At 47.2% G+C, this 118,675-nt stretch overlaps 1 protein-coding gene and 1 pseudogene across 2 annotated transcripts; one reads left to right on the top strand and one right to left on the bottom strand.

Annotated features, from left to right (window-relative positions):
* Positions 1-21,931: 21,931 nt before the first annotated feature.
* GALNT16 (polypeptide N-acetylgalactosaminyltransferase 16) lies at positions 21,932-99,342 on the bottom strand. The gene is made up of 15 exons (XM_080924921.1): positions 99,058-99,342; positions 51,244-51,401; positions 48,238-48,336; positions 47,597-47,664; positions 46,698-46,763; positions 44,444-44,565; positions 41,997-42,084; positions 39,345-39,429; positions 38,948-39,051; positions 34,656-34,782; positions 32,801-32,893; positions 31,451-31,534; positions 26,708-26,849; positions 25,999-26,124; positions 21,932-22,522 (listed from the first exon to the last, which is right to left on the bottom strand). Exons 1-15 carry the CDS (start codon positions 99,232-99,234, stop codon positions 22,385-22,387), a joined length of 1,677 nt encoding a protein of 558 aa, XP_080781047.1. The 5' UTR covers positions 99,235-99,342; the 3' UTR covers positions 21,932-22,384.
* Positions 65,618-65,905, top strand: LOC308438713 (small ribosomal subunit protein eS28-like; annotated as a pseudogene). The gene has a single exon. The product of its transcript is annotated as a small ribosomal subunit protein eS28-like (transcript).
* Positions 99,343-118,675: the final 19,333 nt, after the last annotated feature.

The following is a 118,675-nucleotide window of genomic DNA, read 5'->3' as shown; positions in this document are numbered from 1 at the left end:
TGCTCCTATACAACCCAGGTCCACCTGCCTGGTATTGCACCACCCACATTAGGCTGGGCCCTCCTACTTTTTAAATTTTTGTTACTCAAGAGAATGTCCCAGAGACTTGCCTAGAGGACAATCTGATGGACACATTTTCCCAGTTGAGGTTCCCTCTTCCTAAAAGACTAGTTTGTATCATGTTGACAAACTGACCAGCACAGAGAGGGCACATCTCAGAATGTGGGGTGAGGAGACATACAAAGAGTGACCAGCCCAAAGAGAGTCCAGTATGATTACGTAGGGCATACAGTGAAGCCCCCAGTGTGTGACCTATTCATAACCAAGACTGAATTGTCCCTCAAACCAAACCTACTTTAGACTTCCTTACCAGAGCTTTAAAATGTCCCACAAAGGAATCAATTGATCTGCAAAGAATTTCTGTGCCAAAATAAAGACCAAATCTATTGAAGAAAGAGGAGTAGAGTAGCATACCTGTCCAACACTCAAAAACTACTAGCAAGAGAAAAACCCAGAAAACATTGCTCATAGCCAGAAAATCAGCCAGTGGAATCTAACTTTGAAACAACAGGGAAGAGGCCACCAGACAAGGACATTAAAGCGGCTATTATATCATTGTTTAGGGGGAAAATGGAAGATACTTCTAAATTTAATAATTTTTGTTTTGTTTCTGTTTTTCAAGACAGGGTTTCTCTGAGTAGCCTTAGCTATTCTGGAACTTATTTTGTAGACCAGGCTGGTCTCAAACTCAGAAATCCACCTGGCTCTGTCTTCCAAGTGCTGGGATCAAAGGTGTATGCCACCACCACCCTGCAATTTAATTATTTAAAAAAAATGAAAATTCTAAAAAAAAATGTATATTTGAGCAGGAGATATGGCTCAGCTCAATGGTAAATATATGTTTATATGTTTTTAATGAAAATTATACTAATAAGCTATAGTTTAAAACAATGTGTCAGATCCCTGAAATTGCTGAGAGTAGGTTTTAAGCTTACCCAAAATAAAATGTTAGGTAACTCATATGTTAATTGGTTTGATTTAGCGTTTCCACGATATATAAATTAAAACATGTTATACCTGATAATTGCATATAATGTCAGTTAAATACGTTTAAAAGTAAAATGTAATTTCAAAGCCATGTTCAGAGTGTACTAATTCATTTTTGTTGCCATGATTAAGCATTCTGACCAAAAGCAGCATAAGGAAGAGAAGGGCTTACTCGGTTACAATTCCAGGTCACTGTCCCTCACTGAGAAAAGTCAAGGCAGGAGCGTGAAGGCAGGCCTGCTTGTGATGCGACATAGTATTAACTAAGGATCTCAGTTCACAGCCAAGGAAGCTTGGCAAGAATATGGAGAGCTCTGCTGCTGGTTGGCAATCCGGCCATTTACCTAGAGAATGGTACCACCCACTGTGGGCGGATGTTAAGGTGATACATAATTGGACAGTGGAGAGGTAGGCAGAGGGAAAGGGCTAGGAAACCGGAAGAAGAGGAGAGAAAGGGAGTCCGGGAGGAATCAAGATGGAGCTGGAGAAGGAGCATCTAGATCTAAGTGATTGTAATTGGCGATAGGTAGATATGAATATTTTTAAGGGTTTCTATAGGTCTTTTTTATCTCATATAGAAAGGAAGTTTGTATCTTTGCCCATTGGATGTAAGCTTATTGTGTAGAGAGTTTGTGGATTGGGAATTTAATATATAAACCTGCTTGAAAAGCTACCGGGCTTTGGAGTCACATTTGTACTGGGCGGTGGAGTAAAGAAACACACCAGGGCAGTCATATCCACCTAGGACAGAAACAACAGGGGCGGTGGAGTGAATCGAGCCTGAGTTCTTAGAGGCAGCTTGGAGTGTCAAGTATAGGGGCCGCATGTGTATACTCGACTCCACACTAGAGCAGTGTCTGCAGAGTGAGACTGCAGGGGGAAGAAGAGAATGATAGAAGGTTAAGCCATCAATTTAATATTTGCCACAACAACCCACTGTGGTCTGGACCCTTGTGGTTTGGATAGGAATGACCCCAATATACTCATGTGTTTAAATGCTTGACCCATAGGGAGAGGCACTATTAGGAGGTATGGCCTTGTTGGAGTGAGTGTGGCCTTGTTGTAAGAAGTGTGTCACCCTGTAGGTAGGCTTTGAGGTCTTCTGTGCTTGAGCTCTGCCCAGTGTTGGTCACATTATTTTTCTGATGCCTGTGGATCAAGATGTAGAACCCTCTGGTTCTATCTCCAGCACCATGTCAGTCTGGATGCTGCCATTCTTCCTGCCATGATGATAATGGACTAAACCTCTGAACTTGTAAACCAGACCCAATCAAATGTTGTCCTTTATAAGAGTTGCTTTGGTCATAGTATCTGTTCACAGCAATAAAACCCTAACTAAGACAAGCCTCCTACTTCAATTTACCATCAGGACAATCCTCCACAGACATGGCCACAGGCCAACTTGATCTAAGTAATTCTTCAGTTGGGATTCTCTTTCCAGATAATTTTATATTAGGTCAAGTTGACAGTTATAGGACATAAATAATAAAGGGTATATACACGGAGACACTTATTGCATGTTTATAGTAGATCAGATACTGCAGGGGAAAAAAAGGTGGAAACAATAGAAAGTGAAAGACTGAAACAAGAAAATTGGGAAAAGGAGGAAGAAGAGGAGGAAGAGGAAAATGAGGAGGAAGGAGAGGAGGAGGACGGAAGTGCTAGGGGGATGGCTCAGTTGTTAAGAGTGCTTTCTGCCCTTCCAGAGGACCAGAGTTCAGTTTTCAGCACATACTCAGGGGCTCACACCTGTCTGTAATTCCATCTGTAGAAAATCTGATGCCCTCTTCTGGATTCTGCCAGCACCTGTGTATGCATACACACACACACACACACACACACACACACACACACACACACACGAAAATCTTAAAAAAATAAACTAAAGGTAAGACTTTCCAATGCTAACTTTGGTGGTACATGTACTAAATTTGGAACAGCACAGCAAAGATTTGTACGGCCTCTGTGCATGGATGATATGAAAGTGTATGAATCATCTATTTGTAAAGAAGAAATCAAGTCTTTAAAAAATAGCAGATTTTTTTCACAGGATAACCATGATTAACTTAGAAAAATGGACATCCAGGGCTGAAGAGATGGCTCAGCAGTTAAGATTGCTTCCTGCTCTTGCAAAACACCCATTGATGTTCAGTTGACAGCACCATACAGTGGCTTGCAACCACCTGTAACTCCAGTTCCAGGGTCAACACCCTCTTCTGTTTCCTTAGGCACTACACACTTGTGCTCATACATACAATGTATATATGGGCAAAACACTCACTGTGTATACATACATATCATCATGTATATTATACATATACAATATGTATGTTCATATAATATAATGTATATTATATAACATGCATGTTTATATAATGTATATAACATATAATGTGTGTTTGTATAATATATAATGTATATAATATTTGTGTGCTTATATAATATATAACATATTAGATAATATACGTGTATTTATATAATAAATACTGTTTATTATATATATGTAAATATGTATGCATACACACACACACACACATATATATATATATATATAAAATCTATAAAAAAATCTTCAAAGTATTTCTCTTTAACAAGAAGCTTGGCTCTATAGAATCTAAACATTAAAGTCTTTAAAACAATCTACTTCTTTGCCATTTTAAGACTAAGCAGAGCCCAGCATAAGTCAAGGCAATTTATTCACACTTCAGGCTTCTCTCCAGGAAGCACCTTGCTAAGTTATTCCCATTTGCAGAATCTGACCTAATACAGTAAAAGCCTGTGATATATTCCAGCATCATATTGACATAGTCATCAAGTCCTAGAGGTACACCAACAATCTCTTTATCATCTTCCCACAACGAGAATTCTCAGTCCTGCACTTCCTGCCCCTGCTCTCAGCAGAAGCTGCAAAGAGTGAGAGTGTCATTTCATTCAAAGCCATTTGTTATAAAAATAAAAATATGTAGCATTACATACTAATTACCTTGACTTAGCCATGTGAGCAGGCATATATATATACACACACACACTCTTTCTTTTTCTCTCTGTCTCTAGTTCTGGGGATCAAATGCTGAGCCTTATACATGAGAGAGCACAAGGTTGTACAACAGCATTTTGATTTTGAAGTTTTGAGACAGGGTGCCACATATTCCTGGCTAACCTCAAACTCACTGCGTAGCTATAGATGACCTGGAGCTTCTGATCCTCTGAGTACTGGGATTACAGGTGTGCCACCATACAGGATTTGATTGGAAACAGGATCTTGCTATGTTGACTAGACTCAGGCAGTCCTCCTTTGTCATCTTTACTCAGTGGCTGGGTGTACAGGTATATGCCGCTACCTACAGCTCTAATATATTCAACTCCTATTTCTCAATAAAAAAAAATTCTCAATTAGAAAATTGTAAAGATTCTTAGGCAAACTCAGAGATAACTGGCTGGCAGCTTGTACTAGAGATCAAAGGAACCTCCGCAGGTCAGGTCAACAAAACAAACGAACACTTAGCTGTACACAAGGCATGGCAGACGGGAAGCACGTGGACAAATAGGAGGCCCTCTCTTGTTTTGAATCTTATTTCCCATGTGTGTAGGTGCGTGTGCCTGTGCGTACACACGTAGAGGTCAGAGGTCAACACTGACTAACTTCCTTTCTCCCTCTCCATCTTACTGTTTGATACAGAGTCTCTCACTGGTTGGCTAAACTGGCTGGCCAGCAAGGGCTGGGATCCCCTTGTCTCTGCCTTCTAGCACTGGAATTAAGGTGAGCACTGCCATGCCTGGCTGCTTTCTTTCTTTTTTGTCCAACTTGATGCTGACAGTCCAAACTCAGATCTTCACGATTTTTCAGCGAGCATATTTTTTTTCCCCACTGAGCTATCTCCCTAGCGCTTATTTTAAAGTTATTTAATAAACCATTCACCTAGCCTGGCCAGATGGCAGTGCCTTTAATCCCAGCATTTGGGAGGCAGAGGCAGGTGGAACTCTGGGGGAGTTGGAGGCTAGCCTGGTCTACATGCTTCAAGACAGCTAGGATTATACAGAGAGACCTTGTTTTAAAAAGACACCGCTTAAAGTAAAAACATACTGTGTGGTTTATAACCAGCAAGTGGATGTGGCTGAAATTAAAAGAGGGCTGGCACAAGGCCTGTTAGTGGATGAGAAGGAAGGATGGGCAGAAACAAAGAAAGAGAGGGAGGAGCGAGAGCAAGGGGGAGCTGGGAGCAACATTGGAGGCAGATGTTAACATTCTTCTCTGCTCAGAGATACAGGTTGTTAGGAATATTTTAAAGTGTGTACAGGATTTTGTGCTGTCTTGATAGGGAAATTATATCTTATCAATTGGATCAGAGATAATATACATGTTCTTTCATATGGTGACTTAATTGAGTTCAAGAAACAGTGCAGTGTCGGGTTGCACCAAGTCTGCTGTGAACCTGGTGTGGTAACAACTTGCCAAGGAAACAGTGAGTGAAGGCGGCCACACTGGAGTAGCCAGAGGCCTGCCCAGGTCAGAGAGAGCCAAGAGGCAGAGGGGTACAGAGCGGTTTGGGCCCGGGTCAGAGAGAGCCGGAAAAGTCCGGATCGGTATGCGTGAGAAATGGTCGTGCCACTTTTTTAATATTTACAGCAGCAAGTAGGCCGTGTGACAGCACAGCTGTGGGCTCAGCCAGCTGCTGGAGCTCTTGCCCCTGAACATGAAGCCCTGAGTTCAGTCTCTGGTACTATATAAACTGTGTGTGATGACACACATTTGTAATCCTAGTGCTTGGGAAGTAGAGGGAAGAAGATCAGATGTTCGAGGTCAAAATGGGCTACATTAGACCCTGCCTCAAAAATCAAACAACAAAAATCTACATGTAATAAATTGCTCCTGTGGAGATTCGGTAGGTACTTAGTCTAAATGTTTAACTTCTGGGCCTGAGGTGAGGTCAAATGTTCTACATCTTGCAAAACTTCCAGGTGGCCATACTTTGAGTAACAAGGTACCCACATGATACAAGGTGCCGTAGCAGAAGAAAGTGCCTGGTACATTTAGATGTGCAGTGATTAGTGACAGGAGGGAGAGAAACGTTACTAGGCACAGGTTCAGCTACCAAAACAGAATGGTCTCCGGCCCTGCAGGGAAGAGCATTAACTTTAGTACCAGGGGCTACTTGTAGTTGGGGCAGGGGGAGAGGACAAGGAAACAGGTGACATGCACATTATAGAAGGGTCAGCCAAACATTAGTCTAGGCCCTCAAGTGAGTGACAGGTGATAGGGTGGAGGGGCTGAGTTTGAGGTCATCAAGACATTTGAGAGATAGCAAGGCTGGAAGAAGCTAGCTCATGGTCTGGTGGAAAGTGTGTGTGTGTGTGTGTGTGTGTGTGTGTGTGTGTGTGTGATTTGTTGGTGATGGAAACCTTTGGGGAGTCATTTCCTACTGATTTACTCTTCTGTCTACTCCAATTCGCAGCTTGAGTCATAAGCCATCTCTAAGAAAGATGTTTTGTCTTTGAAGGCAGCAGCAATCCCTTCTGCTACATCTGAGAGCCTGTGCCAGCTCAGCCTCCACACACCTTTTGTAATTATATACTTGCACTGGATGCCAGATTCCAGACATATTGTGGAAAGGTTGGTCTAAAAGCCTCTTCAGTGCCAAATGTAATTTGCTTTATGCTTCTTGAGAGAACAGGGAGACGCTAACAAGAACTGATTCCATCACTTTAGCTGAGACAGGCCCTGGGTCCTTGTCAAGAGATGTTTGAATTTAAGGCCTTTAAACTGTAATTTTGGAGAAATGGAATAGATCATGGTTTGGTTTCTTTCTTAGAAGCCCAGGGCTGGAGAGCTGCCATGGTTGTTTTAATTCCCACCTCTACCTACAGGCTTTGGTTGAAGAGTCCCTGCCCTGCCTCGGGGCTCCAGGCTTAGCCATCTCCATTGCTTCTGAGGTCTCAGAAAGAGAAAGCATAGATGAGCCTTTCAGCGTCTGCTCCAGGGTGAATAGGTAGAGGACGCCAGGCAGCACTGGGGCCTTCCCCTCAGTGACCTCAGAGACTGCTTTGCCTTTGACCCTTCATGAGGTCACAGTTGGAAGCCCGTGGAAACACAGCCACCATTTCCACCTTGATGTGGTTCCAGGAAGGTCTGGCACTCACCCGGTCATCACTCCAGCCCCAGTGGCGGGTCACAGATGACAGAGGAGTCTTAGCAGGGAATCCGAAAGCTAATCTGAGCTGGTACTGAAAGGCTACTGAGGACTAATGCTGCCAAGACTCAGGAACTGCTGTGGCTCTAAGACGTCCAACGAAAACCCCTTGATTTCTCAGGCCTTCTGAGCATGTGCAAGAGTTTGGGCCAGTGGTTCTCAACCTGTGGGTCATGACCCCCTTGAGGTTGTATAGTGCATCTTTACATTATGTTTATAACAGTAGCTAAATTGCAGTTATGAAGTAGCAACAAAATAATTTTATGGTTGGTTCCACAGCATGAGAAACTGTATTAAAGGGTTGCAATATTAGGTAGCTTAGGAACCTCTGATTTGGACTGAGAGATAGTCTCTTTCTTTTGTGTGAAAGGCTGTGCTTGCCCCTGACATAACTGTGCACACCAGACCTGTGTGGTCTGTGTGATGGTAGAGCATTTCTGTGGTCTCACCAGTTTTTCCTGTGCTGCCGACTGTAGACCCTGGGGTGGTGCAGTTGATATAAGAGTTTGGGTCATTCTTCTCAGGCCTCAACAGGGGGCAGTGTTGGTGGCCCCGATTGGAAGTCACTCAGACTTTCCCTCAGAGACCACCTTCTCTGGGCCAGTGAGTAGTTTTCTGAGCAGCTATCCTGAAGGTCTGCTAAGTGCCAAAAGGTTTAATAGAAACATGGAGTTTGGGGTTTTAGAGATGATTCAAGGGGTGAAAAGCACATTACCTAAGGTTAGATTCCCCCAAATCTACTGAGGGCCAGATACGGTGGTGTGTGTCTAGAATGCAAGCTCTTATGAAGAGAGATAGAGAAAGACTCCCTGGAAGCTCTCAGGCCTGCCCGCAAGCCTGATGCACACAAACGAGACTGCCTCAAACAAGGTAGAAGGTGAGGATCAACACCCAAAGTTGTCCTCTGACTTCCACACACATGACTTCCACACGCACACATATCATTATACCATACACACATACATACACACAAAGAGAAGGAGGGAGGAAGGAAGGGAGGCTTTGACCCTCCGTGAAGTCATCTCTCTGCTTGGGCGCTACCCTGCCGCCCCTCCCCCCATCTTGCTCAGGGTCACTCCTGCATGGTCATCCTGCTAACCCTACCCATTCACACAGGTGACTTCACAGTCCTGTGACAGCCATCAAATGGCAGCTAGGGTACTTCCTCTTCGCTTTCACCTCAATGGGTGTGAGCCATCTGGGCAATCTTCACCCATCTCCCAGGCTCCCTGGCTTTTGTGCATTATGCTGTAGTTAACTGTGCTCTTGATGAAACACTGCCAGGAAAAAAGCGTGAGAGGGTCCCTACCGCCATCATCTCACCGCTGCCTCTTAGACGCCTGGACCCGCCAGCATCCCAGCTTCAGAGACAAGGATTTGCTTTTCAGGTAGACATTTCGTGGTTCTCCCCGAAGCACCAAACGTGCCAGAAGGCTGGGGTAAGACCCTGAGGGCCGCTTTGGTTTTCTACTCTACTATGTCAAAAGGGCTTTACATTGACAATGTCATCAGTAAGATCTCACTGTGGCCGGCTGTCTCCATTGACTCTTGTGCCGTTTTGCATCTGGCGTAGCCTCCTGAGAGGCATTTGAGTCAAGGGAGAAGGCAGCCCCTTCGTCCGATTGCCTCGGGATGAAGGGTTTATGTCTTTTTCTTTTTTAAAGATTTAAGAACAGTAATATAGTTATTATCCTTTTGCTGTTTTTTATATTCATTTATTATGTGTGTGTATGTACGTGTTCATATTGCATGTGAGAGACCAGATCTTGGGCTCAGACTCCATCTTAGAGAACTCCATCTTAGGGTTCGTTCCTAAGGTTGAGCTCCCTAGCACCAGCTTCCAGGTTACTCCCCGACAATTCTGCACCTCCAAGTTTCAAGCCCACCTCTGACACTTCACTTCCTAACAACCACCAATCAGGAGAAAAGCAGAAGTAACTGCTTGGTTTGGTCCCAGCACCAGCCAATATGTTAAAGGGCAAATCAAATTCCATAATGGCCCCCCAATTAGATATATGCCAGGCTAAATACCCTCTTCTTGCCTCTATACATACCCGCTTAAAATTAGACTTGGGCTATAGCTTCCCATTCTGCTACATCAGAGATGGTGATGTGGCCCAAGCCAAGTCTTCCATTGGAATCATCTCCTCGGTGGTCTTTTGGGGTATGAGAACGCTGAACCGGCACAACACGTGTGCATGCATTTGTGCATGCCATACACAGCATGCCTGTTGAGGTTAGAGACCAATAGAACAGCTTACAGGGGTCGGTTCTCTCCTTCCATCATCTGGGTCCCTGCGGATCAAGCTCAGGCTGTCAATCTTGGTAGCAGGTGCCTTTGCCAGCTGAGCCACCTTGCTGGACCCTTATTGCCATTTTTATTATTCTCCGTGACATTGACAGTTAGACCCAGGGCAAGCACTGGGACACTGGGACATGCCCCTGGCCCACTATGATTATTGTTCATTTGTTAACTTTTAGAATACACACTGAAATATTTACAGATAAAATGGCATAGTGCCCGGGGTTCGCCCCAAACGATTCTATGGAAAGGTATAGCTGAAACAGGAGTAGTCATAAGCTGATAATTACTGACAGTAGGTGATAGGCATTAATCGACATTTTTTTCTATACTTGAGATTTTCAATCTTGACACCTGTAAGAAGGTAAAAAGGACTGTGAAGTTGTGTCTGCCTTGACTTCTGCAGACCTGAGTCTTTATATAGCTTCTCTCAGACTCCCCTCCCCTGTGTCCACTATACCGGAGAAAGGGAGCTTCTCTCTGGACTATTGAGCTGCTTGCAGGAGGAGATGACCCTGTTGTGTCAGCGAGCCATTGTATAAGTCTGGGAACCGGTGGGGGGGACCTTTGGAACCACTGAAGGAAGCTGCATTTCTGACACACTCAAATGCTTCGCCCTGGGCTATGAATCAAGACTGCACTTCAAGCTTCCTGGTGATATTTAAAAGTTCCTGTGTACTTCCCTCCTTAAGGTTGCTTCAATCCAGACACTGTGCCTGCTGAAAGAGACACTCCCCATTCTGATCTGATAGCTTACTCCATGGCTTTTATGATGCATATGATACCTAGTCTCAAGCCTCTCGAAGTACCTTTTTGATCTTCTGTGGCCTGGGTAGGACACAACCACACGGGACCCCAGAGAACTCCAGTTGAGGAGACAGAGGACTAATTGATATGATAGTTGATAGTGAAAATGTCATCCTAACTTTAGACCATTCCTAACAGAGACCTGCCAGTCTCTGGGGTGGCTGTGGTCACTTGTGATTTGCAAAAGTGGGTTTTTGTCTGAGACTAGCACTTGATTATACCATCCCATAGGTCCCAAGGACAGAGCATGGGAGGGGGAGGCCTGGGATGCTTCTCATGTAGATTAGCTGACAATTTTACTCCCTGATATCACCCCTCACCTTGAAAGCAGGCTGAGCCCATCACCCTCATCCCTGCTGACCTCACCCGAAGCCTCTCTCCCTGTTTCCTAGGGGTGGCAGTCAGAAGCTGTTCTCACCTAAGAGTAGGGTGGGAGGCTTCATTTCTTACTCTCTCCTTGTCCTAAGGACCAGCAAGTCATTCATCTTACACTGAGGCAGGCTTCAGGCTTCTGGGTGAGTAAGACAATCCCTTGGGTCCCCAGTGCCCACCCTTGGTTCTTACCTGGCTTCCTGGGTTCTGCTGCATTCTTTTTTGCACTCAGGAGATACCATTTTTTTCTAGCAACCCTCCCAAATTGCTGGGCCAGAGCCCTTTGTGACCTTGACACCTAAAACAAACCAATTATTTTAAAAACCAACTTCCCCATAGACCTCTTATCCAATTATGTAATGCCAAGGCTGAACAACTCCCCCTTGTGTTTGTGGGTTGTTTTTTTTTTTTTTTTCCTTTAAAAACTCCTTCCCCTAGACCTCAGGCTTTCCTATCCTGTTGCATCAGGAAGATTTGTGGCCCAAGCTCTCAAACTTGAATAAAGACTCTCATGTGCTTGCATCGGAGTTGGGGGTCTTGGTGGTCTCTTTGGGGTTTTGTAATCTGGACACAACAAATGAGGAGTTTGTTTGTTTTAAAGACTATTCAAGTAAAAATTTCTGAGGAAATATTCCGATTGGTTCACCTCAGGTCACATGGCCTTTGAAAAAGAGGCTTCATTTTGTCCCAGTTTTAGCTGTTTTGTGCCCTAACCCTACCCAGCCCCACAGAGCACATTCTACTGAGCGGAGCATCCTCATGCAGAAGCCTAAGACAACTTGTTTAATCAAATGAAAAACTTTGAGACTTCCGCCCCTTTGCCTGCACCTGATGTGATAGAGTTGTAGTTTGGGGCTTTATAAACTTTTCTCACTTTAAGGGCAGTGGAGAATCCTTTCTGGCGTGAGCCTGCTCTCGGACACTGAGAACTAAAGGACTTTTCACTGACTGGCATTCTCCTGTCGGCGTCATTCTCTAATACAACCTCCTTAAGGATCCTCATTAGATGGTGGCACAGGCTGTGTAAACCCTAATAAGGGTGGATTTGCTAATAAAGTTCTCCTAATAAGTGAAAGACATCACGAAGCCTCCTCCTAGTCCAGAGTATTAGGAAAACAATGGCTTCCACCCTAAGTGTTCTCTCTTTTAAAATAGTTTACTCAGGGGCACCAAGCTGCCATGTTACAAGAGGGCCCTTACACAGAGGGCCATGTGAGCAAGCATAGACCAGAGATAAACAGCTGGAACTTGAGCACTCAAAGGTTCCTCTAATCCTGGGGTCACATCAGGTCATCAAGACTTGAAAAATGAGAAAAGGCCAGCAGGTGGAGTGTGGATCTGCTGTGTGAGGGTCTTAACTGTGGTTAAGAGGGGTGCCTCCTGGAAAGATCAGCAGAGCAATGGAAGAGAAAGTAGCCCAGGATGGGGATGGGACAGGAAAAGCATGAACTGAGCACTGTAGAGGTCCAATAGGGAACCTTGTGGGGATAGGATTCCATGTGTTCTACTCTGGCACTTACCCTGCCAGGGCCTTAGCCAGGCTTTGCATGAATAATTCACCTGGAAGGAGGTGCCCTTGTGGCTTCCATACCTAGGAGTGGCATCAAAAACCAGCTCCTCTGGGCCCCACCCCTCCAGGCCACCTTCCTAGTTATGTAGCCCCTTCATTCTGCTTTATTTTTTTCATCCATATCTCGGAGCAACCCTGCTCATCTTCTAACATACTGGTTTTTCTGTCCCTCTAGGGCACATGTGTCTGGAAGCCAAGGGCCTTGCCTGTGTTATTTACTGCTGCCTTTGTGCCAGAATAGTGCCTGGTACGCATAGGTGGTAAGCATGTATTGTTTTATTACTTTGCCTACAGGCTTTGAACATCTCTCATATACCAGAGTCAGTACCATGTATCTGGACATAGCAGATGTGCATTCAGCCTGGGGCCTTGCCTCAGGGCTGGCTTGTGCAGCTTTGCAGGGCTGATGCTGAGTAAGAAGGCCCCACACTTGGCTCGATTCTCTATTATTACTTTGAAACTCTCGTTCTTGCACATACATGTGTGTAGCGTGCATGCTTATGTATGTGTGTTTGCATGTATGTGCACATGTGTGTGTGAGTACATATCTCCATGTATTTGCATGCAGATGGAGATAAGAAGTAGATATCCAGTGCCTCTCTTGATTAATCTTCACTTTATTTACTAAGCATGTTCTCACTGAATTCAGAGCTGGCCAGCTCCTTGTCTGGCTAGTCAGGCTGTCCTGAGATCCTCTTTCTCTGGCCCTGATGGCTGGGATTACAGGGCAGTAGCCATGCCTATCTAACTTTGTGTGGATGCTGAGCATCAAACTCAGTTCTTGTGCTGGCTGGGTCAACACTTTATCCACTGAATCATCTCCTAGGCTCTCTCTCTCTCTCTCTCTCCCTCTCTCTCTCTCTGTGTGTGTGTGTGTGTGTGTGTAGACCTGGATCACTTGGCCCTTTCTCTTCTCATCATCTCCCAGTTCAAAATACTTGCATCTCTTACCAGCCAGCGTTCCTTAGATCTGCAGTTGCACTCAGTATGATCTACTTTGTCGGTTTAACCTTTTCATGAAAAATAGACTTAGTCGGCCCACCACAGCCGCTGTTTCCCGTCCTAATGCTGTTTTTCCCGGGGAAGAAAGAGAACCCTTGCCCTTCTTGTACTGTGCCACCTTGTGGGGCTGGTGTTTGACACATTTCTTGCAGAGTGTCTAGCGGACCTCAGGAATGTTCGCTGTGTTCAAGGGAGCAATAGCAGCTCAGAAAGCCCACCTTGGATTACTAAAGACAGACTCTCCAGCCTCTCTCTGTTTTCATTCTCACTAAAGCTGCTGCTCACCCCACTCTGACTTTCATTCCCAGAGAGCTTGCCACATGGTCACATTGCAAAACAGTTGAGGCCTGTTAATAATCTTAACAGGATTGTCTTAATATTTAAGGAATTGTAAAGAATATTTGTTTTTCAGAGATGGTGTGGTTTAAGAATAAATTCTGGGAATCGGATATCTTTGGATTCCAGGAAATCTTTGGATTTCCTAGCTGCGTGACCTTGAGTGTTGCAAACACCATCTCTGAGTCTGGACTTCATCACAATGGAGGTGAGCACAGGGTTCAGTCCATTGAGTAGAATTAGATAAACTAACACCATAAGCAACCAGAGAGGGTCCTGGGCATCCAAAAGGCAGGTTCTCTCCACCATCCACACATCCCTCCTTTGCCCGTTTCCTCTCTCCTGTGCACTCCTGGGATGGAAAATCTGGGTCAATGTGAGTTGCTGCTTAAGTGAGAGGAATATTGACAAGAAAAACTTAGGAATTATAGCCTTTGGGAAAGCAATAAACACTTCACTTGAGCGAATTTGACTGTGGACATTTGCAATTTGTATGCAAATAAAGGAGACTCCTCTGTCCTGAGCTGAGACATAGCCCTGGGCTTGCAGAAGCTTGTAGAAGCTTGCAGAAGGCCCCTGCTTGGGCAGAAACCTCTGTGAGCTTCCCTCCGCTGCCTCTCAAAGGAAAGTCTTCCCCACAGCCGCGACTGCATTACCCCTTTATGGAGTTCATTAGTATGTCAGACAGCTAACTGGCGGGGCCATCCTCATGTGGGCTCTCCACATCTTCTCTGCCATGTGACCCACACATTCACACTCATTGTCTGTTTAATCAGGTACTGATTGAGCATTAACCTGCAAGTGCTGAGTCTCCTGCTCTTGATGAAAAAGAATTTGCACTGGGTCAAACCTCATCTGGTTTCATGAAAGGCCAAGTCAATAGACAAATTAGAGGAGGAAGGAGAGAACAAGCCGGCCTGCATCTCCAAATTCTGGCTCACAGATTCAGAGAAGGAATGAAGTTTTATTGTATGCATGCCCATTCATTCATTCATTCATTCATTCATTCATCCAGCAAGTATTTATTGAATATCTACTATGTACCTGGCACCATACTAGATGCTGTGGACATCTGTCTCCATGGAGTTTGTAATTGAATGGAAATAAAAAAGCAACAAAACACCTGCAGGCAGCTCTAATAAAACCTTGACTCAAGATGAAAGGGTAGAAAGCAAGGGAGCCACCCCCCCCCCCCGCCGGCCCCTCAACTACATGACAAGGACCTCATGAAGTACCTTCTACTTATTTTTGAGAAAAGGCCTCACTGTGTAGCCCTGGTTAGCCTGGGGACCAGGTTGGCTTCACACTTGTGGGCAGTCAGTCCATCCTGTCTCTGCCTCCCAAGTGCTAGAATTACAGAGGATTACAGACACGTTCCACCACACCCAACCAGTTCACATCTTCCTAGAAGGTTCTCTACCTGACACAGAACCCCATTCATTCATTCATTCATTCATTCACAAATATTTATTTTTGATGGTTTTCGTGTCACATTCTAGTGGTCTGGGTGTGAGTGAGACAAATACTTCCACTTCTCAGAACCGTGTTTATTTTTGGGTACTCAGTCCCTCTTTTCTGCATTTACTTCAATTCACTTTTAAATGTCACCTAATCTCATAACATCTCCAAGAATCTCTGGCAGAGGCTCTGGCTAAGATCACAGTCTCTCTTTGTCCCAGGTCACTGGGGACCCAAGCATGTGAGGCAGGGGATGTTAAGATAGCTCTGCTCTGAAGACCCCAAATGAAAGCACCCTCCCTGCCTTTTCTTCTTCCCCCTGGCCTCCATATTTTGAGGATATTCAAGATCTTGTTGCAAGAGAAGTCTAATGACCAACTTACTTCTCTTGCTTTCCACAGATAAAAGCAATAGTCTAAAAAAGCTTTGTCAGATGAGCAATGGCTAGCTCAGGACTAAAGTGGATGCCAGGGCTCCTACATCTTCTATTACTGGTGGACCTTCATCCCCTTGGGCTACTGTGTCTGGGCTTGAAGGCCTTACCCTAATGTCTGGGGAAGATCCTAGGCAGCTAGAAAGTCCACACTTTGTGGTTAAGCAGCTATGCCACACCCCGGGGACTGCTGCACAGCGTTTCTAGTGTAGCAGGCCTGCAGGACATCGCCCCACTTTATCCGCCCCATGCCATGCCCATTTTGGGGTTGTGAAATGTTGTGTGTGTGAAAATACCAAGGTTCAAATACCATCAAATGGCTAGGCCAGAGCTAGAGGGGTTGTTCACTTCTACTTGGCTGGACCTCCCCAAGATCCAGCTGGTGGTCTCACATTAAAGCAGCCAGGAAATACCTGGGTGGTCTTATCAAGTGTGAATAGTACAGTCGTGAGTAAGTACAGTTTCCTGGTGGGATTATAGAGCCCGGGTACGTGGTACACACTTTGGGTGACCCCACTATGTTCCATAAAGCTCCTCAGTCCCCACAAGTCCGAACACAAACTAGGGCTTGAAGATAGAAACTCTTAATTCCAGAAGCCCAGCTAGGGAAAGGCAATCTTGCTGAATGAAGCTGGCCAGTCAGTCAAGCAGTATGGGTCCTCAGGGATGAATCGCCCAGGGGTTCAGAAGGTCCTGATATCAATGACACTGCTAGCAGCTGCTTCTGTCCCATGGCAAGGGACCCCATGTCCTCAGGTCTGGCCTGTTTATTCTCTGTGTGTCTGGGTGTTTCAGCCTCTCCATATGCTTCTACCTAGAATACCATTCTCAGCATCAGCCAGGTCAGGGTCGGGATGAGGGACAGCAGGTGGGCTTTGGTGTGAGTGTATATACATTTTGTGTGGGTTTCAGTGTCTCCAACATCTGGGCAACAGTACAAAAGTCCCAGAGTTGATGTGAACTCAGAGCCAACACATGAAAGCAATCAGGGAGGTAAAAAGTGAGTACCCTGGGTCTGATTTTGTTTTAGGATAAGGTCTGTAGACCAGGCTGGCCTTGAACTTAAAAGACTCCTCCCACCTTAGCCTCCTATCATAGTTTTAAACATCTTAAAATTTTAATCCATCCTGCCATTCCAGATTTCATGATTTGAACACTGAATCTACCTTCTGTGAACTGGGTAACCATTAAAAAAATTAAAGATTTTATTTGCTTTTATTTTATGTGTACATTAGTGTTTTGCTTGCATGTATGACTGTTCGCTATGTATATGTAGTATCTGTGGAGGCCAGAAGAGGGCATCAGATCCTCTGGAACTGGAGTCACAGATGGCTATGAACCACCATGTGGGTACTGAGAACCAAACCCAGGTCCTCCGAAAGAGCAGCCAGTGCTTTTAATCACTGAGTCATGTCTCCAGCCCATACTGGGTAATCTTGAGCAAGTGTGTTAACATCTCTGGAAGTCCTTTCCTACTTTGTGAATGATGTGGAAAAGACTGAGAACGTTGAACTGTGTGTCTCAGTGTATGTCCAAAAAAAGAGCAGGACTGCTCTGATGGAAGTTGGGTGGGTGGAGGAGACATAGAAAGGACCCACCATGTAACTTACAAAAGCTGGGGCTATGGCACTGATTTCTTGATTAATGAATTTTGGGGGTGGAAGCTTTTCTAGAAGGAAGGCAGCCACATATGGCTGATGTAGGCTAAGAGATTCTTAAATCACAGAAAGAAATGCTGGCATGTGGTAGCCCTTAGCCTGGCCTCATACCTACCCCTGCTTCAGGGGGATTCATCACTACCTAAGCCCTATGGCAAGCACCCTGCTTAGCCTATGTAAGGCCATACCACAAGGCTCTGAGCCTTCTGCCGCAGGCTGTGGCCTATAACTTCTAGTCAGGATATCAGAACATATCTGGATCATCAAACCAGCTTACTCAAAAAGGAGCAGGCAAGCTGGGTACCATGGCTACAGCCTATAATGCCAGCACTTGGGATACCTAGTGTATATGAGTATGATTTGAACTGTGAAGAGCAGCTGAGGCTTGGCACTGTGAGAGGCCATTGAAGGCCAGTGATGAAGGTGCAGTGCATCCTCAGTGGCCCAGGACTGAAGGGGTCAGGCAAAGGATTTGAGTCTTGGCACCATGAAGAGAACCTTATGAGAGGCTATTTATGAAGCCTAGTTGCAGGGGAAGACTCCAGTGTATTGAAGATGCCAGAACCATGGGATGATCACCAAGAATAGCAGCAGCAGTAGAGTGAATCAACCTGGGCTTAGAGTGTGCTACAGAGGGTAGAGCTGGAGAAGTGAAGCCAGCCCTTTGGAGGAGCCCAGAAAATCATGTGTGGATCCCGGACATTGAAACAAAAAGCTGTAACATTGAAATTGCCTTGGAGATCCCAAGATTTTTGAGATGCCAGACCATAAGATATCTCCTGAGGAAAGCTGCTAACAGGGAGTGGAACCAGCCCAGGAAAAGAAGTTTGTTGCAGTCAACAAAGATGAAAAAGGAGTTGGAGATCTGAAAACTGCTTTGACATCAGACATGGAGGTGCAGAGTTTGGGGTTTGCCCAGCTGGTTTCCTATCTTGATTTGGGGATTACAGTTAAGTGTTTGGATGGATCTCAGAAGAGACTGATCTTTTGACATTGTTGATACTGCTATAGACTATGGGGACTTTGGAAGTTGGACTAAATGTGTCTTTTTAATTATGCTATGACTAGATATGGCTCCCATGGACTCATGTATTAGAACAAGCCTATAGGGCCAGGGAGTGGAATGTCATCGTTTGAATATGCTTGGCCCAGGCAGTGGCACTATTTGGAGGTATGGCCTAGTTGTAAAAGGTTTTTCACTTTGGGTGTAGACTTTAAGACCTTCATCTTAGCTGCCCAGAAGTCAGTATTCTGCTAGCAGCCTTCAGATGAATATACACAACTCTCAACTCTGCCTGCACCATGCCTACTTAGGACACTGCCATGCTCTTGCCTTGATAATGGACTGAACCTCTGAACTTGTAAGCCAGCCCCATTTAAATGCTGTCCTTTATAAGACTTGTATTAGTCATGGTGTCTGTTCACAGCAGTAAAACCCTAAGACAGTCTTTATTGAAAGACAACTGCCACCAAATGGGCTTGGTTTTAGAATGGCTTGGGGGAATAGAGAGATGCAGAGAGTAAGTAGAAAACAAGTGGTTCTTGGGTTTCTAGATGACTCAGTTCTATTCTCTCCACTCAGGGCCACAGAGTCTTCTAGGCATCCTTAAAGAAAAAGAGAATGCAAAACTAAAGCCTGGATTACTACGTCAGGTCTGACCTCTGTAGCTTTTTTCCAGATCCTTCTGTGGGAATGACTTGGTCTGAGTCACCACCATGCTGTGCACATAGCAGAAGATATCTAGGCCACCCACAAGGTAACCACTGACCCAGCCTGGCTTCCCCTAGACCTATCCAGCATAAGGTAGGCATCACCCAAGATGGTACCTGAACTTGACAGAAGCATCATCTTTCAGAAGGAATTGAGCATCTTATTGGCTCACACTACTCAACAAAAGGGTTTGTTATAGAGCCAGGGATGTGTGTGTATGAGTAGGTGTGCATTTTTTTACTGGCTACTTTATCAGTAGCCCCTGGCCAGGAGAACCCATCCGCTGCCGGATGACCAGGCCTTAACTGAGCTCTCGGCAGGGAAGTCCTCTTACCAGGAGAGAAGCTGCCTGGAGCCCCTCCTTCCCGGAAAAGTGGTGACTCAGACCAGCACTGGGGACAAGCAGCAGACAAGAGTTAGGTGTGGTCACAGGGACATTGTGAACTCAAGCCTTTCCAGGTTTCCTTTCCTGATCCCTGGAGGGAGAGGACCACACCCCAGCCAGAGCTGTGAATGAGTCCTGAGGCCTCCTGAAGGGCAGTGGAGCTGTCTGGATAATTTCTCACTAGTATAAGTGGGGAGCGGGGAGCAAAAGGAAGAGCCTTGGTGAAAATCACAGCCGAGTGGATGGGGGGTGTAGGTCTGTAGGAAGTGCTTGAGTTTTATGAACAAACCAGCCACTGAACAGCCAGACAGAATGAAGAAAACTGAAACACATTCCAGGACCCAGGAACTGCTTTCTGCTAGATAAGCAGGAGGCTGACCAGAGCAAACATTGCTCAGGTGTCCCCAGCCCTTGACTGTCCTGCAGGATTATGTGAGGTGCATGCATGCAATGCGGGAGTGTGTTGCTAGCAACACTCTAGCCTGCCCACTGCAGTTTATATGCATACCAAGTCAGGACTTATTTTTATCTGGATAGGTTCAACTTCTGATCAGAAAAGTGGTGGAGTTTCTATTGGTTTCCATGGAAACTGTTCAGTAGAGCATCTGCTGCCCAATCAAGCAAGCCTAGGCTGGTGGGACTCTTCTAGAATGATTTTGCTGTTTTTACCCAGGAAGACCATCATGCCTGAATGCTTTCCTGTGTACAGAACAAGGGGAAAGGTGGGTCTGAGGGACTAGAATGGCTCCCAGGAAAGAAAAAAGAATTGTTTAAAGGCAAGCGTGGTGGGATGGCCACATCTATTCTGAGAAGCCCTTGAATTTCTAAGCAACAACATGACCTATGTGATTAAACAAGGAACTTGGGTTCAGTCTGACACTTTGCTTCCTAAGGCCCAGCATGCCTAGTAGCAAGGCTGCCTGCTGGCTCCCTACAGAACAGCTGTCCCCCAAGATACAAGAGAGGATCCACCTTAGAGCATGCTCAGATTCATTCACTTGTACAGGATAGCAGAAGCTCGTCGAATGCTTGCAAAGTCTGAAATAAAGGCACCAGCATATGTGGACATGTAAGAAGTGGTTTTATTCCAGGTGTGTTTCATAAAGACAGTGTCCTCTAGGACAGCTTAGTGGCACATGCTTTGGTCAAGAAGAAAAGCAAAAACAGAGTTGAACTTCAAGTCCCCACACAGGACAGCTGCCAAGTGCTGAGCGGGCCTGACCACAGAAAATGGGGAGAGGCCTCCATCAAGGCTCTCTGAGTAGCTGTCCTTACATTCACAGAGAGAAGCCCAGGTTCCTAGCCCCAAAGTCCACATTGGAACAGGGCCCAAGCCTCCAGAAAAAAGCCTCCACCTTAGCCTCAATTCTGTCCTGGACTGTGGCAGGACTCTTCCCAGAGGGTCACAGGATCAGAGGCCAGGTCTGTAAATAGCAGTGTATATATAAGACATCGTAACAGGATGGGCGAAGCTTAGTCACTGCCGAGGTGAGGGGCCCCTGTGCTGAGTCCATGGGTGCAGGACATATTTGGCACGGAACAGCTGAGAAGATGCTGGTGAGAGCCAGAGGTGCAAGGAAACTGCTGGAGAGTCTTCTAGAGTGGCTACTACAAGCCAGGTACGTGGTTTCTAACACCTGGTGATGTACAGGCTGGGCCCAGCAGAGAGGGAGATGGGGGGGGGGGCAGAGACTCACACAGCTGGTAGTGCTAATCCGGAGCAAAGGATCAGATCCTTTGGAGACCAGGAAGCAGGGAAAATCCAGGCTCCACTCCTACCTACATAATTGCATATGTACATACATATGCAATATTCTGGAGATTTCTAGACCTTCTGGAGTGTGTAGATTCCCTATGAATAGCTGGGTGTCTGGTTTATGAAAGACTGGGCACTCCTGGGGTAAGACTGGCCTCCTTAGGCAGGTTTGCTTTGGGATAGAGACCCCAAGAATTCTGGGATATTTTACCCAAGATTATACTGTTGTAAGCCAATGGTGAGGAGGACAGGATTCCGGGTGATACCAACCTATAGTCTCTATGTTCTCAGTAGCAGGGGAGGAGGGAGCGGGTTATTCTGTACACAGACAGGAGCCACTAGCCAGCTTCGCAGCCCACTACAACCACTGTCCTTCGGAGAAGGCCCGTTGCATGATGTTTGACATCAGTGGCTTGGTCTTTACTGACTGGGAATGGCTACACTCTAGAAAGGGGGTCCAATTCTGACTAGCCACCCTGCCCCATGATGCTATATTTACAGAGGCAAAGACCTCTGAAAAAAGTAGGAGTTCAAAACAGTTAGTAAAGATGAGGGTCTTTCAAGGTGCATGACCAGGAGCCAGTCAGAGAGGCCAGGCCCAAGCGTGAGGTCCGACAAACAGCTAAGCAGAAGTGGAGCCTAATTAATAAATTATACCCCAGGTCCCTCTCCAGCTTCTTGCTAAGAATGTGGTCACCTAGAGACGCTGCAGGGCATATGCTGGGCTTGGGGACTGGAGCTGGCAAAGCCGGAACAGGATGATGTCCTGGAAAGAGACCTTGGTTTTCTGGCACTTCACAGTTGGCTGCTTCTATATCCACGTTCTTCTGTGAATCCCCATCCTCCGTTCCCAGGATGCGTCCCTCCCTCACCCACCCACTGCACTGAGCCTCTCAACCCTTTCTGTTCTCTAGCTGCCTTGCCTTCAGCCTCTTCACACAAGATGCCACCTGCCCTCCTGTGCTAACTTCAGGCTAGCCCCGTGACCCATCTTGGCCCTTCTGTAGGTTTCTGTCTTTGTCCCCCTTAGACAGCAAGGGCAAGGCCCACACACCACTGCCTGGAGCCCCTAGTGGGCCGAGGGAGAAGACAAAGGGCCAGGAGCAGCTGCCACATCTCTGCCCAGGACAGCTGCATACCAACCATCTCCTCTCCCAGGGCAAGACTGGGTGGCACAGAGGGCATATGCCCCTGCACCCTGCCTGAACTAGCTTTGGGGGAATGCGTGGTTGGGGTGTGCACTGATGATCCAGTAGAAATGTGAGGAGATGGGAAATAGCCCGCTTTGACACTCCCCCACCCTAACCCCTTCCAGTCCCCAAGTCTCATGCAGACGGTACAGGAGGCTGGGGGATACCATCATGTGTGTGGCAGCAGTTGCCATTGCTGGGCCTGGGCACCTGCCTGACATTTGCTTGTCACCAGCTGGGCAGGCTTTGTCTCCAGGCAGAGGCCGCTGACTGAATGCTGGATGAAAGATCCTTTCCTTCTCCATTTCTGGATGGAAGGGGGAGGGGAAAGAAAGAAGAAAATGATTAAAAAGAACAATGTATGAGCTGGGGTGAGCTCTGTGGTACAGTGCTTACCCAACATGCCCGAGGCCGCACTCTACCCAGCACAGGGCTGAAAAGTAGTTTGTACCTTCATTTCATGAGCGTGCACACAAAACTGTATACATCCACAACACACAGTGCTCATTTGTTTAGTGTGTGTGTGTGTGTGTGTGTGTGTGTGTGTGTGCATGTGCCTTCAGGTAGGCCAGAGGTTGATGGCAGTGTCTTCCTGTATCGCTCTATCTTATTTGTTGATACGGGGTCTCTCACTGAACACGGAGCTCATCAATTCAGAAAGACTGGCTGGCTAGCAAGCTGCAGGGATCCTGCTATGTCCTGCTCCCCAGTGCTGAGATCCCAGGCTGAGCCTGGTCTCTTATGTGGGTGCTGGGGAATCCAAACCGAGGTCCTTGTGATTATACAGCAAGCACTTTAACAGCAGTGAGGTCATCTCTCCAGCCCTTATCCTTCTTCATGGAAAACAGACCGAGTCCCTCTCTGGGTGATCAGTTCTGCAGTATAGGACAAAGTTACTGTATAGATCAAAGGGCGCAACATTCCCATGAGCTATGTCCAAACGGGAAGTGTGTTTTATTTGACCTGCACAGCACTACTTTAAAACCCATCTTGGCTGTCACATAAAACACCTACATCTCCAGCTTTTCTTTGGACATTAGGCTCAAACTCTATCAGATGGCTGGGCGGAGGCTCCCCCTGCTCTCTGCTTTAGGCAAGGCTCTCATCCTCCAGCTACTGGACTTGACTTTTCTCCCCTATCATCTTTTCTACCAATTCCCTGCAGGCACCACGTTAATGACCCATAGCTTAGGTGAATCTCTTCTTTATGGGAACAAGACTTTCTTCTTCCTGCACCCCTACATGCCTGTGCTGTCCTGTAATCATGGAACCTACAACCTCAAGTGGGAAGTGGCCACCACCTCTACAGTCATGCAGTGGGGTGGGAGTGGGAGACTGGAGTCCCCCTATGGCAGAGTCACAAAGGGGATCCTAGAATGTTCTTATCCCCAGCTTGACAGGCTAAGGGGGAAGAACTGTTTCTGTAGAACATTTCAGAAAGGCTCAGATGGAGGATGGTGTGATATATGGGATATGGAGAAGAGATGTAAGGCAGAGGCTGGGTCTGCAGAAGACTGACTAGCAGCAGATGTCAACGCTCTGTTTCTTGCCTACTTTCCTTCCCTGTATCCATATCCCTTTTCTTATCTTCCTAAGAGGCACAACCATGAGACTGGAGCCTGAAGGTGCTCTGGGGGAGATTATGTTCTTACTGTGCAGCCAAGGGACAGAGATGAGCTGCACTCAACTGTGGAGACGGTATTATTTGAAATTTGACTTCGTATCCACAGGCACACCTGCATCTCCAGTTTCTATCTGGATACCGGACTGCTCTTACAGGCTCTCACATTTGACTCCAAAAACCTCCAACAACGTCAAGCTGGAAATACTATAGCTTCCTCTCTCGCAGGAGAAGGAGAGGGGCTTCCCCTGGCCCGTGTGACTCAGGCTTAGCACTGCCTTGGCATATGCAGTCCTCACTAATGCACTAACTGCCCCTTTTACTTCCCTCATCAGGTTGCTTGAGAGCCAAACCAGGCTCTCCCTTCCCTTCTAATACACAATCTGTGTGTTCCTTGGCACAGAGAGGCAATGAGCAAATGAAGAACCCACCAGTGGAATCCTTACTTCTACCAGAGCTTCTAGGCTGTCTTTCTCAGCAGCTCTCCCAGCCACTCAGCTCTGAGGTTGTGCAGACATCACACATGCTCTGGGACTCTCCTACTCCCAGCCTCAGCATCTGTATCGTCTGGCAGTGCAGCATCCATTATTGTGTGAATGAGACACCTGAGGAATGGCTGGACTAGGACCTGCTGGCTCCACTGTACCCTGTCTACCTCTCAGGAACCTCATAGACACATGAAGCCCAACTGGCCTGGGTTGGCATCAAGGCCAATTAGAGACCAGGAAGGAAAGCCCAGAATCCAGAATGGACTGATAGCTGTGGGTGGGGCTGCTCTTCTGTCCTCCATGGTGGTGAGAGGCCTAGAGCGCTCAGGGATTGACGGATGACTAGCCGGGCTTGTAGAGACATAATGCATGTAGCCTGTGAACACATGGACCCTGGGGAATCAGGTTGGCATGGTTGGCAGCAAGGGTCTCTATGGTTCACGGGGTGCTTTGATAAAGAAGTATTTGAACGGGGCTGCCTGGGAAGATGCCAGGAAGCCCTGACTTCAACATAGAGGTGTTCGTGGGTTCAAATTTTTCTCTCAGGAAGGGGTTGAGTCTCCAGATAAAGGGCAGACTGCACCAGCCCCACTTCAAGCTACATCTCCTAGGCTGAAAGCTAGCAGAAGTAACCAGTATGCCCAGCAAGCAGGCTATATACTGTGCGCTTCCCTGCCACCTGCCCCTCCCCCACTCATACACAAAGGCTGGAAGGAGAGAACCTGGCTGTTTTTCCAGAACAGAATAACAAACTGCCACTCATCCCTAAAGAAAAAAATTGACCCAGGCAAACAGCAGAGGCGTGGGTGGAAGCCCTGCAGGCCCAGGCGGAGAGCCAGGTCCCCTTTGCAGGCCTGTAAGCAGGCTGTGTTACCAGCAGGGTGGAGAAGGGCTGCAGCAGCCTGGGCCTTGAATCCCATGCTCTGGGGAACAAAGAACCCCTTTAACCAGGAAGAATGCAGCAGCAAAGAGAGGGGCTGTCTCCAGCAATCTAGTATATAGTGCTCTGTCACAGGCTGCTGCGTGCCATGGGCAAGTGACATTTCTTGGAGCATTCGTTTTTCCTTCCACAAGTGACCCTGAACTGTTTCCTAGGACATATATCTGAGGCTAGTCATGTGAGCTTGCAAATCATTGTCTCTGGACCCTAGATTGCTAGTGAGCCAGCAGCCAAGAAATCCTTCCTAAGTCTGGCTTAAGTCTGTGGGCTCAGGAGTCACACTGAGCTACTGCTACTCTTCCTGGCTGTGGGAGCTGGTAGCCTGCGCCATGGGGGCCTTGGTTCACTCACGGCACAAGAGGGCTAGTTGAGAACCATTTTACTAGGTGGCTGGAGGAGCTGGCTAAACAATGATTGTGGATGTGAACCGTCCTGCACAGTCTGGGCATCAGAGCTTAGCTTCTATTTGAGCTTTATAGTTGTCATCAAAGGCCTGACAAGCAGCATTAGCAAGACAAATTGTTCCTGCCCCCAGACTGGCAGGACTAATGTTAAACAAACACTTAGCTGTAGTGTCTGCTCATGAACGAAATGATATGCTGGGCCTAGATGATACCAGAGGCTCCTTAGATTCTCATTCCGGAGGCTTATCTGTGAGCACTTGCCCCAAGCTGGGACCCCTCTGTCAGTGCGTAACTGCTTAGTGTCCCTTGGGGCTGTTGGTGGAGGCTTACCTGCTTGCCTTCTTTAGGGTTACATGCTTGCAGTATTACTGGGGATCCAGGGGAAGACATTAAGGTAGAAGTGGCAGCCAGACATTTCCCCTGCTGCTGGATAAGGTGATCACTAAATAACCATGCCTGCAAGACAGAGAGAGGACAGCTCTGGGTGGACAGATATAGGCAGACGGGCGATTAGGCAAAGAGACCTAGGACTGTTTTCAAACATCTTACAAATTCATTGTATGGTTTCCATCTTGCTTTGTGTTAGAAAATGTTCAAAGTCAAATATTAAGATGAGGAAACTCAGCTGGAACTGACTAGAGGGGAGTTAAGGAGGCCCCAAGGGATGCTGGAGAGAGGGAAGAAGGAAGCAATACAGGACCTGACTGGGGCCATGATGGGGTCTCCAGAACCTGCTCTAGAGCTGATGCGGGTGTGGCACTCATACATCAGCTTTGTACGCAGATCCTGGGGACCCGCAGACCATCACATCCAAACAATCTTTCAGCAAAGACTGAGGGCAGCATTTCTCCCCTCAGAAGAAGTGAGGGGCCCAGAGCTGGAAAGGAACAGGCATGTGGCAGGAGCAGAACGTGGGGAACCCTGGGGAGGAGATGTATGGACAGTGTAAAGAGGACAAAAATGAGCAGAGAGAAGCCCTAGCCCTACTCCTGGTGAATGGTCTCAAATTTCACCCTGTCCTTAGCCCTAAGCAGCTTACCTGGGCTGGTGGCGGGCTCTTAGCAGACCCTCTGCATATCCCCATTCCAAGCAGGAGGTCACCATCTGTGTTCTGGCCTTGGGATTCTAGGCAGTTGATTCCTTGCTTAATGAAACCAGGGAGCACTTCCTTCACCGGGACACTGAGGAGAAAGGTGGTGGGGGTCAGGCTAAAGGTGGTGTCAGGCTGCTTCTCTCTCCTCTTATGTGCCCACCTCTTCCTTCAGAGGGTAGCCACAGCCACTGAGGTGAGGTCTCTGAGACTGGCAGTCTGGGGAGGTGGTGGGGGTGGGGTGGGGAAAGCAGGGTTGTAAGAGGCAGGAACAGCCTCAGTCCCAGTAGGTTCTTATGGGAGACCTGAGACACAGGGGACCCTGAAGAGACACTCAGGCCTAACCCATGGACTCCTCAGCCTAGAAGTGGACACCTGGGAGTTTAACGGTGGCTTCAAGACCTGATCTCAAAATGAGAGCGAAGGGATGATTTTGGAGCGGCTAACTGAAAATGTACAACCATGCAGAGGGGTTCAGTCTCACTGTGATTAAAGAAGGCATGTTAGAGAGCAATCATTATGTTTCCCATATGTGTGTATGTGTGTGTGACACAGAGAGAGAGTTTTAAACAATGCCCAATGTTGGCAATACCTGTGAGACTTAAGACTTAATCCAGCAGTGAGATCATGAACTAGCTCTACTTTGGGAAAGAGCAGTGCAGAATTAAGTACCAGAGCCCTTAAAGTTTGCATGGCTTTGACCAAAGAATGCTAGTTTAAGGAATTTAATTAAAGTACACTGGCTGTGTTAAAAGATATTCATATCAGAATGACTGAGATTGAAAGCATTGGAAATTTCTGCTTACCCAGCAGCTAGCACGGGCTAGACTAGCAGCTTGCATGGGCTAGATACATGATCAGGATAGAAATTCTGCACCCATCACAAATGATTTGTGACGGAAAACTGGCAAACAGCCTGCTGCTGAGGGAGGCTTCAAGCTATCATGTTATTAAAACATCTCATGTGCCTGGAGAATGCTTAAACACATGCACACACACAGTGATAACCTCAGGGTAGCAAACCTAGGGAGGCTACCACCTCCAGCTGACACAGGCTTGTATGCCTGGTTTTGGGAGGCCTGTGAATTAGTCATCCATCACAAACTATCAGGGAGCCGGGGTGCTAAACACCTAACCCTGGGCCTGGTGCTCTCTGCCTCCTCCGTTTAATGAGAGCCTGGACCCTGGGAGGAGACATGTTCGCCATTCTCCTTGTGGACAGCCTTGCAGGATCTCGGCCAAAGCAGGTCTTTCCCAGGCTGCTCAAGAGACCATGAGACACCAGTACTGATTTGCTCTCAGGGACCCTCAGACACCCAGGTGGTAGCACTCCCCTCACAACAAGACTTATTATAGAAGTCCAGAGCAGAGGTGGCAACTGTAGGTCCTGGGTGAATGTGGCCATTAGTCACATTCCAGCCGATCCACACAGAGGCGTTACTGCTGCTTTTAGTTAGTTGGCAATTTAAAAATAAGGGGGCTGGCAAGATGGTTCAGTAGGTTTACTTCCTGCTAAGCCTGACAACTTGAGTTCCATCCCGGGGACCCATGTGGTAGAAGGAAAACTGACTTCTATGACTTGTCCACACGAGCATCCAAGTCCCGCCAACATTAAATAAATACATTAATTAAAACCCTTTAAAAAGGTCTAAGGTAGCTCCATTGATAAAGTGTCTGCCACACAAGCAACAAAGGCCTGAGTTCAGATCCCAGCACCCATGTAGAACCAAGTATGGTCACTTGTATGTGTAATCCTAGTGCAAAAAGTGGGCAGAGACAGGTAGCTTCTCACAGTGCTAGCTAGCCAGTCTAATGAATTAGTGAACTCCAAGTTCAGTGAAAGACCCTGTCTCAGGAGCTATAACAATGGAAAATATCCAGCTCTTCTTCTATCCATATGAGCATCCACTTCTGAATGTGCACACACACACACACACACACACACACACACACACACACACACACTTAAAACCTTTAAGGTCATAGGGTAAAACATGAGTCCAGCATCTCTTGGAAAAAATGGGGAGATTAGGCCCTCTGAGCCAGGGATCCAGGAACACGCACCCTCACCCTCTGTCCTGAGGGGCAGCTGCATTCCCCACCAGTCAGCCCATTGCTTGACTTGCTTGCTTTGCCTTTCTCACTACTAGGAAAAGCTTCACAGTCCCGCTCTGCATGAACACAAGCTGCCTCCTGGGACCTTTGAGAATTGTGGTCGGGGGATGCTTCAAACGGGGTTATTTTGACTTGTCCCTCGATTCTTCTTGCCAGCTTATCAGCTGCCAGAGGTGAGGGAACACTGGCCCTGAGGGGCTCTGCCCAGGGATGCTTTTGGAAGGAACTCATGTTGGGAAGCAATGTCAAGAGCAGAGGCAGCTCTGATGTGTCCCTGTGACAGCAGTTCTAGATGGCCCAGATGGCAATCCCCATCATGATCCTGAGTTGCCTGGCAGAGCAAACCAAGCTGTTCTGTTTATGAGGGTCCTGTGTCTGCCCCAGCTTCCCCCTAGTGACTCTCCTCTAAGCAGGGCTACCATTAGACCTCACAGTGCCTTCACAGAAATAGAGATGTCCATTCCTCAAGTTGCCTTACTCCACCAACTAGAAGGTTGTTATAGCATGCTATTTTGGTTAGAATGTTTCCTGCCATCTGCTTGAAGTTATTGTAAATGAGTCTACAACAGCCACTATGTGACTAGCACCCTATAATGCAGTCTGCATTGCTGTTTGGGACAGTCCTAATAAAAGTGATGAATTAGCAGGCCAGATGAAGCTAGGCCTGGACTCAGAGCAGTGCTGTGGCAGGATTGCAGGCCAGCCTACTGAAATGGAAGCTCTCCTCAGACTTTGTGGTGACCACCTGAGTCATGTGGGCAATCTACGGATCCTCCATGTAGAGGGACACTGACATGAATCTGACCTACCCCTGGTCCTTCCCCCTTTGACCTGGAGCTGAGCCAGCTAGATAGAAAGAAGCCACAGAACCAACATCAGGAGCCGCATTCTCCTGATTTATGAGGCACTTAATACGATGCCCAATCTTGGGATAAATTCAGGTTTGGGTTAGAGCACTTCTTGTCCGGAGTGGAGGTCTGGGGTGTGGAGAGGAAGGACCTAGTTCCATCTCCCCAGAATCCCTCACCACAAGGCTCCTCAGCTCTTCTAACTGGCCCAGTGTCCAAAATGCCATCCAAATATAGGAACCGTGACAGTGGGTAAGACACTGCTACTCTCAATTCCTTGGTGCTCAGATGTGCCACATGCACAAGTATGGGTTCCTCGACCTTCAGGAAGAGGCACACTTACTGCATTCTCATGAATCAATGTTCTGCATTTCTCAATTAGGGGCCAGAGGGACTGAAGCTACTTGGCTGCTAACTTGCTACCAAGGAGGCTGGTGTAGCTTGGATTGTTGCTCAGGAATTTCTTAGAAATTCCCAGCAGTCAGGTTGGGCTTTTCAGGCAGGCTGTATTTGGAACTTTGAGTTATATTATCTGGGTTCAGCATCTAGCTCTTTTCCAGGACTTGGCTGCAACCTAACAGTGGGAACTTTCCAGGCACTGGATATGTCCTCAGAGAACAGAGATTCCCCCTCCTTGCAGAACTTGTAGGCAGTGAGGGTGGAGTATCCCAGAAAGCCAGGACAGCATCCTTGAGAAAGAAACAACAGGGGAAGAAGTGGCTCCCTGGCTGTCTGTTGTACAGGAAGGTGGCTAACTCCACACACTCCCAAGTTTTACTAGAGTTTATTCACTCAAAAATGTTCATTTTAAAAGGTGTTTACTCAGTGTCTATTTTTTCTATAGGCACTATTATAGGGACCAGAGGAGAGTCATGGACAAAAGGGGTAATGGCTTCTTGACTTCTGTCTCAGGGAGCTTCTAGGCAGGTATAGGAGGTGACATCAAATTAGCCAGTGTGTGTGTGTGTGTGTGTGTGTGTGTGTGTGTGTGTGTGTGTGTGATGCTGATGTGGGCTTCAGAGGAATGCCAGGGAAGAATACCACTGTCAATTTAGTGTTTAGACAAAGTGTCCCTGAGGAGGGGACAAATGAGTCAAAATCTAAAGAAGATGAGGAAATGAGCCATGTGACCAAGACACCAGAAAGGACTTAGAATCAGGAAGAAGGGACCTTGGTGGCCCTACCCCCTGTCACAGTCATGGTTCTGTTTTTTCTCCCTCAGTCCCTTTTGGAGCACGTAGCCCACACAGCCACAGGCCTGTTTGCATTTTTGCTTCCTTTTCAACAGAGCAAACATTTCCCGTGCATTTTTGGTCTCTGTGATTACATACTAATGGATGCATAATATTTGTTTAAATGGATGTATCCACTGGGCCAGCCTAAGCAGTAGGTAGCTGCATCTCATTTTCCCACAGCAGGGTCTGCGGTCAACAGCACTGTGCTCTGATGTCTTTATCTCCTTGGGATGAGTTTCCAGCAGAGAGAGAACAGGGTCAAAGGTGATGAAAGCAGCGTGGCCTCAGTTGCATAACACTCTGTTGCTTTCCTTTAGAGACAATATCCATTTCTAGAGGGGAAGGCAGTCTGTAAAAATGCAGCCACATCACGCCCGACTGATAATTCTTGGTAATGGCTCCACTCAAAGGGAAGATGAACCCTGGCAGCTGGAGGATACAGACTCAGGGTATGGCAGGTCACTGGTCTCCACCCTGAAAGGGGCTGCACTCACGTGAGCTCGGGATAGACATTCTCCAGGTACCAGCGGAAGGACTTACAGTCCATCTTCTTCCTCTGCTCGATCCGTGTGGCCACGCTGGAGGGAAAGACAGAGCGTATTGGAAAAGGCCATGATGTGGGGAAGGCAGACCCAGGGGGACCACAGAGGGAGACCAGTCCCTCTTTCCACACATCTGGGATGATCTACACTAACATTTGATCTGAACACGTCTCCTCTATCTCCTCTGTCTTCTCGGTTTCTCCCTGAGCTCACAGGACCACACTTCACCCTTAGCCTCTTACTCCTCCAGCCCCTGTTAGCAATGTACACACTGCCCTCATCTTTTACAGAGGACAGAGGGTTTCATCAGCTTCCGGTTTAGGAGCCAGGGTCTAATTAGAAGAACAAGCTGTGACCATCTTTCAGGAGTCTGGCAGGTCACAATCTGATGTGCTGTTGGGATGTGAGCTTGAATCTCACCCTCCTTGGCTGCTATCTGAGAACCTCTGTAGCCTATCTGAGTAAACTAGGCCTCAGCTGCTCACCTTGGGTTTTTGTGAAGATCAAAAGGGGATATGGAGACATGGAGGGCTTAGATGATAGTGGGGCCTCAGGAAATATCAAGCACTTAGTAGCTCGTCTTTTTCTTTTTAAAGACAGAAATAAATAGATGGGGGTGGGTGAGTCATTTAAAACTGATCACTAGCAATGCTTTCAAACTTCTCTGATGTACAAAGTTAACAAGGAGATCAACACACCTTCCATCCTACAGACACACAGGTGAGTGCACATCTATACACACATACCCAATAGAATAAACCTCGTAAAACAATCCTCTGCACAAATAGCAATCAACCCTGCTTTTCTAGTCCGCTTTGCACAAAATTCACCTATCATTTCCATCTCATCTTCTTCTTTTAATGCTGATTCACTAAATCGATTTCATAATCCATCTGCATTTTCAAAATGCTTAACTAGACAATGGTCCTTACAGGCCACGGTTGGGAAGTGGAGCTGACAGATCACAGGCTTGGATGCCTGTGGAGGCAAACCTGCATTGCCTGCTGCCAACAATCCTGTCGTAGATACTACCTCAGATGCTGCTCTTCCTGAGGGCAGCTTTGAATGGGCTACGCTTTCAACTTTCATGGGGAAGCTTCTCTTCTTACCTGTCTCTACAAATTATGCAGGACCAGGGTCTGCACCCTCCCTCCCAGAGCCCGGAGGAGCCAGAAGAGCCAGGACTCAGTTACTAGGGAGACCAAGAGGCTGTCCAGTGTGTGTCTACTTCAGACTTGCCTGGCTGTGCAAACATGGTTGGGGGCAGGGGGGAAGACAGACAGGGGAGTCAGAGGGACCCACCTGCCAAAGGCCTTCCCGATGGCGGAGGGCCGGGCCTCATAATAGTATTGTTTGTATTCATCCATCCATACCTCTGCTGTTCTCTTTGTATTCCTGAGAGCAGAGAAAGGGTGAAATGAAGTCGTCAGATGGGGGATGGTCGAGGTGGGTCAGTGTGAGTTTTTACAACTTTCAAATGTGGTGCTGGGGGCTTAACCCACAGCCCCATGTCTGCCAGGCAGGCACTCTGCCACTGAGCTCAAACCACAGCCCTCTTACTGTTAACGAAATTTGGTCTCACTATGCTACCTGGGCTGGTCTTGAGCTCACTCTGTAGACCTCTAAGTCCTTGAAACGTCAATCCTCCTGCCTTAGCCTTTGAAATAGCTGGGATTGCAGGCCTGTATATCAGGCCCGGCTGTTTGTCGATTAACAATAAGAAAAAGATGAGCTCCATCCATGCACTAGAGAGCAACAGGAACGCCAGCTTTACAGGCAAAACAATACAGGCTCGGGGTAAAATGAATTGGTATGGTCTGTCCGGAGGGTGATCTGTCAGGACCCGTGACAGGCTCTCCACTCAAAGGAATCTGTTCTATTGAAAGACCTGTTATGTGGACAAAAGGGACGCATGCAAGAATAGCTGCCTAACAAAACACTGGCAGCAAAATAAATGCCCTTCAGTAGGACAATATTTCTATGCAGCGGAGAGTGAGGCAGCCTTGGAAAAAAGGCCAGGGCTAGTGATGCTGATGAGGGCAGACAGCTGTGATAAGGTGCCGGAGAGCCACGTCCCTGGAAGAACACATGGTGACGACCTGCCAAGACAAACATATGGGTCTCTATACACGCTACACACGAGAGTGTATCTGAAGCCTAACATGGTAGACCAGCAACCTACTAAGAGCGGATGGTTCTATTTCATGGCTTTAATGCAATAGCTGCTTCTGAAAAGACGAGTGGGCAAATGGGAGAGAGAAAGGATGAAGATGGCTCTCCCTTTCTTCTTGAATACTACAAAGAGTTATTATCATAAATATGTAAGTATCATCTGCATATAAAAAGTGGTATTGGTTCTGCCTGTGTGCTTGTAGTAACTCTATATGGCTTTTACTATAAAAACGGGATGTAAGGGGGGCTAGATAGATAGCTTGTTGCTGTTATAGAGGATTTGGGTTCAGTTTCCAGCACCCATATAACTATTTGTAACTCCAATTCTAAGAGATCTTGGCACCTTCATCTGGCCTCTTCAAGCATAAGGAGTGGTCCACGGCATCTACCCCTAAATAAATCTTGTTTGTTTTCTTAAATAGGGTGGGAGAAGTGAAACAAAACTTCAGATCATTCATTTAGTTAGATGTGGAAAGCACTGGTCCAAACTACACAAACCAGCACGGCTAGGTAAAGGGAAAGACGGGACCTTAGCGGGACAGCTTTCTCTGCCCCCAACTCCTCCATCAGGACCATGGGTCATAGGATGGTCTTCCAGGACACTGTTCATTCTCCTGTGACACCTAATGTTCTCTATGGCTGGGAATATGCATGGTTGGATACCAGGCCAAGTCAATGTGGGGGCATTGGCAACCATGACCAACAACTGAAGTTTAAGGAATAAGGACAATATATTGAATTCTTGGCCATTTGTCTGAGACTTGTGGAGAAAAGAAGACAAGAGAGACCTAGGGGCAATGTTCCAAGTTCATCATCCTCTACCCTGAGAAATACCCAAAATGTCAGACCTGGGGCAGCAAATGGAGTAACTGAGCCTGAGATTCAGGTTTGCAACCCAAAGGCACAAGCATCACGAGTAATTAGCTGGGGGTGTCTAGAGTGAGGGGAATCCTGTTTCTCCAGTGTGTTCCCCATCGAGGCCTACCTGATATAGGTGAGGGCATTGCCCTCGGGAAAGTTGTAGGGATGCCGCTTCCTGAAGACATGGCCCACTCGGCTGCAGGGCACAATCTCCAAGCTGCCACCACACATCCATACCCTGAAGGAGAGTTCTGCAGGAGATGACAGTGTCAGAAAAGGAGGAATCCCTCCAGGCAATGGTGGGAAGAAGGGAAAGGGATAGATTTCTTTCTCTTTGTCTCTTTGAAAGTACATGCTGGGGTGTGAGCTCTTGTGCTAGATAAAATGGGGTGTTTCCTTACGTAAGCTCACACATGCACACATACATAAATGTGCATATACATCACATACACACACACACACACACACACACACACACGTGCTTGAGTCCGCACGTGCACGTACACACACCCTATGCATGAGCCCCAAGAGAACAGTGGAGAAAGCTTTGAAGGAACAGAAACACAGAACGCAGCACAGGCAGGAGTCATGCCCCAAATGACAGCATCTTTTCCAGTCCGTGTGTACAGGCTTTAGCCAGACACAAATTAGGAAGATCATGCTTCTTGCAGTAAGTTGGAGATTCGAAGGAGGAAGACTGACATTAACCTTTGGCCACATGCATATTCGTGAACATGTGTGGGAGCACGCACACTCACACACACACACACTCACCCCTACACCTATATACCACCGTTAAGTATGTTAGCAAGGTCACCTCATCTCACTCAGCCCATACGGTCTTGCTTTGTCTGCTCTGGTACTTGCTATGCAGCCTATAGTACAGGCTGGCTTTAAAGTCTCAGCAATCCTCCTGCTTCAGCATGAGTGCTTGAATTACCTTGTGTGTCACTTTTTCTTGTTTTATTTGAGATGGGAAGTCTATGTTGCTCAAGCTGGTCTTGAACTCCTAAATTCAAGTAATCCTCCTGCCTCACCCTCCCAAGTACTGAAGAGTACATGTCATTGGTTCTGGGTTTGTTTGTTCTGTTCTGTTCTGTTCTGTTTTAAGCCTCTCCAAGATCACTGAACTACTAAGTTGTAATATTGTGATACAAAGTTCATACTTAGCAAGACACACATCAGTTTTTTCTCTCTCTGACTTGTCTTGTATATGTTTGTGTAGTATGTACATGTTTGCATCCTTCTTGGCATGGTGGTATATAGAAGTGTGTATGAATGTGTGTTTGTGCATGTGTGTGTGTGTGTGAACATGTGCATGGGGCCAGAGGTTAATGTCAGGAGTCTTTCCCCATTTGCTTTCCAACTTACTCACTGAGGCAGGGTTCTCGCTGAAACAGCTACTCCAGCTAGCCAGCTGGTTCCGGGGATCTCATCCGTATGTGTCAAAGACTGAAATTACATCTTGGCCACCACATGGCATTTATGTGGAATTTGATGATTTGAACTCTGGTCTCCACAGATGCGTGGCGAGAACTTTGAGCACTCCTTAGCCCGAGCCACACTTGAGTGAAATTCTTCAGTTCATTTGGCAAACGCTAACTGAGCATCCTATGCGTTGTGCACTGTCCTAGATTCTCGTGTGTATGGAGGTGGTTCATAAAAGTGGGAAACCAAAACTACAACTAAACAAGATTATGTGAAGAACATGTAGTATATGGGAGAGCAATAAATGCAAGGGAGAAAATGCAGGGGCCGAGAGGGACAGTGGAGTTGGGGGCGTGGGGCTAAATTTTTATTTAGGAGTACTAAAGAGGTCTTCTTTTATTATTATTTTATTTTGGATGTGGATGTGGATAGGTGTTTTGTCTGCATGTATGTCTGTATGTCAGATGCATGCCTGATGCCGGAAGGGGCTAGAAGATAGTGTTAGGTCCCCTGGAGCTGGAGTTACAGACAGTTGTGAATTGCCATGTAGGTGCTGTGAATCAAACCCAGGTCCTCTGGAAGAGCAGTCAGTGCTCTTAACCACCGAGCCACCTCTCCAGGCCCCGACTTGAAATTTTTTTCAACTGAAAAGGGGACACTAGAACAGAGAGCTGAAACTGGCGAAGATCTGATACTGGTTATGAAACTCTCAGGGGAAGAATTTTCCAGAGGGTTTGTGACAGCCTGTGAGCTCTGGGAAACCAAGGCCTGTTGAGTGAGGCAGGGCCTGGGAAATGGACAGGAGAGCGGAGAGCTTGCATGGGCCTAGGAACTGGCAATAGAGCTCTGGTTGTCTGTGAAGGATGTGAGAGTCCTTGCAGAATCTGAGCAGAGGAAGAAACTCTAAGGTGACCTTCAAGGCTTGGGCATCTGCCAGCTTCATTCCTAGTGGCCTCTGAGCTCCTGTTTGTGGATGTCTCAGGGGACACAGGAGCATGGCTCAGTTTGGGTGGCTCCTGTCTTTCAACAAAGGAAAAAAATAAATAAAAAGCTCAAAGCCATCAGAGACAGGAGTCTCCTTGCTCAAAATTGGCCCAGCATCTGACCCTCTGGGGGCCACACAGCCAGCCTAGACATTTCTTTGAATTTCTTCTGAGGAACAGAAGCCTGGCTAGAACCTCTCTCAGCTCTGCCTTTCAAGTTCCCCCAGTCTGGGAGCCCTTGCCTCAGGCAGAGTTTGAAGTGAGCTATTTGATCATTCACTGGTTTCTCTGTCAGTTCCCAGGCTGTTGAGAGAGAGAGAGAGAGAGAGAGAGAGAGAGAGAGAGAGATGTCTGCCTGCTTTTTCCAGCCTGCTGAGCCTGCCTCCACTTCACAGTAAAATAAAAGCTGCCTTTAGGCTGAGACCAGGATACAAAGCAGGTCACTGGGACTCCAAGTAAAAGAAACAGATGATGATGCGAGGGTCACAGTGCCCAGCTCCCAGCATTTACTCCTATAAACGCTGCCTATACAAAGCGATGGATGGGGACAAAGATCCTGTTCCCGTTTCCACCTGGTTAGTTAGTCCCTCTGTGTACCCGTTTTCTGGTGCAGCAGGAGAGGACAAGGCTCACAACTTAATATCTCACACAGGCCTTGAGAATACCTCATCACCCCTCAGGGGACCTGCTGTGAATGACTGTCACACGTGGCACTTTCTGACCCAACTCAGGAAGGCTACACCATTACCTGTGCCCTTGTGTGACCTGGGTGGGAGACCACCAGCCCTACGCACGACTCCTAAAACCTGGTCAGGTGGCAAAGGAGACTGTGAGAGGAGCTTTGCGAGAAGGACCAGACAATTTCCCTTTTTCCCAAGGACCCTGGTTTCTCTGGGAGCCTCCTGTTTAGACTGACTGAGCCCTATGGCTTCCTTCTGTTGGCATCCAGGTGCAGCCAGCAGGAGGCAGCAGCAGCTAGAGATTGAGGGTCAACACCGCCCACCACCATGAAAACACAGTGCCTGCCAAGGGGTGCTTGCTTCCCCCTCTTCAGACCTGCAAATGGCTGGCGACATCTCCCTATGGCCACAGCGCCACCCAGGTTTGTGTTGGCTAGTCTTCATATCTGGTCCACATTGTATATGAATCCTTAATGAACACCCAGGCAGGGAGCTGCATTTCCATTGTGTGTGTGTGTGTGTGTGTGTGTGTGTGTGTGTGTGTGTGTGTCTTGATATACATACAGTCCCATGCCTATTTTACTGGAGCCCCAGGAAGCAGGGTTTTTTCCTTGCTTTGCTGATTTTGTTGTTGTTGTTGTTGTTTGTTTTGTTTTGTTTTTCCCCCAAGGGAATAAACTGAGGTTACTCAAGTTGACAGCTTCTCCCGGTGACCCAGATCAGATATGCTGGATCTGGGCTCCAACCACACATGGCGGCACTCTGGGAAAGCACACTTCCTCTCTTGTTCTGTTCCATCTCCCTCTTGCTGTTCCAGGCAGCCCAGGAGATCCCATCCTCACGGTTCTGATTGTCTCTCACACAGTGATAACAGCCATAGCATCAGTCACTACTCAGAACAAGCTCTGGAGGGAACCAGGTCCCAAAGAAGCCTAATTGGCCCCAGACAGACTGAAGAAGCTGAGCCAGATTTTGCATCCAGACCTCTGACTCCATATTATACATGATCATCATCATGTGCTGTTGAATACCCTACCACTTCTGGAAGAGAAACGGCCTCATATTTAAGCTGTGTTCAGTTATCATTGGTCTCGCCATTTGGCCACAAGCTCCCCTGGACACCTAAACTACTTTCAGATAGCTGAACAGATCACTCTCTGTGTTTTTTTTTTTTTTTTTTTTTTAACCAGGAAAATGGAAACAATTACTTCAGAGGGTCCTTACGATGATTAAAGGACTTAAAACAAGAGCTTGAAGTAGAGAATGCTCCATCTGAGCTTCAGTATTGCTCTTGTGTTTTTACTTTTATTAATTTATTCACTCACCAAAATTCTCTCCTCCCCAAATGTCCATCTGGGCATCGTACTTTCCCAAGTGGTTAAACCAGGACTTGTCAATCACAAAGATTCCTCCAGCTATAACAGGTGTCCTGGGGGATACAGAGAATGAAAATGCAACCATGAAATGTGGAAACCAGGAGCCTCTTTTCTGGCTCCAAGTCCCTTCTTGGAGGCAGGAGGCCTGGCCAGCTCTCAGGGACCTCCCAACTACTTCCATGGTCTCAGTCCTCTCTGATCTTACAGGCAGGTCTGAGGGCTCACACAAAGTCATCACCTAGACTGGACACCCTTGGGAACCCTAGTGATGATACGCCCTCCAGAGAGCCTCCCAGGCCCCTGACGCAGGAAGGAGGGCTCCCCCCAGAGGACCCAGCAAGCTGACCTGATGGGTTTAGTGGGGTCTGTCCGGGTCATCTTCTGCTCCAGTGGGATCTGCTCCCATTTGAAATGCAGACTCCAGTCGAACCCTACAGGCAAAGCAGAGTGAAGAGGGGGCTCAGGAAGAGCCCCAAAGGGTTTTGGACTTTCTTCTCTACCCTTTAGTCTCTTCTCATCAGAATGGGGTGGCAGAAGCCATGGTTCCCTTCCTCTCAGCAGAAGCACGTGCCTACCTCCCATGCTGCCAGCCTACTGAGAAGATAAATGCTACAAAGTATATTTTGCAAAGTGCTAAAAAGCAGAAAAATAAGATGAGGTATCCATATTATAGCAAGGCCTGTCAGCAAGGCTCACCCAGGTTGCTTTCTGAGCGGGGATCTGAAGGAAGAATGCGGTCCATATGGACATCTAGAAAAGGGAATTCCAGACACAGGCAGCAACAAGTGGGTGCTGGGTTGATTGTGAGAATGACTTCTATAGGCTTCTATATTTGAATACTTGGTCCCCAGATGAAACTGTTCTGGAAGGATTAGGAGCTGTGGCCTTGTTGGAGGAAGTGAGGCCTTGTTGGAGGAAGTGTGCCCTTAGGGGCCGACTTTGAGGTTTTAAAAGCCCATGCCAGGCCCGGTTCCCTCTGCCTTTTGTTTTTGGATCATCTGTAAGCTCTTGGCTACTGATCCTGCACCATGTGTGCCTGCCTGCTGCCACACTTCCCACTGTGATGGTTATGGACTCATCCTCCGAAACCATGAGCCCTGAATAAATGCTTCCTTTTATAAGTTGCCTTGGTCATGGTGTTTAGTCACAGCAATAGAAAAGGAACTAAGACAAAGTACAACGGCCCTGAGGTGACTTCTCAGAGGAGAAATGGCTAGCCTCCCTTAGGATCTTACCAAGCTTCAAGGTCTAACTCCTGGTTGTGTCCACTCAGTGAGTAACAAAGCCCTAGAGAAGACCCATCCCCCATTCCCACTAACTCCTAGTAACAAACTCTCTATATACAACAGAACTTTCTATATGACAGATATGTTTTATATCTATATGGTTCAGTGGGGTCACCAAAACTTTGTGTGGCTGCCAAAACCTAATATGGGTTAAGCACTTGAGATGTAGCCAGAAGAACTAAGGAATTTAATTGTAAATCTTATTTAATATTAATTAATTTAAAGAACCACATGTGACTACTGTCACCTGAATTAGGCAGCTCAATGCCAGGATCCACAGTTGTTAAAAAGGACAATAAAAGCAAGCCACCAACCAACTCAAGCCACATATACCATCTAAAGCAGCCCAGAAGAGGTTTGGGCAGTGGTTCTCCACCTTCCTGATGCTGTGACTTTTAATACAGTTCCTCATGTTGTGGTGACCCCTCCCCACCATAAAATTATTTTGTTGCTATTTCTTAACTATAATTTTGTAATTGCTACAAATTACAATATAAACATCTGATATGCCCACCACAGGTTGAGAAGCCAGGGCTAGAGCAATTGCTCAGCAGTTCTGAGCATTTGTGGCTCTTCAGAGGAGCCAGGTTCCATTTCCAGTATGTACGTGGTGGTTCATGGCCATCTGTAACTCCAGTTTCAGGGGATCAGATGCCCTCTTTTGACCTCTGTGGAGGTCATATACATATGTGGTATATATACATGCATATAAAATATAAATTAATTAATAAATATTTTTTTAAAAGCCCAAGAGTTACATGAAAACAACATGAGGTTAATTTGAATAAAACAGTCTTAATACAGTGTCTTAGTCAGGGTTTCTATTCCTGCACATAATATCATGACCAAGAAGCAAGTCAGGGAGGAAAGGGTTTATTCAGTTTACTCTTTCTACATTGCTGTTCAACACCAAAGGAAGTCAGGGCTGGAACTCAAGCAGGTCAGGAAGCAGGAGCTGATGCAGAGGCCATGGAGGGATGTCACTTACTGGCTTGCTTCCCCTGGCTTGCTCAGCCTGCTTTCTTATAGAACCCAGGTCTACCAGCCCAGGGATGGCACCACCCACAATGGGCTGGGCCCTCCCTCCTTAATCACTAGTGGGAAAATGTCTTACAGCTGGATCTCATGGAGGCATTTTCTCAACTGAGGCTCCTTTCTCTGTGATTAACTCCAGCTTGTGTCAAGTTGACACAAAAACCAGCCAGTACATACAGTCTATCCAAAACATTGCTGCACACAATCAATACAAAACACCAAATGAGATGGTTTATATTTGTCCACACTAGAATCCTAACCACTGCTGTGAGTTTTATATACTTAACAGTCCATAGCAAATCTAACTAGATGCTTTTCAAGGCTCAGTAGCAAATGTGGTGAATGGCTGCCTCTGGGGTGTGTTAAGAATTCAGCAGAGGCCACAGGCTTCTGTCCTGTCCAGACAGCTTCTCTCCAGAAGACTTCCCCTAGGCCTTTGGCCAAACTCCCTGGACCAGCAGCACTGGGGAGAAGTGTGCCCATGATGAGGGGAAGGAATGATTGACCAGCTGGCCCCACCTCTGACTGTGTGTGGAGCACTTACAACCCCAGTCTCTCCTTCTCTCTCCTCATCTTTTCCTAGGATGGATTGGCAGAATAAGACTCAGGAGGGCTTTCCCCTGCTTTTGCCTGCCTCTCTTCAAGCCTAGAGGCCCTTCCTGAGGAGCAGGACCCACCTCCTCGAAGATCTGCAGATGCTGCAAGGTAGGCAAAGTTGTCCAGGCTGATGACATCGATGATGGGGCTCACCACACGGGTGTGGTCCTAGAAGAGGGGGATTGAAAAGTGTGAGGTCAGGGGCTTCTACACAAAGAGGCCAAGCTGCCTGCTCTGCAGAGGAACCTCTGGAACATGGGGTGCCACAGTCTCCCCGGGCTCCTGGAAGACCCTGGGCTGCACTAGATCACCACACATATCTATCTCCAGACACAGCATGACTCTTGACTCTTTCCTCTCGTGCCATTTTGAGCCCTCCTGGGATCTCTCCTGCTCTGTGATTTCCTCTCTGACTGCTGCAGGATGCCTTCCTGTCACCATCATGGTCTAGACTATCCTGGGACAGCGACTCAGTCACTGCATAGGCTGGCTCTCCTGCTGCAGCTCTGAGGTGTTCTGTTCTCTGCTATTGCCTTTCTACCTTCTGAAGTTGAGTCTCCTCAGGTAGGGCCCCCTAGGGTTCTGCTCTAAAACCAGCCACCTCCCAGAACACAAATCCCATTTCAAAACACCGGTGTATAATACAAATGTTCCTGATTTCCTGAGTGGGGGTAACTCATGTACAGCCCAGGAAATCCTAACCACAGTTGATAAGCCCTTTTAACACTCCATCGAGGAGCATAGACTAGAGCCTCTTTCCCCCGACCCCATTCTGCTTCCAATTCTACTGCTCCAAGCCAGATGTGATGGCACACACTTGTTTATTCTAGCAATCGGAAGTCTGAGGTAGAAGGATGGTGTGTTCAAGGTCAGCCTGGGCTACACAGCAAGACAATGACAAAGCCACCCTAAAATTTTGTTTACATCTATTTTCCCTACCTACCTACCTATTTATTTACATGTATGCATGAGCCTGTCACAACATGCATGGATGCTGCCCTCAGTTCTCCTCATCTACCATGTGGGTCCCAGGATTCAAACTCAAGCCCTCGGGCTCAGTGACACGCACCTTGACTCCCTGGCTCCCAAGCCCCTCTTGGCACAACTGAAAACCCCTTCTTTCACTCATGGCTTGGATATTCAAAGCCTGGACAATGGCTGACAAGGGAAGGGACTGTACCTTTTCTGTGCTACCTAGGAAACCAGCCTCTCCCTGTTCACAGACTCTTTTGTTGAGATAGAATTCATATGCTACAAAATTGAAAATTTGTATTTAAAAATGCAATTCGGAGAACATCTGTATTCACACAGTAGACTAACCATCACCATCTAATTTTAGAACACTTTATCACCCTCCCCTTCAATTAAAAAAAAAAAAAAAAAACCTAAACTACTTTCTATTTCTATGGATTTTCTAACTTTATGGGATCATATAATGTAGACCTTCTTGACTAGCTTTCATCTCACAGGTTTTCAAAGACGATATACATTGTAACTAATATCAGTACTTTGTTTTCCTGGCTGGATACTATTCTATTATATGGATATACCACAGCCTCTTGGCTACTTTAACAATGACCCTCAACACATGTATAGGTCTTATTTTTATTTCCCCAGGGTCTAAATCTGGCAGGCAAACTGCTTGGTCGCAGGCAAACTTCTATTTCAACTTCTGGGAACTTGCTAGACTGTCCTCCAAAGTCTCTGCTTAGTTTGCCGCTACCAGCAGCAATGTGGGAGGACTCTCATGTGCGTGCACCCTGACAACACTTGTTATTGTCTTTTAGATTTTGGCCATCCTTGTAGGTATGAGATACAATCACATTTTCCAAATGACAAACCCATGAGCCACTTTTATTTGTGTGTGTGGCCATTTGTAAATCTTCTTTAAACAAATGCTCATTCAAATACCTTGCCTGTTTTTTAAAATTGGGCTTTTTTTCTTCTCTTTCTTTGTTCCCCTTCCTGTTCTTCCTCTCTCCCTCCTTTCCCATCTTCTTCCCTTCTTCTTTTCACAATGCAATCCAGGCTGGTCTGGACTCAGGCATTATCCTCCTACCGATGTTGGGATTATAGGCAGACACACCACACCCAGGCATACCTGCCCTCTTAGGGTTCAGTTGTAAGGACATTTTCCTTTTCTGTCAGCCCACCCTGATCAACAGCACACACATGATAGGAGCCTCCTGCTCCTCCTCTTCTTTCTTGGAGAATTCCAGTCTTTCTACTTCCATTGGGCTTTCCTGCCTAACTACAAATTCCCCCAGCCTAGGATCCTGTGCACCCATCACAATGTGAACTTCTTGGCTCAACAGATTCCCGTGCAATGTGATTCTCAGCCTCCAGCAGGGGCAAACATGACAATCTCACTCATGATTCAGGAGACACAGCTGAGTGGGTGATGTCTGTTAGGGGAAGCAGACCCTGAGGCCCCTGCAATGCCAGCCTAGCTCTGCAGATAGTGAAGGCTGCAAGCACCGAGAGCATCTCCTGAAGGGGGTCCAGCTTCCACAGACAGGCGACTCACCTCCATCACCCGCTGCAGCATCGGCTGCAGCCACTCCACATTCACCTCGCAGTGACTATCCAGGAAAGTGAGAACTGTGGCTCCTGCCACATCTGCCCCACGAACCCGGGACCGGATCAGTCCTACAAAGGGAAAGGAAGGGGCTGAGCCGTCACCCTTTCAGTGTCCCCCAAGGTCCCAGGGTCCTCACTGTCTCAGGGGTTGCGATCCCTGAGGTGCTGTGGCTAGCCTCCTCTTTGTGCCTCTGTTTCTTTCCTTCCTGCTTGTCTCCCTCACCTTCATGGTCACCCAAGGTCACTCACTCAATGCTCTAGATGCAGATGGCTTGTCTAGCTGAGGGAGTGACAGACCAGATGACAAAACCTCTCCCTTTGAGAATCTTCATGGTTCTCTCCAGCTGCACAGCCAGATGTGCCTGGGAGGGAATCGTCTTGACTGATCAGGGCTTGGGTTTGTATGCCAGCCATTCGGTCACCTTGAATGTGTTGTTTAATCTGAACCTCACTCGGTTTCCTTCCTTTTCCCTCCTTCCCTCCTTTCCTTTCTTTCTTCTCACCCTTCTTCCTCTCTTTTTTTTTCTGTAGTTCTGGGGATCAAACACAGGGTCTTGTACATGCTTGATAAACATTCTTCCATTGATCTATATCCTCATTCCTGAGCATCAGTGTCTTATCTATAAGATTAGAAGCCTCTAACCCAGCCTGTCACATCGAACAGTAGAGCAAGGAGAGATATCAGAGGACCCACATACATTAGGTTCTTCTGTCCCTACCTTCATTTCCTAGTGGTTTCACTAACTGCTCACTAACTGACTTTGTCATTGGCCATTCTGCTAAGGGCTGATGGCAGGGACCTATCAGGATAGCAGAGGTCTAGCTGGTTCTGCACAGGCCAGAGCAACTACTCACGTCCTATGAGCTGTGGGAAGGGAAGGGCCCCTGTGCTGAGACCTCTGGATATAGGTCACTTTCTAGAGACACTTTCCTGGCCACACCCCTGCTCATCAATCTGCCTCTATCTAACCAGCCATTGGTCCAAAAGACCTAAGTCTTACCTCTTAAAAAAATAGAGAGCCAATATTATACATTTTCATTTACTGTTGCCAAAGCCCTAAAACGTATTCCCAAGCCTGCTAGCCTCTACTGTATAGTGGCTGGAGAGACATGTCTCTTCTGTGACAGTCTGAAGATTTACTTGCTGATATCCTTATGGCTTAAATGGCCTTTCTTATATAATACCTATTACATATTCCTCTGACTCTAAAACCTTCATGGCTCTCTGATCTCTGCCTTATCAAGTCTAAGAATGTTCTGTCTTTCAAGGTCTGCTTTCATCCCAAGCTACCTAGTCTACCACCTATGCTGGCCAGGCCTGGATTCTTACAGGAAGAACACAGAGAGAGGGCCCGAAAGACTAGCCTTTGAGTGTGTCTCCCTGGCTGGAATCCTGGCTCCTCCATTCACTACCTTTGGAAAATTACAGAACCTCTTGATACCTTTCTTCTCTGTGGGCAGCAATGGCTGTCATACCTAAGGATAAGAATGTCAGTAGAGCCAATGTCTGCCACAGCCCTCTAGGGAGAGGGGCTGCCAGCACCAGTGTCTGTCTGCCTGTCAGCTCCTGCCTTTGACTCCCTTGTTCTCTATCACCTGTGTCTTGAGGTGCCTGCTACTTTTCTTCATATCGAGGCCTATATCCCCCTGCCACTGAAGCCCACTCCGCCACAGAAGTCCTGCTCACCCTACTCCCTCTCCTCCATCACCACACTATTCACAGAAAAATAGCTTGACTGTGGTGAGGGTCATTCTCACCCCCCTAGGTACATATTACACATTCCCAGGCACTTGGCTTTTTACATGAATGCTGGAACCTAAGCTCAGTTCTTCATGCTTGGACAGCAAGCACTGTCTCTACCGAGGCAGCTCCTCACCCACTTGCTTCAGTTTGTTTGCTTTTATTTTTGTTTTTTAATGTGTGCCTTTGTAACTTCTCTTGTGTCTTCTAGGCTGGGTACCACACTGTTCTAACACGGATGTTTCAACACACTCCTTGATGGGTCACACCTGTCTCCTTCCCTCTCATTTTCTCAGGGCTTTCTATCACAAGACCCTTGTTCATCTTTATAGCAACCCTGTAAGGCAAAACAGTGCCAGCACAGTCCCATTTCTCAGAAGAGAAAAGCAAAGGGTCTTAGGATAGCACAGCATAGGAGTCGGGAGGTAGAAGGCCACCATGACACAGATCCAATGCTCACCTTCCCGTTTGTCATTTCGAAGGCACTTGACCTTGGGGATCCTGGTCAGAAGCAAACAGTCTTCAGCTGAGGGTAGAGGGGAGGAAGGCAAGCTCATTTAGATATGGGCACACAATCATACTGGCTGTCATGGCTGAAGAATAACCCTGTCCCCACTCCTGGGCCAGGTAAGGACCTTAGTGTCTATGAACTCAACTGTAGCCCAGGGGGTACCAGAGGGCACCTGGCATATTGAAAGGGACTCTTTTATGTCAGTTATAACAAGAAGGGTTCTGTGGATATTGTTCCAGGTGTGTGTGTGTGTGTGTGTGTGTCTGTCTGTCTGTCTAAGTGTGCTTGCTTATGTGTATAGGCTCAGAGGCCAGAGGCTAGCCTCAGGTGTCTTTCTCTTTATTCTTTACCTCTTTGCCTTATTTTCTGAGACAGGCTCTCTATCCCTCTGACCTTGGAGTTCATAGCTCTGGTTAGACTGCCTGGCCAGCGAATCACCCACCATTCACGACCCCCCCACTTCTCTGAGCACAGGCTGATGGATGCACGTTCTGGCACTTGGCTTTTTACATGCATGCTGGAACCTAAGCTCAGTTCTTCATGCTTGGAGAGCAAGCACTGTCTCTACCGAGGCAGCTCCTCACCCCCTTGCTTCAGTTTGTTTGTTTGCTTTTGTTTTTTAATGTCATCTCATGGGTGTATCATTTCAACAATGCCACACTCTCCTTTGTTGGTCTCCAGGATGGGGAATCATCGTAGAAAGAAACCAACGATCCCCGGCTTGACAGAGGTCCATGCTTAAGAGCCAAGATGGCAGCAGAGAGCTCATCTCAGCAGCGGGGGCCGGGGGTGGGGGGACATCTAAGATGGGGCATGGAGGGGCACACAGAGGGAAGACGAATACTTACGGTCCGAACTGAAGTCATCCACTAAGATGATCTCCTGGATCAAGCTGGTAGGAGTTCGGTTCAGAACACTGGAGCAGCAGTGGGCACAAAAAATGAGCCTTTCTTACATATCCCTGTAAAAGCCTCTCTCGCCATGGAGGCTCCTGCCCACCCCCATGGCTGGGAGAGGGGGCTGTCTCTCTCTGGGAGAAGAAGCCCAGGCCTCGTCACCCCCAAGCACTGTCACTGGGTACTCCTTCCTGAGTCCCACTTGCATCTAAGTATGCTGGGGGGTGGGATGTGTGCAAGAGGACAATGTCTCCCAGATGATTAGCAGGCACCCGCTGTGTTGATACCCAGCTTTCTAAGGCCTCCTATCTATCCCGGTCTCCTTCCACTCAGAGCCTGCTGCATGTCTGCCTTCTTGGATTTGACCTTGGGTTTGACCTCTTGCTTTTGACTTCTTGGGTCTCCCAAAAGGTTCACCAGGTCCAGTTTCTTGGAAGGATAAGACTTAGCCTCCCAGTGCTTGCTGGTTTCCACCAGTGTCTGTACACTATCCCTGGCAACAAGGTCCTGTCTAGTCTGAAACTCCACAGGCCACCAGAGACCTCACGGGACAGAGTCACTGAGATGACAGCCTATAAGGCTGAGGGGCTTACCTCTTTACTGTGCGCAGGAGTGTGGAGCGAGCCTCGTTGTGGAAGGTGATGATGACACTGGTGGCTGGCAGGTCCGAGGAATAGGACAAAGATGGGCAACTGAGACGAGAACAGGGGTCAGAGGTGAAGGGGTCAAAGGTGAGCAGTGGCGGCATGCTTAGGCCACTCTGTGCTTTTCTATACCCACTTTGCTGTGCCTTATGACAGCTCTGACAGGCAGAAGGTATTCTTGAAGCTAGGTTAGAGCCTGCCTCCCACAAAGTGATATTCCATCCCACAAGGGCCCCCAACCCACTTGCTGCCTGGCCTGGGGTCCAGGAAGGAAGTTGCAGATTGAGGAATCGTCCTAAGCCTGGGGGTTCTTTGCCAAAGACCTAAAGTACCACTGCACTCATGCACTGACTTTTGGGGACGTGTTAGGGTCTATGTATAGGCCCCGGATACAGCCTGGAGCCAAACAACAAGGCTGCTGATGGGGCAGACCAGTGGGGGTAAGATGGTGGGGGAAAGAAAAAAAATCACCTTCCTTTTGCCTTCTCACATCCTGATGCTTTTTCCTCTGTCTCCCAGTTCTGGTAGGATCTGGCCAGAAATTCCTCCCACTCTGCCTGCAGGGTGGGGGTGAAGGGACTTCCCTCCCACTCTCTCTAGCACTAACGGCAAGAGCTATGAGGCAGGGGCAAGCCTGCAGGACGTGGCTTCCCTAAAGACACCAAGGGCAATCCCTTCTACACTGCTCCGTCCTCAGCAGCCCCGGGCTACCCCACCCTGCCTTTGGACTCCCTCTCCTCTCAGCAAGAGGAGTTAAAAATCTTCCTTCCTGCCTGCCTTCCTCCCTATCTATCGCTTCTGTGAATGTATTCATTCCTGGCTCCAAACCGCTGGAAGGCAGCCGCCTCTGCTGGTTTTCCTAAGCGATGTTCTTTATTACGACCGCTCTGCACTACTCCAGCAATGACTATTTTTTTCATTACAGCATTCGCTCCACTGACAGCAGCTCACAGTGTGAATTCCCAGGCCCATATCCTGCCCTGCAGAGAGGCCAGGTCGGACAGGCAGGGAGTCCCACTGCTAGTGTGAGACCCCAGGGAGAAATCCTGAGAAGCTTCAAAACATCTCTTTTTTTGGAGAGGGCTGTGGGGGAGGGGCTCGCTTCTGCTCCCAGAAGCCAGGCTGTCCAAGTGCCTGCCTCCAAGGGGAACACAGACCTTCAGCGCCCCAGCTCTCTGTCCTTGTCCCCAGACATCACGTCTACGGAGAGAAGCTAGATAATAAGGTCTCTCTCCTTGAAGGAGGCAAACCTCCCACACTTGTCGGAGGGCAGACTTGAGCTCCCCCCACACCTATATTCTTCTGGGATTTAGATGTTGGGTAGCGTTACCCAGTTCCCAGGAGCCAGGAGTGATCCAAGAGGCTGTCCCACATCTATGTTTGTCTATGTCAAGTTTGCCTCACTCAGGACCGGGAGCTAGCCTGCAGCACAGAGTCCAGTGGAAGCTGGATCCTGGGAAGGCAAGGTTTGCAGTAGCACCCTGGCTTCACCAGGCCGGCACCTCCTATGTGCCCTCTGCACAGGCGTGCAATGTGCACACACACACATGCTCTTCTACCTCAGACTGAGGGCGGCCTAGGAATAGCACCCGGCACCTCACCAACCCACCACAGCCCTGGATGCACACTCCCCCCTTTAGTTTCTCAGTAAAGACATGAGGAGGGCCAAGGTAGGGTGAAGGGAAGGTTGAGCCAAGCCAAGCCCTCAGTTTCCATTTGGAGTCAGGACATAGATTTCCCCTAGGTCCTGGGGACTAAGTTAGCCATGATTAGGGCTGTCTACCGAAGGCCTTGAACCCACCATTGCTTGCAGCGGAGAGAGAAGTTACCCTCAGGCTGAATGACAAAGGACTTACATGTCTGTTTGCTAACATCTGTACTCTCAGCCCTTGAGAGCTAAGACTGGGAGAGAATCAAAGTTTAGGGCTAGCCTGGGTTACATACAGTCAGTTTCAGGCCAGCCTGTGCTACACTGTAAAACCTGGTCTTCCCCAAACACACATACACACCAAGAAAAAGAAAAGAAGGAAACGAGAACACAGGAACATCACATGCTGACTGAAGGGTAGATGAGGCCAGGCATGGGGTGTAGGGGACAGGGTTTCTGAAGGAGTAGAAGTTTTCTGAAGGTGATAGCAGGAGGGGAGAGGAGGTGGTAGCATATACTCTAGATAGGACACACTAGCCTGAACCCAGGAAGAGAGTTGCTGACTTGCCCGAGTCCAGTCACAAGCTGGGACTGACCAGTAGCAGGCCCCACTGGCCCTGGTCTAGGACCTTGCTCATTTCCCACAAGGGACAAGGAACAAGACCTGGATACATCTGCAGGAGCTGCTGAGGCCAGGAGAGGAGGCAAGAAAGGAATTTCAAGGGAGGTCAGAGCTTTTCACTGTTCAAAGAGGGAAGGGCTGAAGCCCTTGCTTCAGCTATGTAGTTCACCTTCTTAGATTTTCTTGAGGTCCCCCGGCAGGCTGCTCTTGCTGGGATTTGTGACTGAGGGGCGGGGGGGGGGGGGCTTCTACCTCTAGCTGGGGGTTTCCTTGACCTTTCCTTTGAAATGTGGTAGGACAGTGGCTTTATTTCTAGGACTCGGGGCAGGGGGTGGGGGTGGGGGCAGTGGCAGGCAGGTCTCTTAGTTCCAGGACAGTCAGGGCTCCACAAAGAATCCCTGTCTGGAAAAACCAGAAAGAAAAGAAAGACAGGAGGGAGGGAGGAACACAGGGGGGCAAGGTAATGCTGAGTTTGAGGACAATTAAGTGTCTAAAGTCACTAGATGAAGACTGGGGATATTTGTAAAATAAACAGTTTGCGTGTGTGCATAATCTCACACACAGACACATGAATAAAATAAGTAAGTGTAATAAAACAATAGAACACACGAGTGAAAGAAACCGAGACAACCAACACTGGTCTTTTCTCAGCTTTCCCCTCCTGTCCACTCAACAGATGTCGTACCTGTAATGACGGGTGTCCCGGATGGGTCGGTCTGGGCTCAGTTTGTCACTCTCCAGTTGATTGAAGGCATGTTGTCTGTATGGGTCCTCTCCCGGCTTCAGCTGCTTGGCTGACAGGTATGCCTTCTCATCAAAGCCTTTTGAGGGTGTTCCTGTCACCTGAGACAAAGGTCAGCATCAGAGGGGGCCCAGGCAGGAGGGTTCCATGGGAGGAGAATGGCAAAGATATAGTGAGTCCACACTAGGAGTGTGTCAGCTGGGTCCTCTCAGCTGTACCTCCCCTTGAGAGAACCAGTACATTATAAATCTGGATACAAATTACTTTGGGGGTGGGGGTACTTGCTACCGTGTATAGGCATGGCTATGCATGAATAAGAGGACAGAAATCAACACTGAGTTTTTTGTTTGTTTGTTTGTTTGTTTTGTTTTTGTTTTTGTTTTTTTTTTTTGAGATGCTGGATCAGAAGCTCTGGTTGGTCAGTGAGCTTCAGCCTGTCTCTGCACCCCCTGTGCTGGGGTTACAGGCACAGACCACAAGACCCAGCTTTTCAGTTGCTTTTGTTTGTTTGTTTGTTTGGTTGGTTGGTTGGTTTTTGTTGTTTTAAACACAGGTTCTGGGGATCTGATCTACGGTCCTCCAACTTTGTGTGGCAGGAATGGTTTTGACTGAACTATCTGTCTAGCACCCAAACCAGCCATAATTCTAAAGCCAATGTTCTCTGCTTGGTACAGGGAAGGTATTTCCCAGAGGAAATCGGTTGTCTGGAATAAGGTACCTTAAGGAGACTAGAAACTATAGAGGGTATTCTGGTAGATGGGGAGTCTACTAGGACTGCACTTGAGCCAGGCTCTAGGTGAGGCACACGCAGGCTGCCTGTTGATAAGAGCCAGGGCTTGGACAAGCTGCTGCAGAGAGTTTCCATTGAGGAGAAGCAATCCATCACAGGCTAATGCACCAAACCCTCAGGAACAAATGTATTACTACAGTGTTGGAGCTTCTCTGAGAGTTCTGCTTGCTGCTTCAGTGGCCCCGTGTCTGCTACACCGAGCCCACTGGTGCTAAGTGCTAGAGAGAGAGGGATAATTCATGGACCGGCTTCACACTTCTTAGCCACAGCCAACACCCTGCAACCAGAGTCTCTAGAGAGATACAGGGGAAGACACATCAGAGATGAATGGATGGATACGTGTGCCCTGACATCTCATCATTTGAACCAAACTGTGGCCCAGATGTTTCCAGTAGGGCTATGACAAACTGTCAGCTGTGAGTGCAACCCAACTCCAATCCTTCTGCCCAGTCAGCAGCCCTGGGCTGATTGGAGAGAGCAGAAAAGAGGACAAGAATTGGTCACTCACAGAGCCAAAGAATGAGGTCTCTATCACATGCCTCGTCCTAAGAGGATGGTCCCAGCATAGCAGTGGGCCCTGTAGACATGAGGGTTTTTTTGTGGAGTAATACTGAGGTGTTTCACCAACAGATCAAGGTATCCATGTTCTCTGGAGATCTTGACTCAACCTCCCTTGGAGGAATGCTAAAAGATCTAGAAGCTCCTACCTCCTGACCACTGCCTCACTACCACCTTCTCCAGTGGCCCCTTGACCTGGGGGCCTGCCAGGAGCCTAGGGGGTCTGAGGGCAGATCCAGAGAGGGAAATCTTGCTTCTCCCAGAAGATGTATGCTTCCAAGCTAGTGATGCTCAGAGGTGACCCAGCAGCAGCCATGATGTTCTAATATTCTGAGTGAGTGCCATGCCAGGAAATGAACAGAAGTGTCATTGCTCCCCCATCCCCATGGACTGCTCCCCCACCCCCCATGGACTGCTCCCCCATCCCCATGGGCTTCTCCCCCATCCCCATGGGCTGCTCCCCCATTCCCATGGACTGCTCCCCCACCCCCCATGGACTGCTCCCCCATCCCCATGGACTGCTCCCCCATCCCCATGGACTGCTCCCCCATCCCCATGGGCTGCTCCCCCACCCCCCATGGGCTGCTCCCCCATCCCCATGGGCTGCTCCCCCATCCCCATGGGCTGCTCCCCCACCCCCCATGGGCTGCTCCCCCATCCCCATGGGCTGCTCCCCCATCCCCCATGGACTGCTCCCCATCCCCCATGGACTGCTCCCCCACCCCCCATGGACTGCTCCCCCACCCCCCATGGACTGCTCCCCCACCCCCCATGGACTGCTCCCCCATCCCCATGGACTGCTCCCCCACCCCCCATGGACTGCTCCCCCATCCCCCATGGGCTGCTCCCCCACCCCCCATGGACTGCTCCCCCATCCCCCATGGACTGCTCCCCCATCCCCCATGGACTGCTCCCCCATCCCCCATGGACTGCTCCCCCACCCCCCATGGACTGCTCCCCCACCCCCCATGGACTGCTCCTCCATCCCCATGGACTGCTCCCCCATCCCCATGGACTGCTCCCCCACCCCCCATGGACTACTCCCCCATCCCCCATGGGCTGCTCCCCCACCCCCCATGGACTGCTCCCCCATCCCCCATGGACTGCTCCCCCATCCCCCATGGACTGCTCCCCCATCCCCCATGGGCTGCTCCCCATTTCAGTCAAGAGAGGAAGGAGAGAGGAGGGGAAGGGAGTGATCCAGCCTGAGTCCCACGTTGCTCTGGGAGTGAAGATGGAAAGGCAGTGAGGTTATGCTCTTCCACCCTAAGACAATGATGATGCGCTGGCCCCTCCCTTCCCCCAGTTCTGCATCAGGGGATGGAAAGAAGCCACTAGCTCATGGCTGAGGAGCTAAAATTAAAGAAAAACCGCAGAGGGAAGAGTTTTTCAAACTCCCATGGGGAGTGTATATCACCTCATTATCCTGAAAGTTGACTGGGGGAAGCAACCATGCGTATTTATTCAGGGTTTTTGGCCACTCTGTGGGCTTAGGAAACATCTAAGGCCGACCCCACACTCATCCTCTGCTTATTTAACCCTGACTAAGAACTATACACCTACCTACCCTGTGCCCCTCTAAAGGGTGTGAGGCCTAAGGATCACTTGGGCTTATGTTATGAATTTTGAACCCACCCACCCATTCACTCACTTACTCCTTTAATCAGTCTCCTGGCCCCCAGCACCACCATGTACCCAGAGGTAGGAAGGACACTTCTGAGCTTTCTCCTTGTTTCCTGCCTTCCCATGTCTCACCCAAAGCCTCCTTCAGGATTCAGAGAATGTTCTGGACTCTGCCAAGCCCTCAAAACCAAGTTAAGTCTCACTGCGCTCTTGAGAAAAGTCTGAAGTTCCCTTACACAACCCAGAGCCCCTGTGTGGCCCAGTCCAACTCCATATGGGCTAGGGTCTGGGGTGAAATATTCTTCCTTAGAGACAGTTTGCAAAGAAGGAAGCCATGGGACATGGGCCCACTCGCTCTCAGAGGCCTCTTCTCTCCTATCACATTGGTCCAACAGTTCCTCAGAATGTAGCTGACACATTGATTGTCCCTGAACCAAGTAAAGGAGAGACCGAGGGAGGAAGGATGCCCCTTGTGGTAACACCATGATCCCTGAAGGGCTTCACTTCCTTTTTCTTCACACCCCACCTAGTTGGTATCTAGATACCACTGCAGCCCTTCAACCTCTGAGGTCTAAGCTCCTAGTTCACCAGATCAAACCATAACTCATTTCCTGTGGCTCTCCAAACTCCCGCCTGTGCTTTTTTGCCTGTGTTCTGTGTATCTCTGTTTATCTCTGCTCTCTCCGTGCTCCACCCACATCACCGTGCTCCCTGTAACGCAGACAGGCACTTCCATCTTTGTCTGCCAAGCTACAAGTTCAGGGTCATCTTGGTGGTACCCCCGTGCTCTGTAGTTTAGACCTCTGCCTTGGATCTCTCAAATGGTGGCTGTAAAACCAACACCGCAAGGGCTGTGGGAAGCTGGGAATACAGAAATAGAGAGAACTAGGAGGATAGCCCACTTGGTAAAGAGCTTGCTTTGCAAACACAGGGCCTGAGTTCAATCCACAGAGCCTACATACAAAGTTAGGTGTTCTAGGACAGCCAAGAAACCCTGACTTGGAAAAAAAAAAAAAAAAAAAGCTGTTGTTCATCTGTGAGTGTTTACATCTGGCACACAGTAGGTACTCAGCAGGTGTTTGCCGAATGAAGGAATGAATGAATAGCCAAATGAGCAAATAAATACCTAAATATTGTTTCTGTTCTCAGATTTAGTATCAGTATAATCTTCACAGCCTCCGTATGGCATCTTAGGACGCTCTATGACTCAGTTCTGGCCTCCACCGACATAGGTGCTGACCTATGGAGTGCAAAGGCATACATGCAGGCAAAGCACTCACAAACAGAAAACAAAAACTTCTTTTAGATTAGTACAACCAACAAGGAAGAAACAAGTATGACTCTTCCACACGGCAGAGCACCAGGAAGCGGGAGTCCTGTCCCTCACTGGATTCAGCCTCTCCAGTTTCCCCCACAGGCTCGGCTTCAGAGTCAAGGCTTTCCCAGTTTGCAAGCCTTACTCCTTGGCCTCCTGCAGACCTGCCTTATCTCCCATCCTCCCTAATCCTACCTCCACCCTACACAAAACCACGAGGCCACCCCACCCCACCTTCTTTCTCCTACAGCGCTCACTGCCACCTGGAAATGTGTGCATTTTATATCTTAGTCTTGGCCACTTTCTGTTTTAAGAGCACAAGTTTCATCAAAGCACAGCTAGCCTGTTTTATTGACTGCTGGAGCCTGAAGTCCACAGTGGCGCCTGAGTGGTACAGGCGCTTTAAAAGCAATGGCTAAAGAACAAGTAAGTGGGCTGTGGCCGTGGCTCAGTGGTTAGGAGCACTGGCTGCTTTTCCAGAGGGTCCAAGTTCAATCCCAGCAACCACATGGCAGCTCATAACTGTCTGCTAGCCCCTGTTTCGGGAGAGCTAATGCCCTCTTCTGGCCTCTGTGGGCATCAATCACATATGGGATGCACATATACACACACAGGCAAAGCATCCCTCTGAATTAAACAATAAAATGACTGTTTTAAAAAGGAGCAAAGGTGTAAGAAGTGATGGCGACCTCATTTTGCAGCCTCTCACCCCACATCTGGACAAAGGCAACACTTGAAATTCCAGAGGACAAGCAGGTAACAGGAAAGCTTTGACTGCCTTAAGGTTTTCTTGCCCATTTTCCTGCCAAGGTCATTCACTGCCCCTGTCCCAACACCCATGAATGAGCATGGGACTTTGGGTCCTTATTACTTTACTCCTAAGTATAGTAGTATGTTAATTGATTCATTAATGGTTATCTGATTTGATCTAGACCAATCAGAATCTTGAGACTTTTTATATGATGAGCTCTCCCTTCCCCCTCCCCCCACCAGGTTACTTTGAATTAGCTGTCTTGTCCAAGCAACCAAAAGTTCATGGATATCAGCCTTTCAGTCCCCTTGATGAACAGAAAAACACTCTCTAAAAGGAAAAAAAAAAAGGTAAAATTCCAAACCTAGCAAATGAGCCAGCGCTGGCAATGACTTAGCAAGGCAGCGTTTATCCTGAGATAGCAGGCTGGTCTCTGGTATTTGGGCCAGTGGCTGCAGTCCAGGGCCAGGCCGGCCATTCCCAGCATCCTCTAGCAGGCAGGGTAGTGTTCAGCTTTCAAGATGGAGCTTCCAAGTGGACCACACCAGAAGCCCTTTTGTGTTGCCATGGCGAGGAATGGAGGTTGAGGCCTACTGAGTGATGGGCTGATGAGCTTCTCATTGCCCTCCAGCCCCTGGCAGAGGGTTCTTGGCTGAAGTGTAAGCAACCACCCTTTTCTTCAGTATTTGTCCTTTTATGGAATGCCAAGCCCAGCACTTTCTTGCTCAGTAAAGTCGGCCACATGAAACTGCTTGTGCTGGACTAGAAGCTAGGCAGAAGGGTGAGAGGAGCCCCTCATCTCGGGAGCTCTCACCTCTGTCTGTCACTTTGATTAAACTTTGAGACTTGCTTGACTTCCTTCAGCCTTTTCCCATCAAGATTTGCTTATTGCTTCCTGCTGCTAAAATTAGGAAGCAAACAGCAAAGGGGAGGTTTAAAATAAGAAGGACATTTTTCCATGTCAGTTTCATGGAGAACAGCTCAGCCCCACCCCACCCCCTGAGCCTGGTAAACTTTCCCTTCAAACCTCTGCAGACCTCCAAGTCTTAAATGTAAACAACTCCCACCCCTTTAAAACAATTGCTGCCCAATTTCCCTTTACAACCAGTAAAACAGGCACCTGCTGGGTTTGCCTTTCACTAAATTTCATTGAAACTACTTATTAAAAGGCTGTGGCCCTGTTTTATGGATGGCTCCTGAGTTTTTTTGTTTTTTGTTTTGCCCACTCCTGAGTCTGCTAGAAACCAAAAACACTGGTGAACAGAATGTGATTCCCACTCTCTCTTCCATGATGCCAAGAAGAAGACATTCCTATCTGACCCAAGAAGACTTCCATTCATCACCCAACTGGTATGCACATCATTCAACATCTCTTCTCCAGGTCTGGGATGGGGGTCCCCCAGGGCTTCCCTGACCTCTCTCTCTACTCTCATCCAATCAGATGAAATGCCCCACTGTGGCATGGGACCAGGAGCCCCAGGCTGGATACAGGACGTCTGGCCCAGATGTGATCCCATCTTCTGCGTGGCCTCAGAAGCTGTAATTACAGTGGCAGCCAACCTGACCTCTAGAGTCTGACGATCTTGGCACGGCATGCCAGCTCCTGCTGCTCTCTGACTTTGGTGATAACTTACCTCACCCAAGAGAGCTTCTTCATCTGGAAAATGGGAATTCCGGGGATTAAAGGAACTGAATGTATAATGCGTTTAGCACAGGGCCTGGCATGTACACTGTAATGTTTATGGCTGTTATTAATGGCCTCTCCTGCCACTTTGACCAGTGGCTCTGAACCACTTTAGGCAGTCTTTGGGGCTGCGACATAAACATCAGGACTCTGAAGCCATCCATGTTGTTTCTGTGTTCTCCATAGCCCCTGGCTTTCCATGGTAGCTAATGATAAGGGACTGTCACAAACTAGTAGAATCCCAGGATCTTTTTTTTTCTTTAAGATTTATTTATTTTTATGTATGTGGGTACACTGTCACTGTCTCAGACACACCAGAAGAGGACATCAAATCCCATTACAGATGGTTGTGAGCCACCATGTGGTTGTAAGGATTTGAACTCAGGACCTTTGGAAGATCAGTCAGTGCTCTTAACCGGTGAGCCATTTCTCCAGCCCCTGAATCCCATGACCTTAACACTGTGGAGGACTTAGGGGTAATCTCCTAATAGCTATCCTCACTACCTTTTCAGCAAAGTCTGAGTTTCTCCTGCCTCTCTTTGTACGGACCTAAAACTTCCCCACCTGCAGAGCCAAAAGAACTAAGCTTGAGCCTAGTTACCATGGAGACCAATCTACCACTTTACAACACTTCCACTTCCCTTATGCGTAGACTCAAGATCACTTACCTATCAAAGCTCAGTGGTAGGAATACCTACCTAGGGCTGCTTAACCCACACTTCCTGTCACTCTCCCAGGGTGACCACAGAGCTGTATGGGACTAATGCTTTCACTTAAGAATCTAGTGCATTCCAATGTCCTAGCAAGTTCACCAAGAAAACCAAGGGAGGCCCACTGTACATTCCTTCAGGCACCTGAACCAAATGGGTTCTAGAAAGGCCAGAATGTGGAGTCAGGCCATGACACCAGACAGTTCCTGATTAGATCCAACAGGCTCCATGGGTCGCCATGTTCAGTAATCTCTGCTGAGATTTGTGATGGTCATTTGTTCAGCTTGGCTAAAGCATTCCTGCACCTGCAAAGGATATCAAAGCCTTGCCTTATCCTCCCAACCTCCTTATCCTCTGGAACCCAGGAGATTAGAATCTCTGCTACAGTAAGGGATACTGGGGACCTACTGTGCACCTAAAGCCCTTGCCATGTTAGCTTAAGGACCAGAGTTCAGATCCCCCAAACCAGCAACACCTATAATCCAAGCACTGGGGGATAGGGGTGGGGTGGGAGGTGGTCAGAGACAGGGTACCCCAGGGAATACTGCTTAGTTAGAGTAGTCAGAGTCCTAAAGCTCTGTTAGGTGATTATCTCCAAATGTGTCTGTAACATACAATCTTTAATCACCCCTACTTTACACAGGGGGGAAAGAAGGCCCAGAGAAGTCCAGACAGCAGAATGGCCAGATCACACACCAACTCAAAGACAGAAATGGGACCGGAGCGATGAGAATCTGTCCACAGGGCCCAGCATAAAGCTTCTTTGTGCCATGGACCATTCGTGGACTTAGAGGAGCCTGGGAACCTCCTTCCAATGCTGAGGCTCTCAGCCCCAGGGCAGGCCCCTGCTGCCTTCTTCCTTGGCTTACAGCCCAGGAATCAGGCTACAGCTCCCACAGGGACATGCCCAGCGCTGTCATTCTTGGCCTGCACATGAGCTTGGAAGTACTTCTTTGCTTATGGTTCAAAAGAACATGAGAAAAAAGAAAGAAAGAAAGAAAGAAAGGAAGGAAGGAAGGAAGGAAGGAAGGAAGGAAGAAAGAAAGAAAGAAAGAAAGAAAGAAAGAAAGGAAAAAAAGGCAAGAGTTTATGTTACTTATACCAAATTAGCACATAACCAGACCTTTCTGGACCATTCTGGGTCCTCCTGATTCTTTCCAGCCAGGACTCTCTCAGGGACTTACCTGTCCCACCATGCCACCCCTACCCCTAAATAGGGGACCATGCTCTGTGCTAAGCCTAGAGAGATGACAGGGGAGCTGCTGAGGAAAACCTCCAGGCTTGCCACTGTCCAAATACCCTCTTCTCGCCACAGATGGTGCGGACCAGCCCCTCTTCAGTTTCACTTACAAACGCAAAGTGTCAAGGTCTACATAGTGTCCTTGCCCTCCAAGTGCTTCATAGTCTGAAGCCACTGAACTTGGACCTGCCAGATAGTAACTAAGAAAAAAAAAAGCACTAACAGGCCACAAAACAAAACATTGTGAGCCGTGTAACAGTGATAGCAACCTCCCGATTAAGCTCAGTGGAGCAGAGGGAGGCAAGGACTCTGAGCCAGGCTCCCAGCTCCTGAGGTTCCTATATTCCACTGTTTGAAGACAGAATCGTGCTTTGTGTTGTAGGCAGCTGACCTTGAACTTGAGACCAGCCTTCACCTCTTGAGTGCTGGGATTACAGACGTAATACATGGCCATGCCTGACTCAAGGTTCGTGGTTGGGATTTGAACTCAGGATCTCTGGAAGAGCAGTCAGTGCTCTTAACCACTGAGCCACCTCTCCAGCTCCTGGCTCAAGGTTTGTATATATTGTTTTAATCACAATTCAAAATTAGGTACAAAAGTCTTATTTATAGAAATGAAAAGTAGAAAACAATCTAAATAACAACAGCAGAAGAAAATAAGTTGTTTTCTGCTAATGAAGCCGGCTGAGACAGGCTCAAATGGAACCAAGTAGAACAGCAACAGACCAGACCGGCAGCTGATTGTCCGGGTGTAAAACACTTCTCACCACGAAGCCAACTCTGGGCTGGGAGGTGGCTCAGTGGATAAAGCCCTTGCCATGTTAGCTTAAGGACCAGAGTTCAGATCCCCCAAACCAGCAACACCTATAATCCAATCACTGGGGGTAGAGGTGGGGTGGGAGGTGGTCAGAGACAGGGTACCCCAGGACAGACTGCTTGGTTAGAGTAGCCAGAGTCCTAAGCTCAGGCTCAGCAAGAGACCTCACCTCAGTAAGTAAAATGGGCAGGAAATCGAGGTAAATATCTAGCATCAACTTCAGGTCTCCACATGCACACGCACACACGACAGAACACACATGCTAAGAATAAGAAAGGAGAGAAAATAAAACAAAGTGAGACACATCAGACTAACGGCTGATTGATGTATGTGGGTCAAGCAAGAAGCAAACTTGGGTGGTCCATGAGCTATTAGGATGTGTGTATGTGTGTGTCCTCCACCTGTGAGAACAGAGCTTCACTCACTGGAAGCACATGGCAAACCATGTTCTGTCTTGAGAGCAAGAGAGGGCAGCCGCAACGAGAGGCCAAACCTTCTCTTTCCCAGAAGTGAATCTCTGTTTCCATGACACCTGGTCTGTGATGTTCTCCCACAGTGGCACAGGAGGACTTAAGCCAGGGCTGCTGCTAGACTTGTCTCTCAAGAGGACCATCGACTGGCACATCACAACCCCCTGTCTGGCCTGCAGCCCAGCATTTTATCTAAGAACAAATGGGAAAGTGAACTCAGGAAACAGGAATGAAATGATATCTATTCTTTACAGACAGAATAACCTTTTTATTTCTTTTGGGACACACCGCAGTGTGGTTTTATTCAACTAGAAATAAAAAGAAATCTCAGATGTTGTGATCACATTATATCACAGGTACACACACACACACACGAGGTATGGCTGGGCATTCGGCGTTCACTGCACTGGTGTGCACGGACATCTACCCTGAATTTACACCAACCCAAAGGGGCAGATACAGTTTACTCTTGAAAGACTTGGGGATGCAAAGATATAAATCCTCCTTGACGTCCTATACAAATCCAGTGCGATACTGAACAAGCGGCAGCTGTAGTGAGAGAGGGGCCCTTCAGCTGGAAGAGTTAAACACAGAAAAAAATCTGGCAAAAGAATTAAGGTAAGCAAATAAACCTGTCAAATATTAAAAAGACATTTTGAGACTCCAGGCTTTACACAGAGGGGTTTCCTGGTGTGAACCAAGCAGACCAACTGAACATAGGCAAGAGGCCCTAACACGTGCTGGGAGGGGTCTAAGAAGAGCCAGAGGAGACAGCTGGAGGTGGGCTGAACCAAGATACATTGTATCATGTATGAACGTCTCAAAGAATGCACTAAAAATAAACTTAAAATTTAAAAAGAAACCTTTTCCTTCACCACACACACACACACACACACACACACACACACACACACACACACACACGGGAGGGAGAGAGGGAAGGAGGAAAGAAGGAAGGACACAGAGTTGACAGGAGCTAGAGCAGCTCCCTCACCCCCACCCCAGCCATGGCTAATCAGTTGTTAGTGTTGGAAAACTGACTAGACAATACAGAAATCCATAAAGCTGACCTCACTTCTTAAAAGACTGCCAGGAGGCTCATAAATTTATATTTGAAAAAGAAATACAAAATGTAAAGAGAAAGAAAACAAACTTTGAGTCTTTTCTTTCTCTCCAATCTTAGCTATAAAACTCAATGCTGTAAAAGATGATCCTACGGAAAAGACTCAAGGCTTTAATGAAACAAACTGTCTCAAAGTCAAATACAAACCACACTGTCAAAAAAAAGTATCAGCCAAAGCAAAAGAACTAGAGACTTACTTTTAATTGGGAGTTGGGGTGGGGTGGGGGATGGGAACAAGGCCATCGTGGAGGTGGATTACAGGCAATAGCTGAGAACTGCCTGAATTGGGTGATGGAAACCCAGCTGAGGGCCCTCTGAGCCATCTCTCCAGCCCAGGACTAATTTCCTTAATATATAAAGAGTTCTTATATATCAACAAGAAAGGACCAAAAGTCCCGAGGATGGGCTATGGAAGTGGGGAGGTAAGAGTTCAAGACCATTCTCAGATACTTAGCAAGTTTGAGGCCAGCCTGGCTACATGCGACCCTGTCTTAAAAGCAAACAAAACATATCATTCAAAAGAAACAGACATAAAAGATGCGAGTTAGAAAAAGTGAGTTTAAATAGCTAATAATAAATGAAAAGATGTCCAAACTCATTATTAAAGAAGTACAACGTAAAATCAGATACAATTCCTTGCTAATTCATCTGATGAAGTTCAAGGATAATTATCAACACTCAGCATTTCGACAGCATGGAGAAACAGGAGTGCTCCTACGTTGGTGGATTATTAATTAGTACAACTGTAATTTAAAAGCTGTTTGGCAACCTCAGCGTTTTAAAACTTTGACTTAGCAGAAATTCCATTTTTAGGTAAAAACACACCTGCTTTCCCAGGAGACAGCCCCTAGGTTCCAGCTGTGCTCTCAGAGGCCCCTCTAAATCTGCATTTGCTTTGCTTTAGGGGATCAATTATCTGATCACCTTACATCTCCAGGCATTAAGCCTGCAATTAAACCATCCAATATATGAAATGTACTAGTTCAGCAACTGCAGAGTTGGTGGAAACCGAAAATGCTGAATGACAAATGAGCCATAGGAGGCATGGGTAGCACCATTTCATAGAAACAAAGTTTACAGGCACAAGCCTGGGTCTGCCTGAAGTGCTTGGGGCAAAACACTATGTGCACCACCTCTGGAAGACAGCACAGGACTGAGTGTGTACACTGAAGAAATGTACCTGTTCCTTTATAAGATGGTTTCATGGAACTACCTAAGCATTTCTTCTTCTTCTTCTTCTTCTTCTTCTTCTTCTTCTTCTTCTTCTTCTTCTTCTTCTTCTTCTTCTTCTTCTTCTTCTTCCTCCTCCTCCTCCTCCTCCTCCTCTTCCTCCTCCTCCTCCTCCTTCCCCTTCTCCTCTTCCTCCTTCTCCTCCTTATCTTTCTTCTTCTGGTTTTTGGGGAACCTGGATAGCCCTGGCTATTCTTGGAACTTCCTCTGTAGACCAGGCTGGCTTTGAACTTCAAACTCTAGTTATCTGCTTGCCTCTGCCTCCTGAGGCTGGTATGAAAAGTGTGTACCACTTTGTCTGATGAACTTATACTTTTACAAAAATTTTTGAATCACTCTTGAGCTAAGTATGGTGGGCCATGCCTTAATCCTGCTACTTAAAGGTAGAAGAGGATAGATAACATAAACCCAGGCTTGGCTACACAGCCCATCTCTAAACAAAACCCTTAGCTCCCTCATCTCTTGTTTGTTTGCTTATGTGTGAATTCAGGCTTGACATGTGGAGGGGTAAAAATAAGAGGCGACTTCTCAGAGGTCTGGTCTCTTCTTTCACCACAGTGGTCCTGGAGATCCAACTCAGGCCATTTGGCCAGGCAGCAGGTCCCTTTGATTCGATCTCCCTTAGCTCTTTTCTACCTAAGATAAAACCAGAGCTGGTCACCAGTATAGTATCTCTATTCAGGGAGTGAGTCTTGGGGATGAATAAACTGCTGAGGTGTAAGCCACGCCTCCTCAGCTGCTACACCTTGAACAAGGGTGATTGTCAGAGTGGCTGCTCCAGATGTCCTAGAACACAGATGGAGAGGAGGGAAAGAGAAGCAGTGACTGGACCTCCGTGGGGGTGGGGATGAAGGTAGATTCCCTGGTCAGTGACTTCTGAAACTTAACTGAAGATAGGATGGAGGTCTGTGCCAAGCCTGTCTGCTTGCCATGATCACTGTGGCCTAGTCTGTCCACATGAGCAAAGTTGCTCACACATGGATGGGTGGATAGATAAAAAGTGGCCACATACACTATGAGATGCCATTTGATCTTCGTGAAGGAGGAAATCTGTCACTTGCAACACCCAGGATAGACGTGGGGAATAGTGTACTGAGAATGGAGTACCAAGGACGTGATACTCAAAGGGTACAAAGCCTCAAGGGAAAGAAAGAAATCTGAATTCTGATCTGCATTTTTTTTTTTTTTTTTGAACTGCTCTACAGCAAGGTAGATAAAGCTAAGAGCTGAGTACTGTATATCTCAACATCATTGGGAAGGTGAATCTCCAGTACATGTCAAATGTTGGGGATGAAAGGTGGGTTAACAGTTTGATTTGGTCATTGTATTAAAAAAATCAATAGTGAGACAGGTAAGTGTAGGGAATAGTTAACCCATCTGGGACACCGCTTGGCTTAGACCATGCACATATTCCTCTCCAGACAACAAAGCTAGCAACTTGTTGGCAACCTAGGACTCCCACCTAGTGTGTTCATATACTTACTTTAAATAATGAAAGTAAGTTACTCCCTTTGATAATGTCCGGCTTCTGCTAAGCAGCATCAGGAAACTATGGGCAATGGACCCATCTAGCCTAGTCTGATTTTGGGTTCTTGTGCAATAAGGTAAACTGTCTTCTGAATGAGTCCCTTATTTGCCATCTCATGCCTATAAATAGTTGGATGTGTGTATGATTAAAATAGAATGCATCGTGGAAGGGAAACGTACAGTGAGTAAAGGCCATCTATAATCAAGTCTGTAATCACAGCAGAGATGCCCAGGCTAGCCTGCTTGGCAGCCAAACTTCTCCTCCTCTCCTCTCATAAAAGGAAGCCTCAAACAATAACCAAGGTCTTAAATATGGTCTCCCTTGGGCTCTGCTGGCACTCCTCACGGTGGATTTTCTGATTTTTACTGTTGTTTAACTTGAACAAAGCTGCCCTGCTACTTGGGCAGTCTGTGTGAGCCTCTATTTGAATTCCTTGAATAAGAGGCCAAGAAACGCTCTCCGCCAGATCGCTGCCATCATGGACACGAGTCGCGTGCAGCCCATCAAGCTGGCTAGGGTGAGGTAACCAAAGTGCTGGGCAGGACCGGTTCGCAGGGACAGTGCACGCAGGTGTGAGTGGAATTTATGGATGACACCAGCCGCTCTATCATTCGAAATGTCAAAGGCCCCGTTCGAGAGGGTGATGTGCTCACCCTACTGGAGTCAGAAAGAGAAGCTCGGAGGTTGCGCTGACCTTGCTGCTGGGCCTTGGACATCCACTACCCAGCCCATGACCTGCAACTGTTGAATAAAGCATTTGTATTAAAAAAAAAAAAAAAAAAAAAAAAAAAAAAAAAGAGGCCAAGAAACACCCAGCCCCAGACTCCTACCACTGGGAACAACAGTATTACTTTGTGACCTCTGAATGTGTTCAGCTGAAATTTGTTAATACGTAGTAACAATATCATCATCATCAGAGTAAGGGGAATCAGGAAGGAATCCCAGTCATGTCTCCTGGCCTGATGAAGTTGGCACTTAGGTAAATAGGTGACCAGTGCCACATTGTGTCCGTATTAAACATTGTGTCCATATTAAGCACTTTAAAAAGAAATAAATCACCTTTTTCTAATGCCTCTGCCACAGAATGCTTAACTTAGTAACCTATCTAGAGGTGTGTACAAGCCAAGAGAGCTGGAAATGTTTGTCAGCCATGACCCTCAGGCTGGCCCACAAGCTATTCTACAGGTCTGTGAGCAGTTTTCACAGCTGCAGTGGTGGTGATACTGCCTGGGGGTGGGGGAAGGGTGCCACCCTTAAATGACATCTAGGCCCTAGATCATTAGATGATGCATGACTGCGGTCACCCATCTGTATCAGTTCAAGCATATTTACTGCAGAGCAGAAGCAAGCATAGGCCGCGTCTATGGGGAAGACCACTGAAGAGCCCAAGAGTTTCTCTGCATGTGACCTACTATTTTTGTGCGTGACATTTCACAGGTCCTCAGGCATGTTATACAAGGAATGTGTACATTGTGCCTCAGTGACCTGGGAGTCTCCAGCACCAAGTGTCACCAATATGGTCCCTTAAGGGGTCTCGAGCTTTGGACAAGAAGTAAGAAAACAAATGGCCCAATGGACAGGGGAGGCACCGGGAACAAGAGCCTCTCTCTGAGTCCCCCGCTAGGTGCAGGAGCTAGGCAGCTGGAATTGCCGGTGTAAGCTCCAGGAGGAACAGAATCGAGTCTTACCATGGTTGAAAGTTCCCCTGTGGGGAATGACACTGTGGGTTAATGGTGGAAAGTGGTTTTCTTTTTTCTCTTAAGTTGTTACGATAAACTTTCTCAAAGCCACTTGAAACAGGTGCTAATTGATGTCCTTTGGAAAAGTCAGGCAGTGCATTCCCAGTAATAAGTCCTCTGGCATGTGCCTTGTCCATTTTATCCTGTCACAGGAGAGTGTCCCAGACCATACCCCAGACACCCGGAAGTTAACTCAAACCTTAAAAAGAGGGTCCAGTATGCACAGGTTCTCTTAGCTGGATAAGGCTTCTTGATTTGTTTTTGTTTTGGTGCCTAGGATTAAGCTCAGTGGAGCAGAGGGAGGCAAGGACTCTGAGCCAGGCTCCCAGCTCCTGAGGTTCCTATATTCCATTGTTTGAAGACAGAATCTTGCTTTGTGTTGTAGGCAGCTGACCTTGAATTTGAGACCAGCCTTCACCTCTTGAGTGTTGGGATTACAGACAATTACAGAGTGTTGGGAGACAGATTGCCTGGCTCAAGGTTTGTACTTCTTAACGACAATTCAAAGTAATACACATAAGTCTTATTTATAGAAATGAAAAGTAGAAAACAACCTAAATAACAACAGCAGGAGAAAGTAAGATGTGTTCTGCCAGCAAAGCTGGATAGCTGGCAACCATCCGCAGTTGTGGAGAAGGGTACTTAGCGAAAACTGACATCAGGCTCTTGAGTGAGAGCCACACTGTATGGTTCACTACAGCATGGTGCACAGCAGCCAGGAGGTGGAAAGGGACAGCCACAGAGGGAGGGGTGACAGCAGGAACCACACACTCTCAACCAATCATCATCCAGGATGGATCCTGAAGACTTCAGCTCAGGGAAATAGGCCAACCAGATGCTCCACACAAAATACTACATGATTCTACTTACAGGAGATATCTCAGGTAATAATCTCAGATAGCACTGAAATTTCAAAGGCATAGTTCTGGGACCATGAGTAAGGCGAAGCGGGGAATTAACACACAGGCTCAACACTTCAGTGAAGCGAGAAGAGCAAGCTCTGAGAGCCGCTTCCTAACGCTGACTGAAGTCAGCCTTGAGCCCCTGCACTCTTCAAATTCTATTTAGAGGGTAGAGTCTACATTAACCTTTAAACATCATTTTTAATTATATGTATGATTTTACATATTATGTATGCATGCATGTATGCATGTATGTGTGAATCTATGTATATGCATGCATGTATGTAAGTATGTTTGTGTGCACCTGAGTGCATCAAATCTCCCTGAAGTTAGAGTTGCAGTTTTAAACTGATTATTGAGGTGCTGGGACCCTCCTCTGCAAGAACAGTACCCCACTTTTAATCCTTGAGCCAACTTTCAGGCCCTGCCCACATGTTTCCTTGTTTTACTTTTACTACAATAAAAATTCTTTTAGGGGAAAATGCAGGATGGGGGAGATGGCTCAGGTAAGTAAGGCTTATTGCTCAAACATGAAAACTTGAGTCTGAATTTCCAGCACCCATGTAAAAACAAAGAAGCAAACAAATCACGTATGGCCATGCAGGTGCTGGCTACCCAAGTGCAGAAGGAGGGTATTAGTTCTGGTCACTAGCTTCAATAAGAGACCCTGTCTCAAAGGAGTAATGTTGAGAGTGACAGCAGGACATCTGGTATCTTCCTTAGGCCTGGTATGCACATTTGCACACCACAACATGCACACACACACACACACACACACACACACACACACACAGTAGGCAGTAGTGTGTCTGGCAGTATGTTGGCTCCTATAATCTCAAGCATTTGGACACTTGGTCCCTAGCTGGTGGTGCGGTTTGGGGAGGCTGTGGCGGGGTGGCATTGCTGGAGGAAGTGTGTCACTACAGATGGATTCTGAGGCTTCAAAGGTTCCACACCATCTCCACTGTGTTCTCCCTGTCTCCTGTCTGAGGTTTGAGATGTGAGCTTGGCTTTTCCTGCCTTAATGTCTGCCACCAGCTGCCACCATTCCCCACCGTAACAGACTTAATCTCTGCGACTGTAAGCCTAAATAAACCCTAGGAATTCAATCAAATAAAACTAGGAACTCAACACAGGTCCTCTGCAATAGCAGCCAGTGCTTGTAACCACTGAGCCATCTCTCTAGTTTCAAAGGGTTTTTCTTCCCCAACTTAAAGAATAAAAATTATACAGATAACATAAAAGGACACAAAGTCACCCATAATTTTTTCATCCTAACCAGTCACAGATTTTATCTTTCATTAGGCCTTTTAGTCAGGCTCCATAAGTTTTACATGACCACAGCTGTAGGAGCTGTGCAGTCTGTGCCCTGCCCTGGCCCCTACTGTGTTAGCAGTTTTCTGTGCTGCCATAGTTTTCAGAGTTAATATTGTTTATAATGTTTTTCCTTGACAGAGGTAATAATTATTCGCTAGGACAAATGAGAGCATCCAGATAAGCACACAGAACCACAGCACACATATTAATTTGTGCTTGTTTTCTCTCCCCCATTTAACATGCATGGTGAACATCCTGCCATGTTAAAATTTTTATTTCTACATTATTTATTGGTGAGATTTATGCTGCTGGGGATTGCACCCAGGTCCCCGAGCACGCTAAGCACGTGCCCTGCCGCTGAGTCACATCCCCAGGCCTCTGTGTTATTTGTAATAACTGCAGTGCCTTCCATTTTAAGGGTGTCCCAACCCCTTTGTCCTGATCCTGTGCTGACTTAACTGTATAAATGAAGAGAATTAATTGAAGGAGCTTCCAGCCTGTCACATGCCAATGAGTTGAGAAGACACAAACCTTTTCATTTCCGAGATTGTGTTTTCCTCTTTCAAATTGCTTTTATTTGTGTGTGTGTGTCTGTGTGTGTGTCTGTGTGTGTGTCTCTGTGTGTGTATGTGTGCATATGTGTATGTGTGTGTATGTGTGTCTGTGTGTATGTGTGTATGTATGTGTGTATATGTGTGTGTATGTATGTGTGTATATATGTATGTGTGTATATATGTATGTGTATGTATGTGTGTATGTATGTGTGTATATGTGTGTATGTATGTGTGTATATATGTATGTGTGTATATATGTATGTGTATGTATGTATGTGTGTATATGTATGTGTATGTATGTGTGTGTATATATGTATGTGTGTGTTCATTGCTTTTCTATAGCTGTGGTAAAGCACTGTGACAATAACAGCTTATAGAGGGAAGCTTCCTCCAGCAAGGCCACCCCTCCTCAACCTCCCCAGACTGCACAGCTCCTACAGTTGTAGTTAGGTAAAACTTATGGAGCCTGGCAAAAAGACCTAATGAAAGATAAAATCTGTGACTGGTTAGGATGAAAAAAATTATGGGTGACTTTGTGTCCTTTATGTTATCTGTATAATTTCTATTTTTTAAGTCAGGGAAGAAAAACCCTTTGAAACTGGAGAGATGGCTCAGTGGTTAAAAGCACTGACTGCTATTGCAGAGGACCGTGTTAAGTTCCTATTCCAACATAGGTGACTCACAACCACCCGTAACTTCAGTCTCAGGGGGTCTGACACCCTCTTCTAACTTTCAAGGGCACCAGGCACATAGATGGTACACATAAACACATGCAGGCAAAACTTCCACACACATCAATAACTAACTAAATAACTAAATAAATATGTTGTTTTTAAAAAAGAAAAAAAAAAACCTTTAATACTGTGCCTCTACCCCAGTGGTTCTCAACACATGGACTGTGACCACTGTGGTCTATAATGACTCTTTCACTGGGTTGCATATCAGATATCCTCCTGCACATCACATATTTAAATTACAATTCATAACAATAGCAAAATTACGGTTATAAAGTAGGAACAAAATAATTTTATGGTTGGGGTCCCCACAACATGAGGAACTATATTAAAGGGTCACAGCATTAGGAAGGCTGAGGACCACCAGGTCAACAGCTTCTGCCGTTCTTGGAATGACTGTAATCAAGACTGCTTACTACAAAGAAGGCTTGCGTGGCTCACAGCTCCCTGCACAGAAGCGATGACTCTCCAGCTGTGGCTGGTTCTGGCCCACATCCATCTCCGTTTCTCATCTCTCTGGCCTCTGACCCTTGACCCCAAGCATCCAGATGCTCTGTGCTGACCAGCCCTTCCCTTTGGGTTCTCCAGAACACCCAGGGCCCCCTCTTTTGGCTTTCTTTGAGCATATAGATCAAATTTCTCAGCACTGAAGTTTCATGTCTCAGGGCCTTGCTGGATCAGAATGACAGGTCATTGCCATCTACTAGTAATGGATCCTGTGTGTTTGGCTCTCAGAAAACAGCTTCAGGAGCACACTTTTTGAGGGAAGCCAGCTTTGAAAGGCATCTAAAGGCTTTTAGATGTTCAGGACCTCTGATCCAGCAACTCTGATTCAAGGGGGTTATGAAACAATACAGCTATGATGTGGATACAAAGAATAAGCCACCTATGTCTCAAAAGTGTACATATTTATTTATGTAATGTGTATGGGACTTTGTCTGCATGTATGTCTATGCAGCATATGAAAGTCTGGCACCCTTGGAGGCTAGAAGAGGGTATCTGGTTCCCTGGGATTGGAGCTACATCCAGCTGTAAAGAGCCATCTTGGTGCTGGTTATTAAGCATGGGTTTTTGGGAAGAACAGCAAGTGCTCTTAACTATTAAGCAGTCTCTCTGGCCTCATATTTATGTTTTCAAAACCAAGAAATATTTCAAGCACATGGAAAATTATACTGGATAAGAAATAGTGAATTACCACCACTCTTTTGTTAAAAAATTTGCCATGTTTACTCAAGATTATTTTTAACATTTGAAGAATACAATGTTACACACACACACACACACACACACACACACACATACACACATGAGTAATATTAAAAAGTTGTTTTGGAGCTGGGTGGTAGTAATGCATGCCTTTAATTCCAGCCCTTGGAAGGCAGAGGCAGGTGGAGCTCTGCGTTCAAGGTCATTCTGGTCTACAGAGTGAGTTCCAGGACAGCCAGGGCTACACAGAGAAACTTTATCTTGAAAAAACAAACAAACATAATTTTTTTTTTAATTTTTGGAAAATAAGTAGTATTTGGAGCCTGGGGAAAGGCTTAGTGGGTAAAGATACACACCTCTGAAGTTTAACAACCTGAGTTTGATCTCCAGGACCCATGCGGCGGAAGTAGAGAACCTACTCTCCAAAGCTGTCCTTTGACCTCCACATGTCGACCATGGCCAGTGTGCCTCTGTGGGTATGTTTGAGGGTAGTTAGGGAAGGAGAGACACTGAAGACCAGCTGTTGAGCTGGATGTAGGATGCACAAAGCCCTGGATTTGATCCCTAACAATGGAGAGAAAAGTGACTATTTGAGTATTGGGATTAGGAGTGGTTTTAGGATACTTCCGGAAGACTTTCACAATGAACTAATATAGTTATATTTTGGAAATCTGTCATCTCAGGTGGCATCAATACCTTAAACATCATTATATTTCTGTATTTGTAACTCTTAAATCTGAGGTTTACACATATTCTGGGGACCTAGTGACATCTACACTCAGAGAGTATATTCAAACAAAATTTTGTATATAGCCTCCCCTTCTTGTTAAGAAGCTCTCTCTTAAAGCATGGGTCTAGAATGTACTTCCATTGGTTAACCTTATTTATAAGGCTACTTGCTTTGCTTCTGAATTGTCACTAACCATTTGTAGGTAGGGAGGTGGAGAGATTCCTAACCCCTCTGCCTTTCCCCCTTCTTCTTCTTACATTTATTTCTGTGGGTGGAAGAAGGATGTATGTGAAGGTCAAAAACAACTGGAGAAAAGTCATTTCTCTCTCTTTTCCATGTGGGTCTCAGGTTTAGAGCTTAGATCATCCAACTTGGTGTCAAGAGCCTTTGCCTACTGAGACACTTCACCCGCTCCCCCAAGCCAGTGACAAGCTCTGCCTCAGGGTCAAAAGCACTCAGAGTCCTTATACCCACAGATAAGTGGGGTCCTCACCCCTCATGAAGGACACTTCTCTTTGCAACAGATGGAGATTATTATAGAAAACCACAACCAATCAAAATGCAGAGTTGTGGAGCCCAGTCCCAACGGATGTATCTACAATACAACTCCTGCTCCTAGGAATCAGGGATCACTGCAGAACGACTGTTGGAGCCAGAGGACTGTGTCTCCTAGCAATGTCAGAGGCTACATTCATAAAGTTTATCAATATGGCCACCTAAACATGAGTTGAACAAGAGCCACACCAATGGACATGCCTGGACAGGGGAAAGACGGAGAGAACTCAGCGCTAGACAAAGGCCTACACACAACCCAGGAAAGCTGAGAGAGGAAGAAACAGCCTTCTTCAGGGAAGAGCACACCAGTTAGTTCTTCAATACCAAACGGTCAGCCCTGAAAACATACAGGTAACATTATACATGCAGAACAATAATTAATGAAAAAGAGGCACACCTGTGCATATGCATATATGCCCTGATATTCTAATAGTTCCATATCTATTCGAGAGTCCAAGCCACATAAATACCTAGGCATATATGTACTATCCACTCACAATGCTGCACACACAAAGTCACACCTGTACTGGCACACATATGCAGACCCAATAGTAGAACTTCTGACTAGAGTCAGGGTGGGTGAAGCCACAGCTATGGGTGCTGCATCCCTCCACAGGTTCACTGTAACTCCTCACCCTTCAGGAAAAGCAAGTCTGCATTAGCCTACTCACAAGAGGTTCTCCATGTCACCTTGATGAACGACCAGAGTTACCCAAGGGATCTGCACACTGATCGTTGGGAGTTCTGTCCTGAACATCTGGCTACAAGCTGCCCCTCCTACTCCCACCAGATCTCATCCCCAAGTCCCCAGAGTCTGTTTTGGCTAGTCAGCTGGCAAGTCAAGGGCAGTTGGCCATGAACAAGGCTGGTGCCCAGTACAGCTGATTGAGAGATCTTCAAAGCGGGATGGCAGCCAGCTTGGAATCAAAGCAGCGTTCCCATGCCTTCCTCCATTGCCCTCCCTGTCGCTTCAGCCACCCAAAGGCCCAGGTCCAGGGGAACAAAAGGTACCAGCTCCCAGGTTCCGTACTGATTCTGCGGAGCCCACCCAAGCAGTGCTTTTGGGCGGGCAAGGTAGGGTGCCCTATTCCTCTCTTCCCACCACCCCTTCACATTACTGTCAAAGTGCCTGCTGTAAGCCAAGGGCCTTGGGAGTAGACTTAGATCCCAGCTCTGCTTTGTCCCTTTTTGAAAAGCTTGTGTTTATCCAGTTCAGCCCTAAAGGCCCTTAGCTGGGTCAAGGCTCCAGTGAGAGTCAAAGTTGAGAGACTTCCCCAAGAATTCCAAACCTTGTCTCCAGCGAACTCCTTCAGAGATGTGGAATATATGGTTGCTTGTGTGTGTGTGTGTGTGTGTGTGTGTGTGTGTTTTCTATTTATTATTTTAAAAATCTTCTACTTTTTTAAGATTATAATATAATTACATCATTTCCTCTTCCCTCTCCTTTCTTCAAATCCTCCCATATGCCCCTCCCTGTTCTCTTTCAAATTCATGGCCTCTTTGCTTGTTTTATTTGTTTGTTTTGCCTTGTTTTGTTTTTAGACACAGGATCTTACTATAAATCCCTGGATGGCCTCAAACTTGCTAGGTAAACAATTGAACTGGGCTCAAATTCAGTGATCCACCTGCTTCTGCCTCCCAAGGGATTACAGCAGTTTGTACCACCACGCCTGATCTGTTTGTTTGCTGTTGGTTGCTTGCTTGCTTTCTGAAACAGTCTTGCTATGTAGTCCCAGCTGGCATTGAACTTAGGATGGTCTTGTCTCTCTCTTCTTAGTACTAGAATTACTGCTGTGTGCCACCGTAACGCACTACACAGAACTCTCTCCCAAGAGTTTTGCTGTTTCTATCCACAGCACCTTGTCAGGAGAACAGGGCTCTGCTCCCCAGGGCTTTGCTCCCTCATGGCTCACCAGGTGCTGAGACCCCAGGAGACTATAACTGTCCTTTACTCTCACCTCAGCTGCACTGACATCTGCCATCTGTTTCCAATGGCTGCTTTCAAAAATACAAACCAGCTCATCCTAGTGACAAATAGAAGGGCGAGGGCTCCGCCATCAGCAATGCTTCTCCAAGTTTCAGACTCAGAATCTTTGAGAACCTAGGACCTGGATCTCCCATCACTGGGCTCTCATCTGCTGGACAAAAGTCCCAGCCTGGGGTGTCACAGACACTTTCTTCCCACATATATTCTAGCTCTGTCGTCATCTCTGTCTGCTGTAGTGTCTCACCGAGAAAGATGCCCAATAAAGCCTCTACCGCTTCTTCATCCTGGCTCCAGGATTTGCTTTATTAAATTGTCTTCTGTCACAAGGACCACTGACTTACAACAGCTGTTGCCACAGCAACCAAGCAGCCAGCCTGCTGTTCTAGCTAACAGCCGTGAACCTCCTGCTGGCAATTTGGCTTAGGGACAGCAGGGGAAGACACCCTGAAGAGTCTGAGAGGCTGAGATGACAAAGAGGGGGACTTAAGAAGTGAGAGAGGGAAGGGCAAAGAATTCACCAAGCATCCAGCTCAGTACTGCTCTATGGTTCAGGATGAAGAAAGCTGCAAATGAAGCACCAGAAGAGTCCCTACATCTTCTAGTGATGCAGATCTCCTCCTCAGATACCTCTTTTGTGAGGAAGAAGGAACCTGGGGAAGGAAAAGGGCCACACAGCAAGGAAAGAATCCTGCCTGCACTAGGCACTCACCAAATCCAGGGGCAATGCCTAAAGGCGGATCTAGAGAGACGTGATCCCCATGCCCATTGTCCATTTCCTAGAGAAAGGCTGCTTGTGTGAATATCCACCTTCTAAAGTATGGTTTGTGACTAGGGTTATGAAGTGCTACAGTTATAAATTCAAGTCCTGTCTTCTCCACTTGCAAACTGCTTAACATTAGGCAAGTTGCTTAACCTCTCTGAGCCTTGATTTTTATCCTGCTGAAAAATAGGAATGAACAGAGTACCAGTTTCATCCAATGATCTCAAGGACTGAGGCTAACTCCACAAAGGATACAAGACAAGTGCCAGGCACACAGCCAGCGCTCTGTAAGTGGGAGGGTTAATGCTGTTACCACTACTTTAATCATGGACTTTAACCATGTCAATTAGCAAAGCTAAAGACTGGGCCATAGCGAGAGACTTAAGATGCTGAGAGTAGTAACTACATTGGACCTCATAATGGGATATATATTATAATAACATTTCTACTCTCTGTATTAACAAATAAAGTTCCCGGTGGTTAAGGAGATGGCTCTGTTGGTAAAGCACTTGCTTTGCAAGCATGAGGACCTGAGTTCAGATTCCCAGCACTCAAGTGAAACCCTGGTGTAGTAACCTGTGGGTAGGTAGCCCCAATGCTGGGATGGTGGGGATGGGTGGACACCTGCAGCTTTTTAGCTGGATAACCAGCTGAGATGAGCCAAGAGCTCCACATTCTCAAGAATGTGGTGGACAGTGACTGAAGAGGTGTGGTGTCAACCTCAGGCCTCCACCCACATATACATATGTGTGTGCATATGCACTTGCATGCACGCGTGCACATCCCTACACAGACTCACAAAAAGTTGTCAAAGGGTAGCTCTAGGTGACAGTGCTGTGCTGCTTATGACAGTTTTGTCTTTGTCTTCTGTTCTTTATGACTTTTCAAAACCATGACATGCAGGTCCTCCTGCCTCAGCCTCCAATCACTGGGCTTGGAAAGACGTCTGGCTCTTCACAGCTTTTCTGAATGAAGTATGTTCATGAACTAACTATGTAGTTAGAAAAAAAAAAATCCTGTTCTTATAGGTTACAAATGAGCTAAGCACTAAAACCCATTAAGGAGTGAGCTTTATTTATTTATTATTTGTTGGTTTGTGCTCAAGTGTGCGTGCACATGTGAGTGGAGCTAAGAAGACACACAACCTCTCTCCTCCCGCCATGTGTATCATGGGGACTAAACTCAAGTCATCATTCTGTGTGGCAGGGACCTTTACCCACTGAGCCATTCCACCAGCTCTGGCTGTTTGATTTGTAGCCCAGGTTGGCCTTGAAGTCAATAGGGTCCTCCTGCCTCTGCCTCCTGAACAGGTTATAGGATAGTGTACCAGGCCAACTCAAGGGGGCACTTTGAATGGGTGAGATACACACTTAAGCCTTAAAATATGAACCAAGGGGTATAAGAACAGAACCATCTGCCCATTAGCCCTACCACACCAGACCTGGGCTCCTGTGGCCCCTGCCCTCAGGAGGCTGAGGCAGGAGGATCACAGGAGTTCCTAAGTTTGAGACCAACCTAAGCAGAACAGTGAGACCCCTGTCCTAAACAATATATCACCATGTAATAGTTTATACAAAGTAGCACCAGAAAAGTGAAATAAAGAAATAAGGTAAGAGCTGACAAATAGTGAAATTACAGATGTCTGAAAACCAGACTGGGAGGCCACAGGGGCTCTAGCTTTCCAACATAAACCAGAAGTCAGTGCCAAAGAGGGTGGGGCAATAAAAGTGGTGGCTTTACAGAGGTGTTCGCACAGGTGCGTGCGTGCATGTGTGTGTGTGTGTGTGAGCATGTGTGCATGCATGCATGCATGTGTGCCTGTGTGTGTTTGTGTGTGTGTGCACGCGCATGTGTGTACATGGATGTGTGTGTGTAGACATACATACTTCCTGCTGCAGCAGCCCCATCTTCGGAAACTTACGCCAGATGAGAAAGGCTGAAGACTCCGGATAAACTGCCAGTGTGAATGAGAGTCTGGAGACAGCCAAATGTCTATCAGCAGCTGGCTGACTGGCTGAATATGGCCATACAACAACCACAAAGATATGTAACTATAAAGACAAATGAATAAAAGGAAAAAAAACCCAGAATGAAGCCCAGGAGGTAGTTCAATGGTGGAGTACTTGCCTAACATGTGCAGAGTCCTGGGTTCAATTTCTCACATGAGGGTGGGGATGTGGGGAGGGGGAAAAGATAAGGAGATGGGGAGGGTACGGAAGAGGGAGAGGGAAAAAAAGAGACCGACAGGCAGACAGTAGACAATTCTGTCTGGGCAATTCTCCCTTATATGCCCAAAAAGTATACAATTAAAAAAATCAAATATAAAATATCAAAAAGTAATTTTTTTTCTGGCTGGGTCTCACTGTGTAGCCCAGGCTAACCTTTACTTTGCCCCAATCCTCCTCAGCCTTCAGAGCTCTGGGATATAAGAGGTCACCACCATGGCGGCTCCCCAGAACGATAATTCCATTGTTTCCAGTGTAAAAACTGAGACACAATGGCAGCTTATCTTTTTCCTCATTGCTGTAATAAGATATCCTGATGGGAGCAGACGGAGGGAGAAGGAGTTCATTTTGGCCCCCAGATCAGGACATAGTCTGTTGTGGCGAACAGTGTGTGTCTGCTCAGCTCCTGCCATTTCATACAGGATCCTCTCTGGTTTCCCATCATCTTAACATAATCAAAACAATCCCACAGGCACGCCCAGACCATCTCCCAGGTTCTAGATCTGAAGTGAACGCCATCCACCATCACAGGCAATATGTTCATACCTTTTTGTTTATCTGTTTTTTTGGTTTTTGTTTTGTTTTGTTTTTTTTTGTTTTTTTTGTTTTTTTTTTTTTTTTTTTTTTTTTTTTTTTTTTTTTTTGGTTTTTTGAGACAGGGTTTCTCTGTGTAGCCTGGCTGTCCTGGAACTCACTCTGTAGACCAGGCTGGCCTTGAACTCAGAGATCCACCTGCCTCTGACTCCTAAGTGCTGGGATGAAAGGTGTGCGCCACCACCACACAACATGTTCATATCGTCTTATTTGTGGGTAAAAGAGATTCTGGAAGATACTAGGAACAACAGAAGGATAGCAGCTGTGCAGTTAGAGGATAAACCTTTCTGCAATGAAACCACGTACCTTTCTGTGCTCTCTGGCCTCAGAACCCTTGTTGGCACATTGTGTACTCAGCATTAAATAGAAACTCGAACACTTAAAAAAGAAGCTAAGAGCTCAATGGGATAGCTGAGGTTTGTTATAAAACACTTCAGGGGAAAAAAGGTTGTAAGCTTTCATAAAGTGACAGGGGTGGAATGCTCATGGTAAACACTGGTTTAAGTATTTCACAACCGATTAGTTTCACAAGATCTTCAAAAGGGTCAAGGTACAGAAACAATTCAAATGTCTGTTACCGGTGGGATGACAATGGGTTGGGGTGAGAGATGGCGCATGCTTGCTGTATAAGCAGGAAGACTGCATTCAGATCTCCAGAGCCCATATAAAATCCTGGTGGCCGAGGACCCAGAGGTCCTGGAGGACTGTGTGTAACCACACACAGGAGATGGAGACAGAGCACCCAGAACAAGCCATCTAGCTAAGCAGTCAAATGGTGAGACTCTGGCTCAGCAAAAGGCGCTGCCTCAGCATACAAGGTGGTCAGTGACTGAGAAGGACACCCGGAACCAACTCTAGACCTACACATGCGCACACACGCACATGTATACCCACAATACACAAGGCCCAAAGAATAGTATATGGTGTGACCATACGATGGAATTCATCTGTAGAAAGGGATATCACAGCGCTGAGGATGATACTGAGGCAAGAAGATGGAGAGTTTGAGACCCTGGTGTTATTTTTTGTTTGTTTGTTTTAAAGTGGGTTGGGGAGATGACCAGCAGTTAAGAGCAATGGCTGCTCTTTCACAGGACCCAGCCTCAATGTCCAGTGCTCACATGGTGTCTCACACCTATAACACAGCTCCAGAGGACCCGGTACCTTCCTCTGGCCTCAGTGGGCACCAGGCACACACACATGGTACTCACAGACATACATGCAGGCTAAACACCTACATGTATAAAATAGATGTAAATCTTTTTGAAGTGCAGAAATGGTGGTGCACATCTTAATCCCAACTTGGGGATTAGGATTTCAAGACCAGCCTCAGTTACTGGGCCAGTTTAAGGCTATCCCAGACTGCATGATCCCCTATGTCAAACAACAACAAAAGAACAAACTAATGGCATAAAACTACAGGCTGGGTGAATTGTACGGCATTATAAGATCTGGAAGAAGCTAATCACAAGAGACCACAGTGTAGGTGTCCATTAGCAGGGAGCTCTCCAGAGCCATATGGAGATAATCCCTGAGTACAGAGCATGAGCCTTGGGCTGAGGGGGGGCTGGAATTGGCACTGAGTGGGTCAGGAGAGGTCCTTATGCTAGACATGTTCAATTACAGTGACGGTAGGGTATCTGTGAATTTAGTGAAAGCCACCAAGTTCTACCAAAGCATGATGGTATATCCCTGTGATCCCAGTTGGAAAAATGAGGCAGGAAGATCACAAGTTTGACTTCAGGGTGAGATACAAGGTAGACAGTGTCTCAAAAAAACCACAAAGGTTGGCCAGAGGGCTCAAGGGATGGAGACACTTTCCATGCAAGCCTGACATTCCAGGAACCCACATGGTGGAAGGAAAATAATTACTTCTATGAGAGCCCTGTACCCTAATAAATAAGCAAACAGGGGAGGGGAAGGAAACCAGGGTCACTGGAGTGTTGGTACGAGAAAGGCTGGGAACTTCATGATGTAAATTACACCTCAATATAACAGTCCTTCTGTTTTCTTGTGTGTGTGATGTGTTTGAATGTATATATATTGGGAGGGATGACCATGCAATGGGTACCCATGTGTGGGGTGCATGTATGTGTCCAAGACTGATGCCAGGTGTCTTCCTTGATTACTCTCCACCTTATTCACTGAGGCAAAGTCTCTCAGTTGAACCCAGAACCCACTGATAGGGTGGGCTCGCTCCTCATGCCTATGTGGTGAGTGCTTTAACTACAGACACATTTCTTTTTCTTTGTGTGTGTGTATATGTAGGGGGGGAGGGGAAGGGGAGGGGGAGATTCACTTTGATGCCTAGGATTGTCTTGAACTCATGACAATCCTGCTTCAGCCTTTGGTATTGTAGATATTATAGGCATAAGCTAAGCACTTTGGGGAGCTGTTCTGGGTTTTTCTTTGTAAAGAAATGAGATTTCTAAGAGTTGATAATAGTTAAGAACACAAACTGTGGCCTTGAACTCAATGGGTTAGAATTGTGTAGCTGGGCAAGCTACACAACGGCCCCATCCCGAGTAGCCTGATAATGATGCATATCCTAATACAGTCACTGTCTCGGATACTTTGCATATAACAGCTTAGCTAAGCCTTATCAATCTTTGGTTACAGAGGGGGTAGAAGACTAGCTAGCCCCTGGTCACACAAGTCACCAGCTACCCTGTTTTAGGATAAGTGGCCACCAGATTTCAGGAGCTAAGCACTTATCTCTTAGTGACATCTGCCAGCAGCTAGCACAGGCGGTTGAGAAGGAATTCTCACAATGTGCTGACACACTCAGTGCTGCTGAGGTGTGCTGACACACAATCAATGCTCCCCCCAAATGAGGGACGGAGAGAAGCCACTATTAATGGATTCCCATGGCTTCGGTTTGTCTGATTGTATTGGGAAGTGTTCGGGGAGTTAAAAGCCAAGCCCGGTTTAGAAATAGTGTGGAAGAAAAGTGCTCAATTCAGCTGAGCAGCTGTAACAAATCCCTTTTTTCTGTGGGCTAGACATTGAGGGATGGGATTGTACACTGAAGTCAACACAATTCTTAGTGGACTTGCTTCTCTGGCAGACAGGAAGGCAGGGACTGAGGAGAGAGACCTGCAGCTTGAGGTGTGTCTGACCCAGATCAGAACAGTTGGGGCAGTGCCCTAGACTCTCTGGGTTATGTCTACCCAGCTAGTTTTCTTGGGTCACCCAAAATAGATACACAGAAAGCTCAGAGGTTGAGTTGCCACATCAGGCTTGGAGGACAACTTCAAATGTTCCTGTATAGAGTACATATTTGGATCGGTTGGTAAAGTATTTATCTACCATGCACCAAGCCCCGGGGTTCACTGTTCAGTACCAAATAAACCATACCTAGCGGTGCAGAGTTATAGTCTAATCAGAAGTTCCAGATCATCCTTGGCTACATAGAGTTCAAGGCCAGCCTGAGATATATGAGACCCTTAAAAAAAAGAAAAAGAAAAAGGAAAAAAGAAAAGAAAAAAAAAAAGCTTCTGCATAAAATGTGAAAAACAAGTAAAAAAAAAAAAAAAAGACTCAGACTCATCTTCTAAAAAGCATTATCCCTCATGTGCTAGCTCTCGGTTGAAGACTACTGTTGTTGAGAGATTAGGTGTGAAGAGGGTCCCCATATCAGCAGATCCAAAAGCCTCCTGCCCACAAGACTATAAGGCTTCCCTGGCCCAGGGGTCACAATGTCCCTGGCACCATGGGTGTGTACAGAGGGAGTATGGGTCCCAAATGCTATGGGGGCTTTCTCCAATGATTTTTTAAAATATTTATTTAATGTTTATGAGTACACTGTCACTGTCTTTAGACACACCAGAAGAGGGCATCAGATCCCATTACAAATGGTTGTGAGCCACCATGTGGTTACTGGGAATTGAACTCAAGAGGAGAAGCAGTCAGTGCTCCTAACCACTGAGCCATCTCTCTAGCTCCTCTCCAGTGATGTTAACTCCCTCTAACACAATTGAATTGCCATTTGTCAAAGGACCTGAGTGGGGGAGCCAGTGTTTCAGTGTGAGCTGAAATTGTATTTTCAGTCTCCAGCCTCATGATCAAGGGCTGGGGATTTTCTGAGGTCATTTCCATTCAGACAGAGGCTGTGCTATGAGCCCAGAGCTGTAGCATTTGGGAATTTTCTTGAGCTAGACTGAGTGGTTAAAGTTGCTTTTTCTCTTTTTAAATATTTTATTTTATGTGTTTGGATGTTTTGCCCGAATGTGTGTATCTGTGCACCATGAGTGGGCAGTGCCTGTGGACACCAGAAGAGGGTCCTCGGAATCTAGAGTTACAGACAGTTGTGAGCCATTATGTGGATACTGAGAGCTGAGCTTGGGTCCTCTGGAAGAGCATCCAGTGCTCTGGACCACTGAGCCATCTCTCTAGCTCCTAGAAGTTCCTTTTAAGGGTTATGCTCTTAATTAAGTTTGTCACTCCACAGCAAGCATCTTGGATCAGGAGAGCCTTACAATATCTGCAACCTTTGTATTTGCCTCTCAGCAACCCCCACCTGCAGGTGGCTCCACTGACCCTCAGCGTTGGCTCAGGGGAGGGCAGCCTGGATTAAAGTATCGCAGATCCAGAGGCCTTTATCTCCCCATCCTTACTATTTGCTGTAGAGCAATCCAGGATGGCGAGAGGCAAAGGGTCCCTCTCCTGGGAATGCAGAATTCAGGGAAGATCAACTGCCTCCCAGGAGCCCACCTGAAAAGGTGCAGGTCAAAATGCAAGCTTAAGGTGTCTCCAAACAGCTGATGAAGGTGCCCACGTGGGAGTTGCTCCTTTTACCATATGAATTTCGGGGGTCAAACTCAGGCAGTCAGGATTGGCAGCAGATACCTGTATCCCTTCAACCATCTAGTGGGCTTAAAACAGGGTCTCATGTAGCCAGGCTGGCTTCAAGCTCATGATGCATGTGAGGGTAACCTTGGACTGATAATATTTTCTACCCCCCATCTCTTGAGTGCTGGAATTAGAGATGTGGGTCATCACATCTGGCTTCACTCTTCAAACCGTTATACATTAGATCCCTGATTGATCAAGAAAACGTGTTCACATTCAGTCAGTTATCAAAATTACTAAGAGTGACTGAACCCTGAGGGTGGGGAGGCCTTAGAGTCATCCCCTCTACTTCGGGCAGTAGTTTTCTGACAGGTATCCCCAAGGACAACATCACCAGAAAGTAAGAACAGGAGTCAGCTACCACTATGGAAGCTAGAAGGTGCCTCTGGCCACTTCTTCTGGCCAAAAGACAATCACAGGACAGCATGTTCTGTTCTGAACTGTGGTCCTTCTCTAAGTATCAACTTCCCACACCCAAACCTATTGAGGTTTTTTTTTTTTCAAACTGATGCCAGAGACACCAAGTGTTGTCCTCTCTGTGACATTCTGGTTGGTCAAACTCTACTAGCACCTCTGGTCTATGGGGATGTGAAGGTGAAAGGCTCTTGCATCTACTTCATCAGAGTAATTGCAGATGTGAACTAGCAGTGTCTGGGCCTTGCTCCCAGACATGGCTAGGTATTCACGCCATGCAAAAGGAATGAAGACCATGCCACCAGCCAGCCCAGAGGACACACTTGTGCTGGGGCTCCTAGCAGAAAGGCTCCTCATGGGGGTACAGCATATGCAGGTGTATGAGGGGGTTGGTATCCCCACTAAAATTCACCTACCACCAGAATTGCATCAGAGTCTTCTCTGTAGCTGGGATTGAGTCTGCTCCAAATGCCCCTGCTTCACCTTAACGCAGATCAAATGTCCTGTGGGTTTCTAGAGAGGTAGCAGTGTATGGGGAGAGCAGGGAGCTTGAAGCCTGGAGCTGGATTCAGAACTCTTCTGCTCAGGGGAGCAGTGTTCCTTCAAACAATGGCTGCTCATTCCTGAAGTCCCTGCCTCATCCATCTGGTTACCAGACAGCCGTTTAGGCCATTCTCCTCCTGCTGGATCCTGTTGGGTAACAGTGGATAGGAATCTCCGGGGGCTAGAGGCAGCCCCCACAACGAATGCACCTCCTGACCAGGCAGTGCTCCAATCCTAGGAAATATTTTAGCTTCCTAGAACCAGGCTTGGAGAATTCAGGGAGAATTCAGAACCCCTGGTGCTATGTGGGGCTTTCTCCGAGTCCTCAGAATATCATTGAACACCCAGCTCTGACAACATGGAGAAACTCCCTACGGGGCTGGTGCACCCACACTGAGGGTCTCTGGTTAGCATTTCTCACTCGGAAGCAGTTTTGTCATTTCCGTGAGCTGTAGTTTCACCTCAGACTGGAACACAAGCTCAATGTGACCTGAGAAAAAGACATATGGTGACAGGAAGGCAGGCTCAGGGTTGGCCAGCTGCCTGGCACATTGCTATTTGCCCTTGGGCAAGTCACTTCACCTCTCTGATCCAGCTCTCCTGCCAACAAAATGAGAAGTAGAAAACAATTTCTGCTTGTGTGCTTGTGTGCTTCTTGTGTATTCTTGGTATTATTAGATACAAGAAAGCCAAAAAGAGAAGAAAAGAATTCTTGGCTCATGAGACGTAAAGAGTAGGTGCCCTTCCCCCTCCGGAGGAGCCCAGCATCCCTGAGCAGTTGTGATGGCTGTGTTAGACTTGTAGCTACACCACTGGGGAGCACCCTGTCCTGCTTGGTCCTTGATAAGGAATGGTCCTTGATAAAAGGAAGCTTACCCAGCAGTCAAAAGAGCAATGGCTTCTTCCTGCACTGAGGCTTCGAGACAGCCATCTTCACACCCAGCCACGCAGACAGCAGGCTGTGGCCTCTGCCCTTGAGGACTCTACAGGGACTTCACCCTGCAGCAGAAAGACCAGCAATGCCACTGCCTGGGCCAAAGGGCCCCATAAGGACAAAGGAGACACGGGGACAATCACAGATCCCTTCTAGAAGACCCAGTGAGATGTGAGCACTTAGGGAAGCGAAGGGCTGTAACACATCCTAGAGACTCAGTCATCCCTAGAGAGTCTTCTTGGCTTTTGACAGGAGTTAGAGCTGGACCAGCCAGATGCCCAGCATTCTGCAGAGGTCTGGGCACACACATTCTGTGGTCCAGGCTGGAAAAATGGCTAACTGGTGAGATGCTGGCCAACCCTGCCTGTTCACTCCTTTTCTTTATTTATACTATTATTATTATAAGTGTCTGTGTGTGAGCACATGTATACGTGTCTCACAGGGACGTGAAATGCCCTGCCTACCCCTTTCAATAGTCACAACTATCACAACCCGTCTTGCAGTGAATAAAGAGGAGGCTCTGCTATATTCTCAGTCTCTGGTCAAGGGGAGAGGAGAACGGGGATATTTCCCAAGGCCCTGGGAAGAATCTGGCTCTCTCGGGTTGCTTGCACTGCCTGTGAAGGGACTCTGACCCCGAGGTTGGTTTCTGGTTCAAATTGTGATCTGCACACACCAAGTATAGGATCTCTGGGAAGTTATTTAGTGATCTGGACTAGCAGGTTGTTCTTCAATGGTGGGCCAGAAGGTCAGAAAACAAATAGACAGGAAAGCCGGGATCAGATGATCTTGCCTAGATCCTCTGTACATCAGAGCCCCAGGGAAAGTCTGGTATCGGCCTGGCTCCTAACAATCGAGCCTCTAGTCTGCAGAAGCGTACTGTACACCTGCTAGGAACAGACACGAACAGGATGCCTTGGCCCCTCATCTGGTAAAAACAGTAAAAAAAAGAGTAAGCTGATCCTCAAAGAAAACTAAAAAGGGGGCTGGGAAGATGGCTCAGGGGTGCGGTGCTTGTTGTGCAGACCCACAACCCAAGTTCTGAGCTCACACAACAGTGGCAAGATCGGTTCTCTGCGTTGTCCTCTGACCTCCACACACGTTCCACAGCAACAACTGTATATGAAATTGGTTTTAAGTATTTTAACGTATAGCAACATATAACACTAGGTCATCTTGTTCTATAGTTGAGGCGTGCCCTTCTGCCTCCCATCCCGCCACCTCTTAACACCATGTAAGGAGAAGGTTTTATTTGTGTTTTTGAGACAGAGCCCAAGTTGGCCTTGAACTCCCTAGCGGGCTGAGAATGATCTTAACGTCCAACAGGGCTCTGGCCATCTGATCTTTCAGTCCATAAGTCCTGCCAACCTTGCCAGTCCTACCTCCCCACAGCCTGAACACCTTCCAACTTCACTCCTTCACCCAATTCCTTCATTTGTGCCATGAATCACTTCCCTGCACCCATCCTGACTTCAACAGACAGAGGTCATTCTCCCCTGTGAGTTATGACATCACAGGGCAGCCATCTTGACATGTAGGTGTCTCCGCAGGCTTGAAGTGGGGGGACTCGGGCTGAATCCAGACTGTTGGCAGATAACCAGCCATCTCTGACTCAAGCTCCTTATCTGAGAAATGGGGGACAAGCAGTTCACAGGCCTGCTGTGAGGGTTGAAATCGAGGTACCAGGTACACAGTGGCCAGTGACAAGTGCTCTGTCCCTGTCCTTCCTCCGCTGTTCTCAAAGCGGCAGGTCCCAGTGAACTCCGAGCATCCCAGCACCAACACAGAAGCCAGGGGAGAGAAACACTAACAACTGATTGAAGCCTCTGAGCCTGGGAGAGATTTGTACCGTGACATTAGATAATGAACAAAGTTAACACATAACTTATGATAGCTTGTGCAGGAGTGCTCTTACAGAGCATACCGTTTACAACTCTGGACTCTACATAAATGAACCCACTTAATCACACAGCTGCACATTGAAGCAGAGCCTGCTAGCGTCCTCACTCTGCAGGTGAGGCACAGGATGCTTAAACAGCTGCTTAAGCTGCACAGCTGGAGCTCACGCTAGCTCCTGCCTCCAGGGTCTGTGATCAGAGCCAGTCTGCTGGGCTGCATCTTGCTCAGAGCCCTAAGAAAGCCCAAATATTCTTACATCCTCAGCACCTGCTCCCATGGAAGTAAGAGAAGAGGGCAAGAAGAAAACAAAGCTCTCCTTTCCCCACTTTGCAGGTTTCTGCCCTCCTTGGAATCCATGGTGGTAGGAGAAAACTGTCAAAAGTTGTCCTTCAGCCACCACATGTGTGCTGTGGCAATCACACCCCCCTCACACACATATGTCAACCATGCACACATAATATTAATTGTAAATAAAACAGATACATTGCTCAGTGTATTAAAGCATATCCAGTCTGTAAAGTGTAGATGAATCACTCAATAAAGATGACTTCACATAACACTAGACGGGATCACACAAACCCCATGTTCAACAGCCCCTTTCCAAGTCTGTTTCAGACATAGCCAATCAACCCTTTTCCCATTTGGCTTGGTTTCAGCTTCAGAGTCCTCAGAGGAGCTCCAGAGTCTGAGCCAGAATTACAGCTGAAGCCTATCTGTCATTCTGGCTCTAACAGGGCAAAGACAGAACACCAAAGGCAGCAGACCGGGGGAGTAAAAGGCTTCCCGCCTCCACTGCTTCCCCTTTCTGCAAACCCATTTTCATCACAGTGAGAACCAAGAAGACACTGAAAGGAAATGCTGGTTTTAATGACGGTGTGAGGGCTAGGGCCATGCTGAGAGGAGCGCTGTACCCACTGGTGAGGACAGCGAATAGGAAGCGAGAGCTCAGCGGCAGCCAAAACAGAAAGGATTCATCCTGTGGTGACTGTAAGCAATGACACAGCCACACCCTTCGCTTGATGCAACTCCTTCCTTAGACATCCTGTCACCCAAGAGTGTCACGAACCTATGCAAGCCCCAGAACTTACCAGTGGGGACAGGACATAAGCCATGTATGATCTTCTCTAGTAGCCATTTTAAAAAAGGTTAAAAAAGAAACAAGCGAAATTAATTTTACTAGTCGACAGGGGTCTGGGGACACTATTTATGATAGGCCATGTGCTTGGCATGTATAAGGCCTTAGGTTTGGTCCCAGAAATTTGGCACTTAGAAGCCAAATCCCTAAGATAGGTATGTGTGTGTGTGTGTGTGTGTGTGTGTGTGTGTGTGTGTGTGTTGTATCTTACCCCAATAGCTCCAAACAGTATCATTTCAATATAAGAAAAAAAAAATAGTGAGGTTATTTGAGTTTCTTTTTTTATGCTATCTTTGAAATCCAATATATATTTTTATAGTATGTTTCAATTTAGATACAAAGATTTCATTAAAAATAGTCTTGAGAATTCATAAAAAATTATAGTTAAAAATGTAGATTCCACATATAGATACGCTTTTATATTTTTCCAAAAGTTTTCCAACAACCAAAATCAGTGTCTACTTTAAAGTTTAAATCAATAAAAATCAAATAAAACAAAAGATTTAATTCCTCAGTTGTATTATCTACATTTTAAGTACCCAAGAGACACAGGCCCCGGATGGTGACTTTGAAGTCTGAACAAGGGTGAGTGTGTAGGTCTGTTGAAGACAGCTCTGCCCATCTGCCCAGAAGTGTTAGCCTCACTCCTGGCCTTGTAAAGATTCCCAGGACCTTGGGGTTGGCTCCTCTCAGTATTCTTGTCCAGGCCCGTTGACCCTGTCTAGGCCATTTCTTGTACCTCCACTCCCCTTGCCCAATGTTGGCTTCCATTTCCCTTGGGCTCTGAGACTTCAAACAGGCTCACTTCCAACTTCACTCTGAACCCCAGCCCAGGAGTGGTTCCCTGTCCAGGTGTCATTCCCTGCCCAGGTGTGGTTCCCTGTCCAGGTGTCATTCCCTGCCCAGGTGTGGTTCCCTGTCCAGGTGTCATTCCCTGCCAAGGTGTGGTTCCCTGTCTAGGTGTCATTCCTTGCCCAGGTATGGTTCTCTGACCAGGTGTGGTTCCCTAACCAGGTGTGGTTCCCTGACCAGGTGTTGTTCCCTTTCCAGGTGTCATTCCCTGTCCAGGTATGGTTCCCTGCCCAGGTATGGTTCCCTGACCAGGTGTCATTCCCTGCCCAGGTGTGGTTCTCTGACCAGGTGTGGTTCAGGGACTCTACTTATTTGGAAGGGTTATCAAGAGATGCTGTGTTCTCAGCTAAACTAAAAAGAGAAGACTATATTGATCTTGGGGGTACACCCAAAATGAGCCATCATCATCTTCTAGTGATCTGGGGAAAGCCTGGGGATTTTCACGTTCTCATGAGGAGGTACCGAGATGCCATTTGTGTTCTTCTCAAATTCCTTACTGTGCACTGCAGTGCTTCTGACTGCCCTCTAGGAGCAGAAGGGCTGGGTTCCTTCTTTATCTGCCATCTTGGGTTGGTGAATTATTTGGGTGCTGCGCTTGGTCCTAACCACTCACTCCTCCAAGCCACCAAAACCACAACAGACATCACTGATCACGTGGTCTTTGGCCATGAACCTCAGACTGAGTTCTACCCCTCAACCCCTGAGACACTGCCCTATAATTCAGTCCTAGAAAGAGAAAGGAAGGGAAGAAGATGGCTCCACACAAAGAAGCAGGTCCCAGATTTCATAGTTGGAAACATAAACAAACGAACAAAACCTATCAACAGACAAACACCAGCTCCCTGTCCCCTGTCCCAAGAGCTGACTGACTTGGCCCTGTTGGGGAGTAACACAGGCTGCTCCTGGCTGCGGTGGCCCTGACCAGGTGGGGAAGCAGAAGGCCCCAGATATCATCAGCCCTCCCCAGCTGCATTAAAAAAGTAGGGAGCCACAAAGGGTGGAAGTTTCTTTGGAAAGGGCACCTTTGACTGTCCCTGGTCTGCAATTGACCTGTGAGCTGACCCACAAAGAGAAGGTCTTTCAGGCAGGCAGCAACCCGGTGGCTGAGGAAGCCACTTGAGCTTCAAGGGATGCTGCAGCCCCACCTCACTGAGAACAGCTGAGTGGGTTGCCCCTGAACAAGTGCCACCTCTCTATCTTGGGGCAGCCTCAGGCCTCAGAGTCTCCAGCAAAAGAAAGAGGAATCCCATGGTCCTGCATTGCCCGAAAACTGGATTCTAGAGTCTGGCTGTACCTGAGGAGAATACCACCAACCTAACAAGGAAACAAAGGAGGGCTTGATCAGATACCCAGTCACACAAAGCACTCTCTAGAAACAGGCCTCCCATCCCCCCCCACTCCAGTACTTCAACAAGGGCTCCATTCTCCTGTGCCCTTTACAGGCCCTAGCACCCTCCCTTCCTCCTCACCAGGCTCACACCACACAAGACATAACACACAACACATGACACCCTCCCACACAGGACAAAGACACAGGTCACATCACATACAAACACACGTATAATGTGCTCGAAACATATGCCACCCACACGCCCACACGCTGTACCCAAGTATTTCACCCATCCCACATGCTAAGGACAAAATGTTCCCAGCCATAGAACATTAAGAAACAACACTTACAAATAGATTTGATCATCTTGCTGGAGAATGAAATGAATGACACAGTTTCCTGACTTCCCGAGCCTGCGTGCTGAATATAATTCATCACTTCTCAGAGGTTCAGTAACATATCTCTGAGCCTGTCTTTACCAGGGCCCTCAGAGCCTAATGACCTGGCCTCTCCCTCTGGCTGCTTTCCCTGGCCACGGGCTGCCCTCACCAGGGGCACCAGACATTACAATCTCCAGAGATGAGGCTTACACTTGGCTGTCTGGAACGCTCTCTCCCTACATGTCTACACAGCTCAGTCTCTTTCCATTCAGGCCTCTGCTCAAATGCCAGCTTACCAGAGAGACCCTTCCTGGCCCTGTTCACCCCCTTTCTGCCCTCTTATGTGGCTTCATTTCATTCTCACACATTTGCTGCTATCTAATAAAAATCATGTTCATATGTTTATTGTCTGCGCTATCCCCAGGACCCAAGCTCCTCGAGAACAGAGACTAGGTCTGTTTTCTTAATGCTCCTAACAGTCTTGGAGCATAGTAAGTGCTCAGTGAACAACTGTCAAGGCAGCGAATAGGTGAAGCATCTGGCATTCTGACCAGTGAGTGCCTTGAACAGCGGCCACTTCTATTTCTGGTTGGTCTTTTGTTGTTACCCATCACTTTCCAGGAGTCTGCGGCTCCAGGGGTTGGGGTCCTCTGATCTGCTGTATTTGCAACCAAGGAAAGGCTAAAGGATGCCAAGAGATGACCAAACCTGCTGACTGACTTAACTGATTTTTCTAAACAATGTTTCTTCCCAGGCTGTGGCCTCAAGGCAGCGGAAACCTGGCTTCTGCTATGCGTGGTCTGAGTACCGACTGGTCTTTGTAGCTTCCTTCTGGTTGTGAGCTGTTACAATCTAAGTCTACCTAGAGACACTTCTACAAGCACATCACAGGCGCAGTCAGACACCTTCAACAGAAGCAGCTGTGTAGCCCTGGCAGTCTGTGGGAAGACCGCTCCTGTGGAGATGTCAAGGTTGCCAGCACGTGAGTAGTTGGCTTTCCATACGCCTTGCACCCTGGCCTTATTCTCCGTCAGTAAAGCACTGTGGGGCCTTGAGCCCTGGCCTGGGGCTCCCTCGTTTTTGCAGTCTGAGCTGGGAGGGATGGCCTAGATCCTGGCCTAGAGAGTAGAAGTGAGTCACCAGAGGCTGCAAGCCCCTCCGCTGCAGGGCTGGCCCTTTCAGTGGCTCCTGGACATTCATTCACATCCTTCCTACAACCCCGTCCTGTATACCACCTCCTCAAAAGCCAGACTCAGTTTCTGTGCAGGACCCTCAAGGAACCAGGGAGAGCCGGGGGATGGCAGGGTCCCACAACTGTGAGCACACTAAGAGTTGTCACCCCTCTCTAAGCTCTCTGTGATGTTTTGACTTTTGGGGAGTCACACTGCACTCTTTGAAACAGCAAGAGGCAGCTTTTCCTGAAGCTGACTTTCTTCCATGACAGCTGCATGTTGCCCCAAAGAGTCTTATGTATAGCATGTAAAACACATATACTCACTCACACACACACAAACACACACACACAAACACAAAACCCCAAGGTTTTTCTGTTTGTCCACTTAGCCAAAGTACCCCCAATCTCCTAACCATCCCTGGTTGAAGATGTTCAGCAAAGTCTTTTGGGTGGCTCTGCATATTTGGCCAGACTACCCATGGCTGTGGCTGAAACCTGGAAGGTAAGGACCCAGGCAGGCCTGGGTTGTAGCCTCTTTCATTAGCCAGGGTTCAGAGAGCGTTGCCAGTCCACATTGCCCTGGAAAGTAAAGGCTAAGACCCTAGGAAAAAGAACAGGCGATTTGCCAGTGGTATTGTCTGAATCAGGAAGCAGACATGGGATGCATGAAACTCTCCTGCCAGGCAAAAACACCAAAGGAGGCACTAACGTCTGGGGGCAGGACATTTGCTGAAGCCCCGCCCCTGGCTATTCAGCTCCTCCCGGGACCAGCCGACCTCTCCCCTCCCTCCCTGCCCGGCTGCTCAAAAGAAACAGAGGGGAGGAGCACACAGCAGCTGGAGGTTCCTTTATTCACCCTCCTCCTCCCTGCTTCCATCGCTCGCTGGGCCAGCCCAGCCTCTCAGGGAGCCAGGTCTCCTGCTGTGCAATAATTGGCCCCTATTTCAAGATGGTGAGCCTTTTCTTCTGCCCTACCTGCTGCTATGGGAAGAATTTATCTGCTGACTTGAGCCTGTGGAGAGACACCCTGGCGGGCCTTGAACTATTCCAGCGCAGGCTGGTTCTGCAAGGAAACCTTTCCGGCAGCTGCACCCACTGACTCGTTTTAGTCCCTGGACCCCAGTCTCCAAAGGGAGTCGGTTCTAGAACCACCTCTAGGTGGCAAGGAGACAACTCCAAAGCAGAACTGGGCTTCAATGTGGCCACGGGACATCCATTTGCATCCTGCATGTGAGCAAGTGCACACGCGCGTGCAAACACACACACACCATCCTCCACACTCTTGATTTCAATAGCTAGCCTCCATTTCCGTCCGGGGGTTGGTCTTCTCATCAATCTATCCAAATTCAGTGGTGCTCAAATTTTATATAAAGTAAGAAACTACACTGTGTATGCAATCCCAGCCCTCAGGGAGACTGCAGCAGGAGGATTTCTGTGAATCCCAGGTCTGCTTAGGCTACAAAAGAAGAGCCTGTCTCAAAACCAAAATAAAATAACCAAGTGCATATCCTTCTGAATGCTTTATATTATGTCTAGTTTCTTTTTCATATTTTATTTTTGATTATATGTATCTGTGTGTGTGAGAGAGAGAGAGAGAGAGCGTGGGTTTGTGCAGTTTGGGTGCAGTACCCACGGAGGCCAGAAGAGGTCCCTGGATCTAGAGCTGGAATCACAGGCAGTTGTGAGATACCAGTACAGGTGCTAGAAATCACTAACCACTGAGCAATCCTCTCACTTCCCTGTCCGGATTCTCACACAGTGACTACTACAAGGCAAATGTGAGCAGTCCTTCCAGAGTATCATTTACAGACTACAGGGTGGAAGTGGGATGGTAAACCTGCACATGCTCAGTACAGACACAACCCCCCATTCCCCCAGTATCTTGATTTGTGGTAGTGAATGTAAAAGTGTGAAACCCGAAGAAAAGGGAGGCGGGGAAACCAATCAGGATCTTGCTGGGGAAAAAAAAAAAGATCAGCAGATCTAGAGTTTTAAACACTCCATACTGAATACACTCACTGGTCAGATCACGGAATAAGCCTCAGTTTACTCCTGTGTTAATTCACAAATAATGTGGATACCTAGCCCACAGGGCTGTTTGAGGGAGGGAATGTTGATCTAAAGCTTGGGAGATACATGTCCAGTGTCAAAAGTATCAAATGAATGTGACCACCATCAATATAACACAGACCAGGCAGCTCCTACAGAGGCTATACTAAGTGGTTTGAAACAGTTCTCAGAATAGGCAGAGCCTAGTATGAGACTGTCCAGAGCAAGCCCGGTGTCTAAGTGAATCAAATTTAGTGCCCCAGAGGTCATTTATTGACCCCACCGGAAAGCTTGTCACCCCTGTTCATTTCTGGAAGGCTTGAGTCTGTCTGTTCTCCCATAACTTTGCTCTGCTGTTTATGAGGAGCTGTTCTGGGTTCCCTGAAGAAGCAGGCCAGGCACAAATCTCCAATCTTCTAACTATAATGAACTCCTCCGTTAGAGGCTCCTCTCTGACCTCAAGGTGGTTTCTTCCATTACAGGGTGACAGTCCTCTGGGAAGCCTAGCCAGTCTTGCCCCGTGCGCCTTCTGTGTCCATCCTAAATGGTAATTTTTTTCCCATCTCAGGACTTCCTATTTGCTGAACTGACCACAGCCACCGCAGAAGGAAGCCCAGTCCCTCAGGCCTCCCGGCATAGAGCAGGGGATTACTAGTTGGTGGGGTGCTGCTGTTACAGCTCAGAAATAAAGGGATTGCTGGGGAATTGAGCCGCACCCTACAATGCATCCAGTACCCCTGGGTCTCCGTGGCAACCCTGTGAGAACCCCTCCAGCTTGGGTGCCTCTGAGCCCTGGAATAGACCACCCCTCCCCACCCGCCGTGAATACTTTACATCTGATCATGTTGGGAAAGGGAATTGTGGATATTTGTGTTTTTTCTCTCCCCAACCTCTTTCTCACATACGGCACCTCAACAAATTAAATACAAAATCATTTTCTATCATTTAGGCAAATCATATTCCTGCAGCTCCAGAATGCACACATTATAAATAAAACACAAATCCACTCAACTGTGATTGAACCTTAATTCTCAAAGAACAGTCCTAGAAAAGCTGCTGCCAGTGAAGTTCCCTGAAAGACCTAAAGGACTACAACAAGACCTAACATAGTATGTAGTCTATGGCTCTGGGGGTCAGGTGTCAGTAATGTCCTCACAGCACCCGAAAGAACTTCCAAAGCTATTTTCTCCCTTCTAGAAATCTACCATCTGTTTCTCAGGCCAATTAACCCAAACTGAACACAGACTAACGACGGTCCACAGGTGGTATCTCATCCATGGTTATTCAGCTCTGTCTCAATTTCAAGATAAAAGCTCCAGTTGAGGCCAGGTGTGGAGATGCTTATCTGCAATCCTAATACTCAGGGGGCTGAGACAGGAAGATTTTGAGTTTAAGGACAACCTGGGCTTTTCTGTCTTAAAGAACAACAAATGAACAAAAAGAAAATGGGGAGGGAGGGAGAGAGGGGAGGAGGGAGGGAGAGAGGGGAGGAGGGAGGGGAGAGAAAGGAGAGAAGGAAAGAAGGAAGAGGGAGGGAAAGAGGGAGAAGGGAGGGAGGGAAAGAAGGAAGGAGGGACAGATGGAGGAAAAGGATGGAGAGAGGGAGAGAGGGGAGGAAGAAAAAGAGGGAAGGAGGGAGAAGGTAGAGAAGAAGGGAAAGAGGGGGGAGAAGAAAGAGAGGGAGGGAGGGGGAGGAGGGAGGAAGAGAGGAAGAAAGGGAGGGAGGGAGGGAGAGAACAGTTCCAGTTCAGAAAAATCCATGCCTGAACCTTTCATGTGTTTAGACAGGAAATGGTTATCTTAATTGAGAATGTCCGTACTGAAAACACCCAAAATAGTTTTGTTTTGTTTTCAAATAAGGTAAAGCGAAATTCCATGTAAGACTCTGGCCTCTTACTCATGCCTGTTAAAGAGAATTAGCATATAGAAAACTTGAAACCAGGACCAACCAACCCCATACTCCAGCCCTGGTTTCTCTGCACCCTGTATCAGCTGATATCCTCAGCTAGAGCAGATCAGTGTGGACTCAAGGGGACATTTCCAAACACGCTGCACAGCCCAGCGCAATGCAACAGCAAGGCAAAGTGTCAACCCTGGCCACGTGGTGAAGCTGCCAGAGGAATGGAGTCAGCTTCTGCCTTGAGTCCAGATTTCATGACCAAATCTTCACATCAGAATCTGTGGCACACAGACTGAGTGAGAGTAGGGCAGACTCAGGGCCTCTCTGAGAAATGTGGCCATAAGGTTGCCATGCCGACATCCCACAATGCCAAAGAAGCTCCCCAAGGTCCAGAAGCAACTTGGCTGGCTTTGAACAGGCCAGACAACAGGGTGAGGGCAGAGTGCCTCCAGGAGCAGCGGCTCACAGGGACCCTCCCTTTCTGGTTTCAGCTCCCTGGTTCCCTGGGAGACTTTATTATTATGATGCTTGTCTGAATTTGCTCAGCCTCTGACAACAGGGCTGGCCACCTCATTCTCTAAGAATCTGAAATTATGGCCCAACTCAACAGAGAAGTTTGGAAATGGCCGACAGTGAGGAGTTATCAGAACTTTTAGAGAGAAATCAACAGCGGCCCCGGGCCCCATCTTACATCGAACAAAGCATCCACCACCTGAAGATCCGAAGCACGTGTCGCCTTCGCTGTCTACTGAGGTCAGGTTAGAGCTGTGGATAAGTGATAAGGGGAACTGAAGCTGGAGCTGTTCACTGCTCCTAGTGAGCAGGATCTCCTTGCACTCCTCTATCAAACAGGCACTTATTAAGTCTGGCCTGCAGAAAGCACCCCGCATGGTCCCTGCATGCACAGCTTATGCGCAGCTGAGAGCAACATGGAAGTGAATTATTCAAGATCGGAACTCAATGCAACATCAAGTGCAGCCTGCAGTCGGGCCAGATACCGGCAGCAGAGCCATCCCAGGCTAAAGCCTGAGAACAGTCATCTGGCTGTGTACCCTAGTGGTAAGGGAAGGTTCTGCCGCTCAGCTCCCTGCGACTTCCATCCCTGCCTTTCTTCCTGGCTCCCAGGAATGTCCCTAATCCCCTTCACACTCTAGGCTGAGCTCCCAAATCTCAGCAGCTTACCAGCAACAAGACAACATCTGCAGGAATGGGGAGCTGAGGAGTGTTCACTGGGGCTACCCACCCCCCCATAACTTCTAAATCTCATCCCTCAAAACTTGTGCGTTAGTTCATCAACATCACCCCGCCCCCATACTCACAGATCCCATTCTGAGACTCTCATTTGAGAGGCACAGACAATAGGTGTCCCAACCAAAGTCAGGGTTCAGGCTTCTGGACCAGAGGCTACAGAAGCCTGTCTGTGGTTTCTGCTCTCTTTTCCCACCTACCAACCCCTAGCATCCTCCTCTTCTAGATGAAGGCCACCCAACAGGTCATCAGGATGCAGAGCTTGACCAGCTAGCCTCCCCTCTGTCATGCTGGCCTTAGGCTGTAGTCCCTGAGACTGGGGCTGGACTGAGCCAGGGCTAAGAATAGGGCAGCAGAGAATCACAACACAGGAACTCACTAGAGTCTAGAACCACCAATGTTTTTGTTGTTCTCCCTCTGAACTGTCTGTCCACATAGATCTTAGCACCCTAGAGTGTACAGGGTTCCCCCTGCCCCCATTCTGTTCAGACGTTGACAAGTGCTAGGCACAGGACAGTGGCCCTCCTAATCATGTTTGCTGTGATGCAAAACGACTTGGAATCTAGGTGAAAACACAAACCTTAGGGCCTAAGGTCTCCTCTCACCAGACCCAGAGACTGATACCATCGGCGAGCTTTTACTTCTTTACAAACAGGTGATGTGAGAGGATCTGGGCAGGACAGAGCCATGAGAGGGTATCTACAGGACCATCTTCATATTCTTGGGTTTCACCACAACACCCTGTATACTACAGGATACAGGTGTCAGCGCCCCTGACCTTGCACTTGCACCTACCAAAGGAGGACACAGACAGACAGACAGACAGACAGACAGACACACACACACACACACACACACCTCCCTGGTTCTTTGCTCTTCTTTCTGGTCCTGGTGGACGTCCCAAGCTGTCTCTGACCAGCTAGTGTGCCCCAAGAGGTTTTCCTGCCCCCTACGAAAGAATGCTCCCACCCCAGTTCTCTCAAAGGGTCCCCTAGCCTCTTTCCTCAACAGGTGCTGGGCCTGGCCACAGGAAATCATCACCAGCTGACCAGGTGAAAGTGTAGACAGGACGCCCCCTACAGGCTCAGCTAGCCCCCCTCCAGGGTCTACTGTACAGCTTAGTCCGCCCCCCCAAGCCCTCGCCCCAGCTCTGCTGTAGCTCCTGGAGCGCTACCACCGCTTTTGTTTCTCCGACTCGCTCAGATGTCAGAAGGGTGATCTCGGGAGAGGGAATTGCTCAGCCCAGGCGCAGACACAGTCCCCTTCAACTGCAGACCCTAGTGATGGAGGGGAAGAGCGCTTATGACACCCCTGGGGAGCCAGAAAACACCTTTGGGGAAGGGAAGGATCACAGACGAAGAAACTGGTCCAAGTTGATCTGGGATGTGAAGCCAATAAGCCAAGGGCAGCGCTCAGCGACCCTTCCCTACCCACGCCGCCACCCGGCGTTCTTTACCCTGAGGTTGGAGACCCGGTGCGCACCGCCACCTACGCGCTCTTGCTGAGCTCTGCTCTACCACCCGCTCGCTGCACTCTAAGGGCCAGCCGCCTCCCGGGGATGGCGAGGCGCCCGCAGCCCCCTAGTCCCCAGACCCGGCGGCGCGGGGCCGCGAGAGCCGCCACGTTCCCAGTCGCGCGCGCACGCCGGGCCCACCAAACTTGCAGCACTTTCTCCCTGCCCCCACATGCTGTCACCCTCTCTGCATCCAAGCACCCTGGCCCCTCCGGGCCGGCACAGGTTGCCATAACAACGAGCAGGAATTCTCCAACATATACAAAGCCTGAACAGCGCTCCGGGCACGCAGCCCCCGGCCGGGCCCCCGCGAACCTCCGCTAACAGCGAAGGGCAGGACGCGCGCCGAGGCTCCCCGGCCCGCCGCTCACCCGGTGCGCAGAGCGTACTCACAATGAGCGGAATGGTGCGGTCCTCGCGGAGCTGCTCCGGTCTCCCGCCCGCCCTCTGAGCGCTGCGGCCGCCGGAGGATGCTGCATGGGCTCGATTGTCCTGCCATAAGTAGTAGAAAGTGCCCAGGATCCAGGCTACGGTCAGGATGGCGATGGCATTGGCGCGGATCTTCCTCATGGTGGGCGGACGGGCGCCCCGCGTGGGGCCCGGGACCGGCGTGCTCTCAGAGCCGGGGCAGTGGAGCTTGCTGCCCCAGCCGTTTGTTATCGCTTGCGCCCGGCTGCTCAGTCCTGCGGAGCAGAAAAAAGAGAGAGGTGGTGGTTGGGGGGCGGGGGGGGTGATAGGAAGAGACAGGAGCGCAGAGCGATCCTCACGGTCCTAATGCCCTTCAGCCCCGAGCGCGCGCGGCCCCGGGCGCTCATTCATTCGCGCGCCTAGCTGGCTCTGCGCTCCAGACGCCGCGGGCAGCCCGGGCCGCTGCACACTCGCTAAAGAGCGCGCCCGCTGGGAAGTAGCGCGGGCCTTCCTCCCGCATCCCGGGTCTCGGAGAGACAGACGCCGTTCAGAATGGCGATGGGCCAGAACTGGTCTCTGCTTCCAACGCTCTGCTACCTCTCGCCGGTCCACTGACCCCGCGCGGCCCTAGTCCGTCTCTCTATCCACACCTACCCCTCGGCTGAGCGGCCCTGAGTCACCAGCGCGACCCCTGGCCTTGGCCCCGAGTCGCGTAGCTGCAGTTCCGGGCGGCGCTGTGAACTGAGCTCTGGCACGGGGGTTCAAGGTGTGTTCAGAGAGTCCTTCGGAGGGGGCAAGGCTGGCAAGGAGGCAGTCTTGACTTTGTAACGGAATCCTTCTCGGAGACCCAGGATTCCCATCCACCTCGGTGGCCCAAGGGGGTGGGGAGTTGGAAGCTGATGCACTTGACACTCTGGAGAGCGAGGTAAAACTGCGCTGCCATACAACCCTTGCAAACACAGGGATGAAGTCGTTGGACACCTTTCATTAGCCCGGGTAGCTCCCATCCACCCCAGCTTCGCAGTTCCCTGAACTGTCCTGAGGCGTCATCACCGTTCCGTCAGAATGAAGGGAGGCCAGAGAGGCCGGGTCAAAGGGTTCGATTAGTGGGCAGAACCCTGTCTAAAAGCTCCCTGACACTTTTCTGACAAAGTGCAAAATAAGCTGGTGAGACAGGATAGACGTTATTGAGATTCTGACTCTGCGGAGGCCCTGAAGTCGGTGAGAGGTGAAAAGCAGGTGTGAATAATTCAAGCTCCAGGCAAAAGATAGGGCGGGCTAGGGCCTGTCAGGCAAAGGAAGACACTCTGAGCTGTGAGATACCAAAGTCGGTGCGGCGGAGGAAGAAATAATTTATTGCAAACCGTTCTTCAGTAACGAAAGAGCTGTAGAAATGATTCCTGGAAATTCCTTGCAAAGTGGTCTTTAGGAAGGCTTCCCAGAGTAGGTGGATACATCGGGAGGAAGGAAGGGAAATCCTAAAATGGCAGAGAAGAGCGAGGAAAGGGCAGCGACAGCCAAGGTCCTGAGGATAATACCTCCTGAGAGCTGAGAGCAAAGACCTGGTGTGAGCTGAGACTGGCCAGGCCCGGCAAGTCTGGATTCTGGAAGATCTTGAACGCCAGGAGTGTAGTGGACAGGGTGGTGCTTTTTGAGATGATGTCAGGTAGGTAGGCTCTTCAGAAAATCCAAGACAGGTCAGGCTTGTGAATGAACCCGTCTGGAGAATAAAGCCAGTAATGAGATCATAGCAGCACGTTCTGCCTCCCACATCAGCATCTCCAGGAGACACACAAGTGAAATGAGATAGTGTTTTTCCTGTTATCTTCAGAACCCTCATACAAGCTTGACAAGGAAAATCCCAGTGTTTCCTATAGGAAAACACAAAGAGGAAGGGGAGGAGGAAGGAGAGGAGAAGATGGGATTTAGCAGAGTTTCTACTAGTGTTACCACTTACTCCTCAGGCCTCACAGGACAAAGGGACAGAGAAGACTGTCCCTGCACCAGGACTACCACAGAGAAGCGTTGATGGCTAGCCTTCCTAGCACAACCAGTCCGTCCTTAGGTGGGCACTTCCCTGGACCTGGAAGTAATGGTTTCACTTGACAGTGAGTTGACATGAAGGTTGACTATGTCCCCTTCACCATGCACAATCTAGACAGGGAAGGGACTCAGCTGCCACCTCAGCTGCAGCTTCTGATCCTCCTTCCAGGATCAAATCCAGAATGGCTCTGAAGTGAGCCCAGCCTTCCCTGGGGTTTCCCAGCTGGTGCTGGGAGTAGATCCGGGCAGCATAGCGTTAAAGCCATCCTTGGAGACTTGCACGTTCCTCATAGTCCCTGAACTCTGAAAACACTGAGAGTAACCTTGATGGCCACAGGTTATTTGAGGCGTCCAGGTGGTGCACCCTGCCAGCCCTGCATATATGCCTTGCAGAGCTCCCACACTGAGATGAGATATGATAAACCTCACACTGGCAGGAGACCTGCAACCAGTACAGGGGCTGTTTGTGTAGGGACATCATTTCCACCCACAGTCTGTTTTCTCCTGGGTAAAAGGAGGGATATGGAGGGATGGGTCTACTCCTGCACAGCCATTTCCAGCTTCTAGTACCTTAGACATCTTGCACCATTTGGCATTCTCTCCGACACAATTCATCTCTTCTACAGATACCAAAGAGCTGAGCGAAATGTCCCTGCAAAGGGTTCACAGGGACCTCGGAGCTCTGTGAGGTCCTGTGCATCTGGGTGGAGACTGGGATGAGTGTGCAACAGAGGGGGTCTGGATCAGCACGAGCCTCTGCTGCTGGGGCAGGACAGGTATACTCCGTGTTAACTGTTACCTACGAGGTGGCGCCAACTGCTTGCAGGATCGCTGGGAAAGATGGGATGAAATACTAAAGGGGAGAGAGAGAGAAGCTCACCCAGGACTCTGCAGATCCACCCCACAGGAACATGCTCTTCCCACCTCAGACTCCCTAAAGCCTGTCCAGGGCACATGCAAAGGGGGCTTACCACTGCTGCCAAGAACAGACCCCAGAATGGCTTCTCCAGCCACATCAAACATTACCACGAGGACAGAGTGCCTTGCCCCACAGCTGAATAGCTGCCTCTTCCAGAGCTTCTGCTAAGCTGGCCTCTCTAGGCTCATTACCTTTAAGAGGCAGGCCCTCTCAGAAGCCTCTTCTCCAGTCTGCTTTGGTGTGGGAAGTCCAGAAGATAGGTGTGAGAACTTGGTTCAACCCCACCCTCTTCCCAGCACAACTGTCTGCTCTGAGCAAGAAAGAAAGCTGGACGCACAGACCAACGTGAGCACATAACACACAGCCCTACACGGAATCTCAGAATCCTTATCCCTATGTCCTCCCCCTCCACAGTGATGAGACCCACTTGAAGGTCAGCAGTCAGCCACTATCAGAGAGCCACCCTCAACACACCTAAGGAAAAGGTGGATGCTGAGCTTCTGAAAACCATTGCAGATGGGGAAGACCTGGCTCTTTGAAAGGATTCCAGTCTTACCATCCCCTGTCTCCTGTTGGCCTGACAATGGCTTTTATTAGTTTCTACCACTGGAGTGTAAACCTCATGAAATCACAGTCTCTCTCTCTCTCTCTCTCTCTCTCTCTCTCTCTCTCTCTCTCTCTCACACACACACACACACACACACACACCCCATGGTGGTGCATATGTGGAGACCAGAGAACAACTGTTTGAGAGCCAGCTCTCTCTAGTTTGAGGCAGGGTCTCTGAGTTTTGCTGCTGAGCAGCATACTTCAGGCTAGCTGGCCTCCAGCTTCCTGGCAAATCGCCTGTATCTGCTTCCCATCGCTCTGTAGAAGAGCTGGGATTATACATCCCCCCTTTTGACTTGGATTCCAGGATTCAGCAAGTCCTTTGATCAACAGTCCTTTGTCATCTCCTTGGCCCTTTACTGATTTTTTTTTTCTTTTCCACACACTTACTAATGTGGCCGGGAGTGGGGCCCCACACATGTCATGGTGCACATGTGGAAGTCAGAAGACAACATGTAGGAGTTGGTTCTCTTCCCACCATGTGAGTTCTGAGAATGGAACTCCGATTGTCCACTGTGGTGGCAAGTGTCCATACTCCCTGAGCCATCTTGCCTCATAGATTCTTATGTGTTCACCACAGTTTGCCCTGTGCTTAGAATAGTGCGTATAGGAATGGTTCACAAAACACGCTTATCAAATAGTTGTCAGTGAAAAAAAGAAAAATGGAGCAAAAAAGGGATGGGTCACTGGTATGTTTACCTCCCTAAGTCAAACACTTGAAGGACTAGAATCCAGAGGGGGACTCGTTGTGGGGACAGGGGTAAGTCAAGGTAATGAGTCCCCTAACTGCTTCTCCTGGAACAGCTGGCTGTGTCCTCTAATCAAGAGCTAGAGGTTAGACTCTGCTGTCCCAGAATAAGGGAGTAAGAAATTTTTTAGGGTCTTGGAAATTGGTACCAGGACAGTGGAATATTGTTGTGATAGACCTGACCACGTTGTTTTGGAGAGGATTTTGAAGACTTCTGGAACTTTGGACTACAAAGCCATTGAGGGTTGACTTGTCTGTGGGGCAGAGATTGAGACTATTGAGAGGCAGTGCAGATGCCCTGAGGGAAGCAGGGACTCCACGGGGACTTGCAGAATCTATGGTTCTGGTCTGTTGGAGCTGAGTAGTCGGCTGAGATGAACAAGGGACCCGAACTGTGCTAAAGTAAAACCCTTGTTTTCCTGGGACAATGAATGCTGCTCAGCTAGGGCTGAAGAATCAGCTGTGATTAACAAGAGACCAGCATCACTGGGATGAGGTCTTTCTGGGAAGTGGTACCTCAGGGTCAGCACACAGAAGCTGTCTTCCAGAAGTGGCCAAGGTTGTACCTCCTCCTGGCACCCAAACTTGGTAGTGTAAGAGTCTCCCAGGTGATACTGGTTTTGAAGGCATGATGGAGTCATGAGAGCAACTGAGGCTTGGTACTGTGAGGCCAGAGAGGCCACTGGTGAATGTGCAGCCTCAGTGGCAGCGGAAACCCAGGACTGAAGGGATCATGCAGGAAAGAAAGATGAGGTTTGTCACTATGAAGGGAGAACAACAGAGGTTATTGGTCAAAGTGCAGCCCAGTTGTAGCAGAAGACCCCAGCATTTTGGAGATACCAATACTGTGCGTGGGATGACCACCAAGAACAGCAACAGCTGTGGCAGGCCCTGGAGCCTAAAGGACAAGCTGTGTGTGCTGCAGAAGGCAGAGCTGGAGAAGTGGCTAAGTCCCTTGGAGGAGCCCAGAGGATCCTGAGTGAGTGATACTGGACATTGAATTATTTACACTGTTGGAATGTAGTTTTGCTTTGTTCAGATTCTGACTGTGTCCTGGTTTTTCCCTCTTGAAGTAAGAAAGTATTTAGCTTATTATTTTTTTTAATCATTGCCCACTGTTGAGAAACTTTGAATTTTTAAAAGAGATCTTAGATTTTTAAAGGAGACTTTGGAGCTTTACAGAGACTGAACCTTGAAAGTGTTTGAATTAGTAAAGACTGTAGTATGTTTACAACACGTATTTACATTTGTGATATTTACTAATCAGATCTTAGGGATGAACCAAGAACAGGAAAGGTTAGGTCTTAAAAAGTATTGCATGTCAAGTTGACAAGGAACAATCATGCTACTTATTTTGATGTCAACTTGACACAGGCTAATCATCTGAGAGCAGGGAACCCTAACTGGGGGAAAAACTGCTTCTGTAAGATTGCTATGGGCAAGCCTGTAGAGCATTTTTCTTAATTATGGTTGATGGGGAGAGTCCCGCCCACTGTGGGTGATACCATCCCTGGGCTGGTGGTCCTGGGTTCTTTCTATAAGAAGAAGACTGAGCAAGCCATGAGGAAGAAGCCAGTAAGCAGCACCCATCCACGACCTCTGCATCAGTCCCTGCCTCCACGTTCCTGTCCTGTTTGAGTTCCTGTCCTGACTTCTTTCAGTGACAAACAGTGACATGGACATGTAAGCCAAATAAACCCTTTCCACCCCAAGGTACTTTGGTCATGGTATTTGGTCATAGCAATAGTCATCCAAACTAAGACAGGGTTGCTATTTCCTAATCAAAGTTAGAGAAATAATGACCTCCATTCTGGTGCCCAACTCGTGGAACAATAAAATAATTGTGAAATGAGCCAGATGTTGCTTGGAATTAATTTGGCTGCAGAGGCTTTGAGCTGATTAGAAATGTGTCAAATTCTCTTTAGTAACAGCAAAGACTGTGTTTTAAAAAGAAGTGCATTAATAAAGCCAGTAGTCAACAGCACTGGTCCTAGAGAAAAAGTCCTTCTCAAAGCCCTCCAACATCCCTAACTCTACCACCTTCTACTTTGCCTCTTTTCAACAGCCCATAGAAAGCTAAGTGGCCAAGATTCTCACAGACCACGTGGCCCGTCAGGATTCCTGGCCATGAGCTTTCTGTAAGGTATTGTGAGTTTCTAGAACACTGGTGAATCTCTCAACATATGTACTAGACATCTGGGTTTGGTAACTGAACAAATAAAAGAATAGGGTCAGTCTGGCTAGTAACATGCCACCATTTTCTGTCTCATAACAATGTCAAGTAGCCTTTTGAGATAGCGTGTCCAGTGTCTACTTGCCTGTTGGGGGTGTTTCTAGACTCTTCCTTTCTTTCCTGAGTACTTACCATGCCAGTCCTATCTAGATACTAGAGAATACAAAAGTGAATAAAATTTGGTTCTAGCCTCTGTGAGGTTCTAGAGTGAACAGCAGGAAAAGGCACATAATCATGAGATGATACGGATCAATAAAAGCACAGAGGTGCATCGCCACCATCCTAAAGTCACTTGGGAGCTGAGCCTTGGATGACAGACCCACTGTGTCTGGGAGCACAGGAAATGGTAAACACATGCCCTTACCATGGGCAAGGACAGTGGTTGTGGGCAGGGTGGGGGTGGGGAGGACAAGCCTCTGTGCCCTCATAAGAAATCCGTACATGTTCTGGAAAGACAAACGAACAAAACCAAACCAGTGTGACATTAGCTATGGGGTGTAAGGCTGAAGACTACTGATGGAGGATCACAATCACATTGTAGCCTTCCCAGCAACGTGTCCAGCCTGGATTAGGGCAGTGTCTGTGGCTAGAGCAGGACAGAAAGAGGGAGATTCGGAGGATTTGTGGATGGGTCGTGGGTAAGAGAGAGGATTTCAGAATAATATAATATATTGTAATAAATAATAATAAATTTCCTGCCTAGTAGAGAAGTCCTCTGGCTTAAGGGGACCGTGAACTGAAATGAGTCTCAGGGAGGTCTGAGAAGTATGTATAATTGAATTTGAGCTCTCTGGGGCTATCTAACCTCTGGAAGAATGTGTGAATCAGTCAGGTGGAGATGAAAAATCAGAAGCACGAGAGGCAAACTCAGCACCAAGTGGCGATCACGTACCCAGTGCACAGGCATGAGCAGAGGCCACACACATCAAAGTCAGTGCAAGCCATGTACATCGAAAACGATGGCTTCTAGACCCCCGAGTGAAGACAAAGGACTGCCATCCACCCCAAGTCTGTCGAATGTCCCGATTCATGGCTCTAGATACAGGTTCTTAGGAATTATTTATCAGGGCTCTTAAAAGCTGGAACACAGGAATGGGCTGCTAGCTTTAGGCCTTATAAACGTCGGCTCAGAGTCAGAGGGATCAGCCCGAGAACAAAGTGAATGCAAGGTGAAGAGACCCGCACTCCTGGCCTGCCTTCATGGAGTCCAATGACACCTATAATCAATGTCTCGCTTGTCTTTTAAAACTTACAAGTGGAAATTCAGGGGATACTTTGAGGTTGATATATACTTTGGAGCTCTCATCCAGCTAAGATCACCAAGGTATTTTGAAGTATAATTTCTCTTCTTCCCTTACAGGAAGATGATGTTAATGCGGGAGGCATGTTACACCAGACCCATACTGCCCGGGAATTCACTATTCAGAGAAATTGAGGGTTTTACAAGCCAGTATTTACAGTTTGCATGCATCCTCTCACTGAAGCCACCTCCAAAGCCCCCAAAAGGCTCATCAATCTGGTTTGGATGCTGAAATTGCTCACAGTGTCTGAAGCTGATGCCAGAGAGAAAAGACTTTTTAAAAAGCATCATACCATTTTATCTGAATATAAATAGTTATAAATTGCGGGGCATTTCCTTGGGGTTGGCGGCGGTAAGCAGCTAGCTGGGCTGGCTGTCGGGGCTCAGTGCACAGAGCTCAGAAGCAGCAGCAGGTATTTCTACTCATGTCTTCTCTCCCTTGGCATCACTACCCTGTGTCCATTCCCAGGCTGTCCTTAGTCCAGACTGACAGTTCTCCCTCATCCCCAACAAGAAAATGCCTGCCTCTGCTTTCTACACCCATGGGCTGTAGTCCTTAGTGGAGGTAGAGGTGCTGTGCCTCTGCTTGGCCCCAGATCTCAACCTGCAGGCCAGCAGGAGGCTGTTGTCCCTGTCCCTCCAAGTGCCTGTGTATATGGATATGTGTACAGGGATGTATGCAGTCTGTTTTTCAACTAAAATTGGACTACACACTTTTCCTTAAATAACTGATTTCTTCCCTGTAATTGCTAGTTATTAGTGATACACAATTGTCCACTAAAGAAAAAAATAAGCCTGTGCTCACGGCCGTTGCAGTATGTCGAGCTCCATAGAGACAGCGCCGGGGCAAGCGAGAGCCGGACAGGCACTGGGCGACTCTGTGCCTTGTGGAGGAAAATCAACTAAACACGGGCAAAGGAGAGCCTAAGAAGCAGAGGCAAAATGTCCTCATATGCATTCATTGTACAAACCTGCCGGGAGGAGCACAAGAAGCACCCGGATGCTTCTTCAACTTCTCAGAGTTCTCCAAGAAGTGCTCAGAGAGGTGGAAGACCATGTCTGCTAAAGAAAAGGGGAAATTTGAAGATAGGGCAAAGGCTGACAAGGCTCATTATTAAAGAGAAATGAAATCCTACATCCCCCACAAAGGGGAGACCAAAAAGAAGTTCAAGGACCCTAATGCACTCAAGAGGCTTCCTTTGGCCTTCTTCTTGTTCTGTTCTGAGTACCACCCAAAAATCAAAGGCGAGCATCCTGGCTTATCCATTGGTGATGTCGAAAAGAAACCAGGAGAGATGTGTAATAACACTTCTGCGATGACAAGCAGCCCTATGAGAAGAAGGCCGCCAAGCTGAAGGAGAAGTACGAGAAAGATATTCCTGCCTACAGAGCTAAAGGAAAACCTGATGCAACAAAAAAGGAGGTCGTCAAGGCTGAAAAGAGCAAGAAAAAGCAGGAAGAGGAAGATGATGAGGAAGATGAAGAGGATGAAGAAGAGGAGGAAGAAGAGGAAGATGAAGATGATAAGTTGGTTCTAGTGCAGTTTTTTTCTTGTCTATAAAGCATTTAACCCCCCTATACACAACTCACTCATTTTAAAGAAAAAAAATTGAAATGTAAGGCTGTGTAAGATTTGTTTTTAAACTGCACAGTGTCTTTTTTTGTTAACACACTACTGAATATGTCTTTAGATAGCCCTGCCCTGGTGGTATTTTCAATAGCCACTAACCTTTCCTGGTACAGTCTGGGGGTTGTACATTGGCATGGAAATTTAAAGCAGGTTCTTGTTGGTGCACAGCACAAATTAGTTATTTATTGGAACAGTAGTTTGGTTATTTTTCATTTTTTTTCTTTTGTTTTTTGTTTTTTTTTTTTCTATCTTTAGTTGTCTCTGATGCAGCTTATACGAAGATAATTGTTGTTCTGTTAACTGAATACCACTCTGTAATTGCAAAAAAAAAAAAAAAAAAAATGTGGCTGTTTTGTTGACATTCTGAATGCTTCTAAGTAACTACAATTTTTTATTAAAAATAAAAAGAAATAAAGTCTGTGTCTAATTGTCTCTCCTTCTATCTCTAAATCATTTATCTTTACAAAGACCACTATCTAAAAAAGGAGGGAGCCGTGGGAATTGGGAAGTGGGATACCTGCCCTCACCAGCCTGATGATCCGGGAGAAGTAACATATTTAGGCGTCTTGTATTTAAAATGGGACTTTGTTAGTGGGTGTTAATGCACATTGGTAATCTCAGCACTTGAGAGGCTGAGACGAGAGGACAGCTGTGACTCTAAAACTAGCCCCCACCCCCAAGTCCCAAAAAGGGAAGGCTTAGAAAGATGGCACACCAGTTAGGAGTAGTATTGCTCTTGCAAAGGACCTGGATTCAAATCCTAGCACCCACAACCATCTGTGGTCTGCATTCATACATAAAGTAAGTCTTTAAAAGAAGATTAGTACTTTGTCTCAAGTGCGTTCGGCTTTTCTAGGACTAGCATTTTAAGGTCTCATTTGCCTAATATTTAAACCATTTCCTGTGCTGGAAAGAATTACCACACCAAGCTAGAATGCAATTTTCTTTGTCGTTTTATTTCCCCCAACATCTTACATACACAAATATATCTAATGATTTATAATATTACACTCGATCAAACATTTGAAACCCGAGGTGGAAAGATGGCTCAGTGGTGAAAGTGCCTGCCATGCAACCAAGAGGACTGGATTTCAGAGCTTCAGACTCCACGTAAATGCCAGATGGGGCATGGCAGCTTTGCCTGTAATTCTAGCCTTGGAAAAGGGAGATGGGCTCCCTACAGCAAGCCCTGGAGGTCTGGGTTTGAGAGACTCTGCCTCAAAGAACAAGGTGGAGCAATTGAGGAAGAACCCCAGAATGAACCTTGGACCTTCACATGCATGTGCAGATATCCGTGTGAACCTGCACATATGTGAACTGGTATATTTACCCCCACACAAATACTCAAAAAAGAAAGAAAGAAAGAAAGAAAGAAAGAAAGAAAGAGAGAGAGAAAGAGAACCTGAAATCTTTCAGAGTATACGAGACCTAGAAGGGAGATACTGGAAAAAATAATTCAAGAAATTAGAATGTTCAGGGATGGCTCTGAAGAGGGTACCTGGGAATGGGAGCAAGTCCTGTACTGCATATCCTTTTGTGCCTTGTGCCTTTTTCCCCTTTCAGTTCCTGACAAACAGGAGCCCAGTGAAGGGACTGGACCCCTGCTGGACCATCCCCACTCTCCAGCCTGGAGCTACTTGACTGCAGGCACTCTGCTGGGCTATCATACTGCACAGGGACTCTTCTGAGGGGCTCTAGCAGGGGGCTGCTTCTCCACAGCTCCTGGACAAGCAGAGTTAGCAAAGGAGACATACACCCAACCTTAAATTCTCCAGCCCCCACTACTTCCTCTCGAAGGTATATTGACCCCCCCTTTATTTGCCCTAATGTCTGAAGATGTGACATGAAGACATAAGTATAACAGAAAAAGAGATACTGGAGCTAGAGACGAATGGGGAGAAGGAGAAGGGCTCTTTTTCCTGGCCTCACCCTGTAGTGTGTGCCTCCATTGACAGAGCCAGGTTGCTGCATCTCAAGCCAACCTCTGTGCCTGTGCCACGCCCCCCCCATGCTAGCTCCCCATCAGTTTTCCTAATTACCTTGAGCCCTTGCCCAGCCTCCTCCCTCTGTCTTCTTTCCCTACCCAGCCTCCTCCTTCTGTCTCCTTTCCTGCCTATACCCTTGAATGGCACTGGCCATCACTTTTCTGTCCTTGTCTTCCTTTGTCTGACTCTGATTTCTGTGATGCCTCCTATTGCACTGGCACATGGCCAAGAAATAGCTGCCATCACGGAGGTCCATTTCCCAGTCTAGAGCTGTCACTGGTCCACAGCTGAGACTGTTCAAGGTGGATAATTCCATTTTAACTAGATCCCCACAGCCAATCACCCTGCTGTAAGTTAAAGATGTCAGCTTCTCTCTATTGAATTAGTTCTTACTAGGAATATAGAGATCAAAGTTTAAACACCCCAAGTTACTTCTATGTCTTGTGAATGGCCTTCTAAACATGCCAGCACTCAGAATCTGGAACATCCTGGTAGTGATGGGCCCACTGATCTCAGTGCCTGTGAACGCAGTGAGTGGACTCTCAACTGTCTCACCAACACGTATAAGCCGGAGGGGGCCTAGGCTGTCCCCCAGGGAGCTGTGGGAAGTGAGGGCAGAGGGACAAAAGCTATGACCATCAGACAAAGATGAGTATGTGCCAGCACAGACGCAGACCACACGAGATGGAAAGATAGAGAACACGGGAAAAAATAGCTTCAGGGAAAGACAAAGCAGAGAGCAAAACCCAATAAAAGTGTAACAAACACTAAAGCCAGACAAGCCTGGGGAGAAACCATCCAGAGACTGTTAACATCAGTGGAGTCAGGTCAGTGAGGAGGGCAGGAGGCTTTGGAGTGGTGCTGGAGGCGAGAGCATTGGAGCAACATAAATCTCTTGGGAAGGGTCACTCACCTTTCAAGCTGTTGTGCTTATTGGCTACAGCAAGCAGAATCTATTTAAAACAGACCAGGCACTTTGCCTCTTTCTGTTTCCCTGCCCAGAAAAGGCTGGAGCCAAAGGCTGAGGGAACCAGTCCAGCAGCCATCACAAGCTGAGTGGGGAGAGCCCACCCTATCTCCAATGACCCCTCCTTTCATCTCCGGCTACCCCTAAGCTACCAGGCCACTCAGCTGTTAGCATATTGAACACAGACTCACAGGGCACCCTCAGAAGAGTTGTTGGACAGCAGGCGTGTTTTAGAGGACCAGGGGAATGGGATGGTCACACAGAAGAGAGGATGCCAGGGAACTGGGAAGTGGGAAGACACCAACGGTGCCACTTTGTCCCCTGGACTGTGTGTGAGTCTTTGGAAATGTCAACTTGGAGCTGACCCCTAACCACCTACCACAGAGGAAGTGCAAAGGTCAGGGGGCAGAAGTGACCACAGAAAGCTAAACCTGCTTCCTTCCCTCCTAAGGGAGGTGGGCTAAGAGGTGCCCCCTTACCCCCATTCCTGGGTTCTATGACCACGCATGGTGGGAATACTGCTCAATAAGGCTGTGTGAGATTTATGTGTGTAAACCTTACTGTGCAAATCAGTTTTGTTGCCAGAGAAATGGGCTTTTCAAAATAAATCTGAGGTCAACCATATGTTCAAAGGGAAGGATGGCTTGGGAAAGTGAAGTCATCCCAGCTCATGTTTGTGATTTTTTTTCTTTTTATGATTTTTGAGACAGGGTTTCTCTGTGTGGCCCTGGCTGTTCTGGAACTCACTCTGTAGACCAGGCTGGCCTCAAACTCAGAGATCTGCCTACCCCTGCCTTCCAGGTGGTAGGATTAAAGGTGTGCAACACCACTGTTTAGTGTGTAAATTTTGAATCAGAATGTCTAGTTTGAAGACAAGGAAGGAATCCTGTGTAGAGATTCACCTGTACCTTGATTTGGGGGGGGGGGGGGAACTGCAGGTTAAACATCACTTAGCAGGAATATAAGTGGATGTGCTGTGGGAGCTACTACTAAAAATTTGGTAATTTTAGTGGAAAATTTCAAACACATACAGAATAAGGAGGAGCTGGAGATGTTTCATGGTTAAGAGTATTGACTGCTCCTCCAGAGGGCCTGGGTCATCGCCAGCACCCATATGGTTTCTTACAACTCTTTGTAACTCCAGTTCCAAGGGACCTGAAGCCCTCTCCTCTCCTCTGCAGGCACCAGGCACACACACAGCACACAAACGTATGTGTACGAAAATACCCATATGCATTATTTTTAAATTCTATTCTACATGCACATAACACCTATGCATAGCTAACTAACTTAATAAAATCGAACTTCATGGGATGTTCTGTAATCTCTAAGTGTGGAGAAATGCTTAGATCCCAACCACTAAATCTTCAGCAATTCTGACTTGGACTTACTGTTTTAGTTTCCTCAGCTTGGAGAATACATGACCTAGTCCCTAGAAAATATGTAATATAGGGGTTAAAACTCCAGGCTTCTTGTCCCCTTTTAAAAACCACACTAGGGATTGAACCCAGGGCCTCCAGCACACTAGGCAAGTTCTCTGTCCCTGAGCGATGTTGCCAGTCTTTATTAGTATTTTTTTTTTTTTTTTTTGATTCTTTTAAGAGAGGGTCTTGGTATGTGGCCCTGACTGGCTTAGAACTTGCTTAGTAGACTGGGGGATGGCCCCAATTTGCATGGATTGTCCTGCTTCAGCACCCCAAATGCTGGGATTATAGACATACACCAGGCCAGGTTTAAATTCTAGCCCGTGACAGTTATATGGGCATACACACCTGTCAAAATTCATCAAGCTATATCCTTCATATACATGTATTCTTCAAATGTATATAGGGTAACTGTACTGCACTTCAGTAGGGTATTAACAATAAACCCCACTGTGTACCAATAAGCCAAAACATCACCAGTGTGAGGTGTGCTGGGCAGTTCAGAGAAAGCGGCTTTGAGAGAACAATGCTTGCTGGGCTTTTGCAAAACTTGTTCTTTGGAACCTGCCACCACAACATGTGCTTTTGGTTAAGCATTCCACAGCTGAAACGCAACGCTATGCTTAAATGCCGAGAGGATGAGACAAAATCTTGGCCAAGGTCAAGCTCTGCTGATGGCTGGAGGGGGTGGGGTTGTCTAAGTGTTCTGCACTTGTGTAACATTTTAAAAAGAAAAGCTAACCCCCAAGTCATTATCTGCTCATTTTCTGAGCCAACTTTGGTCCTGCTCACTTTATCCAAGAGCTTGGAGGAAGTCATACGTGCTATGCCGTGGGCTTACAGATCTCCAGGGCCAAACACTGCTGTCTTGGTTTGAGAGACATAGAGCCAGACCAAGGCTTTCAGTTGGTCTATGGGATACAGCAGAAGATGGCAGAACTTTAGATGCAGTAAGAGACCCTCTATACAAGAGGGCAGAGCCATGTGCTCGATGTTTTTTGGTAGAAACTTTAGGCTTCTGTCTTTTTCTAGGTGATTGTGAAAAAGTTTCAAGTTGAGCATATTGGTACAAACCTGTGTTTTGCAAAGAAAAGCCAGCAGACTCTCTGGGATTGGAGTGAAGCATAGGGATGATTAGGAAATACATTTTCTACAAAGTCAGAAGGAATGATGTTCACAGAGGAGTCTTTACATGGTTAATAATACAGATATTACCTTTATCCATGTCTGTCCAGCTGGTGCCCAAGTAAGTGCAAAGGTGAGCAGGACAGTCACTGGCATAGCCAAGACTCTTCCCAGGCTCCCTGTGAGCTATTCACATCTAGGGCTAATGAATGCCTCATGGGTTCTTAACAGTCATACAACATTTAAAAAAATCACAAAGACTATTTTTACTTGTTTGGTTTTTGTCCTCCTTTCAAAGTACTCAGTTTGGTGGGTGGTAGTGTACACCTTTAATCCCAGCACTTGAGAGGCAGAGATAGGTGGATCTCAGTAAATTTGAGGCCAGTCTGGTCTACAGACCTAGTTCCAAGACAGTCAGGGCTATACAAAGAAAACCTTTCTCAAAACAAACACACAAACAAACAAACTAGCTAGCTAACTAACTAACCAACTGTCTTAGTTAGAGTTTTACTGCTGTAAACAGACACTATGACCAAAGCAACTCTTTTAAGGACAACATTTAATTGGAACTGGCTTACAGGTTCAGAGGTTCAGTCCATTATCATCAAGGTGGGAACATGGCAGTGTCCAGCTAGGCACACCTGGTTCAGGAGTTGCTGAGATTTTGACTTCTTCACTTGCAGGCTACTAGGAGAAGACTGGCTCTCACAGGGTTAGGAGGAGAGTCTCACTGCCTATGCCCACAAGGAAACACCTACTCTGACAAGGCCACACCTCCTAATAGTGCCACTCCCTGGGCCAAGCATATTCAAACCACATAAATAAGTAAATGAATAAACAAACAAACAAATGTGCCCAATGCCTTTAATCATAACACTTAAGGGATCACACAGACCTGAGTCCAAGGTCAGCCTAGTCTACAGAGTTCCAGGCCAGCCAGTGCTACATAATGAAATCTTGCCTTAAGTAAAATGGTAGATGTACTACAGAATGCTTGGACTGAGGGGCTTCTCCCTTGGCACATTAGTCTAGATCTTATCAGTACAAAAAGTTAAGTGATTAGTACAAAGACCTATAGCAGATAAATAAAACAAGAATAAGGTCATCAGCCCACTCCTCTCTGAACCTTCAATATATGATAAACTGAGTATAGAAAAAAAAATTCAAAGTTAAGTCTGTAAGTGAACCTTTTCATGCCCACACCTTTAAAATCACATATGGTAAATCTCTAAGTCTCTCAGCTCCTTTGTCTTACTGCTACATTCAAATCTCTTATTGTTGTATTTTCTGTCTTATTTTTTGTTTTCAACTTTTTTTGTGTATCAGTGTTTTACGTACATGTATGTCTGTGTACCACTTATGTGCTGGGTGCCCAGAGGCCAGAACACACTGGCACTGGGTTTCCTGGAACTGGAGTTCCTGTGTGCAAACCCACACAGATGATAGGAATCGAACCCAGGACCTCTGGAAGAGCAGGCAATGCTCTTAACTGCTGAGTCACCTCTCTAGACGGCAACTTTTGTTTTTCTGAAACAGGGTGTCATTCTGGAGCCCAAGCTGACCTCAAACTTGTAGTGATTCTGCTGTCTGTTTCCCAAGTTCCAAAATACAGGTATGAACTACCTACTACTTCTGAATTCTTATTTTAATTACTGGTATTTTTAGTGGTGAGGTTCTGTGCTGGGGAGTGAACTTGGGCCTTACTGTATGCTGCTGAGCTGTAGCTCTAGCTCTGGTTTCTGATCCTTATCTAGAACTTAATACCCTGGTGACCTGAGGAGTCAGAATCCCACCTGGGCCCCAGCATCTTGCTGCATGACAACAGAGACCTTTCAAAAGCAAAATATAAGAAATTACTCCAACTCAAAATTATCCTGTTCACCCATTGTGCTAATAATAATGCTGACTATAAACTCAGCACATGTTCTTAAAGGAGATAGGGTTTATTTGGCTTATAATTCCAGGACACGGTCCGTTATTGTAGAGGTGTTAAACCAGGAACTGAAAGCAACTACTTGTATCTAAAGTTCAAGCAGAGAGAGTATGTGCAAAATGCTATTTGGGGCTTGTCTTACTTTCCTTCATTTTAAAGTTAGTCCAGGATCTCAAAGCCAGGGAGTGATGCTGCTCTTAGTGGGCACTGTTCTTCCTACATTGATTATCATAATCAAAATTACCCCCTACAACAAGCCAACCTGATCTAGACAAACTCTCATTGAGATGCTTCCCAGACTGTCTAGTTGACAATGACAACTGTCACACTCACCATCTCATTTTTTCTATGATTTCTGATTAATTGGTGTCAAACTGATGTTACACCTGCCCCTGGCCCCTTCCCATCTGTCTCTGGTTCGCAGCCACCATGAGGAAAATAGACCTTACATAGCCTTCTCTGCTCTGATGTTCTGCCTCACTGTAGGCCAAAGCAGGGGTGATATTGAAAGGCAGCAAACTACCTCTTCAGCAAGGGAGAGAAATTCCAGGATTAATAACAAGGAAATGAAATGTTTGCAGTTCAGTCTGAAGGATAAAACTAACTACTACCTACCAAAATGCAATATATACATTAGCAAAGCCATAACCTAAGCTGCAAAAATTGGGTTATAAAAGCATTTCTTAGTCTCATATAAAGGATGTCAGGTCTCCAAATTAATTATCTCCAAAACAATGATCCATTTGGTCCAATTACCCATAGCATTAGGAGCCACCAATCAGACTGCCATAAAGTAATGAGGAAATATGATCAGTGCATTTCCCACCATCTCAAATGACATGGCAGCCTCAGCAGAATCACTATTGCAGCTCCTCGCATGAGACAGGGAAGTGCTGACTCTGTGGGTCATGGGTTGTCTGCCAGCATCACTGTTCCTGTTCTCCATGACTGGGATGGGAAGAAAGTCCAACATAGGGGAACTTGGCAAAAGTCAGAGAGTAAGCTAGATCCAAAATAAAAGCTTATGTGTTTCTATATTATTCATGTTGTGTTGTCTTAACAAAAATCACCCTCCATTCTCTTTTTGCTCATTTTCTCAAGAAAAACATTTTAAATACATAATAATTAGTAAATTAACATCTTTGGGGGAAATGCTCCCCCAGCTCCACCTGCTCACTCCCATTCTTGGGGAGCTTTCCCTTAATAAAGCATGAGAAGGCTCAGTGGGTAAAGGAAGCTCCGCCCCATGCCAGCTAAATCCCAGGACGTCTCATGGCAAAAGGAGAGGATCTATCCTGAGCTTGTCTTCTGTCCTCAACACAGCCACCCTGTCACACATGAACCCATACACATACAAACACCCCATACACAAAAACATAAAGTACATTTTTAATGATACCTAAAAAATGAGACCTAGTGAATGAAACAAAAAGACAAACGAATAAAAATCCTGGAAGCAAGGTAAATCAGAATTCAATGATTAAAAAGGCCAAATAAGAAGCTAAACTGAAGCAGCCTCTGCCTGCTGGGTTCCTAAGAGCTGATAATGGGGAATTAAGCCGGTTGTATTTTTGTCATCTGATCTGTCCGTGACATGGATAAGAATAAGTAACTTATGGCTGTGCTCTTAAGTGGTAGCAAATCCCTGGAAGTATGCTTCAGTCACTTTACAATGGCAAGTTATTAGACACAGATCTATTTTTAAAAAGAATCTCTCTGTAACCTTATTTTAAAATTAAAAAACAAGTTTTAATTGAAAAAAATTTACATTAAAAATTTTTAAATAAACTTCTTCCAAAAAAAAATCATTGACTGAACCAGTCACAAAAGAACAGACACAATATGCAGTCACTGATAATTGGATATTAGCCTCAGAAAACTCTGAATACCCAAGAAACTCACAGACCATATGAAGCTCAAAAAAAAAAAAAAAGAAAAGGCCAAAAAGTGGAACCCTCAGTCCTTCTTAGAAAAAACAAACAAACAATAAGTGTATAGCACTCTCTCAGAGTGCGGTACACCTAGACCATAAATCATTAAAAACTTGAAAGCTAAGAAGATAGCCTTGTGGCAATTTTTGGTAGTTAAAAATTATTATGTTTAATCTTTACATACCAAAAACTTTGACTATTTCCATGTTACATTTTTTACATATACTTTATGATCTTTGTAAATAGTAAGATTTTAATGCATACTATCAAACCTTTAAAAAAATCAAGTACTGACAAAAATATATTCATATATATTTACACTAAAATGCTTTTTAATAATCAGTACATGTATCTCTGGTTTTTTTTTTAAAATAAAGTTGTAAAGGAAAAAAATCACTGACTGCAGAGGCAGAGAAGGGAACATAGTAAAGAAGAATGGTAGACAAGAAGAAGCAAGAAGGGGCCCAAAGGCACTAACACAGGAGCCAGGCACGCAGGGTCCATTCCAATGCGCAGAACAGCTCAGTCCAGGTCCAGGACACTCGGAGCTAAAGAGTTAAAAGGATGAATTCTCTAATGTGCACTCTACTCCCAAACTGACATCAACAGTACCCACTGCAACAGTCACCCCACCCAACTCCAGTTTCTAGGGTTCTGTCCTAAAGAAATTATCAAGTACAGAGTCAGAAAAATACAAGAAAGTTTATCTCCATAAGTAGTAATGAAGAATTAGGAACAACCATACTTTTGAACAAA

This window comes from Micromys minutus (assembly GCF_963924665.1).
Source record: "Micromys minutus genome assembly, chromosome: 1".
Classification (NCBI taxonomy): domain Eukaryota; kingdom Metazoa; phylum Chordata; class Mammalia; order Rodentia; family Muridae; genus Micromys; species Micromys minutus.
Note: the sequence above shows the minus strand (reverse complement) of the source record. Positions and strands in the feature narration are given on the sequence as shown.

What these genes read in the sequence shown, in the direction of transcription:
- GALNT16 (XM_080924921.1), bottom strand. Translation starts at nt 99,234, where the DNA reads ATGAGGAAGATCCGCGCCAATGCCATCGCCATCCTGACCGTAGCCTGG. An exon ending in ATCGGGAAGGCCTTTGGCAG is followed by an intron (nt 31,535 to 32,800) that starts GTGGGTCCCTCT and finishes CTTTCCCTCCAG; the next exon opens with CGTGGCCACACGGATCGAGC. An exon ending in ACCCTAAAGAAGGCAAGCAG is followed by an intron (nt 22,523 to 25,998) that starts GTAAGCCTCCAC and finishes CCTTCCATCCAG; the next exon opens with AAATGGAGAAGGAAAGGATC.